Source organism: Tachyglossus aculeatus, chromosome 7 (genome assembly GCF_015852505.1).
Source record: "Tachyglossus aculeatus isolate mTacAcu1 chromosome 7, mTacAcu1.pri, whole genome shotgun sequence".
Taxonomy (NCBI): Eukaryota; Metazoa; Chordata; class Mammalia; order Monotremata; family Tachyglossidae; genus Tachyglossus; species Tachyglossus aculeatus.
Genome location: NC_052072.1, coordinates 13,642,545 through 13,783,419, shown reverse-complemented (window position 1 = coordinate 13,783,419; position 140,875 = coordinate 13,642,545). Strand labels below are relative to the sequence as shown.

The 140,875-nt window shown below is 51.5% G+C and overlaps 2 protein-coding genes across 5 annotated transcripts in view; both read right to left on the bottom strand.

Annotated features, from left to right (window-relative positions):
- Positions 1-44,280, bottom strand: part of KIF21B (kinesin family member 21B) — a 47,970-nt gene extending 3,690 nt beyond the window's left edge. For 2 of the 4 annotated variants that reach the window (XR_005451835.1, XM_038748908.1), the window contains exons 1-32: positions 44,051-44,280; positions 25,767-25,989; positions 24,978-25,160; positions 24,420-24,569; positions 24,152-24,286; positions 23,385-23,552; positions 22,898-23,013; positions 22,061-22,256; positions 21,621-21,810; positions 21,099-21,162; positions 20,502-20,723; positions 19,845-19,917; positions 19,128-19,257; positions 18,676-18,867; positions 17,269-17,468; positions 16,944-17,051; positions 16,110-16,178; positions 15,198-15,427; positions 14,701-14,848; positions 12,919-13,113; positions 12,650-12,751; positions 12,393-12,558; positions 11,847-11,898; positions 11,511-11,568; positions 10,803-11,008; positions 10,498-10,572; positions 9,345-9,458; positions 5,170-5,208; positions 2,525-2,661; positions 1,983-2,163; positions 837-1,001; positions 336-453 (exon numbers count right to left, since the gene is read on the bottom strand). Coding sequence is in view for 2 of the 4 variants with exons in the window: in XM_038748908.1 (XP_038604836.1) it covers positions 336-453; positions 837-1,001; positions 1,983-2,163; positions 2,525-2,661; positions 5,170-5,208; positions 9,345-9,458; positions 10,498-10,572; positions 10,803-11,008; positions 11,511-11,568; positions 11,847-11,898; positions 12,393-12,558; positions 12,650-12,751; positions 12,919-13,113; positions 14,701-14,848; positions 15,198-15,427; positions 16,110-16,178; positions 16,944-17,051; positions 17,269-17,468; positions 18,676-18,867; positions 19,128-19,257; positions 19,845-19,917; positions 20,502-20,723; positions 21,099-21,162; positions 21,621-21,810; positions 22,061-22,256; positions 22,898-23,013; positions 23,385-23,552; positions 24,152-24,286; positions 24,420-24,569; positions 24,978-25,160; positions 25,767-25,989; positions 44,051-44,091 (4,446 nt within the window). In the remaining 2 variants the exon portion in view is untranslated. Of the gene's footprint in view, positions 1-335; positions 454-836; positions 1,002-1,982; positions 2,452-2,524; positions 2,662-5,169; positions 5,209-9,344; positions 9,459-10,497; positions 10,573-10,802; positions 11,009-11,510; positions 11,569-11,846; positions 11,899-12,392; positions 12,559-12,649; positions 12,752-12,918; positions 13,114-14,700; positions 14,849-15,197; positions 15,428-16,109; positions 16,179-16,943; positions 17,052-17,268; positions 17,469-18,675; positions 18,868-19,127; positions 19,258-19,844; positions 19,918-20,501; positions 20,724-21,098; positions 21,163-21,620; positions 21,811-22,060; positions 22,257-22,897; positions 23,014-23,384; positions 23,553-24,151; positions 24,287-24,419; positions 24,570-24,977; positions 25,161-25,766; positions 25,990-44,050 lie in introns of those variants that run through there. The other 2 variants (XR_005451836.1, XM_038748909.1) reach the window with 2 other exon arrangements.
- Positions 44,281-61,573: 17,293 nt separating this feature from the next.
- CACNA1S (calcium voltage-gated channel subunit alpha1 S) lies at positions 61,574-137,212 on the bottom strand. The gene is made up of 44 exons (XM_038748736.1): positions 137,061-137,212; positions 135,718-135,823; positions 116,282-116,421; positions 115,482-115,624; positions 114,776-114,928; positions 110,608-110,813; positions 108,687-108,790; positions 108,278-108,423; positions 106,018-106,099; positions 105,532-105,692; positions 102,041-102,266; positions 98,833-99,040; positions 97,138-97,258; positions 96,709-96,823; positions 94,670-94,763; positions 92,398-92,467; positions 91,536-91,668; positions 90,880-91,009; positions 89,688-89,747; positions 89,305-89,411; positions 87,999-88,086; positions 85,433-85,540; positions 84,905-84,957; positions 84,129-84,275; positions 83,570-83,771; positions 82,744-82,902; positions 81,564-81,674; positions 80,226-80,309; positions 79,258-79,314; positions 77,078-77,206; positions 76,812-76,877; positions 74,904-74,995; positions 72,518-72,677; positions 70,505-70,632; positions 69,736-69,832; positions 69,148-69,250; positions 67,322-67,423; positions 66,831-66,961; positions 66,171-66,299; positions 64,958-65,175; positions 63,386-63,468; positions 62,903-63,006; positions 62,537-62,683; positions 61,574-62,143 (listed from the first exon to the last, which is right to left on the bottom strand). Exons 1-44 carry the CDS (start codon positions 137,210-137,212, stop codon positions 61,889-61,891), a joined length of 5,610 nt encoding a protein of 1,869 aa, XP_038604664.1. The 3' UTR covers positions 61,574-61,888.
- Positions 137,213-140,875: the final 3,663 nt, after the last annotated feature.

The window sequence follows — 140,875 nt, the reverse complement described above, 5'->3', positions numbered from 1 at the left end:
ACAGGGGTGTCATCTGGGACCCCTGCTCACTCGGCCCAAGGTTTGGGGAGGCCAAGTGCCGGGAGGCCAGGGTTGGGGGAGGCCAGGAATGGGGGAGCCAGGTGTGGGAGAAGCAAGGGTGGGGGAAGCCAGGGTCGAGAGAGGCCAAGGTCAGGAGAGCCAGGGTAGGGGGAGGGCAGGCTTTAGGAAGTCAGGAGCAGGGAGGCTAGGGTTCGGGAAGCCCAGGCAAGCAGGAAGGCCAGGGTCAAGGGAGGCCTTTCCAGGCCCAGAAGACCACCTACACCACTCTCTGGGGCTGGACGGAGGTTGGTCCCCGTGACCTCCACCAGACATACCTTGACGTAGTGATCCTTGGAGCCGGTCACCACCAGGTCATGGCGGCTGGAGGTCTGGTTCACCGTGAGGCACATCACGGGCCCGATGTGTCCTGTCAGCTTCCCCATGGGCTGGAACCTGTGAGAGGTGGGGTGGGGAGGGGCAGGGTGGGGCAAGGATGACTGTCACCTTGGGCTCAGGAATGTGCCTGCCGGTCCAGAACCTCTCTGTGGGGGGCCACAGGAGACCATCCTGGGGTGAGGACTCTGAAACCCCGCAACAGAAGGGAAGTAGGGTGTGGAACCGGGGACCACCAAGGCAGTCACAGGAGCAAGTAAGAAGGGCCATTCGTTGCCATCAACCCCGGCTCCCTGGGGACCCGGCCCCTCCAGCACTACAGATGATCCCTCCAGCCCCATGGGTACCTCCCAAACCTGACCCCCTCAGGCCCCCACCATAAGCATCTTCCCTTCCCCTGAACCCCTTCAGTCCCACGGGTACCCTCCTCCCCTCTCCCTGACCTGCTGAGCTCCCAGATGCGGACGGAGTTTCCAGAGGCGGCGTACAGGGTGGTGCCTGAGGGGCTGAGGGCGATCTGGTTGATCTGCTGCTCACCAGGAGCGCTGGTCATGGGGCGGGTGGAAGTGCTGGCACAGGCGTCCCCTGAGATCACCTGTCCAGATGACCTGCTGGCCCACAGCCCTCGGTCACAGCCAGACAATAGGAAAACCCCCACTGCCCAGACCACGGCCCCCCCGGCAAACAGATGGATGGAGACAGTGCCCTCCTGTTCCCTGTTAAACAAATATTCTGTCTCCTTTTTTACCCCTCCCAGACTCATCCTCTCCAAATGTGTCTGGAACTGCCCCCAGCTTGGGAGGAGGGGTCACAGCATCCATGTGCAGCAGCCAGGGGTCATGGGACTCGGAAAGGAATCCCTACCTGGAGACACCCGTGGTCTAGTGGCTAAAGCTTGGGCCAGACAGTCAGAGGATGTGCGTTCTAATTCCAGTTCCACCATTTACCTGCTAGGTGACTTTGGGCAAATTACTTAACTTCTCTGTGCCTCAGTTTCCTCAACTGAAAAATGGGGATTTAATATCTGTTCTCTCTCCTATTTAGAAGGCGACCCCCGTGTGGGATAGGGACTGTGTCTGACCTGATTAACTCCCTACTCCAGCACTTAGAACAGTGCTTGACACATAATAACTGCTTACAAAATACCATTAAAAAACAAACAAAAACTGGGCATTGGGAGAAGGTGCCAGGAGGGAGGTGAGAAATGGGGTAGAAGTGGAGTGGCCTAGTGGAAAGAGTAGGAGCCTGGGAGTCAAGAGGTCTGGGTTCTAATTTCAGCCCTGTCACTCACCTGCTGCTTGACCCTGGGCAAGTCATTTACATCTCTGTTAAGCTCCTTGTTGTAGTGTACTCGCCCAAGTGTTTAGTACAGTGCTCTGCACCCAATAAGCGCTCAAAAATACCATCGATTGATCTCTGGGCCTCAGTTCCTACATCTGGAAAATGGGGATGAGCTACCTGCTCTCCCTCCCATTTAGTCCGTGAACCATGGGTGGGATGGGGACAGCGGCTGATCTGAGGATCCCGAATCTACCCCGGCACCCAGCATCCAGCAAGCGCTTCAGGCCCCGCAGGAGCCGACAACGTACGTTAAGGTGCGCACGCACTGGGCGGAGTCCCGGATGTCCCAGACCTTGATGTAGGAGGTGGAGACGGAGAACACCAGGCTGGAGCGGGCGCAGAACTTGACGGACACCACGTTGTTGGGGTGGCCCTTGAGGGCGGCGATCTCCTGCCCCGTCACCAGGTTCCACATCTTACAGCTGCGGTCTGTGGTAGGAGGCCATTGGGGGTGGGCAGCCGCTCTCTAGCATGCCCAATCCATGGCCCTCCAGATCATCCCCACTCACCATGCTTGACCCTCCCGGCTGGATGGGTGGGGCTTGGTGGGGGCGTCGGGGAGAGGAGAAGGTCCAGGGAAGGGGGAGCGAGAGGCTGATTCACCTGTTTGCTTGGCCTACCACCTGTTCAGAGCTTTGCGACTCCCAGAAGTTCATCCCTCACAACTCCCTGGGCCTTCTCCTTGCGGCAGTCAGTACCCATCTTCCCAGCCAGCAGCTAGCAGAGGGGCCCAGTGGGAACCCAAGCTTGATACCACCCCTTTCTCGGCCCCCCACAGAGTGGTGCCTACCTTTGGACCCAGTGAAAAGGAGCTCGTCGGTGGCGTCCAGGCAGAGGATGGGCTTGGTGTGACCCTCGGCCACGGCGATGCACTGCAGCGGGGCCGTCCGGGCGCTCTTGGCCCCGCCCACCGGGTTGATGATTCCCCTTTCGAGGGAGAGAGTGTGCCCGTTAGCTCTACCTGGTGAGAGGTCGGACTTGGAGGGTCAGGGGAGGGGAGGTAGGCTGGGTGGAGAACAGAATCTCACAAGCCCCGAGTCGGGCACAGAAGAATCTTCCACCAGACCCAGCAGCTACCATCCAGGAACAATGGGAGGGCCAACTCCAATTCTCGGGCACTCACCCCCTTGGGTCATGGGGCTCCCCCAGTGCCTCAGTCGCCTTTCTCCCGAGAAAATTGTGGCCCAGGGATTCCCCTCTGGATGCCTCGAACTTCATGAGGCTGCTGGCCCCACCCCACACAGGGCTTGTTCTCCAGCGAGGGTGACTTCTGGCTGACCGCCAGAGGCCCCTTTGGACACCCTAAGCCCCCTCGAAATGTGCCCACACTGATGTCAGGACATTTCTCCATCATCTGAGACTCAAGTCTGGACCTGCCCTGAAATAGGCCATCTAGGTCTTTTGGGGTAAAGAGAAAGATCCCCCAAATCCAGCTCCCTGAGGATCCCAGGCTTGGGAGCCAGTGGGGTCTTGGACCACTCGGGAAGCCAAGGGACAACTCCCAAATGGGAAGCTTGTTTTGTTGGTGGTCAAGAATCGGCTCTGGGTGGTGGTTATGGCAGGAGAGGAACATCAGCAATGCCTTGTTCCTCCTCTGGACCATCCCAGGGACCCCTTCTGGGGTCACCCAGGAAGTTCCAGACTACAGGGCCGCCACCCTAAACCCAAAGGGTCGGGTGTCCCCAATTCAGCTAAGGGGCCCCCTATTCAGCCCCAGACATTGGGCCCCGCTCCACCTCCGCAAATAGGTCAAGGGTACCACAAAGGAGTCCAAGGGTAGGGGAGGACCAATCTGATGCCCCTAACGTGGCCTGCAGAAATCAGCAGAGGCCGTGGAACCAGCCCTGCAGACAGCAGGCCATAGAGTGCTGACAGCAGGCCAGTATCAGCCCTCCCATCCCCAGTCAGAATGGTACTGGGTACACAGACCTTGTGAAGGCCAGAGAAGCTCTGGGAAGGCCATAGATCCTTGAGGGCCAGGCCACCCTCCCCTGAACCTGAACAGAATAATAATGATCACTATGGTATTCGTTAAGTGCTTATTGTGTACCACGCCCGGAACTAAACTATGGGCTAGATGCAAGATAATCAGGCCAGATACAGTCCCTAGGTCACATGGGGTTCGCTAAGATGGAGAGAGAACAGGGATTTCATTCCCATTTTACAGATGAGGTAACTGAATCCCAGAAAAGTGAGGCGTCTTGCCCGTGATCACACAGCAAGTAAGTGATGGAGCTGGGACTGGGATCTAGGTTCCCTGACACATGCCTATGCTCTTTCCACTAGGCCTCAAAGCAGTAACAGTCACACACTGGGCAACCTTTTCACCAGGAAGAGCCTAGTGGAAGGGGCCTAGGGTAGGGAGTTAGGGCACCTGGGTTCCTTAATCACTGATCTGCTGGGTGACTTTGGGCAGGTCACTTCACCTCTCTGTGCCTCCATTTCCCTCTCTGTAAAATGGGGATATTTGGTCTGGCCTACTGGTATGACAAAGCCATGGGTAGGGCAGGGCCTTCATCTGGGCCAAGTGGCTTGTACCTCCTAGAGACTAGCACCTCAGAATTGCTCTTTGGGGTTTTGGCACATGTCAGATTAGGCAGCAATTTTAGGAGGGGAGGGGCTTGCTTGGGTCTATTTTGGGGAATAAGAGCAGAAGGATTGGGTGGGGGGCCCACAGCCCCACCCCAGCTTCTCTGCTCTGTGTCCCCTTCTCCTCCCCTACTGCCCCACTTGACTCAAATGAGAGCAATCGGTGCCCCACATACCCGAGCTGGACGGGTCCCAAAGGGCCTGGAAGAGTTGAGGGAGGGGCGAGGGGGTAAGGAAGGGGTCTCCTGGCAACCCGCCACACTGGAGGGACGGGCTTGCAGGCAGAGGGCCGAGCAGGGCAGAGTTCGGGCCGGCGATTTATCTCAATGGGGTGCTAGGCCCCCAACTTTGACTCTTCCCGGTCTCCATCACCACACAGTGCCCTGGTTTCTCACCAGAGGCCTCCCGACACCCAGGCACCACCACCAGCACAGGAGGAGGAGAGAGCAAGCCCAAACAAATGCCAAATCCCAGCCACCCAAGCACCAAGACCCAGCCCCACACCAGCCCGTGCTGGCCCAAACCGGCCCTCAGATCAGCCCCGGTGCCAAGAGCAGTTCTGAAATCCATGCAGCAGCTGTCAGGACCACCAGGACCCCCAAGCCCCAGTGCCCCAGTGCGGGCAGGGCGGGAACGGGATCTGCACAGAGCAGCCGGAAGCAGGAGGCAGGGGGTCCAGGAGGTGGGGGCATCAGGAACATGCTGCAGGGATGGGAGCAGGAAGGGAGAGAAGAGCAGACCCGAGGAGAGACTGGAGGGCTACGGCCCCATAGAGAAGTGGGGAAGAGAGAGAGGCAGAAAGGAAAGATACTGAAAACACACAAAAGCCAGAAGAGCTGTATGTACCTCAGGACCTCCGAAACAGAGGAATCACTGTCGTCAGACCTACGGGCAGAAAATTAGCTGGATTAGAGGACAGAGGAAAACACAGAGACAAAAGGCGGCAGCAGAGTCAGAAAGGTCAGAGGATTATTGTGTCCAGTTCAGAACTGAGAGAGGCAGAGGAATGACAGAGGCTTCCGGCCAGGAACCTGATTGGGGTTGGAGCGGGGAGAAGAGAAGGGACACAGACAGGACTCAGGAGACTGAACCCAGGAGTCCCGCTGTTGGCGAGGCGGGAGGCAGAGAAGTTTGTGGTTAACAGGAGCTACAGGGAGGAGGAAAGAGGAGTCAGCAGACATTACAGGCTGAAGTCCCCACCCCAGATCCCATGGGCCCCCGGCTGGACCACAGTGGTGGCCAAATGGAGTAAGTGGCCCTCTTGCAGAAGTCCCCCTCAAGCCCACCCTAGGCCCAGACAGAGAGCCCCACCCCTACCCAGGTCCCAGAACTGGCAGAGTCCTCAGGAAGGCTAGGGTGGCCATTGGCCACAGAATCCTCAGCTGCCCACTGCTGCCCATTCGCACCTCAAAGCCAGTATCTTCTCCGCCCTCTGCCCCTTCCTCTCCCCCCAATCCGGGGCTTGGTCCTCAGTGGGCTCTCAGCATACACTGTATTAACTGACCAGAGTCAATTCCAAGGGAGAGGCAAACTTTAAGAAACAACACAATTCTAAAGCCCCCACGCTCCTCATTGGTAGAGGAGCAGACAGGCCCCTACCCTGGCACTGCCACTAATAATAATAATAATAATAATAATAATAATAATGATAACAATAATGGTATTTGTTAAGCGCTTACCAAGCACTGTACCAAGCGCTGGGGTGGATACACGCAAATCAAGTTGGATATGGTCCCTGTCCCATGTGGAGCTCAAAATCTCAATCTCCATTTTGCAGATGAGGTAACTGAGGCACAGAGAAGTGACATGACTTGCCCAAGGTCACACAGCAGACAAGTGGCAGAGATCAAGTTGGACACGGTCCCTGTCCCATGTGGAGCTCAGAATCTCAATCTCCATTTTGCAGATGAGGTAACTGAGGCACAGAGAAGTGACACACCTTGCGCAAGGTCACACAGCAGACAAGCGGCAGAGCCAAGATTAGAACCAAACTAACAAAGCTCTGTCCCACCTCGATCCTTGCATGCCCTACCCTCATAATGAAGTCCAATTGGACAAATTCTACAGCCGTGACTGATACCAGGCATCCTTATTGTCCATAGTGTGTTGGGGAGGGGTAGGAGAGCTCCTTCCAGACAGGGAATGGTTCACTTGGTTATTCTGATCTTCCCAAACTCCTGGTACAGTTCTCCACACCAAGTGGGCACTCAATAACTACCACTTTTACTATTACTACTATAAGTGTAGGAGACACTCCTTCCCCCTGCAGCAGGTTTCAGGGGGGTTTGAGTGACTTCACAGACAAGAGAGTTCTATAATAGGCTACTAGACGAAAAGTCTGGAGTGTTGGATGGGAGGCTCGGACACAAGGAGAGATGTCCGAAAAGGACAACCATCACCAAGTTCTTCCAGGCATCATGTTGCCATTGTCAGAGACAGAACCTGGGCCTGATAGACCACCGATCTGACCCAGAATGGTCCAGCTCATTGCTCTAGGTCACAGCACTTCACCGTCAATCAACAGCACTGTGCTAAGCGCTTAGGAGAATACAAGATCCTAGATTTGGTAGGCATGTTCCCTGCCCTCCAGGAACTTCCAGGCTAAAGGGGAAAGTCCCTATGATTCCCCTGGTTCAGTAGTAGCCTGATGGTTCAATGGGCCGGTGGTGATGATGGAGTCACCCATCAGAGAGAAAGGCACCAGCCTCATGCTCAGACGTCAGAACTGAGGTTCTGCATAGAGGAATCGGTTTCAGCCCTAGTTAGTGGCTGGCATGGTGCCATTTGCGCTCTTTCGCCCTTGCCAGTTGTGCTCCCACTGAGGCACAGAGTGCAGTGAGTGAGGTGGTGGATAGCGTCAACACTTGGCAAGGCGTTCACAACATGCAGGACACGCTTATGGCCAAAATGGCTTAAGCCCTTGGGTATTCACAACCCCATACTGCACTTACAAACCCATCTATAGAGGAGTAGTATAGCCTAGTGGGTAGAGCACGGATGGGCCTGGGAGTCAGAGTTCATGGATTCTAATCCCAGCTCTGTCACTAGCCTGCTTTGTGACTTCATTCAAGTCACTTAACATCTCTGTGCTTCTGTTTTCTCAACTGTAAAACGGGGATTTAATTTCTGTTCTCCCTCCTCCTTAGACTATGAGCCCCAAGTGGGATAAGGATTGTGTCTAGTCTGCTTAAGCTTGTAATAATAATTGTTGTTTGTTAAGCACTTACAATGTGCCGGGCACTGTATTAAGTACTGGGGTGGATACAAACAAATCAGGTTGGACACAGTTCCCATCCCACAGGGGCCACACAGTCTTCATCTCCATTTGACATCTTCTAGACTGCGAACCCACTGTTGGGTAGGGACCGTCTCTATATGTTGCCAACTTGTACTTCCCAAGTGCTTAGTACAGTGCTCTGCATACAGTAAGCGCTCAATAAACATGATTGAATGAATGAGTGAATTTGACAGATGAGGTAACAGGCACAGAAAAATGAAATGACTTGCCTAAGGTCACACATCAGACAAGTGGCGGAACCAGTACTAGAACCCAGGTCCTTCTGACTCCCGGTCTATCCACTAGGCCAACACTGCTTCCCCTATCTACCCCAGTGCTTGAAATGATGCTTTACACACAGTAAGCATTTAACAAATACCATGGTAATCATCATCATCATAATCATCCTTTTTCTCTATTACTTTCCTCCTATCACTAATTCATTGTAGCGTCTGTTTTCAGGGCTAGACTGCGAATGCCTTGAGGGAAGAGATTGTGTGTACTATCTCTACTGTGCTCTCCCAAGTGTACACACACTGTGTACACTGCTGCACGCAGCAGGCACTCAGTAAATGCCACTGAATGATTGGCTGACTGAGCACAGCCCAGTGACGTTGCTGGGCGTTGGCCCTGGGGTATGCTGTGGTCTTCCCAGCCTATATTGTCTAGACATTTTACAGGATTCCTGCTGGGTCAATCCACTGCGTGGATCATTCTAATCGGCAAAATGGTCAGAGCACCGAAGGCTGAGCCCCAACAGGCAGAGCCCACCCAGGCTAAAAGCCAGGCCTCTGGATTCCTAGAGCCAGGCTCCTTCCCCTGAACCAATAATGGACATTTAACACAAAAATGGGAGACGATCCCCATGGTGTGGAACTCAGGGCCTACCCAAGCCAGCACACTGCCTCCATGCAGCCCTTCTTGCATTGAGTCTCATGGGTTGGGATGGACCATCTAGTAGTGTCCTTTACCTCGACCTATCTGAGGATCTAGTTCACCCTCCTCAAGTATTCTACATCCCTCCCCTCCCTTCGAAGAATCCACCAGAGACCTCTCATCCAACAGTGTTTCCAAACCTCTTTGGAGCCTGCTGAGGTTTTCCACCAAGAAGAAAGCTGGGCCCTGCCTGTGGCTGAGGGGTCCCAGGAAGACTACCTTGTGGGGGGGGTCTGGAGGCACTCAACACTGGCAGCCCCTGCTCTACCTGCCGCCCGGTCCCAGAGACTCCCTGAGGAGGAGAGGCATGACTGCATCAGAGGACAGGAGCTCATGCTGCCAACAGCGGGATGTGGCCTGCCCAGGGTCACCCCAGAGGCTGCCTCTGAGCTGCCAGCTGAGGCCTGGCTCAGCGCCAAGGCAGAGAGCCTCTCAGCCAACTGCAGCTGGGGGTTAGGGGGTATTAGGGAGCCCTGGGAGCTGCTCCTCTGGTCCAGAGCTCCCAGCCATCCCCTCCAGGTCTCGGTGGTGTGTGGGAAGCATGAGGGGAAGGAGAATTCAGGGTCGGAGGTCCCAGGGGGCTCAACTTCTCTGCCCCACAAAGATATGGGCAGTGTACCCTCCATGGCAGCACCTGGGCAGAGCTCCAGCTTAGTTGAGGAGGCCAGACCCATCGACAGAGGGTCTTCCCCCACCGTTCCCCACAGCCCAGCTCTTTGCCAGCTCCAGCAGTTGGTGCCCGGTGCAGCTCCCACCAGAGCAGGGGAGGGCACTCCCCCAGGGCCCCGCACCCAGACTCAGCTCTTACTTGTCCAGTGCGGAGCCCTGGCTCTGGTTACTGGTAAGACGTGAGAAGACGTTGCGATCGTTTCGGGGGCGGGTTGGGGGGGATGAGGGGGGAGTGAACCCCACGTCTGAAGACCTGGAATGGGGTAGACAGAGCAATGAGTCACCACCCGAGATAATTCCCCCCATGCCCAGCCCTCAACCTGCCCTGGCCCAGCCCGGCTTGCTGGGCTCCAGACGAGGCTGAGCATCCTTTCCCACCCTGGAACCTCCCTTGGTGATCCTGGATTCTTATCTTTCCACCATTTTTTCCCCTCCAACTGCCACATCTGCACTTTGGTACCACCTACACAATTGGGTCCTCACAACTTCCTGCAGCACGTGAGTATGTAACTTACAGGCCCTTTGACTCAACCACTTAGTCATAACCGCATTTTCCTCTTCCTCCTCTCTGTAATTCATTTTCGTGTCTGCCTCCCCGGCTCAACTGTAAGCTCCTCATGGGCAGGGAATGTGTTTACCAACTGATGATGATAAGGTATTTGTTAAGCACTTACTATGTATCAAGCGCTGTTCTAAGTGCTGGGATAGATACAAGTTAATCAGGTTGGACTGGCTCAAAGTTTTATTAGGAGGGAGAACAGATACTGAATCCCCAATTTATAGTTGAGGAAACTGAGGGACAGAGAAGTTGAGTGACTTGCCCAAAGACCCATAGCAAGCGAGTGGTGGAGGTGGCATTTGAACCCAGGGATTCCCAGGCCCATCCTCTTTCCACTAGGCCATTCTGTGGTAGGTGTACTCTCCAAAGCCCTCTGCACACAGTAAGTGCTCAGTAAATAGCACTGATAGATTGATTGGCCTAGATGGGACTGGCCCTTGCTGCTCCCTCTCAGTTCTGTCCCAGAATTCCTCCCGCAAGTAGGTCTTCTATGCTGACCACCCTGGTGTCCAGTTTTGGATAGCAGCTGAGGGTCAGGGTACCTGCTCTGCTGCTTGCTCCAGCCCAGAGCCCTTCTCTTAGCCGGGTCTGCCCTGAGCCCAACGGGTCCAGAGTTGCCAGCCTGGATTTCCGGGGACGATGGTAGGTCTCCCTCCTGCCCCCACTCCTCAGCATCGACCCCAGGAAGCCATTCCGGATGTCCCAACTGGCTCCCTGCCTACTGCGCGCTCACCTGATGGGCTGCCCGCGGTCATAGGACTTCCTCCGTGTCAGGGGCGAGGTGTCCGAGGCGCGGGACTGCCGGGGGCTGAAATGGACGACACCCAATCAGGGACCCAGGACTCCTCTGAGCCAACAGGGCCCTTCTGCTGGGAATCTCGAAACACTTGATCTGAGCCCCATGGGGGCCAGCCAGCATCTCCCCCGGCACCCCCACCTGATTGTCCCACCCCCTTGGCCTCCCCTCCCCGTGTCCCAGCCTTGCCCCCCATTTCCCGGCCTCCCCCACCCACGATGCCCTTGCTCTGAGCTCCTCACAAGGTGCTGCCGCGGGAGGGAAGGCTGATGGTGCGGGAGACGCTGTCCCGGTAGCAGGAGTCACGGACGGAGAAGCCCACAGCATCCTCCTTGATTTCTGTGAGCGAGGCCAGGGACTTGGTGATGTTCTTGGTGGCGATGTCCAGTGGGGGGCCCAGGCACTCAGCTGACACAGCCTTCATCTGTACCGACAACTTGGGCTCCCCCTGAGGAGGAGGAGGGGAGAAGGAAGAGGAGGGGTGGGAACAGGGCTCGGGGAGGCCTTCCCTTTCCCTGTTGGACGGGGGGGTCCTGATGGGGGAGCGGCTGACCCCAGCAGGGTTAGGGGGCCTAATCCCCAGGTACGGAGTCATGGGTAATAGTAATAATAATAATAATGGTACTTGTTAAGCGCCTGCTATGTGCCAAGCACTGTTCTAAGTGCTGGGATAGAGACAACTTGATCAGGTTGGAGACAGTCCCTGTCCCACATGGGGCTCACACTTTTAATCCCCATTTTCCAGATGAGGTAACTGAGGCCTAGAGAAGTTAAGTGACTTTCCCGTAGTCACACAGCAGACAAGTGGCAGAGCGGGGATTAGAACCCAAGTTCTGACTCCAAGGTCTGTGATCTATCCACATAGTCATGCTGTGTAGACAAGGGTAGCAACTAGGCGGACAGGGGTGGCCAGCTGGGCCTTCCAGCCCCGGACAGGGTGCTGAGCCCACCTTGAACTTGAAGTCATCATGGCTGGTGGAACCCTTCATGGTGAATGACTGGGAGAAGCTGGAAGAGACACAGATAGTGGATCAGGCTCGGGCTGGCCTCTATGGTGCCAAGCACTAGGCTGCAGCCACCAGCTAACGGGCCTGAATGGTCTGGCCATGCAAACCAAGCCTGTCAAGAGCACAAAAGCCCCTCCCCATCTGCCAGGCCTCAGGCCCCCAGGCCCTGGACCCCTGGTCTCCCAGGTCCTAACCCTCCCCAACCCCCATTCTCCCCTTTCCCCGCTACCCAGGCCCAGTCTCCCTGATTCCCCCAACCCCTCACCCCACCTGCCTTACCTGGGCTCTGAGAACTCAGAGATCTCCTCATCAGTGCTGGCATAGCCGTTCTCTGTTTTTTGGGGGAAGACCAGGGGAAAGGTCAGAGGGGTTCACCCACCTCCCCCTAAAAAGGGCCCCCAGCTGACAACCCCCACCCTGCCCACTGTCTGGGTACCATGCGGTCTCCCAATCTCAGTCCTCCCAGACCCCACCCTCAGGGTAGGGATCTGGGTGCCTCCTCTGAGCAGGGGCAAGGAGGAGTTAGCATTGGGACCCCAGCCCTTCTGGGCAAAGCCTCTCCTCCCTGAAGGTGAGGTGGGAAAGGAGCATATCTGTGCACTAGCCTCCCAGGGATGGATAAGTGGGAGGCCAGGCCACTGCAGAGTGCTTCCGGAGAGAGGGGACAAATTGGAAGCGGAGCTTGGCTCCCCATCCCTAGGACGTGGACTAGTCTGCAGGAGCCTAGGGCCCGTGGGAGGCCTGGGGCCAGTGGGATGCCCAGGACCACTGGAGCGAGCCTAGGGCCCTTGGGAGGCCTGGCTCAGGCCTAGGCCCACATCACACCTTGCTGCACATTGTGGATGAGAGCCTGCAGCTCCGGGTGAGCCTCGGCCTTCTCCCGCAGCGCGTCCAGGATCAAGTGATTCTGGGAAGACCCGGTCACATCGGTCTGCCTCAGCCGCCCCTCCAGCAGCCGGATCTGGGCCTCCTTCTGGGCCACCTGCAGCCCCTGGTGGGGAAGAGCCAAGAAGTTGGGGGCTCTCCCTCCTGCCGGGCCAGGCCCGCTCCCTCCAGGCCAGGCCTCCAGCCCCCCCACACACCTTGTCAATGGATGCCTTGAGGAAGTTGTCCAGTAGGAGGCGGGCTTCTGCCAGAGAGCAGGAGCTGATGACCACTGAGGTGTCCGTGGAGTCCAGCTCCTCCTGGGGAGGGAGATAGGGGTTGGGTCCCTGGGGCTTCTGGGGCAACCACTCAGAGGGAACAGTGGGTGGGACCCAGAGCCGGGGGCAGTGGATCTGCCCGCTCCCGCACCCCTTCTCCCTCCCAGGCCCACCAGGTAGTCCCGTCCCCTCAGGGCCAGGGGAGCCACCTTGGTCTCCTCCAGCTGCACGATGGTGGCCTGACAGTCCGAGATGCTGTCGTTGATGTAGTCGATGTTGGCCGTCAGGGCCTCGATCTCCTCACTCAGCTCCTGCAGGCCCTTCTCCTCCTCGGGACTCTCCGCCTGCAGCTTCTCCCGCTTCCTGCGCAGTGTCTCCTGCAGCAGGGACAGCTCCTCCCGTTTCTGGGGGGGACACCGCCGGAGGCGGGAGGCTTAGCTGGAAGCTCTGGATTCACTGCCCTCCTCGGCCTGAGTCGGCCAAGAGCCACCGATTCACAGTGCTCCAAGCACTGGCCATAGTCTGCCTTGACTGTGGCCTCAGCCACCCCTCATTTGACTTTCCTGTCTCCAGCCTCAGCCTTCTCCAGTCCCACACCTCAGCCAGATTAATGGATACGCCTGGATCAACGTCTCCTGCTCTTCAAAAAGCTCCAACGCTGCCCACCATGCAGAACTCCTCACCATCAACTCTAAAGCTCTCCCCCAACTACTTAACCTCATTCCTCTCCCATTACAACCAGGCCCACACTTTGCTCCTCTAAGACCAACCTACTCACTGTGCCTCGCCATCAGCCCCTTGCTCAAGTTCTCCCTTCTGCCTTGAGCTCCCTCTCTTCATTCATTCAATCGTATTTATTGAGCACTTACTGTGCGCAGAGCACCATACTAAACAGTTGGGAAGTACGAGTAGGCAACATATAGAGACGGTCCCTACCCAACAATGGGCTCACAGTCTAGAAGACGGGCTCACATGTCTGATGGACCACAACTCTCCCCCTCTATCAAGCCCTACGAAAAAATTTCCCTTCCAGGAAACCTTCCCTGACTAACCTCTTATCTTCTCACTCTATTCTCCCTCCCCTCTAAATCAATAATAAATCACTGAGGCATTTGTTTAGCGCATGCTATATGCCAAGCACTGAATCTCTGAGCAATCTGTGCTCTGCACACAGGAAGTGCTCAATAAATACCAGTGATGGATTGAGTACTAAGCACTGAGATAGGTAGAAGATAATCAGGTCAGATGATTCCTTGTCCACATGGGCTCAAAGTCCGAGTAGGTGAGAGAACAGGCAAACAATTCCCAATTTATAGATGAGAAAAGTGAGGTCAGATAAGTTAAGTGACTTGCCCATGATCGCACAGCAGTCAACTGGCAGAACCAGAATGAGAACCCCCAAGCCCTCTGATGCTCACCCCACCGCCACCTCCACGGCAGTTATGCCCATATCCTTCTACTCTGCTGCTTCCCAGAGAGGTAATTTATTTTAGTGTCTGCCTCCCCAGGAGCTCCTGGACAAAAATAATAATAATAATAATAATAATAATGGTATTTGTTAAGTGGTTACTATGTGCCAAGCACTGTCCTAAGTGTTGTGGTTTATATAAGGTAAGTAGGTTGTCCCACGTGGGGCTCACAGTCTTAATCCCCATTTTGCAGATGAGGTAACTGAGGAACAGAGAAGCTAAGTGACTTGCCCAAAGTCACACAGCTGACAAGCGGCGGAGATGGGATTAGAACCTACAACCTCTGGCTCCCAAGCTTGTGCTCTTTCCACTAAGCCACGCTGCTTCTCTACCAACTCTTTTGTACTATATTCTTCCAAGCACTTAGACCAGTGCTCTTTACACAGTAGGTTCTCAATAAATACCATCGATTGACTGACTGATTGATGGAGAGCTGACCGCTGCTCCCATGGACTAATTGCAGAGGGCAGGACCAGGTTGGGGCAGGGGCAGGGACCACTGGAGGAGCTCTGCAGCCCCCACCTGGATGAGCCGCTCCATGTCGGCCTCCAGGTTGACGATGGTCATCCGCTGCATGACGATGTCCAGGATGCGCCGCTCCAGGGACTGCCACTTGAGTCGGGCGGCCTTGCTGAAGCTCTGGCCGGGCCCCTTCTTCTGAGGCTTCTTCCTGTGGACAGGGTGGGGCCACATTGCAACCACAGCTCTCCTCGGCTCCTCCTGGCCAGAGGGGCTCCTCGCAGCTGGGCATTGGGCACAGGGCCATTCCATTCCCAAAGCTCCCCCCCGCACCGTCAATACCAGGACTTTTCCCATCCATCCCTTCCCTCATAGCCCTGCCTGCAGGTGCCCAGACCCCCGGGACCACCCTGTGGCCCCTGGACTGATCCCATGATTCAGGGGTCACCCCTGAGCCTGTCCCGGGCTCCCCAGGCCTCCCCGACTCCTGCTCAGCCCCTGAACCCTGTGGACCACCCAATCCCCCCAGGGCAACCCAAACCCTCAGTTCCACCCCTGACCTGGCCGGGCGGATGCCATTCACAGAGGGTCCGGGGTCCCCCAGGAAGTGGTTGATTTTGCGGTTCCACTGGCGCACGATACTGGAGACAGAGCGGCCTCCTGCTTCTGCATCTGACGAGGTGGTGCTGGCCGACACCTCAGCCCCAGAGTCCAGCATGGGTGGCTTGAGGCCCGCCCGTCCCGCCACCCGGTCCGACATGGGTTTGGCCAGTCGCCGCAGGGCTGTCACCTGAATGAGAACAGGAGGAAGGCTGGTGGGGCCAGGGCAGTTCAGGTGGAGAGCGATGGGGGAGCGCCCGGAGAGGCAAGGAAACCCCTCCAGGGCTGGGCCCAGATTGGACAGGTTGGACACTTTAGGGGTCACTCGGGGCTAGGGGAGGGAGGGAGGGGGAGTCCCAGGCCCAGGAAAGGTATTTTTAATAACAATAATAATGACCGCATTTATTAGCACTGGTCACTACAGTAGACACAAGATAATCAGATCAGACATAGTCCCTGCTCCACATGGGACTCACGATCTCAGAGACAGAGAGAACAGGTATTAAATTCCTGTTTTACAGAGGAGGAAATGGAGACAAAGAGAAGTGAGGTGACTTTCCATGGACACACAGGAGGTGAGTAGAAGAGGCTAGGATTCGAACCCAGGTCTCCTGATTCCTAGTCCTGGGCTCTTTCCACTGGGGTATAAAACTCTTCCCTAGGCTCACCAGATTCTCTGCTCAGGGTTCCTACTGAAAGAGGTCAGAGGCCAGACCAGAGGAAAAAGGGACATTTGCTCCCAAGTTGCTACTCTACCACTAAGCGTTTAATCAAGAGAGGGGTTGGGGGGACACGTCAGGGGAAGGGGAAGGAATGTTCCCAGAGGAGAGATCCAGGAGGATCCCTCCCAGCCACCCCAAGACTCAGCTCACCTCTTGGGTTTTCCTCCTTAGCACAATCTCCTGCTGCCGCTTCTGGGACTCCAGGGCTCGGATCTGGAACTGCAGGGCCCGAGGAAGGAGAGAGTTTTTCCATGCAATCCCAGGGAAACAGAGCCAAAGCTCTCCATTCAGAAAAAAATGTCTATGGGCTTCGGGATACCTTGCCCCCACAACCACCTCCCCAGCAAGAGGAAACTGCCCAGACATTTTCCCCAGCTTGGAGGTACGCTGCAATAGGCAGGGAGGGGCAGGACAGGGCAATGCCCAGGACATGACAAGGGTAGTAATTACCACAACCCCCATCGGGGTGTAGATTCCCAATGCAGCATGGCCCATTTGCCTTGTTTTCTACTGGACGGTCCAGTTGGCAGCTGGCCTGACACCCACCGGGGACAGATACAGCCCAGGACCAACTTGTGTCCGCCACTTTACTTTTCAGGGCCCAGCCTCCCACCGCCTTGGCTTGTGAGTTCCACAGCTCAGAGGTGGTGCCCATGTTCAGAAGGGTTTGGGGAGGGAACTCGATGGCTCTGAAGCAAGAGGCGGGCCACCCTCTAGCTTCTGTTCCTTCTAGGCCAACAAAGGTACATTCAGTATCAACGAGGGGCTTTGGGACTGCTACAACTCTGCTGCCATGGCTGGGGGAGGTGGGCAGAGTACCAGCCTTTTCCATGAGTGCCCTGCTGCTCGGCGATCCAGCCCGGTTAACTTGGCAGTGAGTTGTGGGCCCTGCCCTGGGCCACTGGTCCCACTGGGTGGCTGTGCCGTGGGGATAATGGGAGCGGGTCGGGGATGGGCGAGAGGAAAGGGAAGGGGGTTGGGCACCTCCTGCCGTCGCTGCTCCTTCTTGAGCTGCGCAATCTCACGGTTCCTTTTGGTTTCCACCAAGCGGCGCCGCTGCTGCTCCTCCCTCATTTGTTTCATCAGGGCCACCTTGGGGAGAAGGGGTGGGAAAAGATGGACTGGGCCGACTCCACCCAAACGGCGCTTCTCCCTGATGGACGAACCCATCCCACTGGTCCGGGCACCACAGAGAGGGAACAGGGGCCACCCAGCTCAGACACTATCGTCCCCACCGGCACCTGAGCATTTGTGGACAAAGTTCGGCCACTCTGGGCCCCAAGGCTGGGCACCCACCCTCCCTGGCTACCTTGGCTTTCTTCATCTCGGCCACTTCAGCCTGCAGCTTCTTCAGCTCCCTCTCGTAGCGTGACTGGTTTTTGAGCAGCCTGGTGTGCTCTCTCTGTGCCGCCTGCAGTTTCTGCAGGTCCCGGTTCATCTCTCGCAGACGCTTCTCGTAGTCGGCCTTGATCTTGTTGGCCTTCTCCTCTGTGTAGCACTCCATGGTACCTGGGGGCCAGGGGGTGGTGGGAGAAAAGGAGGTGGAGGAGGCCCAAGGGAACCAGCCTGGGAGACCATATAACCCAACTTCCTGGGATGCCGGCGGAGCACAGGACATGGTGGAAAGAGCACGGGCTTGGGTGTCAGATGATGTGGGTTCTAACCCTGGCTTCGCCACTTATTCTGCTGTGTGACCTTGGGCAAGTCACTTAAATTTTCTGTGCCTCATTTACCTCATCTGTAAAATGGGGATGAAGACTGTCAGCCCCACTTGGGACAACCTGATTACCCTGTATCTACCCCAGTTCTTGGAACATAATAAACACTTACCATTATTATAATTATTACTATTACTGTTATCTTTGGGGCCTGAGGTGGCACTTAGCTGGTCTGGGGCTCCCTCTGGGGAGGGGGAAGACAACTTCAGTCTGCAAATGCTGGGCAACCTGTGTGGTTGGGACACTGGCTGGGCAATCCTCGTAGGCCAGATACCGGCTGGTCGCCCCCGTGAATGATTTTCTATACATTGCTCTTGTAGAACCCTGTGTCCGAAGGGTCCTTAGGTTCCTTAGGTCATAGGTCAGCTCTGGCTCTCCCTAGAGATTTGATCCCCTGGTCCCAGGCCCGGCAGAGGAGCAGGGGCCTGGGATTTGCCCCAGGCCTCTGAAACAGCCAGTTTAACCCCCAGGGGCTGCAACCACTGCTCTGCCTCCCTCAGACCAGGATGACTCAGGACATGCAAGGCTCCCTCATCCCCAGGGGCCCCCAAGTGGGATCTGCCCTGCCCTGAATCCACCCTGAATCCTCCACCCGAAACCTGCCCATAGTGGTCTCAAGGTGTCCAGGCAGGAAGAGATTAGGCTTCTGTTTGTTGTTCAGTACAGCTCTCCACATGGAGTAAACACTCAACCGATGCCATCAACTGACTGATCGGCCCCATGGACCAGCAGGGAGTGAGGGAGAAGGTGGCAGGAAGCGATCCCCTACCCACACCCGGCAGGGCCTCCCCCAATCTCCAGGACTGGGCAGGAGGGGCTAGGCGAAAAATGCAGCAGGAGAGATGGAAGTCAGATGACAGGAAGCACTTCCTGTTAAATGGGGCTGTGAGAGCCTGAGCCTCGGGCACTGGTGGGTATGTGGGCTGGGAGGCAGGATGCTGGGCGGCTGTGGACAGGCTAGGCCTCGGGGAAGATGGGGTAGGATGGCGGGGTCATACTGAGGTTCTGGAGCACGCGGTCCCTCTCCAGCTGGGTGTCCCGGATCTTGTTCTGCAGCAGGACGAGCTTCTCCTCATACTGGTGCTTGAGTGTCTGCAGCCGCCGCTGACTATTCTCCAGCTCATCAATCAGCTTCTGCTTGATCTCGATCTCACAGGTCAGGTCGGCCAGGTCAGCCTGGAAGGTCACCTCTGGGCGGCCGGCGGGGGTGGCAGAGGAGCAGCAGGGTGAGGCATTAGATTGCCCTGGAGCTGTCCTGTTTGTCCCCCAGCCCCAGGCTCGTGGAAGGAACCCAGTAGCCAGAGGCTGCTGTTCCCCCTGGCTTCCAAAGAACCCTGGGCCAACCCTTCCCCTGGGTCCCCAGTGGCCTCCACCCCTTCAGCAGCCTCATGCCAGCCCGGTGCCCCCCACCAAACCCGACGCATCGCCCCCTCCTCCCTGGGCCCCTCACCCTTTTCCTCGGGGTCCGAGTCTGAGTCCACTAGGCTTTCCTCACTGGCTGAGTCCGAGTCTTCATCTTCTCGCCCTTCCTCTTCCTCACAGCCGCTCTCGTCTGGCTCCTCCTCCTCTTCCTCCTCCTCCTGCCCACCAGATGCCATTGTGGGGGCAAGTTACCCCACGTCCACCTTCCCATCCCCTCCAAGGCCTGGGGGGCTGCACCAAGAGGGGCTGGATGGGGTGGAGGGACTGGATTGTGGTGGGGCTGGACAGAAAGGGAGCTGGCTGGCAGTGAGGATGAAAGGGAAGCACAACTGACCAGGTGCGTTAATAATAATAATGATGGCATTTATTGAGCGCTAACTATGTGCAAAGTACTGTTCTAAGATCTGGGGAGGTTACAAGGTGATCAGATTGCCCCACGGGGGGCTCACAGTCTTAATCCCCATTTTACAGATGAGGGAACTGAGGCCCAGAGAAGTGAAGTGACTTGCCCAAAGTCACACAGCTGACAGTTGGCGGAGCCAGGATTTGAACCCGTGACCTCTGACTCCAAAGTCCGGGCTCTTCTCTCTAGTTAGGGCTGGAGAAGCCAGGGGCCAGGGGAGATGGTCAGGAGGTTTTGGACTGTGGAGCCGGCACCTCTGCCAGACAGACAGACCTCAAGATATTGGACGGCAGCTCGGGGGAAGGGAGAATGGAATGGAGATAGGAGTGAGGGGTCTCTCACCTCGTTCTCGTCTGACTCCTCTCGGTTCTCCTGCTGTAGTTTTGCTCTCTTCTTAAATCCCTCCTTCTCTGGGCTGTCCAGGGAGAGGGAACAGGTTGGCCGAGTTGGGAGACCAAATTTGAGGGGGTGGGAGGAGGGAGGGAGGGAGGGAGAGGGAGAGGGAGAGAGAGAGATGGTGGTTGGGGGTAGGGGGACAGAGGGTTGCGTGTCTGTGTCTATCCACGGTGTCTGGACTCCCCTGCTGCCCTTTCCACCCCCCAAGACTGGTTCTGGAGCCCCACTAGTCCAAGGACCTCGTGACTCAGCCCACCCCTCCCACTCTGGCCTCCCAGTTTGCTGCCCACAGATGGGGAGACGCCTTGGAGGGCCCTGGTCCGAACTGTCCCACTACCAGAGCTCTACGGATATGAGTGAGCAGAAAGCAACTCCAAACCGGACTACCCTGGAACCAGTCTGGCCGCAGGGCTGAAGGGAAAAAATGAGGGGCTCCACCCTGCCTTCTCTGCCTGCCTCCCTGCATGCCTGCCTGACTCCAAAGACGGCCACTGGCCCCACCTATCTGCCCCCAAGGCCTGGCCCCCACATCCAGTGGTGTTAATCTCCATCCCTAGTGGCCCCCAGATGGGAGGATGCCCCTCCTTCAGTCTCCCCACTCACCTCTTTCTTCTCTGCCTGGTCTCCTTCAGTCGTTCCAGGTCTTGCTTGGCCTTGCGGATCACTTCAGAGGCCTCTGCCTCCATGGATCCTGCTGGGCTGCCCAGCATCCCGAGACCAGAGGGAGCCGGGGAGCCCCCCAAGGAGTAGGGGCCGCGAGCAGATGCCCGAGAGAGGCTTCGTCGCAGAGATTCATTCATGGCCTCACTCTCCAGGAGCTTTGTTCTGGTGGGGTTAGGGGAGGTCAGCCGGTGTCCTTGTCAGCGCCCTGTCTTCACCTCACCCTCCCATCTTTTTTTTAATGGTATATGTTAAGTGCTTACTATGTGTCAAACACTGTTCTAAACGTTAATAGAATCAAGTTAATTCGGTTAGACACAGTCCCTGTCCCACATGGGGCTTGCAGTCTAAGTATGAGGGAGAACAGGAAAACTAAGGGCCAGAGAAGAGAAGAGACTTGTCCAAGGTCTTAAAGCAAGCAATTGGCAGAACTGGAATTGAAATCCAGGTACTCTGGCTCCCAGGCCTGTGTTCTCTCCACTAGGTCAAGCTGCTTCTCGTTCCCCCGGGTTCCTCACCACACCCCATGACTCCACTTACCGCAGTTCCTCGATCTCCCGGATGTAATTCTGAATTAAGGCCCCAATGGCCTCATTGCCGTCACCTGAAGGGAGGAGAGAATTTCTGGAGTGTGGAGCCACGTCAGGGGCCACGTGTTCAACACAGGGTGCCAGGGAGGATGGTGAAGGGGATCAGGGGACCCAAATTAGGGGGCCAGGTGCCTGACACTTAGCGCGTAGTACAATGCTCTGCACACAGTAAGTGCTCAAGAAATACGATTGAATGAATGCCAGGGAGCCCGATGCAGGGTGCCCAGTGTCTGATGCAGGGGGCCAGGAGGCCCAACCCCTTCTCAGGCTCTAACAGGCCAAAGTGCAATCAATACAACAGAAATTGTTCTCTCCATTGCAGCAGCCTCGGGCCACATTGCCAAACTCAAAACAGACGCTTCTCCAGCTCGGGAGGTTCTGAGGGGCTAGGCCAAGGTTGGGGGAGGATCTAGTGCAAACGGACACTCAGGGCAAAGTCTCCTGAGCCTCCCACCCATGCCCCCAGCCTTACCAGCCTTGGCAAGGAGCAAGTTGGCCTCTTGGCTCATGAGGTGGGTAACGCGGCTGTTGATGGCATCGATGGCTTCTTGCATGGCCTTGACCCGCAGGCGCAGGGCCGCATTCTCCTTCTGCAGCATCGCATTCTCCCGGTACAGGTCACTGTAGCCCTCTGCGCCGTCCTCACCCAGCACCCGCTTGCCCTGCCAAGTGCAGGGGCCGACAGAGGTCAGGCGTCCAGACCGGACCCAGCAGAGCCCTGACCCTTCTCAGTCTCGCTGGGGATGGGGAGCCAGGGGCCAGGGAAAAAACAGAGAAGGGAGAAGGGGGATCGAGGAGAAAGTTGGGAGAGCAAGGCCGCAGCCCTTCCGGCCTCAGGCTGGTCCAGGCCAGGTGTCTGGGAGCAGGGGCAGGGGGTCCCCTGGCTGGAGGGTCCCTCCCTCCCTCCCTCACCGTCTTGTACTCCAGCAGCTCCATCTGCAGGCGGGCTATCTCGGCCCGAAGGGCGCTGATCTGCTGGCTGGTCTTGTCCTGGTTGACCACCACTTTGTTCTTGATGTTGCGGGCCCGATTGGCGTACTTGAGGGTGTTGAGCGTTTCCATAAAGTCCCGGTCCGAGGGGCTCACGCAGGCGATCATGATGGTCTGGCTGAGGGGTGACGATGCCAGGGGTGGGGGGAGAGACACACCGGGAGAAAACCATGCGGGGGCTCTCCTTCCAAGGACCTTTGTTTCTAGGGGTTGGTGAGGAGGGAGTGGTCCCAGTGGGAATGGCTCCCCGGCCCAGGAAGTTAGCGGCTCCGGCCTGGAATTGCCCCATGTCTCTGGTGCCCTCCAAGAGGATGGGGGGAGGTGGAGTGGTGGGGGGCCTGGAAGAAACCAGGTGGACCTTCCAGAGACCTCAGCTCAGTCCAGTGGGCTCAAGAGCAAGGGAGAGCAGGGCTCAGCCCCAGGACAGGCCAAGTCTCCTGGAGCCAGAGATTCCCCAATCCCCTGGGGCTAGGGGAGCCCTCAGGGTAGGAGCTCCTTTGAAGGATTCCCCCAGTGGTGGAGCTTCCATCAGAGGGCCCCCCCCCCGCCATGGAGAAGCCCCCAGGGGAGGGGCCCCCAGGACAGCATGTCTGGAGCTGGGCTGCAGGGAATGGGTGGTGAAGATGGAGGAGGAGCAGAGAGTGGAGTTAAGGGCCTGGGGGCCTAGGGGCCTGCGAGGCCCTTCCCACCTGTGGCCCAGCTGCCCAGTCCGCCCCCTACTCCCGCCAGCTAAACCGTCATTGCAAGTGCCATAGTTACCTGTTGCCTCCTAGTGAGTCCTGCAGGAGGCGGGTGAGCTTGGAGTCTCGGTACGGGACGTGGACCACCTTCTTGCTCTGGTCACCCAGGGCACTGATCACATTGCCCAGGGCCAGCTGCCAGAGAGCCAAGACTCCGAGCTGGTGGGCTGCCCTTGGCCAGAATTCCATCCCCTGCCCCCTTGCCAGCCCCCGCAGGACACCCTTGGGGTAGGGGGAAAGCCTGATCGAACCAGCTGCATTGCTTCCCTGCAGGGCGAAGGGGATCAGCCCACCCATCTCCCCAACCTAGAGACACAAATGGGCCTCCCAGCTTGGGGCAATTGGGCCAGTGGGAGAGTGTGGGAGGTTGAGTCCAGTCAGGTCCCACAGCCCTGGATCCCATAAGGAGCCCAGATTCCGAGTCTGATCCCACTTGGCAGTGTGGGGAAGAGCAGGGGCTGTCATCCCACTGGTAGTGTCCCCTTCACCGCCCTCAGTGCCCGTACCAGGCCGCAGTTGATGGAGATGCCTTCTTTGGCCCGTTCGCCCGTGGCCCCTGTCCTCTTCAGCCTCTCTGAGCCTGCCAGATCCACAAAGTGGAATTTGGCTGTGAGGGTCTCGTACTCACTGCTGGGAGCTGAGCCCTCCGGAAGCCCAGGCCCCTCTCCATTCACCTGTCAGGGGAGGAAAGACCGTTACCAAGAACCTTCCTAAAGCCATCCAATCACTTTTTCCGGGCACTCACCACCAACCTCCTTGGGAGTTATGGCTTCACCCAGGGACTGAGCAGAGAATCTTCATATCCCCCTGTCACCCGCCCCTAGCCCTGCCATGTGGCTCAGTGGAAAGAACACGGGCTTTGGAGTCAGAGGTCATAGGTTTGAATCCCGGCTCCGCCACGTGTCTGCTGTGTGAGCTTGGGCAAGTCACTTAACTTCTCTGAGCCTCAGTTACCTCATCTGTAAAATGGGGATTAAGACTGTGAGCCCCACGTGGGACAACCTGATCACTCTGTATCCCCCCCAGCGCTTAGAACAGTGCTTTGCACATAGTAAGCGCTTAACAAATGCCAACATTATTATTATTATCTGCTTTGCTTCCTGCCATTGCTGCAGGGCTCAGCAGGGAGCCGGGGCAGGACAAGGACAGAGGGACAGTGGGACTGGGGTTCTGCCCATGTCTGCCTTAGGTCTTTGTCCACAGAAACCCAGCCCCTTCCCACCAGCCCCATTCCCCACGCCCTGTCAGCATGGCTGCGTGTCACCGCCCTGACCAGGTCGGGCCGGGCACAGAGGCGCATCTGGCACAGGTGGATGGTGAAGATGGCATGGGAGCGGGAGCTCTGCACATTCATCTGGGTGCTGGCAGTGGTGCGGGACAGGGCCCCCTGCTTCAGACACTGGATTAGCTGTGGGAACAAATGAAGAGTAAGCGGGGCACTGGGTGGTGGCCACCAGGCATGGCAGGGGGGAGGGAACGGCAGAAAGGGTGGGTGTGTGGTACCCCTTCCAGACCCGAGGCCCCACCCTCCAGCTACTCACCTCCTCCTGAGAGCCAATAAGCCGCGAGGTGACACCCGTAGTATAAATGCCACCGCTGGCATCCTCGTGGATCTTGATGTTGGATTTACGGTGTCGGGAGTCTGGGTCCCGGGTACTGTCGAACAGGTCCAGGATTTCCTCATTGTACAGCTAGGGGTGGGGTGGGATGGGGGCAGGGAGGGTGAGGCCCAGCCTGGCAAAGACACACCCACCACCACCCCTGCTGCCCACAACCACAGTCCTGATACTCCCGCAGCTGGGAGGTCCCAGCCCCTTGTGAGGAGATGGGGGTGCTGGGCTAACTGAAGGGCTAGCATACTTCCACCAGCCCACCCACTCTGATGGCTTAAGCTCCCCAGCTTGAGTTCCCCAGGGCAGCAAGTGTGAGAAAAGAGACCCTCCAAAATACAGAGGTCAGTACAGACATGCAGGGACCCACCGTCCACCAGGCTCCTCTTCCCCCACTCCCTTCCCTCCAATTCCCAGGACTGACCCCCAGCCTCCTTGTTCCCCCAGTCTTCTCCCTCCAAGCCTCAGGACATCCCCCAACCTCAGTACCTCCAGGAACTGGGCGCTGACTTTGAATTCTGGCCCGACCAGACCCTGCTCCTGAGCCCGCCGTTTCCGCTCCTCGATGCCCCCGAAGAGGTGGGTGATGGCACGTGGGATAATGCCATGTTCGTCCTCTGCCGTGCTCACGTCAAAGCCTGTGCCCATTGTGTAGGTCTTCCCAGCCCCGGTCTGCCCTCGGAAGAGCGCACGTGGTCACAGGGGCCCTTCTGGTCACAACTAGAGCTCAGAGACCAGACTCCTCCAAAGCCCCCTCCCCTCCCTGGCCTAGGCTGACCAGACTCCAAAATGCAGTTAAAACCAAGCAGGGCTCCCTGCAGCCCCTGGACTTGGGTCAGGTCTGGTCTGGCTCTCATGGCCCCTCAGAAACCCCCCAAGACCCATCCAGCCATGGGCTCCCTCCATCCCATGCCCCAGTCACCACCTCAGACCCTCAAGGAACTCATCTCCCAGCCTCCAACCCAGACCCTGGGAAACCCGCTCATCTCCCACCCACCCACCCCACCCACCCAGTCCAATCCCAACCCCAAGGCCCAGAAGTGACTGTTTCCTCCCAGGCCCCAGCTGGGTAGGGGCCCACCTTCCCAGCACAGATTGGAACCTACCCTAAATCACAACGTCCACCCAGTGTCTGAGAAAGCCTTTTCATGGGTTGACTGGGGTTAGGTGACCCTGCACTGCTGTCTCCCCCCTCTAACCATCTTCCTGCTCCCCTGCCTGGTGGTGGGTCAAGCCCAGGTGGCCCTGCCCACTGCCAGGGTCCAGAGCTGCTCCCACCTGACCATATGCCAGCACGGTGGCATTGTAGCCCTCAAAGCATCCCTCGATGAGCTTCCCCACGCACGCTGTGTAGATCTGTTCCTGCAAGGTGTCCAGGTCAAAGACGAAGTCATATGTGAAGGCCTTGTCCTTTCCCAGCAACACCTGGGGCTCCCCCGGGGTGACCGACGTGCAGATGTGGCAGCCCTCGATCTTCTCCTTCGACAGCTGGGGTCGGATCCTGCCCGGAACCAGGCGGAGAGCAAAGATCAGACCCAGGTGGCGAGCCACCACATTCTCTGTATAAGTAGGTGGGGGATGCTGAGAAGGGGCCCAGGAGACTGAGGGAGCTAGAGAATGGGAGAATGGGAAGAATGGATGTCCTCGAGGATGGGGAAGGGAAGAAAGCTAGCTGACCCGGGCCACAGCGCAGGAGGCTGGTAGTCAGGTCTCAGGTCGCAGTTTCCCCTCAACACAGTCTGGACCTGGAGTGGGGAGGGTGCAGTGGTCCAGATCCTGCTCCAGAGCCTGACCCTTCCTACCCTTTCTCTCTCTCCCACCTTCAGCCTGACCCTTCCCACCCTCTCTCTCTCCCACTTTCCCACCCTCCCTCTTGCCCTTGGAGTCAGTCAGGGTATTTCCTGATCCCTCTTGGGCCCAGCTAGCAGAACGGGCACAAAAGGGGAAGGAAAGGAGAAAAGGAGGAGGGCCCAGGCAGCCAGCGTCCCCACAGTCTGGCTTGAGCTGCTGGCAAGGCTGGTGGGAGCAGGCGAGGCAAGGGGATACCCAGTCTGGGAGAGTCTCTCTGGGGGATACTAAGACTACCAGTCAAAGGCTAGGGCAAGTGTTAAGATCCATTTTTTTTTCAGTTGCCCTCTGCAGTCAGTAGGGATCAGCCTGTCCTGGGTCCGGCAGGCCAGGTCAAACTGTGGCATCTCTGAAGCTCAGACCCCTCCCCCAAGTAAAGGGCTCCCCTCCTCAAATTCCCCTCACCAGCCAGCATGGGGACCCACCATTGGAGCATAGGTGTCTGTGTTCAGTCATTTATTCCCTTGTTTCATTTTGAAATGTGCATTCCACTCCTTACTGTATCCTTGTTCTTCCTCATTCATTCATTCAATCGTATTTATTAAGCGCTTACTGTGTGCAAAGCACTGTACTGAGCACTTGGGAAGTACATGTTGGCAACATATAGAGGTGGTCCCTACCCAACAATGGGCTCACAGTCTAAAACGGGGAGACAGGCAACAAAACAAAACATGTGGACAGGTGTCAAGTTGTCAGAACAAATAGAACTAAAGCTAAATGCACATCATTAACAAAATAAATAGAATAGTAAATATGTACAAGTAAAATAAATAGAGTAATAAATCTGTACAAACATATATACGGGTGCTGTGGGGAGGGGAGGGAGGTAGGGCGGGGAAGAGGAGAGGAAAAAGGGGGCTCAGTCTGGGGAGGCCTCTTGCTGTTGAACCATGCTGCTCCCATTAGACTATAAGCTCCTTAAGGCCAGGGAATGAGTGTTACTTGCTTAGTACAGTGCTCCGCCCTCTGTAATGTTCGATAAACAACCTGATTCACTGATTGATTTGATCAGACCCCGGAGGCAGCCTGGTTGTGACAGCCACAGGAAACCCTAAAGCTGGGAGAGATCTTGAGAGGTCACGTAGTCTAATCCTCTACCTCCAAGCCAGATGTGGGGGGTGGTCCTGCCTTTAAAGATCTTCAGAACAAAGCTCCACCCCTTCTCCTCTCTTGTTCCAGTGCCCAGTTCCCCTGGTAGACAAGAACTTGCTTTCATACCCTACCCCGATCTGGCCCTGCAGTTTACCCTCTGTGGATTCAGAGAGCAGCTGATCAGTGCCCTATTCAGAGGGTGGTGGGCAGAGGACCACTGGGCAACAGGGATTCACTGGACTAGCTACTCCTCCCCACTCATCCCTTTCTCGCCTGGGCTAAATTTCAATTCCTTTTCCCTTTCTTCCTTTCCTCCCTTTCATCAGCATGGCTCAGTGGAAAGAGCACAGGCTTTGGAGTCAGAGGTCATGGGTTCAAGTCCCAGCTCCGCCAATTGTCAGCTGTGTGATTTTGGGCAAGTCACTAAACTTCTCTGGGCCTCAGTTACCTCATCTGTAAAATGGGGATTAAGACTGTGAGCCCCCTGTGGGACAACCTGATCATCTTGTAACCTCTCCAGTGCTTAGAACAGTGCTTTGCACATAGTAAGCACTTAATAAATGTTATTATTATTATCATTCCCACTGTTCTTCTCTGTGTCCAACACCAAAGCTAGTCAGCAGGGTCAGCCCAATGCAGATAGGGAGCAGAAGGAGCTCAAGAATAAAAATACTTATTAAGTTCTTACTATGTGCCAGACGCTGTGTTATGCGTTGGGGTAGATTCAAGATAAAAAGATGAGACACCATCCCTGTTTCACCCAGGGCTCCACAGCCTAAGAAGCAGGAAGAACAGGTATTCTATTCCCATTTTACAGATGAGGAAATGGAGGCACAGAGAGGTTAAGTGACTTGCACAAGGGCACACAGTAGACAAACAGCAGAGCTGGGACTAGAACCCGGGTTTCCTGACGCCCGACCCCAGGCTCTTTCACTAGGCCACACTGCATCCCCAAGACCACCAGTGGCCAGCGGGCCCTGTCTCTGGAACCTGGAGGTGCCAGCACTGAAATTGGCTGAAATTCAGAGATTGAGATAGGGCACCCAAGGTGGGGCTCTGAAGCCTCCGGTCACTCCGTCCCCAACCCCACCCCCAAACCGGCCATTCTCGTGGCAAGGTTTCCCTGGTAACCACCACAGCCAAGGCTGAGTCTGTGACACAGCTCTTCATGCCAGGGTCCAGCTCCCGCCCCTCACAACGGGTCCCTTGTTCCCTCAGTCACCCTAAGCCAACATTTAGAGAGAAGAAAAGTCCAGAGGACCCAATTGGGCAGGGCTCCAGGGCCAGAGGAGCTTGGCTTAGTTGCCCTGTATGAAGGAAACTGGCTTCTTCCCCTTCCTGTTCCTGGGATTCCCTCTGCTTCCCAGGGTTCCTGGCAGAGGGAAGGGCAGGGAGAGGAAGGGGGAAGCTTGCTGCCCTGTTCAGGAGCTGGAATGATTTGGGGCAGTTCAGCTATGAAGGGGCTGGCCCAGACTCCACTGGGAGAGGCAGCTGGGGAATGCAAAAGCCACCCCAGCCTTGCAGCCCTTGCCCCAACTTGCAGCCCTTGCCCGCCTTCCAAAACCCCACATCCAAGCTCCCACCTATCTCCCACCCCCATCCCAATCCCCCGCCTGCCTCCTGCTTTCTCCATAAACAGTAACCTAACCCAGCCCCTTCTCCTTTGGGGGTGAAAGGGCTCTCGCTGGGCCCTGAGATGGGCCTTGCCATCGAAGGGTGCTTCATCCCCAGACCAAATCAATCAATCAATCGTATTTATTGAGTGCTTACTGTGTGCAGAGCACTGTACTAAGCGCTTGGGAAGTACAAGTTGGCAACATATAGAGGCAGTCCCTACCCAACAGTGGGCTCGCAGTCTAGAATGTGCCAAATGATCCCCACTTCATTAGGGATGTTGTAAAAAGGGAGGCAGCGTGGCCTAGTGGATAGATCTTGGGCCTTGGAGTCAGAAGGACCTGAATTCTAATCCCAGCTTTGCCATTTGTCTGCTGTGTGGCCCTGGGCAAGTCACTTAACTTCTCTGTGCCCAAGCTGCCTCATCTGTAAATTGGGGATTAAAAGTGTGAGCCCCATCAGGGACATGGACTGTGTTCAATCTGATTTGCTTGTATCTACCCCAGTGCTTAATACAGTGTCTGGCACATAGTAAGCACTCTTCAAATACCATACAAAAAAAATGGCTCTGGCCTGGGAATGATTGGCGGGCAAGTACTTAACCTCTCTAGGCCTTAGTTTCCTCATCTAGAAAATGGGGATAAAAGAGACATGAGCCCTGTGTGGGCTAGAGACCATGTTTGATCTCATAAACTGAATCTAGTCCAGTGCTTGGCATATACTAAGTACTTAATAAATACCACAACAACAGTCATATTCATTCATTCATTCAATCGTATTTATTGAGTGCTTACTGTGTGCAGAGCCCTGTACTAAGCGCTTGGGAAGTACAAGTTGGCAACACATAGAGACGGTCCCTACCAAACAATGGGCTCACAGTCTAGAAGGGGGAGACAGAGAACAAAACAAAACATGTGGACAGGTGTCAAGTCATCAGAATAAATACAAGTAAAGCTATATGCACATCATTAACAAAATGAATAGAACAGTAAATACGTACAAGTACAATAGAGTAATAAATCTGTACAAACACATATACAGGTGCTGTGGGGAGGGGAAGGAGATAGGGAAGGGGGGATGGGAAGGGAGAGAAGAAAAAGGGGGCTCAGTCTGGGAAGGCCTCCTGGAGGAGGTGAGCTCTCAGTAGGGCTTTGAAGGGAGGACGAGAGCTAGCTTGGCGGATGTGCAGAGGGAGGGCATTCCAGGCCAGGGGGAGGACGTGGGCCGGGGGTTGACGGCGGGACAGGCGAGAACGAGGCCCAGTGAGGAGGTTAGCAGCAGAGGAGCGGAGGGTGCGGGCTGGGCTGTAGAAGGACAGAAGGGAGGTGAAGTAGGAGGGGGCGAGGTGATGGACAGCCTTGAGTGAGGAGTTTTTGCTCCTAATCATTTGCTCATAATAATTATAATAACAATATAGAGCAATCTTCCTACAAACACTCCCGGAGGATTGGTCCATTAGATTGTAAATTCCATTATATTATGAGCAGGGAATGTGTCTCTTGCTCCCACTTCACTCCACTCCCATCAGCAGGCACTCAATAAATACCACAACTACTACCAGGCCTTGGATGGATGGGGAAACTGAGGCCCACAGAGGGTGTGGGCCTGCCCAAGGTCAAGTGGCTGGCTCCTGGACCTCCAGGCTGGAGTGGACTCTGTTGAGCCCCTGTGGAACCCAGCAAGGTAGGAAACATCCTCCCATTCCTCCAGGGGTCTGAACAGAAAGAAGGGCAGTGGGAAGGATCGCCAACTCTGACCCCCGAGAAAGATTCTGTCATGGGTGGGTGTTTTGGCCTCTTACCAAATCTGGGGATGAGGAAACCCTGCGGGAGCGATGGATCACAAAAATAGAGTGCTTTCTCCCCCTGGGATTAATCAATCAACAGTATTTATTGAGCTCTTACTGAAAGCAGAGCAATCAATCAATCATTTATTGAGCGCTTACTGTGTGCAGATCATTGTACTAAGCACATGGAAGAGTACAAATACAAGTGAGAGAAGCAGCATGTCGTAGTGGAAAGAGCCCGGGCTTGGGAGTCAGGGGTCATGGGTTCTAATCCCGGCTCCACCACTCGTCAGCTGTGTGACCTTGGGCAAGTCACTTCACTTCTCTGGGCCTCAGTTACCTCATCTGTAAAATGGGGATTAAGACTGTGAGCCCCACGTGGGACAACATGATTAACTTGTACGTACCTCAGCACTTAGAACAGTGCTTGGCACATGGTAAGCGCTCAACAAATACCATCATCATCACTATTATTATGACAATACAACAGAGCTGTCAGGCAGACACACTCTCTGCCCACAACGAGAGCACTGTACTAAGCTCTTGGGACAGTACCACACAACATAGCTGATCGGCTCAATACTTGCACTCAAGAAGCTGACAGCCTAGTGGGAGAGACAGACTGTCCCTTCCCCCACCCTGGCACCCGAGAGCCAGGGACAAGCTGGAGCCGGACAGGCCAGTCTAGCATCTGCAGTGGATGGTGGTTGGGGATGTCCTGCTTCCCTGCACCCAGCCCTTTCTCCTACTCCGCTTCCTCCCCAAGCTGTTCTCCTCTGGCTGGACTCCCAAAGGAGCAGCCCCCAAATCCCCAGAGTGGGAACGAGGCCCTTCCCATCTCCTGGCTTCGGTCCAGATTGGTCCAGGCCCCCTGGACTACTGAAAACAGGAGGAGTGCCCCCCCCACACCCCTCCACAGGCAGCATCTGGGAGCTGCTGGAAGGGGCGAGAGCCCACGGACCTGACTTTGGAAGTTCAGCGTCGCACGCTTGTCTCAGCTGAGGTTTCTGGACCCGATTCAAGCACCATTTCATTACCCTGGCGGATGGCAGAGAGGGCGATAAAGGAAATCAAATCAGAGGCCCTGAGGGTGACCGGAGCAGAGCACAGAACGGGATCTGGTCTCCAGCTCCAGGCCAATCGGCTCCGGCAGCTTGAGCCGGGCTCCAACCCTTTTGCTGGATTCAGGTTGTATTGAGGAGAGAGGCCGGGGCTGGGGTGGGCGAGGGGAGCAGAAAGGCTAGCAAAGGGAAAAGATGGACATGATCTTTTGGCTTGGGATGCTTTCTGACTCCCACGACGGACTCCTCAGCGGGCTACCCCCAAGATGGTTCTGGGAGGGCAAGGAGCCCTTGTTCCTGGGCTGCTGTGCCCTGAGGCCATTGACCGACTAATGAAAGGACCCAGGGTCCTGATGCCCAGCCTGGCCCACCAGGGACTAGTCTCACACAATTATGTCATAAAGGATCTTGGACTGAGGAAAAGGACCCTGGAGATGTGCGCTCAGATTCCTGCTGGTCTCCTGATATGTTGTGTGAAACTGGGCCACATGGTCTCTCTGGCCCTACTCCCGCAAGGCAGGCAAGGTGGGCAATAACCCCTGCTCTTCCCTGGTTCTCAGCACGTGAGGGGAGCCAGGAGGAGAGCTCTGGACAGTGTCTGGCTTCTCCATTCAGTGGAGCAGTAGTCGAGGCCTGGGGGAAAGTAAACCTACAATTTCCCCATTTTCTGGAGGGGAAAACTGAGATGTAATAATAATAATAATAATGATATAAATGGTATTTGTTAAGCACTTACTACGTGCCAAGCACTGGGTAGGATACAAGCTAATCAGTAGTTTCTGGTAGTTTCGGCTGATGGGTATGAGAGGCCACCCGGCACGACCCCCGCCATACTCCCTCTGGGTACTGAAGTGCTGACCAGGCCCCAGAACGGGAAGGTCTTGGCAGACAGTCACTGTCTCTCTCAGATCCCGTCTCGGAGAGTTTCCGGTCTCTGCTGGATTTTCCAAGATCAACAATGCCCATCGTCCTAAGTGCTTCCTGAACGGCTGTCCGCCGCACAGACCTGGCCTGGGGGGCGAGGAGCCTGAAGAGGGGTGGAGATTGGATCTGGGCCGTTACCAGGCAGCAGATGATCCCCAGAGTCTCTCCTGTCTCCCTGCCCTGCCCAACTCTGGGACCTCCGGACACGAGGCAGAGAGGTATAGGAAAGCAGCGTGGCATAGTAGGTAGAGCACGGACACCTTGGAGTCAGGAGGTCATGGGTTCTAATTTTGCCTCTGCCACCTGTCTGCTGTGTGGCCTCAGGCAAGTCACTTCACTTCTCTGTGCCTCAGTTCCCTCATCTGTAAAATGGGGATTAAGACTGTGTGCCTCATGCGAGACAGGGATTGCGTCCAATGCAATTTGCTTCTATCCACGCCATCGCTTAGTTCAATGCCTAGCACATAGTAAGCGCTTAACAAATATCACAATTATCATTATCATCATTATTAATAAAGCTGTGGGGAGCACTCTTCACCTTTCAGATAATTTTTCCTGCACAGATCTGTGGGTTTAGTCTCCCCAACAGGTCCCTCATCCACCTGATCTCTGGGGTTCTCTGAACCCCAAGGAATGGGGCAGAGCAGGAACACAGGGACAGGTTCTAGTTATAAACCGGATCTTTCCCCCTCAGGGAGTCAGTCTCTGGTCCTCTGGGAAAATCACAGCACTGGCTCTTTAAATCTAGAACAGACTGAGGGGTGGGCTATCACACGATCCTTCAGGGTGCCAGGGCTCCCCAGTCTGAGAACCCAGCTTCTTCCTGGCCCCAGCCCTCATACTTTGACAGCTCTACCACCAAAAGCCTATGAGCTCCGGAGGAAGGACGGAAAAGAGATGAATGCTGACAGCGGACTGGGCGGCTTTGTCCTCCGGGGCAAAGGTCAGCATTTTATAGGGCAGTAATCGGGACCTCAGAGGGGCTGGGGGAGGGAAAGAGCCAGGGAGACATTAAGAGTCCTCTTCCTCCTGACCCATCCTCTCCCCAGGGCCCTTCCCACAGTGTGGTGGAGGAAGGGTGTCATGAGAAGCAAGACTCTGACATCTTCCCCTCCTCTAATAAGAATAATAATGATGGCATTTATTAAGCACTTACTATGTGCAAAGCACTGTTCTAAGCGCTGGGGAGGTTACAAGGTGATCAAGTTGTCCCACGTGGGGCTCACAGTCTTAATCCCCATTTTACAGATGAAGGAACTGAGGCCCAGAGAAGTTAAGTGACTTGCCCAAAGTCACACAGCTGAGAGTTGGCGGAGCCAGGATTTGAACCCATGACCTCTGACTCCAAAGCCCGGGCTCTTTCCACTGAGCCACGCTGCTTCTCTAGGTTCCTCTCTTCCTGAGAGGCAGGCCTGCTGGGGTTCCTCACTCCACCCCCTGGTTAAATAATAATAATAATAATAATAATAATAATAATAATGATGGTATTTGTTAAGCGCTTACTATGCGCAGAGCACTGTTTTAAGCGCTGGAACCTGGCACATGGACTGTCCCCTCCCACTCATTAGTCCTTTGGCTAGCACTCTTCTCCCCTCACATCCTCCCCTGCCCCACCAGGCTCAGATCTCTGCCGGGCAGAGGCCTGGACCAGTAGGACCAGTGTGAGGGTGAACCCCAGTCGAGAAGGAACTCAAACGCTTAGTACAGTGCTCTAATAATCATAATAATAACTGTGGTATTTGTTAGTGTTTACCATGTGCCAGGCGCTGTATTAAGCACTGGGGTGGATACAAGCAAATCAGGTTGGACACAGTCCTTCTCCCAGGAAGCGCTTAATAAATACAATTGATTGACTGAATCAATATGGGTCTCCCATTCTCGATCCCCATTTTACAGATGAGGTAACTGAGGCACAGAGAAGTAAAGTGACTTGCCCAAGGCCACACAGCAGACAAGTGGCAGAGGCAGAATTAGAACCCATGACCTTCTGACTCCCAGGCCCGGGCTCTAGCCACTATGCCATGCTGCTTCTCTCTATGGCACAGAGTAAGTGCTCAATAAGTACCACTGATTAAATAATTGACTGCCTGAAAGGGAATCATAGGGGTAAAAGGCCAAATGATGATGATGATGATGAAGCAGCGTGGCTCAGTGGAAAGAGCCCAGGCTTTGGAGTCAGAGGTCAGGGGTTCAAATCCCTGCACCACCAACTGTCAGCTGTGTGACTTTAGGCAAGTCACTCCACTTCTCTGGGCCTCAGTTACCTCATCTGTAAAATGGGAATGAAGAATGTGAGACCCCTGTGGGACAACCTGATCACCTTGTAACCTCCCCAGTGCTTAGAACAGTGCATTGCACATAGTAAGTGCTTAAATACCATCATCATTATTATTATTATTATGGCATTTGTTAAGCGCTTACTATGTGCAAAGCACTGTTCTAAGCATTGGGGAGGATACAAGGTGATCAGGTTGTCCCACGTGGGGCTCACAATCTTCATCCCCATTTTACAGATGAGGGAACTGAGGCACAGAAGTCAAGTGACTTGCCCAAGGTCACGCAGCTGACAAAAGGTGGAGCGGGGATTAGAACCCATGACCTTTGACTCCCAAGCCAAGCAACAGTACCTTTGGACCTCTGAACCCTGAGTTGGACTTGGGAGGCAGTAAGCCACTGTCCGGGCGCTCAACTCGGGGAAGTTGGAGGGCATTTTCCCCCGAGAATCCGGGCGCCTCCCAGCCCAGCTCCACCCCACGGGCTGAGCTGGGACCTCCTAAGGAATCAAGAGGCAAGAAAGGGCTCAGCTGTGGCCCCGTCTCTCCCCTCCCCCCAGGATGAGGGGTGCATCTGTCGGGAGTTTCCCACGACCTCCCAGAGGGCTCTACTCCCCCTCCCCCACAAGCCCCGGCTCCTCTCCTGCTCTGGGAAAGACTGTGTGAGGGCGGCTGCATTGGTAGAGGCAGAAGCAGCAGCATCTGGCCGGGAGCAGCAGCCTCCGGCCCTGGGGACCGGCCCTTCTGCCTGCCTGTTGCACCACATTCCTGCACTGCTGGGCTGGTGCCTGCTCCGGGAGTTGCTATCTGGGGCTCCCCAGCTTCTTGCCCGTCCCAGCCCTGCTGGGCCACCGATAATGGGGTGGAGCCTGGACCCTGGGACCGGAGAGGGCTGCAACTAAGTTTCTGACAGCACCTGAGCTGTGCTCAGCTACCTGGAACACTGTTGCTGTCTTCATTTAAGCATTAGTGGCCCAGCTACTTCTCCACCTGCAGGAGATGTAGAGTCAGGGGAAAGCCACCGGGTCAGAGACACAGGCACTGGTCTGGGGGATAGCCACCAAGTCAGGGAGCCAGCCACTGGGTCAGGGGGACAGCCCGACGTGGAGCCCCCACCATACGCTCCTCTGGAGCGGGGCCAACTGAATCTCAAACCTCAAGTTCCTAGGGGCTGCAGACCCTCTCCCGGATGGCATGATTGGCGTCACTGAGGTCACTGGAAATGGGACTAGTAAGAGCCCATAGCCAGCAACTCTCTCTGGCCAGTAATCCTAGGCAGCCACAGAATCCAGAGCTACCAGCGGGTCCTTTATTCAATCAATCGTATTTATTGAGCGCTTACTGTGTGCACAGCACTGTACTAAGCGCTTGGGAAGTACAAGTTGGCAACATATAGAGACAGTCCCTACCCAACAGTGGGCTCACAGTCTAAATTCCATTTGCAGCCTCCGGGTATCTCCTCCCTCCAAGCTTTTCTCTAGCTTTGTTCATGGGGCTCTCCTTCGAGCAGCTCCCTTCCCTTCCTCTGCAGCTTCCCAGTCCCCTGGAGTAGCACCCAGGCCTCCCTTCACCCGAGACCCAGACCTCAGCAGCAGCTGTGGGCACGGAGCAGGCTGGGGGCTGGGAATCAGGACGCCTAGTTTCGGCTGTTAACTCCCCAGGGTCAAACCTTTTGGTTCCGGGAATCAGTGCCTCTAGGTCTATGGAGGCGGGTGACGGGTGGAGCTGGCAGGGCTCTGGGTTCTGCCTGAGTCTCTCCAGTTGGCATGACCTTCTCTAGACTCTACCTCAGGGGCTGGAACCTGGGCCCAGCCCCTTTCTGGCTAGCTGGCTGTCTCCCTGGGCAGAGGGGTTGGCAACTATGGCCCTTACTGCAGGGAGTACATCCTCGGGGAGCAGACAGGATGCTGAGTCTGTGGGGAGAGAACTTTGGCTGTTCGGGGCAGTGGCACATTCCCCTTTCTCTGGCTCCGGGGTGTGATCTCGGGGTAGGCAGAGAGGAGAAGATGGCACGGAGAAGGCCGGGACCAGTCCCCAGAAGTAGCCGCATTGCAGGGGTGGAGGAATATAGATATTATGAAGCAGGGATTAGATGGACCTTCTTCCTCAGACACTGGGCTCAGTGCCCCCTCTTGCTTAGCCAAATCATTAATTTGTTCCATTGGGTGGCGGGCCTTTCCCCAAGCAGCAGGAAGCCCTTCTGAAATCTCACCTCCCTCCCACTCGCTACAGTCCACAGAGCCAGGAGAAGAGGGTGAGCAGGGTGGGGGCAGCCAAAGGGAGCTCCCTATTGACCATCCATGGAGAGTCGGGGGCAGGATCCAAGGGCCCACAGACCACTTCCTGCCCTGTGGCTTATGGCAGAGAACTGGGCAGACACCTAGAGAGGCAAGTTTCCAGCCTCCACCTTCCCGCTCAGGCCGCAATGTCCACTGAGCCGGGGAGGAAACTGCCTGAACAGATCTCACTTGTGTAAACTAGATTTGTCTTAGGCCTACATCACTTTTGCCGCCAATCACAACCGTTCAGGCTGGGAGCCAAGCAGAGACCAGTGCACTAAGGAGGAACTGGGGCCTGGGCGGAAGTTGCCTTCTGAGGGAGCACAGACATTTGCTTAACTTCCTTGAGCTACTGCAGGTCTGTCCTGGCCCTCATCACTCCTGGGCCCCAGCTTCCCATGGAGTTTAGGCTTGATTCCAAGCCTCGGTTTCCCATGTTTGTGAAATGGAAACCCTCGGGGTGGGGGCAGAAGGGATTATCAGACTGAAGTGGGCTCTGCCTTCAGCTGATTGTCCTTCAGGCTCTGCTTTTCTGAGGGAGAGGTGGTGCTGTCCAGAAGCAGGGGTCGGACAAAACGACCCCCAGCTCCAGCGTCCTCTTGTTTACTCTTCTTCCCACCTCAGCCCCAGCTTGACTCAATCAGGATTCCCCAGGAAGAGCAAGTGTGGTGGCTACCACCTTCGTCACCTTGGGGATCGATCCCATAGCATACACAGATGAGGGTCCCTCCAGACCGGGCCCACCACCACCCAGGTAACTCCCAGAGCAAATGAAAGCAGAGTGACCACCGACTCCATCATCTCTGAGCCGGGGCAGGGGAGAGCCTGGATGCTGCAATAAGGAAGGAAGGCCAAGCCGGGTGGGCAGAGATAAGTGGGGCTGGGCAGGCAGAGGGGCTTAGGGACTGGAGGGGAGGGCTGTGCTCATAACCAGGGCTGTGGTCGGGGTAAGTGCATTGAAATAAACTCGCTAGCTGACTCAGCTTCCTTCCCCAATCACTGGGGCTCAGTTTCCTGGCCCCCGGGGGACGACCTGATGGGTTCACTAAGATGCCCCCTGGGGCTGTTTTCTTGGGGGGCCTACCCTCCACTCCCAATGGCTGACCGGAGTTACCTTGCTCCCCCTGCACACCCCCTCCCCCCACCCTGCCACTGCCTTGCAAGGAGAGACCAGCAGATGATTCTGTTCCTGGCCTGGCCCTGGTGGGCACCACAGATCAGTGGACAGAGAGTGCAGTAGGCCCAAGCCCACTCTGTGAAGATGAGACCCTGGGTCTAGGAGGTACCCTAACCCTCATTAAAGACACTCCCTATGATTTCTCCACTGAATAACATACCAGACCCCAGCAGGGCCCCTGGGAACAGGAAAACACCATGGCCTAGTGGAAAGAGCACGAGTCTGGGAGTCAGAGGTCCTGGGTTCTAATCCCAGCTCCACCACACCTGCTGTGTGACCTTGGGCAATCCACTTAACTTCTCTAGGCCTCAGTTCTCTCATGCGCAAAATGGGAATTCAATCCCTCTATTCCTCAGTGCCTGTTCCTGTGTGCCTCAGTTTCCTCATCTGCAAAATGGGAACTCAATACCTGTTCTCCCTCCTACTTAGATTGTAACCCCTATGTGGAAACTGGTTATATTGTATCTCCCCCAGCGCTTAGTACAGTGCTTGGCACATAGAAAAACTTAACAAATACCAGATAGTATTAAAAGGAGTAGGAGAGGCAGAGTCTGGGGAGCACCTGAAAGCCAGAACTTTTGAGTGAGTCACCTCCTCCATCTCCTCTCCTCACTCCTCCAGGCCAAGACATGTTCCCCACCTTCAAAGCCTGATGATAATGATATTATTAATAATAATAATAATAATGGTATTTATTAAGCGCTTATGTGCAAAGCACTGTTCTAAGCGCTGGGGAGGTTACAAGGCAATCAGGTTGTCCCACAGGGGGCTCACAGTCTTCATCCCCATTTTACAGATGATGTAACTGAAGCACAGAGAAGTTAAGTGACTTGCCCAAAGTCACATGGCTGACAATAATAATAATAATAATAATAATAATAATAATAATAATAATAATAATGTTGGCATTTGTTAAGCGCTTACTATGTGCAAAGCACCATTCTAAGCACTGGGGAGGTTACAAGGACAACTGGCAGAGCCGGAATTTGAACCCATGACCTCTGACTCCAAAGCCCGTGCTCTTTCCACTGGGCCACGCTGCTTCTCTAATGGAAGGCTCTTATGGAAGGCACATCTCCTCCAAGAGGCCTTCCCTGATTAAGCCCTCCTTTCCTCTTCTCCCTCTCCCTTCTGCGCCACCCTGATTTGCTCCCTTTATTCACTGCTAAGCTCCCAGCCCCATAACACTCATGTACATATCTGTAATTTATTTATTTATATTAATGTCTGTCTCCCCCTCTAGAATGTAAACTCGTTGTGGGCAGGGAATGTGCCTGTTTTTGGTTATATTGTACTCTCCCAAGCGCCTAGTACAGTTCTCTGCACACAGTAATTGCTCAATAAATACAACTGAGTGACTGCCTGCCCCAGAACCTTCTCTCACTTCACACCTGCTCTCCAGTCACTCAGTCCTGTGGATTACAGGTCCTGATCCGCATCACAAGGGAGATTACTGCTCACAAAGACAGCAGAGTAGGCCCCCCAGCAGGTCCCTCACCCTCCTGACCGTGCCACACCAGACTGTTTGTATTCAGATAATCTCCTCACCCCTAGTGCCCTTCCCTCTGCCCCTCCCATCCCCACATCTTTTGTCCCAAAGATAGAACAATGTTGGACCCAAAAAAAGCCATTAAAATCAGATTTTGTGAAGGACAGAGGGAGTTGTATAACACAAGTCCTTTGGGAAGCAGCATGGCCTAGAGGAAAAAGCCCAAGCATGGAAATCAGAAGACTCGAGTTCTACTCCTAACTGCCTGCTGTGGCCTTGGGCAAGTCACTTCACTTCAACCTTATTTATTGAGCACTTACTGCATGCAGAGCACTGTACTTCTCTGTGCCTCAGTTTCCTCCTCTGTAAAATGGGGGTTCAATATCTGTTCTCCCTGTCCCTTAGACTGAGAGTAATAGTAATAATAATAGTAATAATGGTATTTGTTAAGTGCTTACTATGTGTCAAGCACTGGGAAGGATACAAGGTAATCAGGTTATCCCATGTGGGGCTCACAGTCTTAATCCCCACTTTACAGATGTGGCACTGAGGCGCAGAGAAGTTAAGTGACTTGCCCAAAGTCACACAGCTGACAAGTGGCAGAGCGATGATTAGAATCCATGACCTCTGAGAGCCCCCTTGTGGGACAGGAACTGGGTCTGATCCCTTTGGTCTGAATGTAGGGTGTGGTTGCCTGGAGCAAGGGGCTGGGCAAGATGACCCGACCTCCCCCGCAACCAAAACACACACTCCATTTCTTCCATTCTACAGTGCCTCCCCTTCCATCATCAATTTTCCCTAAGTGGGAGCAGGGGTTAGGTAAAACTAATTGACTGACACCTTCCCAGCCCCCGGGGCCACCTGTCCCCAATTCCAATCCTCGGGTGGCAGAAGTGTGGCCCAGATCCTGGCCCGGACCAGCCAGTCTTTGCTTTCCAGAGCCAGCGGCTCCTTCCCATTTGAACCTAATAATTATTGTACGATTTGTTAAATGTTTATTATGTGCCAAGTACTTTACTAAACACTGGGGTAAGATGCAAGTTAATCAGGTGCAAAGCAGTCCCTGTCCCATTTGGGGATCACACTCTAAGGAGGAGGGAGCACAGGTATTGAATCTCCATTCTACAAATGAGGAAACTGAGGCACCCAAAAGTTAAATGATCTTCCCAAGGTCACACAGCAGGCAAGAGAAGAAGCTGGGACTAGAACCCAAGCCCTCTGACTCCCATGCCCGGGCATAAGCTGGAGGGTGGCCCAGCTGATGCGAGGGGTGGACTTGGCATTGGCTCACTTAGATGCCCTCACCCTGGGCAGGGACCCATTCCCAGCTCTCTGTGGTCCTGACCTTCAACGACTCTGCAGTGAGCCTGCTATTGGGTAGGGACCGTCTCTATATGTTGCAAACTTGTACTTCCCAAGCGCTTAGTACAGTGCTCTGCACACAGTAAGAGCTCAATAAATACGATTGAATGAATGAATGCAGTGGACTGCACTGCCCCATGGAGACAGTGAGGAGGGCCAGCCCCTTTCCCCAAGTTCTATGGAGTGGTAGGGGGAGGGGGATTGGGGGGAGGTTGGGCTTGGAGGGGAGGTTCAAAGGGAGGGAGCGCCCTAATCCTACTTTTTGGAGGACAAGAGGCAGATGACACCTTCCCCCGCCCCCCCCCCCCCGTGCCCCTCGTTGTCACTGACCCCGAAGGGCAGGGCATCTTGCTTGGAAATTCCTTGTTTGACAGCCAGGGAGTTCCAAGCTTGCCCACCCTTGCCCCCACAACTCCTGGAGGCCAGTCCTGGGGAATTTGAAGGGTCAAAGGTCAGCCTGTCCAGCAAGCCCTGAGCCCCGCAGGGCCGAGGGGAGGGGGGGGGGCCTTTGTGCGACATTCTGCAGTAAAATGGTGTCCAGAGAAAGAACCCCCAGGAAGGATTCTCCCTCCCCTGCCTGGCCCCCTCCCCTCGAGGGCTATTCAGGGATGGGGCCGGGCCTCCATTTCCCTTTTATGGAGGTTTCTGTCTCAGCCTCCCGCACTCCAGATGCCGGATTTACAGTTCCCTCCTTCTACCCCTCCGGGTACCCTGCCCCCACCAGCCCCGCGACCTCCGCAGGATCCGGATGCAATGTCAGCTCCAGAGCCGAGCCCCCGCCCCCCCACCCAGGGAGAGAGAGGGGGGGGTGGGTGGGTGGGTGTTGGTGTGTGTGTGTGTGTGTGTAGGCGGGGGGGGGCAGGGGAAACCCGCCGCTCGGGCTCTTTGTCTGGCAGCACAGTCCATCGAGGAAGGCAGGGCGGGCAGAGGGCGAACCCCCGGAGATGTGCAAGGAGGAGGAGATGCCAACGCTGGCCTGGTGGAGGGCAGGGAGCGGCTCCATTCCTGCTCCTGGAGGTCAGGTCCTGCCAGCCACTGGACATGTGCAGATCTGTCAGTCCGGCCCCGCCCATCCTATCTGGGCCTGCTCTCCCAGCCCGGCCACTGCGGGCATCCCCAGTGGCCCCGGGCCCCAGGGAAGATTAGTCGGGAATGGTTGAGGGTAAAGGAGGGCGACTCTAGATTTCGGCCTGGCTCTCACCCAACTGAGGTTAGCCTCCTCCTCCTGAGATCTCGGGAAAGAGCCGTAGAGGGGGGTTCTTCTCTCCCGCCCCGCCCCTCACCATGCTGCAGCTCTCCACGCACTGTCTCCCTCTTCCCTCCCCACAAGCCAGGCCAGAACCTGAGCCATCCCACTCTGCTGCAGGCTGGATGCGAGCATCTTCTAACCGGTCCCCCTTCGGCCCTCCCTCCCCATCTCTGTAAATCCCCGACCCCCACGCCACCCTCTTCCTCCCCTGGCTTTTGACCCCTTCCAAACACCTAGCACGACCCGGCCCCAGGCCCAGAAGGAGGCTGTCTGTCACAAAGAGCTCGGTTGGTTCGACTTCGCTGCGGTTTCCTGTGTCTCCAGCTCTGAGACACCCACCTCCTCCCCTCCCTAAAACAAGCCCCCGCCATTTCCTCTCCCCTTCTCCCCCCCTTCCCCAAATCCATCTGCATTTCACCCCAATCCCATCAGCACAAAATGGATCCCTCGGCATCTCTCTTCTCCTGCAAAGCGACCCAAACATTTAGGGGCATCCTCCGGGGGGGGGATGCCCTCCCCTGGAGGTGACCTTTACCTCTCCTTCCTCTTCCCCCCCACCCCCAGTTCTCTAGACCCCGACCCAGACCCAAACCAGTCCAGTGCTTCGGGGTACTAATAAATAATAAAAATTGTATTTGTTAAGCCGGGTTGTCTTCCCAGCGACAACTACGAGGGACAGCATCAGCCTGGGAACCGAGGGGAAAAATCCGAGGAAACCTTTGTATGAGGGGTGGAGAAGGGTCACCAGGAGAGGCCACAGCGGGGGGCGGGGGTGTGTGTGTGGGGTGTGTGTGTGTGTTTTGGAGGTTGAGGGGTGCATCATCATCATCATCAATCGTATTTATTGAGCGCTTACTATGTGCAGAGCACTGTACTAAGCGCTTGGGAAGTACAAATTGGCAACATATAGAGACAGTCCCTACCCAACAGTGGGCTCACAGTCTAAAAGGTGGAGACAGAGAACAAAACCAAACATACTGTATGTTAAGAGGATGGGATACATCGATTTAAGGCCAGCACATGGAAAGGTGCAGGGGAAAGGCAAGAGACACACTAGCGCGAGCCCGGCTTGGGTGTGAAATACCGGATTTCCTTGTTTGCTAGATTTCTGATCATTTTGGGCGTGCGGGCGCGTGGGATGGGGGAACGGCGCAGCATTGCCAAAACAAAGCATCCTCTTTACATGGGAGGGGGATTGGACACCCCTTCCTGCCTCTCACATCGCGCCGGCTCTTGGGGATCACACTCGTGGGGGGGGGGACGGGACGGCGGGGAGAGTTGCAGGACAGGGGAAGAGGGGTCAGCTTCCCCCCGGCCTCTCGCACATCATGCCCCCCCCCCCCCCCCGGTTGTTCTTCAGAACAAAGCTGGCACCCCCCGGGATCCCCCACCCCACCCAGGTCCTTACCTCACCGCCACCTTGACACAGCAGTCCCCCTGGCTCGCCATGGCTCTCCCAGATCCCGAGGGGCGTCAGCATGGATCAAGGGGAGGGAGCGAGGCTAAGAAGCCCGAGGCTGAAGAATTACCAAAATGGGGGTGGAGGAGGAGGGGGGGGGGGAGGCAAGGTCTGCCGCTGCCGCCGCGGCGACCAGAGAGGGTGGCATGCTGGCCCGGGGCTGCCCAGCCCGAGCCGGAGCAGGCGATGCTCCCGGGCCCAGCCGTCCCTTTCCCGTCCCCGGGGGTTCCCCACCGGGGCTGCCAAGCAGCCGAGCCGGCGACCACCCTGGGTTTAAGCCTCTCCGCCGAGCCCGAAACAAAGGGGGCGGGGGGCGGGCCGGGCTGGGGCCCCTCCTCCCAACGCTCTGCAGAGCCCCGGCCCGGCCCGGCCCCGCCGCGGCCCAATCGGCAGCTACACCGGCCCAAGAGGCGGGGCCGGCCCTTTTAAACGCTTGCTTTCGGGGGGCATGAGAGCCTAAAGAACCCCCCCTCCTTTGAGGCTTTGGGGGAGAAGCAGCGTGGCTCAGTGGAAAGCGCCCGGGCTTTGGAGTCAGAGGTCGTGGGTTCAAATCCCCGCTCCGCCAACTGTCAGCTGGGTGACTTTGGGCGAGTCACTTCACTTCTCTGGGCCTCAGTTACCTCATCTGTAAAATGGGGATTAAAACTGTGAGCCCCCCGTGGGACAACCTGATCACCTTGTAACCTCCCCAGTGCTGAGAACAGTGCTTTGCACATAGTAAGCGCTAAACAAATACTATTATTATTAAGGGGAGGGGCCGGGCCTTTTAAAAGGGTTGCTGTTGGGGGGCATGAGAGCGTAAAGATCCCCCCCTCCTCTGAGGTTTTGGGGGAGAAGCAGCGTGGCTCAGTGGAAACAGCCCGGGCTGTGGAGTCAGAGGTCATGGGTTCAAATCCCCGCTCTGCCAACTGTCAGCTGTGTGACTTTGGGTGAGTCACTTCACTTCTCTGGGCCTCAGTTACCTCATCTGTAAAACGGGGATTAAAACTGTGAGCCCCCCGTGGGACAACGTGATCACCTTGTAACCTCCCCAGTGCTTAGAACAGTGCTTTGCACATAGTAAGCACTTAACAAATACCATCATTATTATTAAGGGGCGGAGCCGGGCCTTTTAAAGGGTTGCTTTGCAGGGCATGAGAGCGTAAAGATTCCCCCCCTCCTCTGAGGCTTTGGGGGAGATGGCAACAGAAAGGGGGTAGGAGGGCCTCTGCCGGGAGATCTCCTAGTGCAGAAACCCAGCTTGGATTTTCTGCTGCATTGATTGCACCTGAGCTGGTTCCTGCGTCTGGGAACCGTGCATGGAGAATGCGGATGCCCTCTCCCGGACAGAAGATTTGGGTGGGCGAATCCCCTGGGGGCTCAGCCCCCTGGCAAGCCCGCAACTGAAAACTTGAGGCTGCGAGCCCCACGTGGGACAGAGACTGTGTCCAAACCAATTTACTTGTAGAATAATAACGAATAATGGTGTTTGTTAAGCACTTACTATGTGCCAAGCGCTGGGGTAGATACAAGGTAATCAGGTTGACCTGCATGGGGCTCACAGTCTTAATCCCCATTTTACAGATGAGGTAACTGAGGCCCAGTTAAGTGGCTTCCCTAAGGTCACATAGCACGCAAGTGACGGAGCTGGGATTAGAATCCACATGCTCTGACTCCCAAACAGGTGCTCTTTCCACTAATAATAATGGTGGTATTTGTTAAGAACTTACTATGTGCAAAACACTGTTCTAAGCACTGGGGGGATACAAGGTGATCAGGTTGTCCCACTTGGGGCTCACGATTTTAATCCCCATATTATAGATGAGGTAATTGAGGCACAGAGAAGTTAAGTGACTTGCCCAAAGTCACACAGCTGACAACTGGCAGAGCTGGGATTTGAACCCATGACCTCTGACTCCAAAGCCCGTGCTCTTTCCACTGAGCCACACTGCTTCTCTAAGCCACTTCTCTAAGCCTCTAAGTGTGGCTTCACTAAGCCACACCAGTGCTTAGTACAGTGTGTGGCACATAGTAAACGCTTAATAAATACCATAATCACCTTTGGAGAGGTGGCTGACCAAGGGAGAAGGTGACGGCCCAGCCTCTGGGTTCCTCATTCCAGAGTCAAACACCCTTGCTGCTTGGCAGGCCTTCCTTTTAGCTGTCAAGCTCCCTTTTTTGAATGGTATTTAAGCGCTTACCATGTCAGCACTGTTGTAAGCACAGGGGTAGATACAAGACAGTCAGGGGTTGGATGGGGGCTGGATCCAGGCAAGGAGCCAACACTGCAAGAGGGAAGCAGATTCCTAGGGGAAAATGGATTTGGAGCCAGTGGCTTTGCAGGCGATACTAAGTGGATGCTCTGATTCTTTTCCTAAGTTATTCACCAATCAATTAATCAATCCCTGGCCTTTTCTGTCATTTCAAAGTCATCAGTGATGGACAGGATCAAAGTCCCTGTCCCACATGGGCTCATAGTCTTAATCCCCATTTTACAGAAGAGATAACTGAAGCAAAGAGGTTTCTTTCCTCTTGTTCTACCTTCAGAAGAGACAGAGAGAAAGGCAAGGGAGTTCTCGACTAAGAAGCCTGCCCTGACAGTGGATGGGCTGACTAGTGCCCACTAGACAGCACGACCTAGCAGAAAGAGCATGGGCCTGAGAATCAGAGGACCTGTGTTCCAAACCTAGCTCTACCACTTGCCCGCAGTGTGCCATTGGGTAAGTCCGTTTTTCTGGGCCTCAGTTCCCTCATCTGTAAAATGGGGATTCAATGTCTGTTCTCCCTCCTATTTAGACTGTAAGCCCCGTTAAGGACAGGGACTTTGTCCCTGTCCATCACTGATGACTCTGAAATAACACAAAAGGGTGAGGATTGATTAGCTGATTGATGAACATCTTAGAAAAGAACCAAAGCAGCCACTTAGTTTTGACAAAAAAGCTGCTGGCCCTGAATCCATTTTCCCCTATGAATCTGCCTTCCTCCTGCAGCGTCTGCTCTTTGCCTGGATCCAGCCCCCGGCCAGGAACACTGGTTCATTCAGGCAGTCTCTGCTGCCGCTTAACCAGCTGCCTTCCCTTCACCCAATGCCTCGTGCCACCCTCTGCCCCCCACCTCCCCAGGAAGGGTCCAAGAAGAGGACCCAGCTGGGCTTTCCAGATGTGGAGCGACTCCCAGCTGGGGATGTTGGATGTGAGAGGTGCTGCCAGGCCCAAACCTCTTTCCACAGCCTCTCTCAGCATGAGACGTAATCTGGGACTTTGGACAGAGCCAGGGATCAGGTAGCAATCTCACTCTCTCTCTTCCTCTTCCCTGTAGCCTCTCCACCCCTGGTCCTGAGGGAAGTACTCTCTCTGAGTGAGAGCTTGGAGTAATGAGGCACAGGGATGGTGTCAGGGACTGTGTCCGAGCATCTTTGGGCACTAAATCTCCTGGTCCAGGGAATTCTAGGATACATCAGCCTCTTCCCTCCTCTTCCCCTTCCCCACTTCAAACTCTCCCGATGGCTGCAGAATGGTGAACAGAGGGCCTCACTAGTGACCTGCAAACTCTGCTTGTCACCCTTGCTCCTGGCCTGAGCTGTGGGAGTATTCTACCTGCATCTGAGAGAGAACTGACTCACGTCCTTGTTGCCCTTCCCTGCCCCCATCACTCACTCCCTGGTCCTTTTCCTTCCACGTCTATCCCCCAGGCAGCAGGCCTCTCCTACAGCCGAGCCCAGAAGCAAAGGGCAGGATGCGGGAAGCCGGTGCCGGGAACCTCATCTGACTCAACAGAGGTTGCCGCCGGAGGGAGCTTAAAGAAAATAAACAGAGGAGGAAGCAGCCATCCGGAGAGGTGGAAGGAGGGCCATCTTTTGGATCCTTGGCAGTCCCTGGCCTCTTCTCCTTCCTGTTGGCTGAAGCTAGGAGACAGCAATGGTCAGCAGGAGACCAGCTCACCAGAGGACCTAGTGGAGGGGGCGGAAGTGGCTTCATGGGAAATGGACTTGAGCTTCAGTGGGAGGGATTTAGGCTAGACCCCAGGAAAGTTGGAAAGATGACCTGGTAACAAGCCAGCCTGGAGTGCACACTCCCCCAAATCCCCACTCATCTGAACGCTATGCTTCTGCCCTGGAGAAGAGCAGGGAAACTCGGCCACCTAATTTTTATTGCTTTCAAGATTAATAATAATAATAATAATGAGATGATGGTATTTGTTAAGCGCTTACTATGTGCCAATCACTGTTCTAAGCACTGGGATATATACAAGGTAATCAGATTGTCCCCCTTGGGTCTCACAGTCTTAATCCCCATTTTACAGATGGGGTAACTGAGGCCCAGAGAAGTGAAATGACTTCCCCAAAGTCACACAGCTGACAAGTGGCAGAGCCGGGATTAGAACCCACGACCTCTGACTCCCAAACCCAGGCTCTTTCCACTGAGCCACACTAGTCTGCAGACTGGTAAAGTAGAGGAGATGAGTTTCCCAAGGCAGCCTGCCCTTCTTAAGGACAGAAGCAGAGACACAGTGTGCTGACAAGTGGGGGATTTTGAGGAATCTGTACTCCAGGCTGGCTCGCTGTGATGTCAGATGGGTGCCAGTTAGGTGTTAAATGCCTCAGAAAGTACCCCAAAGCAGGGCTGGATATTAGAAGCTCTTTGAAAAGGCCTGAACCCAGACCCCAAGATCACAGAGGGCAGCATCTTCTAGACTAACCATTCTGTCTCCTTCCTGGGGGAGAAGCTGAGAAGACAGGCATATCTTGGCTAGTAGGAGGTAGGGTTGGGAGGGTAGGGGATGACATTGGTCCTGTTTTCTTTCTAGGCCACATAGGCTCAGGGGAAGGCCAGCAGGAAAACTTATCCAAAGTGGAACTCCTTATCTTCCCTCACAAATTCACTCCTCCACCTAAGTTTTTCATCATGACATCTCTAAAGCCACCCCATCTCTCACCCCTTCAACAAATAGCATAATTATTATATTCCCCCAATCTGGTCCTTCCTCTATTGCACTTATGTAAGTAACTTTAAACTCTGTTGCTTTCTCTACCTGTAATTTATCAATCAGTGGTATTTATTGAACACTTGCTGTGTGTTAAGAATTTTACTAAACACTTGGAAGAGTATAATAGAAAAGGCAGACATGATCCCTGCCCTCAAGGAGCTTATGGTCTTTTCAAGTCTGCCTCCCCATCTAGTCTGTAAACTTGAGGGCAAGGATAACGTTTACCTAGTTTATTATACTCTCCCAAGGGCTTAGTACAGTGCCCTGCAGAGTAAACATTCAATAAATGCCGTTGATTAAATGACTGAAAAACCATTTGATGTTCCAATTAATTCTGACTGCAAGGGATTGGCCCAGACTGGCAGCTCCTGCCCCTCACTCTCCTGCCCTCTGTGGTGTCTCATTCCAGGCAGGCTGGCAGGGAAAGAGGGAGGGTTGTCAGGGAGAAAGGGAGAGTTTACCAGCTGAAGTCCCTTGGGTGGCAGCTGAAGAGGGCAGGGCGAGGCTTGCAGGTCTGCAGGAGGCAGGGCCCCAGGACAATGGCAGAGGACCTGGTATATCATCCTCATCGTAAAATTCAATTGTATTTATTGAGCGCTTACTGTGTGCAGAGCACTGTACTAAGTGTTTAATGGGGATTAAGACTGTGAGCCCTACATGGGACAACATGATTACCCTGTATCCCTCCCAGTGCTTAGAACAGTGCTTGGCACATAGTAAGTGCTTAACAAATGCCATTATTATACTATAATAATAATTAATAATTATGCTATTTAAGTGCTTATTATATGCCAAGCACTTTTCAAAATGTTGGGGTAGATACAAGGTAATCAGGTTGTTCCACGTGAGGCTCCCAGTCAATCCCCATTTTACAGATGAGATAACTGAGTCCTAGAGAAGTTAAGTAGCTTGCCCAAGGTCACACAGCGGACAAGTGGCAGAGCCGGGATTAGAAGCTGAGTCCTCTGATTCCCAAGCCCATGCTCTTTCCACTAAATCACACTGCTTCTCTACCTATCTAACCCATCAGTGTTTCTCCAGTTTTCCTCATCTCCACAACACTCCCAACCTTCCCCAGGGCCCCTGCTCTGATCTTTCCCCAGAGCACAAAAAGATCCATCCAAAGATTTCAGCATTTCCTAGTCCTTTTCCTCATTCTCCCAACTTCTGGGGGACAGGGCATGGCTTGGGCAAGACTCCAGGGGCAGTCTTGGGACAGGGACAGGGCAGACTTGGGATACCCCCAAGCAAACCATGCAAGCCCTAGCCTCTCCAGACTCTACAGCTGGGCCCTCTGGCCACTTAGGTCTGGAGAAAGCTGCTGTGTTCTTGGTTTCTCCAGCCCAGAACACCTGTTAGGGCGGCAAAGGGCCCCCTTTGTTTCCTCATTTTTACCCTGGTCCCTGGGAACTGAGTTTAGGGAGGCCTTATTAACCCTTCAGACTTCCCTTCAAGTCCTCTTCCTCATTGCTCCACAAAGGGTGCTCCAGGCCCCCACCCTCAGCTGCAGCCTGAGGCAACTCCCCCCGCCCTCCCCAACCCCGGATCCTTCTTCTATCATCTTCCAAAACTTCCTCCCTCCAGGCCTGGTCCCAAGTTCAGGATTCTTCCCTACTCTGCTATAGGACTGCAGCCTCTAAGAGTCCAAAGCAGCTTGATCAGATTACCTGGGGAAGGCACCTGAGGATCCCAAGAGGAAACCTGTCTTCCTCATTGAAGTCCTCCTCCCCTGAGGGAGCTGAGGCTCAAGCCCCCGGAAGCCCACCCACCCCCAAGCCAGATGGATAGAACATGAGCCTAGGAGTCAGAAAGTCATGGGTTCTAATCCTGGCTCTGCCACTTGTCTGCTGTGTCACTTCACTTCTCTCTGTCTCAGTTACTTCATCTGTAAAATAGGAATTGGGAAAGTCACTTCAGTTCTCTGTAACTCAGTTACCTCATCTGTATAGTGGGAATTGTAAGTTTGTTGTGGGCAGGGTGTGTTTATTGTAATATTGTACTCTCCCAAGCTCTTAGTACAGTGCTTTGCACACAGTAAGTGTTCAATAAGTACGATTGAATGAATAGTAAACTGAACTCCTTGTCTTCCCTCCCAAACCCTGCCCTCTCCCTGACTTTCCCATCACTGTAGACAGCACTACCTCCTTCCCATCTCACAAGCCCGCAACCTTGGTGTCATCCTCGACTCCGCTCTCTCGTTCACCCCTCACATCCAAGCTGTCACCAAAACCTGCCGGTCTTAGCTCCACAACATTGCCAAGATTGCCCTTTCCTCTCCACCCAAACCGCTACCCTGCTCGTTCAAGCTCTCATCCTATCCTGTCTGTACTACTGTTTCAGCCTCCTCTCCGATCTCCCATCCTCTTGTCTCTCCCCACTTCAATCCATACTTCACGCCGCTGCCCAGATTGTCTTTGTCCAGAAACACTCTTGGCATGTTACTCCCCTCCTCAAAAACCTCCAATGGCTACCAATCAATCTGCGCATCAGGCAGAAACTCCTCACCCTGGGCTTCAAGGCTGTCCATCCCCTCGCCCCCTCCTACCTCACCTCCCTTCTCTCCTTCTACACCCTCCGCTCCTCTGCTGCTAATCTCCTCACCATGCCTCGTTCTCACCTGTCCCGCCGTCGACCCCCAGCCTCCGTCATCCCCCTGGCCTGGAATGTCCTCCCTCCCCACATCCGCCAAGCTAGCTCTCTTCCTCCCTTCAAAGCCCTACTGGGAGCTCACCTCCTCCAGGAGGCCTTCCCAGACTGAACCCCCTCCTTCCTCTCCCCCTCCTCCCCCTCTCCATGCCCCCCGCCTTACCTCCTTCCCTTCCCCACAACACCTGTATATATGTATATATGTTTGTTCGTATTTATTACTCTATTTATTTTACTTGTACATATCTATTCTATTTATTTTATTTTGTTAATATGTTTTGTTTTGTTCTCTGTCTCCCCCTTCTAGACTGTGAGCCCACTGTTGGGTAGGGACCATCTCTATATGTTGCCAACTTGTACTTCCCAAGTGCTTAGTACAGTGCTCTGCACACAGTAAGCGCTCAATAAATATGATTGATTGATTGATAGTAAGCACTCAATAAATACAACTGAATGAATAAATGAATTGAGACTGTGAGCCCCATGTGGGACAGGGACTGTGCCCAACCCGATTTGCTTGTATCCACCCCAGCAATTAGTACAGTGCCTGGCACACAGCAAGTGCTTAACAAATACCTTGATTATTGTTATTATTATTATTATTATTCTTAGGTCAGGAGAAGAGAACTCATCAAACCCTAGATAACTAACATTGGGTTGCGAGCGGAATATGATGGGGAGTGGGCAAAATCCCCCAGTACCCCTTAGACTACAGCAGAGTGGCTAGGGAAGAGGAGTGAAGCCAGAGGAATGAGTGAGGGAAGAGGAAAGGGAGGGAGGGGAAGAGGGAAGGCGAGCCAGGAGAGGCGGGTGGGAAGAAGGAGGGAGGAGAGGAGAGAAGTAACCCAAGAGGCTCCTCCCGCTCCCCACCTCTCTTTCCAAGCCACCTCTAGCCCAAGCCCCACCTCCCCATTCCCCTCCCCCGGGGCTTTCCTGCGCCAGCTTCCAGACCTCCATCCCAGGCGCCGCTCTCTACAACGCACTTCCCTCTGATTGAGTTAACAAACACCCTCCTCCAGACCGGGAAGCCATTGAGTTTGGAGTCTCCGGGGATGCATCATTTCATTGCATTTTAATAGATATTAGCTTGAGTGAAACCCTGCCAAATAAATCGCTGGCAGCTAGTCTAATGAGGATTAACACTTTCTAAAATTGAGGCATGGGGGGAATCGGATATAGTCTGAGGAAAAGGGGGCAACAGACAAGATTAACTCCTCATGTGCCACTGAATGCCACTGGTCTGCTCCAGAAATAGAGCTGGGTTTGGCCCTGAGACCTGCACCTGCTAGCTTGGAGCATCTAGCCCTGGCCCTACCCACTCCTGCACATCCCACCTATTCCTTTACATACACCAGACTTCTCCCCCAGGAGAGAAAGAGACGGGACCTAACATGAGCATCCAGCTTCCTCCTCAACTGACCCTTCCTCTCTGCAGAGGCCCTTGGGCATCTCGGCCAATCTGTTTTGTATCTGGAGGTTCCTGGGATTTGGCTGGGTCCTGAAATCAGGAGTTGTGTCACTTCATAGGGACTCCTGGTCACTAAGGGCAGCAGGGCACAAGTCTGGGAGTCAGGAGATCATGGGTTCTAATCCTGGCTCTACCACTTGTCTGCTGTGTGACCTTGGGCAAGGCATTTCACTTCTCTGGGTCTCGGTTACCTCATCTGTAAAATGGGGATTGAGGCTGTGAACCCCATATGGGACAGGGACTGTGTCCAACTCAACTTCCTTGTATTCACCCCAGCACTTAGTACAGTACCAGGCACCTAGTAAGCGCTTAACAAATACCACAATTATTATTATTATCATTACTATTATAGAGAAGCAACGTGGCTCAGTGGAAAGAGCACGGGCTTTGGAGTCAGAGGTCATGGGTTCAAACCCCGGCTCTGCCAATTGTCAGCTGTGTGACTTTGGGCAAGTCGCATGGCTCAGTGGAAAGAGCTCGGGGTTGGGAGTCAGAGGTCATGCGTTCGAATCCCGGCTCTGCCACGTGTCTGCTGTGTGACCCTGGGCAAGTCACTTAACTTCTCTGAGCCTCAGTTACCTCATCTGTAAAATGGGGATGAAGATTGTGAGCCCCACGTGGGACAACCTGATCACCTTGTATCCCCCCAGCACTTAGAACAGTGCTTTGCACATAGCAATCGCTTAACAAATGCCATTATTACTTAACTTCTCAGGGCCTCAGTTTCCTCATCTGTAAAATGGGGATTAAGACTGTGAGCCCCCTGTGGGACAACCTGATCACCTTGTAACCTTCCCAGCGCTTAGTACAGTGCTTTGCACATAGTAAGTGCTTAATAAATCCTATTATTATTATTATTATTATTATTATTATTATATCCTGCTGGCCTGCTGAGCCCAGGAGGCTCTCTCAGCTGATCCACCTGGGAGGGAGTGGGAGGTGGGAAGGAGAGGAGAGAGGCAAGAGGTGGGAGATGAGGAGACAGAACTGGGAAAATTGAGATATTGGAGAGACCTGAAGCAGCTAACAGTGGGCTGGGGGATGCTGGCCCTAGTTACCGCTGCCTGGATGCTACGTGGCAACAGGGAAATTTGCTTTATCTCTTTAAGCCTCAGTTCCACCTCTGGAATAATGGGTTGTAGTCCAATTATTTATTAAGTGCTTACAGCATGCAGAGGACTGTACTACGCTTTGGGAAAGAGTACTGAGACGGGAATTAGTCACGGATTCTATCCCTCCTGGGGCTCACCAACTATGAAATGGTTGGAGCTATCCCCTCTCTGATCTGCCTTATGGAGGAGGTGGGAGGTGAAAAGCAGCTGCCCAGTCATGGGGAGGAAGGTCATGACAGTGAGTGGCACTGGGCCTGCAGCCGTGGAGACAGCATCTGTATGGCCGGGTCCTGGGCCTGTGGTCAACGTGGGATCCTGGGAAGGGCTGAGGAACATTTTGGAGATTGACATATTTCATTACTGCCCCAAATCCAGAACGATACTGAGATGGGGCTCAATGGATTGGTGGTTAAGCGCTTACTGTGTGCCAGGCACTGTTCTAAGCACCAGGGGGGATGTATCTTTGTATACGTTTATTACTTTATTTTATTCATAATAACAATTATAATGGTATTTGTTGAGCGCTTACTGTGTGTCAGGCACTGTTCTAAGCACCGGGGGGATGTATCTCTGTATATGTTTATTACTTTATTTTATTCATAATAACAATTATAATGGTATTTGTTAAGCGCTTACTGTGTGCCAGGCACTGTTCTAAGCACCAGGGGAGGGATGTATATTTGTATATGTTTATTCGTGGCTCAGTGGAAAGAGCATGGGCTTTGGAGTCAGAGGTCATGGGTTCGAATCCTGGCTCCACCACAAGTCTGCTGTGTGACCTTGGGCAAGTCACTTAACTTCTCTGAGCCTCAGTTACCTCATCTGTAAAAATGGGGATTAAGACAGTGAGCCCCACGTGGGACAACTTGATCACATTTTATCCCCCCCAGTGCTTAGAACAGTGCTTTGCACATAGTAAGCGCTTAACAAATGCCATTATTATTATTATTATTATTACTCTATTCATTGTATTAATAATAATGATACTAATGGCATCCAGAGCTTAGAACAATGCTTGGCACATAGTAAGTGCTTAATAAATGCCATCATTATTATTTGTTATGAGAAGCATCTTCTAGACTGTGAGCCCACTGTTGGGTAGGGACCGTCTCTATATGTCGCCAACTTGTACTTCCCAAGCGCTTAGTACAGTGCTCTGCACACAGTAAGCGCTCAATAAATACGACTGAATGAATGAATCGGGGGCCACTGGTGGGCCACCTGAGAACGAAGGGCTTGGCCCGATGCTGGAGACTGCAGCTCCCCCTCGTGGCTTCTGCGAATACTGCACCCAGAGTCCCTCTGGGTTATAATAATAATGGTAATAATAATAATGATGGCATTTATTAAGCGCTTACTATGTGCAAAGCACTGTGCTAAGCTCTGGTGGAATACAAGGTGATCAGGTTGCCCCACATGGGGCTCACAGTCTTAATTCCCATTTTACAGAAGAGGTAACTGAGGCCCAGAGAAGTTAAGTGGCTTGCCCATGATCACACAGCTGACAATTGGCTGAGCCGGGATTAGAACCCATGACCTCTGACTCCAAAGCCGGGGCTCTTTCCACTGAGCCACGCTGCTTCTCTACCGTCTTTTACTGTCTACACAAAACGATGTAATCGCGTACATTTACTAATCAACAGCTCGGGCCTTCTTGCCAAGAAGATGGCAACCCTGCCAGCCCAATTGCTATCCATGAAAGGTCCAAACTCTGTGAGACTGACTCCACCCAAGCAGGCCAAGTAAATTCCGAAACTCAGTACAATGCTCTGCACAAACAGTAAGTGTTCAATAAATACCGTTGATTGGTTGATGGAGTGATGATTGATATTACAGGCCACTGGGCCTTCATTCATTCATTCTTTCATTCAATCATATTTATCGAGTGCTTGCTGTGTGCAGAGGACTGTACTAAGTGCTTGGGAGGGTTCATTCATTCATTCATTCATTCAATCGTATTTATTGATCGCTTACTGTGTGCAGAGCACTGTACTAAGTGCTTGGGAAGTACAAGTCCGCAACATATAGAGACGGTCCCTACCCAACAACGGGCTCACAGTCTAGACTGTAAGCCCCTCGTGGGCAGGAATCTTGTTTACCAATTCTATTGTACGGTACTTTCCCAAGTGCTTAGTTCAGTGCTCTGGTTACTGTACACGGTAAGCACTCAATTTATATCATTAAATGATCGATTGGGCAGGGCCTTGGGTGGGGCTGGAGTAATTCTGGGTGATTCGGGAGGGGCGGGGCTGGGGCAGTATGGAGTTGAGGCACTCCCACTCCCCACCTGGAGAAAAATCAAAAGGCCAGTGTCCTGCTCCCAGGGCCCAGTCCAAGCCTCCAGGCAAAACTGTCCTCTTTAGTCATTCAGCCCAGTCCTCAACCCAGTGCTCTTTCTTTTCGTTTCATGAATCCCAGCTCAGAGGATCGAGAGGCCATGGCAGATAATTTTTTTATGGTATTTAATAATGATGACATTTGTTAAGCACTTACTAGATGCAAAGCACTGTTCTAAGCACTGGGGTAGATACAAGGTAATCAGGGTGTCCCACGTAGGGCTCACAGGCTTCATCCCCATTTTACAGATGAGGGAACGGAGGCCCAGGGAAGTTAAGTGACTTGCCCAAAGTCACACAGCTGCAAATGGCAGAAGCGGAATTAGAACACATGACCTCTGACTCCCAAGCCCGGGCTCTTTCCACTAAGCCACACTATATCTGTTAAGTACTTACTATGTGTCAAGCACTGTTCTATGCGCTGGGATAGGTACAAATTGATTAGGCCAGATGCAGTCCCTGTCCCATGTGGGCCTCACAGTTTAAATAGGAGAGTGAAAACAGGCATTGAATACCCATTTTGCAGTCGAGGAAACTGAAGCACAGAGAAGATTTGCCCAAAGTCACACAGGAGACAAGTAGTGGAGCTGGCATCAGAATCCAGACCCTTTGGCAGTTTATTCTGTCTCCTTTGCACACTCCTCTTCCCCCTCCCATCCTCTAACTGTAGGGGTCCCTCAGGGTTCAGTTCTTGATCCCCTTCTATTCTCCATCTACACTCACTCCCTTGGAGAACTTATTCACTTCCACGGTTTCAACTACCATCTCTATGCGGATGACACCAGGATCTACATCTTCCCCCTATTCTCTCTCCTTCCCTCCTGGCTCGCATCTTCTCCTGCCTTCAGGATATCTCTACTTGACTGTCCACCTGCCACCTCAATCTCAACATGTCCAAGACAGAGCTCCTTATCTTCCCTTCCAAATCCTGTCCTCTCCCGAACTTTCCCATCACTGTAGAAGGCACAAACATCCTTCCTGTCTCACAAGCCTGTAACCTTGGTGTCATCCTTGACTCCAGTCTCTCATTCGACCTGCATATCCAATCCCTCATCAAATCCTTGTCGGTCTCACCTTCACAACATTGCCAAGATCTGTCCTTTCTTCTCCATCCAAACCACTACCACATTAGTACAATCACTCATCCTATCTCACCTGGATTACTACAGCAGCCTCCTTCCTGACCTCCCAACTTCCTGCCTCTCCCACTTCAGTCCATACTTCACTCCGCTGCCCAGATTATGTTTCTATAGAAATGTTCAGGGCATGTCACTCCCCTCCTCAAAAATCTCCAGTAGCTGCCTATCCTCCGTATCAAACAAAAACTCCTCATTATTGGCTTTAAAGATCCTCATCATCTTGCCCCCCTCCTACCTCACCTCCCTTCTCTCCTTCTTCATCCCAGCCTGCACACTCTACTCCTCTGGTACTAACCTTCTCACTGTGCCTCGATCTCATCTGTCTTGCCGCTGACCCCTGGCCCAGGTCTTACCTCTGGCCTGGAATGTGCACCCTTCTCAAATCCGCCAATCACTCTTCCTCCCTTCAAAGCCCTACTTAAGGTGCCCCTCCTCCAGGAGGCCTTCTGAGATTAAGCCCCCTTTTCCTCAGCTCCCCTTCCCCAACTTGCTCCCTTTGCTCTTCCCTCCTTTCCCCATCCCACAGCACTTATGTACATATCTATAATTCTATTTATTTATATTGATGCATGGTTACTTGTATTGATGTCTGTCTACCCCCCCCATCTAGTCTCTGAGCCCACTGTGGGCAGTGATTGTCCCTGTTGCTGCATTGTACTTTCCAAGCACTTAGTACAGTCCTCTGCACACAGTAAGCGCTCAATAAAAGCTATTGAATAAATGAATGAGTGAATGCTCTTTCCAGTAGACCATCCTGCTTCCCTAATTTTAATTCCCACCTGAGTATTTTCTGCCAGCGCTTATTACAGTGCTCTGTACACAGTAACTATAATAATAACAATAATAAGTATGGTAATTGTTAAGTGCTTACTATGTGCCAAGCACTATTCTAGGCACTGGGACAGATACAAGTTAACCAGGTTGGACACAGTCCCTGTCCTACATGGGGCTCAGTCTTAATCCCCATTTTACAAATGAGGTAACGGGGCCCAGAGAAGTCAAGTGACTTGCTCAAGTCACACAGCAGACAAGTGGCAGAACTGGGATTAGAACCCATATCCTTCTGACTCTCAGGCCCACACTCTATCCACTAAGCCATGCTGCTTCCCTAATTAATTAATACTGTTACTATTACTACTACTGAGATAGGGATGGAGAATGGAGCCAAGAAACCTAATCTCAGCTCTGCTCTTCTCCTTCTGCGTGACTTCAGGCAAACCACTTAATCTCTCCGTGCCTCAGTTTCCCCAACTGTAAAACAGAGACAAGACCTGCTCTCCCTAGCTTGTAGACTGTGATCCCTGGATGGGACAGGAACTGGGTCTGCTCTGATTATCTTATGTACGTCATATAGCACAGTAGATGCCTCAAAACGACAATTATTATTATGTATAACCTGGAGATGAGAAGACTGAGGGGTTGGCTGAGGGACTCTGTTACTTGCCTGCTGGGTGACTTCAGGCAAGTCACTTCATTTCTCCGAGACTCAGTTTCCTCATCTGTAAAGTGGGGATTCAGTACCTCTCTTCTTCCCCCCCCATAACAGAGCAATTAGATTTATTGAGTGCGTACTGTGTGCAGATCACTGTACTAAGAGCTTGAGAGAGTACAATACAACAGCATTTGTACACACGTTCCCTGCCCACAAGAGTTTACAGCCTAGAGGGAAAGACAGACATTGAAATAAATTGTGGATAGGGACATAAATGCTGTGGGGCTAGACTGTGAGCCCCATGTGGGTCAGGGACTGTGTCCAACCTGATTATTACGTATCTATCCTAGCACTTAGTACAGTGCTTGGCCAAAAGTATGTGTTTGCGAATGCCACAGTTATTATTATAATTATTATTATTATAGATTTCATAACTAACTTCTTGGGAGAAGATGCTGGCTCGGTAGATGCTGACCATCAGACTGACCATCCCATGGAACAGGCTCTGAGAAAGGAAATTTCTGATATAAATCTGCCTGGAGGCAGGAGCTGAACCAAATGATCTCTTGAGGTTCCTGCCCATTCTGGGATTTTATCTCCAGGTATCAGAGACAGACGCTACTCTCTAAGGGATCAGGCAGAAAGAGCACAGGCCTGGGAATCAAGAGACTTGGATTCTACTCCTGACTCCAACACTTACTTGCTATGGAACCTTGGCCAGTCTTTATCTGTAATATGGGAATAAAATACCCACTCTCCCTTCTATTAATTAATCAATCAATGCACAGGCCTGGGAGTCCGAAGGTCCTGGATCCTAATCCCGACTCTGCCACTTGTCTACTGTGTGACCTAGGGCAAGTCACTTCACTTCTCTGTGCCTGTTACCTCATCTGTAAAATGGGGATTGAGACTGGGAGCCCCATGTGGGACAGGGACTGTATCCAACCCGATTTGTTTTTATACACACCAGCGCTTAGTACAGTGCCTGGCACACAGTAAGCACTTAAATACCGTAGTTACTATTATTATTATTGAGAGTTTACTGCGTGCAGAGCACTATACTAAGCACTTGAGAGAGTACTGTGTAACAGAATTAGCCTATACGTTTTCTGCCCCTAAGAAGCTCATGGTCCAGAGGGGAAGACAGACATTATTATGAATAAATAATTTATAATATATCATTTAAGGGAATGTACATAAGTGCTGTGGGGTTAGAGGTGGCAAATATCAAATGTCCAAAGCTCACAGATCCAAGTGCAACTTGGATCATACTTAGAATGTGAGTTCTATGTGGGACAGGGACAGTGTCCAACTGATTATCATGTATCTACCCTAGCACATGGTTCAGTGCTTGGCACAAAGTAAATTCTTAACAAAAGCCACAATTATTATTACTATCACTCTAGTGAACTCTCCCAAGCTTTTAATAAGGTACACAGAGTAAGTGCTCAACAAATACCCCTGACTGATTGATTGATTAGGTGGGGTCCTCAGCCACCAAAAAGCACCGCAGCCAGCGGCCTGTATTCAGGCAGATGGGCTGCTGGTGGTTGTCTCAGTCTGGAAGTTCCCTGTCAGATGGTCCTGCTGAGGAGAAAGGCCAATCCAGTGCCGCAGGCTGCCTCGCCTGGGATCCCACCTGGCTCCCATCCCGGGCTCCCGTGGGGAAAGCTGAGAGCCATCTCCCCTCCCCTTTCTGCCTCCTCTCTCTGGCTGCAATAAAGACTGCCTTGCTTCTGCTCTCTGAGGCAGCACAAGGCTGGAGGCCTCCCTGCCCCTCCTGGCCTGCCCTTCCGGAGGCCTTGCCGCAGGGAGTTGGCAGCTTAGGCAGGGGCCGGGCCTAATGATAGCAGTGATAGAACTTGTTTAACTCGGGCTCCTTGCGCATCCCAAGAAATCACTTCTGATCTGGTTCCTCGTCTCCTTGTCTGCCCGGAGTAGGGGAGGGTGGGTTGGCGGGCAGGACTGGAGTGGCAACGACTCCCTCCCCCATACAAGCAAATAATGGAGGCCCAGAGAGGTTTAGTGTCTCGCTCAAGGTCACACAGTGAGTCAGAAACAGAGCCAGGGTTAGAACCCTGGGTCTCTGTCTCTTCCCTCATCTTTTCTTCTCTAAAGTAGGCCCAAGGGGGTGCCTGGGTCAGCCTATGCCAATCCTTTTCTGGTCTGATGGGATCCTGGCCCTGGAAGAATATTTCAGCCCCTCCTCATCTCACACACTCCAGAGCTCCCTCCCTCCCAGATGAGTCCATTTCAGCTCCATCAGAAATGTTTCTGGCCCAGAAGCCCTTTGGGGCATGGGGATTGGGATTTCCAGCGAAACCATGTCTGGGAAACAAAAAACAAGAATATATGTTTGCTAATGTCACACAACTGGGGGTATTTAATGACCTGTTGGCCCTGAGGCACAGACTTGATGCCAGCCAGGGAGTGGGCAGTCCTTGCCCAGGCCTGAGAAGGAGACTGGCAAGGCTTTGTCCAATCAGATCCCTCTGGGAGAGGGACTGAACCACCTCCTTCTGGTTTCTCTGTGGCGACTTCCACCTGCCCAGTTTCCAGTCAGTCTGTCGGATCCCTGGCAGAGAGGGAAGATACCCACTGCTAGGGAAACCTTCCCTCACGCCCATTCCCTCCCAACCAATCTGTGACGCCTGCTGGGCGTGGTCCAATAAGGGGCCCTGCAAGCACGTCACAGCCTGGTGATAACCATTGCTTCCTGGCAGCTTTGGGGTGGGGGCCGGCCACTTGGGGTGCTGGGGGCAGGGGCAGAGGGCCAGGGACCATCGTCCTGGCCCCCAGAGGACTCCCGTCGTTGCAGTAGTTCGGTGGCTGCCGTCTCCACTTGCTCCAGCTCCATGCTGCAGGCGTCTGCCATGGCTTGTCCCATGGCCGCCAGGAAGCTGACGTCCCTGGACAAGGGGCCCAGACCCCCCAGGACCAGAGCCTGGTAGGAGAGGGGAGGAGGGTGAGGGTATGGAGCCGGGTCCTTTCTTTCTGAGCCCTCCTGGCCCCCACTAGGACTGCCCTTTGCCCCCATACTCTCGTGTCCTCCTGCAAATCTGCCCTGTCCTCCCTGGGTCTGGATCCCCCCGGGATTAGACTCGGTTCTCTGGTGACGAGGTCAGAGGTGGGTATTTGGCATGAGCTGTTTAGTTCTTTGGCTCTGGCCACAATACTAGTGTTCCTGGAGCCACCTCTGCTTCTCTGACCTTATCCCCGGGCCCTTGAGGGCAATCTTTAAACCAGTTCTAGGTGACTGGGACTTGGGCCCTGCCCAGGGGTCTGGGTCCAGCGGCCTCCAGCCACCTCTTCCAGGTCTCATCAGCCGTAATCTCACCTCCTGGATCAGCTGGGTGGTAGCAGGCATCGGACACACTGGACTTTCCCCTTGGCTCAGGGAGCTGCTGCTTGCTGGCACCTGGTCACCAGCCTCTGGCCCCGAGAACTCCCTCTCCTGCAGGATGCTGAATTCTTTCTTGGGTGGCTGTTCCCAGACAGAGAAAGAGAGGAAGGGTCTTAGAGGGAACTCAGGGCTGTAAGGCCCTTGGGGCCTTGGGGGGACTCTGGGTGACCTACAGTGGGAGGAAGAGCCAGGGCCTGAGGTGTGATTCTGTTTAAGGCCCCAGTCACACTGGCTCCTTCCAGGGCCCACAGGGTGGGCAAGACCTTGGGGCTCTTCTCATTGTCCCAGTGCCCTCATTACCTGGGGAGAGTGTTCAGGGGCCCGCATTCCTGACGCTGCCTCCCCGCTGGCCTCCCGGCTCAGCTGTCTCGTCAGCTGGTGCAGGTGGAAGGAGGGCTGGAGTCCTGTGGTGGGACACAAGGGGTCGGGAGCCAGGCCGAGCCAGGACACCTGTTATTCAGGGACCACCCTGGCCCCTCCACCCTGGAAACTCCCCCCAGCCCTGCCACTGGGAGGAGCTCAGAGTTTGAGCTCCTTTGCCCCTGGAACAGATCTCATAGGGAGCTGAGTCCTCCAGGCAGTCAGGGCAGTGGGCAGATATGTCCTTCAGAGGTGGCAGGTCCCGGTGGGGGGGGGGGGGGGGGGCAGGGAGGAAGGTGCAGATAGAGCAGGATTGGGAGGGGCTCAGGGCAGGAATCAGGGAGGGTGAGATAACAGGGGTCCCCATACCAGCTGCTTCCATCCTGGGTTGGGGATCCCCGCTCAGAGAGGAGGAGTACTGACCGAGAGGATCCGGGGGTTGCCTGGCCGAGTGTCGCCCAGAGGTAGATGGCTTCATTTCCAGGAACTCGTTCTCAAAACTGAAGCTGAAACAGGTCCAGGGTCATATCACCAGGATCTCCCCACTCCTGGTGACTCCCACTCCCCCACTTCCCCATTCCTTTTGGAAGGATGCCCCTTCCTGTTTGAAATCCAAAGTTTCTGCAGGGTCATCTCTGAGCAGGCTCCTTCCTGGAGAACAAGAGCACTAACCTCTCTGCCCTAGTTAGTCACTGCTTCAGGGTAGGCCTACCCTACATCCAGGTGCCCACTTCTGCCCCACCATCATCCCTGGCCTTGATCAGATCCATCTTATCTGGGAGTCACAGGGGACCATCAGGGAGACCCGCTCCTATCTCTGCTGTGGAAGGAGAGATGGAAGGGGTTGAATACCCCAATCCCAGGCCACACCCTGGAGGCCTGCCTTTCCAAGGGCATCTCTCTCTCTCCTCTGTCCTCCCTCTTCCCACTTTCCTCCTCTACACATGTGCAGAGAAGCAGCATGGCTCAGTGGAAAGAGCACGGGCTTTAGAGTCAGAGGCCATGGGTTCAAATCCCGGCTCCGCCACTTGTCAACTGTGTGACTTTGGGCAAGTCACTTCACTTCTCTGGGCCTCAGTTCCCTCATCTGTAAAATGGGGATGAAGACTGTGAGCCCCTCGTGGGACAACCTGATTACGTTGTATCTATCCCAGTGCTTAGAACAGTGCTTTGCACATAATAAGCGCTTAACAAATACCAACATTATTATTATTATTACTGCCCTCTGCCTCACACAAGATTTTGCATCTGATACTAAAGAAGCAGCATGGCCTAGTGGTTAGATAGGCCTGCAAGGCAGAAGGCCTGCATAGGCCTGCATAGGCCTGCATAGGCCTGCAAGGCAGAAGAACCTAAATTCTAATCCCAGCTCTGCCACTCGTCTGGCGGGTGACCTTAGGCAAGTCAATTCACTTCTCTGTGACTCAGTTGCCTCATCCTTATAATGGCGATTAAGATTGTGACCCCTATATAGACCATAGACTATGTCCATCCTGACTAATAGTAACTGCGGTATTTGTTAAGCACTTTCTATGTGCCAAGCACTGTTCTAAGCACTGGGGTAGATATAAGGTAATTGGTTTGGACACAGTCCCTGTCCCACATAATAATAATAATGGCATTTGCTAAGTGCTTACTATGTGCAAAGCCCTGCTCTAAGCGCTGGGGGGATACAAGGTGATCAGTTTGTCCCACATGGGGCTCATGGTCTTAATCCCCATTTTACAGATGAGGTAACTGAGGCTCAGAGAAGTTAAGTGACTTGCCCAAGGTCACAAAGCAGACACGTGGCAGAGTTGGGATTCGAACCCATGCCCTCTGACTCCAAAACCCCTGCTCTTTCCACTGAGCCACGCTGCTTCACATAGGGATGTCTACCCCAAGGCTTAGTGCAGTATAAGGCACATAGTAAGTGCTTAACAAATACCATTAAATAATACAAAAATTGCTATGTGTTAGGAGATGGATTGGCAGCCAGCAGTGGCCAGCTGCTACCTGGAGCCGGGGCGGCTGCTGTTGGCATTGTTAGCGTTGATGTTGGAGTTGGGCCTGGCAGCGGGGGCAGGGGGGAAGTCATCCAGAAAGACAGGTGAGTCCAGGTCTTCCATCTCCATCTCCGACAACTGGAGAGGCCTCTGGGTGGCCATGTGATGGGGCAGGGAGTTGCTGGGTTCCAGGAAGGTGTCCACTTGGCCAAAAAGTCCGCCCGTCCTCTGTTCCCAGAAAGGAAGGGTGCAGGTCACAGATGGCTGCCTGGGGGTCCAGCCAGTGTGCCCAGGATGCAAGCCAGGGAGGGTGGCTGGTGAGTGGGAAGCCACAGGGGGTGCAGCCCCTGAGGAACTCCCTCCAGAGATCATGGGGGATGAACCCCATGTCCTGAGGGCTCAGCAGAGGAGGGGTGGAGGAGAATGGGAAATCCTAATCCATGACACCATTCTCAGGAGCCGGAAACAGCCAGCCGGAGTTTTGTAAAAGGTCCCCAGTTCCACCAAACCCATTAGGCTTGGGTTAAGCAAGGTTTAGTTGACTATTGATCGATTGATTGATTGATTGATTTATCCCCTGTGGTGGTTCCTTCTGGGCTAGTTCTAAGGGTGTGAGAGATTCTGGCTTGATTCTTGTTGCCCTTAAGGATCTTGGGTGCTGTACTACAGGCATGGGCCCCCAGAAGGTCCTGGACTGAACTGCCTTCCTTCAGATGGGCAGAACGCCAACCGGTCTCTTAGGATGGGCATGGGGGGTTGGGCCGTGGTTGGCTGGGTCCAGCTGTCCTGCCAGAGACCTCTCCTCAGGGGAGTTCTGGACTGGGCTGTGCCTCAGGAATCCAGGGCTCAGGTGGAAGTGAACCTGGACTGGCTTTGCAAAATGATAGGTCCAGTCTGCCCACCTGGGTCCCCCTGGTACTTCCAGCCCTGCTTCACCTTTGGATGAAGACTCCTTGGTAACCCTCTCTGGCCCTGGGCTGAGACTTCAGATCAGGGCCTGGGTTGCGAGTTGGGGAGTTGTGTTGGGAGCCGGGAGCAGGGAGCTGGGAGTCAGGACCGGAGGAGGGTGTATTGGGGAAAAGCTACGCTTTGGTTTTGCTATATAGATCTTTTTGCTTTTGTTTGCTCCCAGCTCATCCCAGGGAAGTTTCCGCAGTGTGGGTGTGGCTCCCTGGATTTAGGGGACCCCACAGACCCCACCCCAGTTTCCTCCTCCTCCTCACCCTGTAGATCCCCTCCTCCATCGCCGCTTCCACCATGGCTTGCTCCAGTTCCTCCTCTGCCATCAGGTCTCCAGAGATGGCCCGATGGATCTCGGGAGCTACTTCCTCTTCGATGCTCCGCAGTCCAGCCTGAGGGAGAGAGGGTGGCAGGAAGAGCCTCCCGGGTTGGGGACGTGGTCTGAGTAATGTTGGCATTGAGTATGTGCTATATATGCACTCAGTGCTGGATTACCTACAAGACTGTTAGCTCCTTGTAGGCAGAGAACATGTCTACCAACTCTGCCATACTGAATTATCTTAAGCTCTTAGTACAATCCTCTACATACAATAAGTGCTCAACACTTTGATTGATTGATTGATCAGACACAGCTTCAGTTCAGAAAGGGCTCAAAGCTTAAAAGGAAGGAAGGGAGGAAGGAGGGCAAGCAGGAATCTTATACTCACTTGATAGATGAGGGAATTGAGACCCAGAGGGGTTTAGGCATCCAGCGGGTCATTGGCAGAGTTGGGATTAGAACCCGGATCTCCTGACTTTCAGCCCCATGTTCTTTCCTCCAGGACACACTGCCTCCCTTGGGGAGCCTCTCATCCCTAGCCCCACCCCCAGCCTCATTTCCAGGGAAGGTGGTGGCCATAGAGTCCTGAGCTTCTCTTCCTCACCTGGATCTGTACTGTGTCTTTGTCCTTCTTGGGCCGATACCCATAATACTCCTCCTGACGTTTCATGAATTTCCGGAAATGCTCCTGGATGAGGAACGTGGCATAGAATTTCCCCACAGTCACCTCGTCATCTGGAGAGGAAGTACATCCCATGGTTAGGAATCCCATGGGGATGGGCTCCCCAGGATCAAGCAGGATTGGGGGTCAGGAGAAGAGGGTGACTTGTTTTCTGCTCAGTCATATGGGACACTTAGAGTCCTCGCGTTGAGTCTTGGTTTAAATTTGGCAATCGAATCCCTACTTGATTAGTTGCCCTTGAATCTCAGGCACCCACTGTGGCCTGCCAATTTCTCAGACTCCTGTAGAGGCTTCTCTTCCTGGAAGCCAGGGTCAGTTTCTCCAATAGGCTGGCATAATGTGAGTGCCTCCCCTGAGCTCTCCCAATGGCGGAACTCCACACTGAGCCGCCCAGACCTTGAAAAATTGCCCACCTCCAATTGGAGGAATGACTTGATCCAGGAGCTTCATACTGGTTCTCTTCCAGATCTTCTTGATGATGGTTCTCAACTCCTCGTTTGCCTGCTCAAAGTTCCCTGGGGGCAAGCAGGGAAGCAGAAATTATATTCTTGGCTGCCCCCAGTTCACTCATCATCATCATCAACAATTATGTTGCCAACTTGTACTTCCCAAGTGCTTAGTACAGTGCTCTGCACACAGTAAGCGCTCAATAAATACGATTGATTGATTGATCAACATCAGTACAGTGCTCTGCACACAGTAAGTGCTCAATAAATATGATTGAATGAATTGAATGAATGAATGAATGCACACAGTAAGAGCTCAACAAATACGATGGAATGAATGAATCACATCATCATCACTGTAATCACTGGGACTATACATAATGGAGAAAAATATCTGGTCCCTGTGGGCTCATGTAGTCCATTGGATAAAAGCCCATGGAAGTTTTTATTATTATTATTTTTGTTAAGCACTTACTATGTGTTAAGCATTGTACTGAGCACTGGGGGAGATACAAGACAATCAGGTCCGACACGGTTCCTGTCCTACATGGGGCTCGTAGTCTAAGTGGGGTCACCATGGCAACCCTGGATGTTCTGGTCCACGTTGTCACCTTAAAAGGGGTCTTTGTTCCAATCTGGATGGTTCACTTTCATCTCACCCAGTCCTGAGCTTCCAAGCCCAGTGAGTCATACTTCCTCTTCCTACGTCCGATTCATTCATTGGCTCCCTTTGTTCTGCCAGTATGCATCCCCAATGCCCCTTCTGTTGTTTCCATCTCCCTCCACCTGGCTCTGGGCAGTCTTCCCAGCTATTCCAAACTAACAGAATTATCTCCCTTGGCTGCTTCTTAATTATCTTCCCAAGCAATCCCCCCTCCAGTAATAAGGGGCCTGGCTGGTCACCACCACCCTCTTTAGCATTCATACACCTTTGCTTTATTTCTTTATTTTTGAATCCTCAGTGTAAAACTTTTTGTCTTCCCTTTTAGAGTCTAAGTTCCTTGTGTGCAGGGACCATGTCACTTTGTTTTTCTGTTCTTTCTGAGTGCTCGGTATAGCACATCAAGTCAATGCTCCATGAATGCTGCTACTACTATAACAATTACTATTACTACTACAACAACTACAACTTCTGCTGCTACTACTGCTTCCCCAATTAAGCCCTCCTTTCCCTGGCTCTCTCTCCCTTTAATGCCACCTACACACTTGGATCTGTGACCTTTGAGCATTTGCTTTTTACTCCATCCTCAACCCCACAGCACTTAAGTACACATATATACGATATATACATATATATACGATATATACTTATAAATATGCATAAATAAATATTTATATATACGATAAATACGATTGGTTGATTGATATGATTAGTTATTTATTTATATTAATGTCTGCCTCCTCCTCTAGAGGGTAAACTCGTTGTGATCAGTGAATGTTTCTACCAACTCTGTTGTATTTGTGCTCTCCCAAGCACTTAGTACAGTGCTCTGCACACAGTAAGCACGCAATAAATGCCATTGATGATGATGATACTACTGCCACTGCTTGAACTATTACTAATTGCTACTGCTACAACTGCTGCCACTGCTACTAATACTACCACTATTCCTATTCCTCCTACCTTTATTGTAGTTCTACTCCCACTACTGGCATTCACCCTTGCCTGTCTGCCTGCTATTGATAGGAGCCCAGGAGACAGGGGGCAGGTCTGGGTTAAGGAGAGAGTTAGTGCCCAGCCAGGGTGCCCCTCCAGTCCCTGTGGTAGAAGAGGTCCCCCTGGCAGGGCTAACCTTCAGTTTTGATCTTGAGAGCTGTGCGAACCAGGGAGAAGAGTGTGGCATTGAAGGTGACGGTGCCATCGCTGTTCAGAGGCATGTTCATGCCCACCAGGCGCTGAGCAATGAGAATAAGCAAGGGGCCATCAGCCCAGGCAGTGGGGGTCAGGGAGAGGGATCAGCCGGGGGAGCTGGAGGTCAGGACCCAGGAGGTCATGGGGAGACAGAAATTGTCAAGCAGCCAACAGGTGGGGGTACCGGTAAACTGCTTTGGCATCTGGGCTCACACCTGGGCCACCCTGGGCTCTCCCCCTGCTTGTCTGCTCTTCCTCCCAGCCTGTGGAATCTGCTGCAAAAGCCAGAGGGAAAGGGAAGGGAGGGGCTAGAAGCAGCTGCAGTAGTTGGGGGTAGGTGTTTGGGGGAGGAACAGCCCCCCACCTTCTGAGAAAGCTGAGAAGGGGGGGGGTCCTACACTAGGAGCCCCATGTGGCCCGCAGGGGCCAGGATCTGAGGAACAGGAGGTCCCCAGCCTGGAGCCACCAGGCTGAGGAGGTGGGTTGTGCCTTTGGGACGTGGGAGCCTAGTTCTGGGTAGTGACAGTACCTTACAGGCCACTCGGTGAGGACAGAACTTCCCAAATCCCAGAGGGGGCTGGATCCGTCTCAGCAAAGTCACCACATCCAGGTGCTTGATTCTCCCCCTGCAGGAGGGGGAAGTGTTCTCACTCTGGGCCCCACCATCAGCCCCTACCCTTCCCTCCCCAGTCATCCTCATCGTAGTGGTATTTGTGAAGCTCTTTCTTATGTGCACTGTGCTAAGTGCTGGGACAGATATGAGAAAATGAGGACAGACACAGTCCTTGTCCCAACATGGGACTCACAATCTAAGGGGGAGAGGGAACAGGTACCTAAACCCCATTTTACAGACGAGAAAACTAGGCCCAGAAAAGGTAAGTGATTTGCCCAATGCAAGTGGCAAAACCAAGGTTAGAATCCAGGTCCTCAGACTCCCAGGCCTGTGTTCTTTACACTGGGAAGGGAGCCAGAGATATCAGATTGTAAACTCTTTGAGAGCAGGCCAGGTATTCTTTGCTTCTGGTGTACTCTGTCAAGCAAATACAGCTGTGGTTACACAGCAAACGCCAATGACCGATGGACACCAATGATCAATGGACTGGTTGAGAGAGGGTCCACTGAGGAGACTTCTTCAAGCCCCCTGATTTCCTGAATGATCATGGTGGGTCCATCCCATGGTCCTCACCCCAAGGGCTAGCGGTTTTCTGGTGTGTGTGTGTGTGTCCCAACCCCAAACCAGTTCCCCAGAAAGTCTCTGGGGTCAGATCCTGGAGTTCTGGGCAACAGCTGGCACTCACTTGGCTTCTGGGTCATACTCAGCCCAGATCCTCTTAAATTCATCCAGGTGATGGGGCCCGAGGATGGACCAGTCCCGTGTCAGGTAGTCGAAGTTGTCCATGATGACTGCAACGAAGAGGTTGATAATCTGGAAGATGAAGGCCAGATGGAATCCAGGCATGAAAGAGGTCTTGAGGCACCCCTCCGCCCCCATAGATCCACCTCTCTCCTGGCCTCAGGAGCTTCTCATTCAGCAGAGGTTAGAGCACCCCCAACTGAAGTGACCTGAGGCAACAGTCATTGCCACATCTTTGACATAACTATAACCTGAACTCCCCTATTAGACCAAAAGATCCTTGAAGGCAGGAAGTACAACTCTCCCAAGCACTTAGTGCAGCACTCTGCACAGAGTAAGCAGAAATAAATAATAATGATGCCATTTATTGAACGCTTACTCCGTTCTAACTTCTGGGGCAAATACAAGGTTACTAGATCAGACTGAGGCCCTGTGCCACTTGGGACTCACAGTTTATCTTATCTTAATTTTACAAATGAAAAAATTGAGGCCCAGGGAAGTTGTGTGACCTGCCCAGCAAACCAAACCCGGGTCTCCAGACTTCAAGCACTGGTGTTTTTACTGCTAGATCCCAACATTCTTTTTATTATATTGTATTTACTTACAGTATAATATATATTTATATTTATATTTATATTTTTACATATATAATATAACTGTGTGTCAAGCACGGTTTTAAGTGCTGGGGTAGATTCAAGTTTATCAGGTGGGAAATAGTTCCTGTCCCACATGGCAGTCAAGTAGGAGGGAGAATAGGTTTTGACTTCCTATTTTACAATGGAGGAAACTGAGGCACAGAACAATTAAGTGACTTGCCCAAGGTCACACAGCAGGCAAGTGGAGGAGCTGGGACAAGAACCCAGGTCCCCTGGCTCCCAGGCCTGTGCTATATCCACTAGGCCATGCTTCTTCCCAAATAAATATTTTGGATTAATTGATTTGTATTGTACTCTCCCAAGCATTTGGTACAGTGCTCTGCACACAGTAAGTGCTCAGTGAATACTACTGACTACCCCATGTGGCTAGACTAATGATTTGAGCCTGTACTTGGCGGAATAAGTGCACACAGAAAGCGAGGTCAACTCTTTATTCTCTGACTTCCAGGCCGCACAAAGCCATGGTAGTTTCCCAACAGCTTCTGTCATGGGGACCACCCCCTACTCCTATCCAGTTCCTGCAGCATGGCTCCTCCCTCCTGGTAAATCCATTTCCCAGTTGTCTGCTCTCTGTTATTTCACTATCAACATCTGTTGGTATTGGTTTCCTAGTTATGAATTGACATTCTGGTTTTTAATTTTATTCTGTCTATGGCTGGATCTGCAAAGACAGATCTCCCATTAGACTCTATAAGGAAGGAGGTTGTGTGAACCCCACGGTTACTGGAGTGGGCTGGGGCAGGGGGGTGAGGGTGAGGGTGGGGGGTGGGGTCGTGACCAACAAACCAAAAAGCGTTAGTCTTCTCTGCCCTTATGTACCAAGAATGATGGGTTTGCCCTGGACAGGCTTAGCCCAAACCAGAGCTTCCTTCTGAAAAAAACATTTTCAAAAACCACAGCTATCTGGCAGAAGGAGCCAGAGGGGAATGAATTTGGAGCTCTGGAGGGCCAGAGATGGTGTCTAATTCTCAGTTGGCTATTCTTTCCCAGAGCTGAGTTTGGAGCTCTACTCACAGTCAGTGCTTAATTAATACTTCTGCTGCTACTGCTACTACTACTACTACTATTACCACCTCTAGGGATTCCTCCATTTGGGAAGCGCCTCTGAAGTGCCTGGGGCTGCTGCTGTGAATCTATCAGGCCATTGGGTCCCTCCAGGATGCCAGGGTGCCGACTCGAGGATGGGGAATCAGAAGGAGCATTGGAAAGCGTCTCCTCCCTCAGCCAGAGCCAATGGGACTGGGAACATGCCGGCGCCCCCCGGTTCCCTCAGCGCCCCCAACCCCCAGGGAACAACCTACCAGGAAGGCACAGAGCATGTAGAAGCTGATGAAATAGAAATACGCGAAGCCCGTGCCACATGTGTACTCCTCCCCAGGGCTGTAGTCGGACTCGGGGTCGCACAACTTCCCATAGCTGCAGGCCAGTAAAATTTCCTGCCAGGCCTCTCCTGTCGCACACCTGTAGGGATGGGATGGACTGCTAATTATCCCTGGAGCTGGTGACCCCATGGGGAGGGGGCCTCCTTCTCTGGAAAAGGGTGATCACTGTAATGACAAATCAGGCAAAAACTCCTCACCCTCGGCTTCAAGGCTGTCCATCACCTCGCCCCCTTCTAGCTCACCTCCCTTCTCTCCTTCTCCAGCCCAGCCCACACCCTCCGCTCCTCTGCCGCTAATCTCCTCACTGGGCCGCTAATCTCCTCACTGGGCCTCGTTCTCGCCTGTCCTGTCATCGACCCCCGGCCCACATCATCCCCCTGGCCTGGAATGCCTTCCCTCGGCACATCCACCAAGCTAGCTCTCTTCCTCCCTTCAAAGCCCCTACTGAGAGCCTACCTCCTCCAGGAGGCCTTCCCAGACTGAGGCCCCCTTCCTCTCCCCCCCCATCCCCTCCACCTTACCTCCTTCCCCTCCCCACAGCACCTTATATATGTATATGTGTTTGTACATATTTATTACTCTATTTTATTTGTACATATTTATTCTATTTATTTTATTTTGTTAATATGTTCTGTTTTGTTGTCTGTCTCCCCCTTCTAGACTGTGAGCCCACTGTTGGGTAGGGACCGTCTCTATATGTTGCCAACTTGTACTTCCCAATCGCTTAAGTACAGTGCTCTGCACACAGTAAGCGTTCAATAAATACAATTGAATGAATAAATGACAAATAACCTAAGGGGGCCTGGTGCCCACAGAGCCACCTGAAATGTCTGTGACTCAGTGCTGTCCCCTACACTGCCAGTCTTCCTCTTCTACATTCCTCTGGCCTGTTGCCCACCACACGTCACCTTCTATCCTGCTCAGGGGAGAGGGTTTAGAGCCTGATTTTTTTTATTTTTTAGGGGAGTCATCTAGACATTCATTCTTTCAATCACTCAATCGTATTTATTGAGCACTTACTGTGTGCAGAGCACTGTACTAAGTGCTTAGGAAGCACAGATCGGCAACATATAGAGATGGTCCCTACCCAAAAAAGGGCTCACAGTTTAGAATGGGGATGTCTTTAAGCTCCTTGTGAATAGTGGTCTTGTCTGCCTACTTTATTGTATTATACTCTCCCAAGCCATTAGTACAATAATAATAATGATGGCACTTATTAAGCGCTTACTATGTGCAAAGCACTGTTCTAAGCCCTGGGGAGGTTACAAGGTGATCAAGTTGTCCCACAAGTTAATCCCCACTTTACAGATGAGGGAACTGAGGTGCAGAGAAGTTAAGTGACTTGCCCGAAGTCACACAGCTGACAATTGGCGGAGCGGGGATTGGAACCCATGACCTCTGACTCCAAAGCCCGTGCTCTTTCCACTGAGCCATGCTGCTTCTCTGTATTCTGTGCACACAGTAAGTGCTCAATGATTGATTCCTTGGTCCAGTAGAAGAAGGATAGAGGACTAGGGGTGGAGGTGCAGGATTAGCATGGAGAGGAAGGACCAGTATGGAAGTGTGGGACCAAAGGTGGAGACAGAGGATTAACCTGCTTAGACTTGGCCTTGGTGGTCTTCAACACTTGGATATATCAACTCCTTGAGAAAGCTTTCAAGGTCCCTACTGACCCAATGATTCAATGCTGCTCCCATCCACCTGCAATCTCCTCTCAACTCCCCAGTGAGGAAGGGGAATCTGATCTCCTGATTCCAGCTTTGCCCTTACCCTTGTGTGTCTTGTGTCACTGTGTCACCCTTGTTTTCTGACTCAGTGTTCCCCTCTGCCCTACGACTCCCTGCAACGCCTGGGGTGTTCCAAGGACAAATGCAGTGCAATGATTGGAGAGTCTAAGAAACCCTGCAGTCTCTGTGCAAACCCCAGGGTTTTTGGTTAGTCGCAGAAGAGGAAATTGAGACAGGTAGTAGCAGAAGGGTTTGGAAACTGAGGTACAGGGTGGGGCAAAGATGAGTGTTGGGATTCACAGTGATCTGGGGGCTGAGGTGAGTCTGGGAATCAAGGGTCATGCTCCTTTTCAATGTCCTTTTCTGGCCTGAGGATTGTGGTTCCTGCTCCCAGGGGGCCTGTGCCACCAGGCTGAGGCCAGATTTTGGCTTCTTTGCTGGCCCCAGAATGAAGGAAGAAGCCCAACAAATCAGTGGTTGAGGCAGGGTGGGGAGAGGGCAGGGGTAAGGCGTTTTCTCAGGGGTGATTGCTGGTCCTGGAGAAGAGGTCAGAAGAAGGGTTGGGGGAAGCTACCCACCTGAAGAGCAGCAGCACGGCTTGCGGGAACGTCTGGAAGTTATTATTCCTATTTATCTGGGTCCCGTCCACTGGGGCGATTTTCCCAAACATCTGTAAGTCACAGGAGGTCAGTGTTACTGGAGCCCAAGCCCTCCCTCCCTTCCCCACAGCCTTGTTTGCCAGTCAGGGGCTGCGAGGAGGGTCAGAAGCCAAAGGGATGCTTGTTTTGGGATCCTTGGCCTGGCCTGCCAGGGCTAAGGTTAATGTCTGTCTCCCCCTCAAGACTGTAAACTCATTGTGGCAGGGAATGTTATATTGTTCTCTTCCAAGTGCTTAGTACAGTGCTCTGTACACAGTAAGTGCTCAGTAAATTCGATTGACTGGCTAAGGTGTGTTCTCAGCTGGGGCATGCAGTGAGGAACGGAAAGGGAAATGACTCAGAGATCCCGGCTCTAGCTGAGATTGAAACCTCACTACTCCTTAAGTGGGAAAGCAGAGAGCTAGGGAAACCATGGAGTCAGCAAAAAGGATAAAGAAAGTAGGAGTAGGAGTAGGTGGGCACTGAGAAGTCATTATGACCAGCATTTATTTTTTTTTCCAGTGGCGGGCAACTAGGTGGCTGTGTGGCAGGAGGCGAGGGTGCCCTGTCTGATCAGTCAGACACAGGTCAATGCTGCACTCCCAATGGGTGTGGTCCCTGCACTCAAGGAGTGGGCAGTCGGATGGAGAGATAGGACAGACAGATAGACAGAGAGGAAATAGACACTGCAGGCAGTCCCTGACCCAGGAATTTAAATAAAGACACACGCAATTGACACACACACATAATTGGGTTGGACACAGTCCCTGGTGCACATGGGGCTCACAATCTTAATCTCCATTTTACAAATGAGGTAACTGAGGCACAGAGAAGTGAAGTGGCTTGCCCAAGGTCATACAGCAGATAAGTGAGTGAGCCAGGATTAGAACCCATGTACTCTGACTCCGAAGCCCGTGCTCTTGCTACTAAGCCACACTGTTTCTTAATAATAATGGCATTTGTTGAGCGCTTATTATGTGCCAGGCATTGTTCTAAGCACTGGGGTAGATACAAGGTAATGAGGTTGGACATAGTCCACATTCCACATTGGGATCACAGTCTTACTTTCCATTTTACAGGTAATGTAACTGAGGCACAGAGTAGTGAAGTCACATAGTCTACAAGTGGCTGAGGCAGGATTCAAACCCACATCCTCTGACTCCCAAGCCCGTTCTCTTGCCACTAGAGAATGGATTGAATGTTTTGAAACCAGTGCTCAGATTTTTCTGCTTGCCGTGGAGAGGAACAGGCAACTATATAGCTACCTCAGAATCGAGGCTGGATTAGCCCAAGGTATACTCGGACCAGTGTGGTCCATGACTGCTGGCTTTCATATTCTTCTCCTGCTATCCCTAATCCCATTCCTTTATGGCATTCCATGGAGCATTACCAACTCCCCAAAACTCTGATGCCCGGAAAGCCCACTTCTTCTACTACCTATCAATATGGTAAGCCTGTTGGTTGTTGACCAGACACTCCCGCACATGTGTCAGGAGTCTCAAACCAATCACCATCTGCCTTGCCAATGCTTAGAGGGCGTAGCTGATGGACCAGGGAAAGACCCAGCTAGAGGAGGTTTCTCCCTGCCCGCCATACCTCTCCTCCCTCAGGGTCCCCTTATGCAGCTGCCTCTGCTGCCACTCCTATTGCAGCTCATAGACTGGTATGTAAATCCATGAGGTCATGGATTGACCTACCAGGTGGAAATAGTTTGACCCTGCTTGCAATGGTCCATTGTTATGGCAACCTCTCTCCTCTGGGGCAAATGCTTCCCACTGTGGGGGGAGTCTCCACTTCAACTAGGGAACTTTCCTTGGGAATAGGCAGCTCCCGGTATCTCCTGCTCACCTGCATCCCAATGACAGCATAGATGAAGAAGAGCATGACGATCAGGAGCGCCACGTAGGGCAGGGCCTAAGGAACAGATCAAGGAATCAGAAGGGCACTGGGGAGTTACAAGGGTGGCCACTGACCACTTTCCTTCTTGCCCCACTGCCTTTTCTGCCCAAACTGGGCTAGGCTCTGTTGGGGTTCACTGCTCCACCTGCCCGTGGGGCCTTGGGGCAGTTTGGGGGTGTTCACTATGGGCCCTGCCAGCCCTTATGCCAACGCACCTGGAACGACTTAATGAAGGTCCAGAGCAAAGTCCGGACACCCTCTCCCCGGCTCAGCAGCTTTATCAGCCTCATGACTCGGAACAGCCGGAAGAAAGTGATGGAGACGCGGGCATTTTCCTCTGGATCCTGCCGGGGGGGTAGTGGTCCCAAGTTCATTCTGGGAAGAGAGGAGCTCGAGGGATGGTGGGGGGGGGGAACTGCTAGGCTGTGAGCCTGTTATTGGATAGGGATTGTCTCTATCTGTTGCCGAATTGTACTTTCCAAGCACTTAGTACAGTGCTCTGCACACAGTAATCGCTCAGTAAATATGATTGAATGAATGAATGAATAGGCTGGGGGAGGGACCCAACCCAGAAGGTGGCAGAGGGATTGGCAATCTGGGGGAGAGACCTAGGCCAGGCTGGCAGAGGACAATCGGCAGTCCAAGGGAGGGATCTGTGATTTGGAGGAGTTCTGGAGAAAGCCCTGTCCTTCCTGCCCACCCTAGCCTGATCTCACTGTGGCCCCTGTGGCCAAATTCACTCTCAGCCACAGGGTCCCAAGGGACCGGAGGGAACAGGATTTAGTAGGAGGAAGAAAAGCTCCACCGACCTTGCTCACTACAAAATCCTTCAAGGAGCCCCTCTGGCTCATGACCCTGATTCCTCTTCCCCAGTGGTTTGGGGTGGGAGACTACAATATCCTCCTCTCCATGAGCTCATTTTCATTTTGCCTAGGGATTTGACCTCTGCCCAGGGAGCCCTCCGACCAGGCACTTCAGCCCTAAACTGCGAGGGGTCTATCCTTGCGGCATGAGGATCTGAACATCTGGCTTTTCCCACTCCCCGCACCCTCTGGCAGCCCCATTCTGCAGATCTCAGACTACTTCCATACTGGTCTCATCATTTCCAGCTCCATCCCTCAATCAATCAATTCATAGTATTTACTGAGCACCTACTGTGAGCAAAGCACACTACTAAACCTTGTATCTCTGCAATAGAGGACATACTATGCTTCAGGTCTCCAAGATACCTTTACTCAAAGAGGCCACCTCAGAGATCTAGCTCTGGTTTGGGATCAGGGACTCTTGGGACTTGCCCCTAGCTTGGGTATACTGACTGGCTGACTCATCTATACTCTTCAGTATCTATCAGTGCACTTGGATTTGACCATTTGGGCACCTGGTATTTACCTCACCCTCAGTATTTACCTCACTTATGTGCATAAGAGAAGCAGCTTGGTGTAGTGGATAGAACATAGGCTGGGAGTCAGAAAGTCATGGATTCTAATCCTAGCTCCATCTCTAGTCTGCTGTGTGACCTTGGGCAAGTTACTTCTCTTCTCTGTGGCTCAGTTACTTCATCTGTAAAATGGGGATTAAGACTGAGCCCCACGTTTCCAACGTGATTACCATGTATCTACTCCAGCACTTAGAACAGGGCTTGGCACATAGTAGGTGCATCACAAATACCATAATAATAATTATTAAATCCATAATATGTTTATTTATATTCATGTCTGTCTCCCCTTCTAGACTGTAAGCTCCCTGTGGGCAGTGAAGGTGCCTACCAACTCTGTTGTGTTGCATTCTCCCAAGTGCTAACTACAGTTTTCTACATGCAGTAAGTGCTCAATAATAATAATAGATAGCATTTATTAAGTGCTTACTATGTGCAAAGCACTGTTCTAAGCGCTGGGGAGGTTAACAAGGGGATCAGATTGTCCCACGGGAGACTCACAGTCTTCATCCCCATTTTACAGATGAGGCAACTGAAGCCCAGAGAAGTTAAGTGACTTGCCCAAAGTCACACAGCTGACAAGTGGCGGAGCCGGGATTTGAACACATGACCTCCGACTCCAAAGCCCGGGTTCTTTCCACCGAGCCACACTGCTTCTCTATATTCTCAATAAATATGATTGATTGACTGATTGAGTGGCACAGTGTGAATCACAATCTTCCCATTTGCAAAAAGGGGTGAGATCTGTCTCTTGGAGGAATGTGGAGGAGGAATGGGAAAAGTGGCCAAGGTGATTTGAGATTCTGAGATCCCAGGGGCAGATAGGCCCATGTGTGGGTGGGAGGGGCAGGGGGCAGGTTAGTGGCATGTGCTCAGGCAGGGAGGTCCCGAGGCCCGCCCCCTGCTCCCCATGGTGTTGACCACATGGAGCAGGGAAGGAGCGGTGCGGCAGATAGTTACAAGGTTCGTGCAACCTCCGCTCAGGCAGTACAGTCCCCCACTGGAGGCAAGGAAAGTCTGTGGAGAGAAGAGAGATGGGGAAATGGGGAGGGAGACAGACATAGGGTGAGGCAGGGTAGGATCTGAATTTGGAAACCAGGAAAGCACCAAACCAGGGCGATGTGGAGGACAACTCCATCAGCAGTGTGTGCAGCATGCCCACCCCATCCTAGGCACCTGGGACAGACCTAGTCCTGTCCTTCAGATTGCTCCATTACACACACACACCCCTCTCCTCCCAGTGGGTCTATACATATAAGTATGAGGAGCAGCGTGGCTCAGTGGAAAGAGCACTGGCTTTGGAGTCAGAGGTCATGGGTTCAAATCCCGGCTCTGCCAATTGTCAGCTGTGTGACTTTGGGCAAGTCACTTAACTTCTCTGGGCCTCAGTTACCTCATCTGTAAAATGGGGATTAAGACAGTGAGCCCCCCGTGGGACAACCTGATCACCTTGTAACCACTCTAGCACTTAGAACAGTGCTTTGCACATAGTAAGCGCTTAATAAATGCCATTATTATTATTATTGTAAGTATACACATCACGAAGAGCTGATGAGGTATTAGGGAATAGGAGAATGGGTGAGGGTAATTAGGGAAAGCTTCCAGGAGAAGGATTAATAGGAGAAGGAAGTTAACAAAGAAGAGGAGGAGAAGAAAGAGGAGGAGGAAGAGGAAGGGGAAGAGAGGTGGGAAGAGGAGGAAGAGGAAGAGAGATGGGAGGAGGAAGAAGGGGGAGGATTGGGAGAAAGAGGAGAGGGAAGAAGAGGAAGAGAGAAGAAGATGAAGAGAGGGAAGAGGAGGAGGAAGAGGAGGAAGGAGAAGAGGAGGAAGAGGAGGAGAGCTTGAACTGAGATTTAGAAGGAGGGGGTGGGAGGCTCCAGGGCCAAGAACCAGGGAGATGGTTCCAGGTGTCAGGGGGCAAACCTCACATCGATCTCGCTGAGGATAACATCAATGATGCTGCCAATGACGATCAGGAAGTCAAACACGTTCCAGGGGTCCCCAAAGTAACCCTGAGGAGGAGGAGGTCATCCGGGAGAAAGAAGGATGAGAAGGTTGAGTGTTGGGATTGGAATGATACTGGGGATGAATAGGAAGGCCCTAGGTTGCTGTTGTATGCCCAAGTGGCATGCCAGGGGCAGGTCCACTCTAGGCTAGAGGGAGGGTGCAAATGACCAACCCCTGGGGAGGGCATTGGGGGGGTCAGTTTGGGGCCAGCCCTGCTGGGGTTTGTGGTCAACGCTATTGGTAAACACTGTTGGTAAGTGGAGTCGGGTAGGGAGAATTGCGACTGTGCAGATGGGAGGGAACAAGCCCTTCTCCTTCCCCACTGAGCCCCGATATTTCCCCTCCTGCCTGTCAGCCAATCCCAAGGGAGCTCTTTACCTATCCCCTGTTCCCACCTCAAGGCAATGAGGTAGAAGTGAAAGCACGGGGTGGAGGCTCAGAAGAGGGTCTCTATTGTCACCTCATCTGTAAAATGGGGATTAAGATTGTGAGCCCCCTGTGGGACAACCTGATCACCTTGTAACCTCCCCAGCGCTTAGAACAGTGCTTTGCACATAGTAAGTGCTTAATAAATGCCATTATTATTATTATTATTATTATTGTTCTGGCCTCTAGTTGGTTGGGAGGGAGAGAAAGGGTCAGGGGTCTCTTACAGAATGGGAAACAGCGTGATTTAGTGGAAAGAGCATGGGCTTGCGAGTCCTGGGATCTTGGTTCTAACCCCAGTTCTGCCACTTGCCTGCTGGGCGACCTTTGGCAACTTACTTAACTTCCCTGTGCCTCAGTTTCCTCTCTTTAAAATTAACTGATGGTATTTATTGAGCACTTACTGTGGGCACAGAACTGTACTCAGCACTTGGGAGAGAACAGTAGGACAGAGTTGGCAGAAACCTACCCTGCCCACAGTAAGATGAACTGGGGACCAAATACTTGTTCTCCCCACTTTAGGCTGTGAGTCCCATGAAGGACAGGGATTATGTCCAATCTGATTATCTTGTATCTATCTCAATGCTTAGTACAGTCCTAGCATGTAGTAAGCACTTAACAAATACCATTAGTATTCTTATTATTTATATAATTATATCTGTAGCCTTATTTATTATTATATTATTTATTTATACTATTATTATAAGCTATGTGGAGAGGAAAGAAGCGTGGGTAGACGTGATCCCAGAAGGAAGGAGTGAAGGCAAATTCCCTTCCCGGGTAGCCTCCCTTCCTCATAACCAGCCCACACTGGGCACCCTGTAGTCACTCACCTTAGCCTTGAAGGCCATAAGTTTAAGGATCATCTCCAAGGTGAAGAGGATGGTGAATGCCACATTAAGGATGTCCGAGAGGTGGTTCATCTCCTCAGACTGGTTGTAGGCCTGTGGAGAGGGGAAATAGTGGGCCAGGGAGAAAACAGATCTGCAAGAAATTTTATTCTGCGGCAAAACGTTCTCGTTTGTTTTTATTTCTGACCTGCTGATGTGCAAACTGTTGCTTATCTGATCGTGTGTTTCTTTGTCCAATAGCTTACTTTTCCAATATCATTCTTCTCACCTTTACTATCTCTCTGAGTCAGGAAATCAATAAATCAATGCTATGTACTGAGTGCTTATTGTATACAGAGCACTGTACTAAGCACTTGGGAGACTACAATACAATCAGCAGGGAATGCCAGCGTCCCCCTCAAAGTAACACATTTGGGGCCTCATGGAGACCACACACAACAAGAATAGAAGATGGGCTGAGGAGTTCTAAAGTTTCCACTTAGAAAACTGAGAATTGACTGTACTACTAGAGAAGCAGAGTGGCTCAGTGAAAAGATCCCGGGCTTTGGAGTCAGAGGTCATGGGTTCAAATCCCGGCTCTGCCAATTGTCAGCTGTGTGACTTTGGGCAAGTCACTTAACTTCTCTGTGCCTCAGTTACCTCATCTGTAAAATGAGGATTAAGACTGTGAGCCCCACGTGGGACAACCAGACCTTGTATCCCCCCAGTGCTTAGAACAGTGCTTTGCACATAGTAAGTGCTTAACAAATGCCATCATCATTATTATTATTATCATCAGTATTATTATTAATAATGATAATAATAACACTAATACTATGAATAATATGCTAATTATTTATTTATATTAATGTCTGTTGCCCCCCTCTAGGCTGTAAGTTTGTTGTGGGCAGCAAAGTGTCTGCCAACTCTGTTGTATTGTTCTTTCACAAGCACTTAGTACAGTGCTCTGCACACAGTAAGTGCTCAATAAATACCATTGGTGATGATGCTAAAGTGCTTATCATTCCTTATCTTTTATCTGTTTCTTGTTTACTACCAAGCTTGGAACAAACAGTGGAAGATAAATTTATTGTCTTTTTTTTGGGCTAAGGAGCAACCTTTCCTCTGTAGCCTGAAGCTGGAAGATGAAGCTGGGTGAGGGGAAGGGACAGCATGGGCCTACCTGCATGCCCAGGCTGATGGTGTTGAGCGTGATGAGGAAAAACATCAAATACTCGAAGTAGGAGGAAGTGACGACGTACCACACCTGGTACTGATACTGGTTCTTGGGAATGTAGCATCGCAGAGGGCGGGCCTTCAGGGCATACTGCACACACTGGCGCTAAAACACAGCCCCCGTCCAGCCTTCAGGGCCCTGTTGGCTCCCCTCCAGTGCCCGTTTGCCCTCCCCGGGCCGGGGTCTTGCTCACCTGGGGACCCCAGGGCTCATCTCCCAATTCCGGGGATGCTACATCACTTTACATGGGAAGCAGTGTGGTCTAGTGGAAAGGGCATGAGCCTGGGAATCAGAGGATGTGGGTTCTAATCCTGACTCTGCCATATGTCTGCTGTGTGAACTTAAGCAAGTCACTTAACTTCTCTGGGTCTCAGTTCCCTCATTTGTAAAAGGGGATTAAGACTGTGAGTCCCATGTGGGACAGGGACTGTGTCCAACCTGATTTGCTTGTGTCTACCCCAGTGCTTAGAACAGTGCTTGGCACATAGTAGGCACTTAACAAATACCACAATTGTTATTATTATTATACTCCTCCCTGAAGTCTAACCCACCCCTTTCTGCCCCAGCTTTCCAGCCCAAAGATGGAGGCAGGGGCACAGCAGGGACTGTGGCAAGGGGCAGGACGTTGGACTTTTACCTCATGCCCTGGGTAAGGAGGCTACAAGGGACATCCCCTCTGGCCCAGTGTCCTGCCGCCCCCCACCCTTGTGGGGAACTACTTAGGCAGGTAATGACTTGCACCTCCCTGCCCACCCCCGGAGCCTCCCAAAACCTGATTCTTGTTCAGCTCGCAGTTCTTGTACTCCCGCTCGCCCTGCTCCTGGAAGGTGACGATGACGAAGCCGACGAAGATGTTCATCATGAAGAAGGCTATGAGGATGATGTAGATGATGAAGAAGATGGCGATCTCCACCCGGTAGTTGTAAATGGGGCCCATGTCCTCAGTGTGTGTGTCGATTGCCTTGTACAGCAGCCTGACCAGAGGAGGAGGTGGGGGGGAGGGGGAGAGAGAGAGAGAGAGAGGAAGAGAGAGAGGAAGAGAGAGAGAGAGAGAGAGAGAGAGAGAGAGAGAGAGAGAGAGAGAGAGAGAGAGAGTGAAAGAGAATGAGAGAGAATGAGAGGATGGGGTGGGGCCGGGCCCAGCCAAACTAAGGAGTGGAATCGAGGGAGGTGGGGATCCTGGGGTGAAGGAATTAGGAGAAGGTGAGGGGGGTTGTAGAGAGGGGAAATATTTATAAGGGGGGGGGTTACCTGGGGTATTCATGAGGGAGCTAGTCTCCTAGTCCCCCTCCCTACCCTCGCCAACCCCTAGGGGACATGCAGAAACTTACTGGGGCCAGCCTTCAAACGTGGAGACAGTGAAGAGTGCCATCATGGCAGACAACACGTTGTTGAAATTGAAATCATTGTGCACCCACTCCCGGGGGCGCAGCTCCATCTGTGTGGGGTCTCCATCCTTATACACATAGTAATAGCCCCTGAGGCAGGGCAGTCTGGTTACTCTAGAGGGCATGGCCTCCTTGGGCCCAGTTCCCCCAACCCTGACCATTCCTTGGGTCCATCCCAGAGCATTTACTGGATCCTTCCCATTATACCTTGGCAAGCATTGTTTTAGAACTTGCAGAAAGTCCCCAGTTTCCCCAACCTGAATCACAGAACACAGGGGAAAGCTGGTGGCTAGAGGTGGGGCTACACAAAGAAACCTCCAACCTCTGGGGGACTTTCTAGGTACACTTTCCCTTCCCACCATTCAGGCAGGCCCACTCTGAGGGGTGCAAGTTCTAATGGGGGCATTGGGAGGAGCAACAACATGCGAATGATATACAAATAGCATGTAAGTCAGAATTCCTTTCGCATCACCAGCTCACACAGTAGTCCTGCAGCAATAAGGTAGGGAGCACTGATGGGGTATAGAGGATCAGGATTAGAGGAGAGAAAGACTGATTGTAGACTGGTTACAGTCATGCAGCAAGAGAACTGGGTCTCCTGGCCAGGATGGAGGGGACAAGGAGGTGGGAAGGACTAGGCATCAGTGAGCAGGGTTTATGGCTCCTCCCTCCCCAGGGGTGGCCCCTGTACTCAGGGATGCCTTCAGGGGCAGCAATACCGGCATTCCGCTTCTGTCATCTTGGACAGGTCCGTGCAGCTGTAGAACTTCCCCTAGGGAAGAAAGGAACAGGGGGATGGGTTGTCATGGGGATTGTAAGAGCTGTGGGTCTGGGGAAGCCATCTGATCATGGAAGGTGGGAGGGGAACAGAAAGGGGATGTCTGCTCAGGCCCAAATCTTGGACCTTGGCCAGTCACAGTCTGAGCTTGGCTAAAGCCATCAAGGCTGCTCCTGGACAGCTCCTCAAGTCCACTGTCTTTCTGGTAAGGTAGGTCATGGACCTGGTTTTGGTCCCAGGATGGGCAAGTGGGGAGTGGCTGTATTTGAGTCTTGGGACTTTCAGATCAGATCCAGGAGCCCTTCAGGGCAGGGGGCTCTACAAAACATGCTCAGTTAGAATTCCAGGGGCCCAAGAGAGGCCATCATCACAAAGCTCTCCTGAGTGTGGGACCACCACTTCTGAAAGGAAAACTCCCTGGAGGGGATGGCTGAGGGTGGTGGGAGGGGAGCCGGGGGCAAACTCTGACCTTGAACAGCTGGACGCCGATGCAGGCAAACATGAACTGCAGCAGTGTAGTGACAATGACGATGTTCCCGATGGTGCGAATGGCCACGAACACGCACTGCACCACGTGCTGCGGGAAGGGGAGAGACCAAAGCCATGCTTGCACCCATGACCGCACCAGAGAGTGGAGGGCGAGGGGTCACGCTGCCACATGGAAGACCCCGAGAGAAGTCCCCAAGCACCAATGGTCAGGGAGGTGTCAAGGAAACAAGAGACCCTCAAGCCCCCATGGGAGCTGGTCGGATTGTGTGTGGGGAGGGGGGTGCTCTGATCCACTGCAGGCAGGGGTGGGGGAAGAAGTGCTGTCTAGGTGATAAAGCAAGGGGCTGGCAATCAGGAGACTGAGAAGCAGGGTGGCTTAGTGGGAAGAGCACTGGCTTGGGAATCAGAGGTCATGGGTTCTAATCCCAGGTCTGCCACTTATCAAGTGTTTGACTTTGGGCAAGTCACTTAATTTCTCTGTGCCTCAGTTACCTCATCTGTAAAATGGGGATTAAGACTGTGAGCCCCACGTGGGACAACCTACCTTGTATCTTCCCCAGTGCTTAGAACAGAGCTTGATACATAGCAAGTGCTTAACAAATACCATTATTATTATTATTATTATTAGGAGACTTGGTGTCTCATCCCAGCTCTGCCACCTTGGGCAAGTTATTTTGCTGTTCTGGGCCTCAGTTTCCCAACTGTAAAACGGATTAAATACCTGATCTCCCTCCCTCTGAGGCTGAACCTAACTGTTTGATCTGATTTTTTTTGCCTCTACTCCAGCACTTATCACATTGTTTGGGACATAGTAAGGGCTTAATAAACACCATCATCATCATCAGATGGGATTCCCAGGGTCAGAGTCATTTGTCCCCCCTGCTCCCATTAGAGACCCCAGCCAACCCCAGGGACCATCTGGGTTCTGAATCTGGGGGTTCCAAATCTAAGAATCAAGGGATGATGGCAGCAAACTCCTGGGACTGTCCCAGGGAGCACTAGCCCAGAGTTCCTTTGGGACTCCATCCCATCTGAGAATGTCCATGAACACTAGGCCTCTCATGCTAGAAATTGGGCACCCAACACTGAGGTGACCAACTGTCATAGACCCAGTGATTTGTACCAGATCTCCACTGTTTTATGTGAAAAGGACTGTTCCCAGGTTGTTGTTTTGGCAGCTTACTTTATGGGACTCAATTCCTGGTGGGGTGACAAAAAACCAGTGATGGCTGACAAGCACATGAGCTAATATGTTTAGTTGCACAGAGTTGCTGCTTTATCTACTGTCTATTTGTTCAAGGAGAGGTCAACTTCAAGATAAAGCTGTTTGTAGAGGCTGTAATATAACTGAATGAGCAGGCATATGGGTTTGCTCTCTCACCTCATTGCTTTTGACTTGGACCGGGTTTTTGTTGCTTGGCAATGACAGGCAATGTGGGCTGCTCAGACTGAGGGGGAGGGGTGTGTGTGTGTGTGTGTGTGTGTGTGTGTGTGTGTGTGTGTGTGTGTGTGTGTGTGTGTGTGTGTGTGTGTGTGTGTGTGTGTGTTTGTCTCAGAGTACAGTTCCAGCATGACTGCGGCTAAGTCTTACCTTCAGGAAGCCAGATTTTTCTTAAAAAATGGTATTTGTTAAGTGTTTACTATGTGCCAAACACTGTACTAAACATTAGTGTAGATACGAGAAAATCAGGTTGGATACAGTCCATGTCTCACATGGGGCTCACAGCCTTAATCCCCATTTTACAAATGAGATAATTCAGGCACGGAAAAGTTACGTGACTTGCCCAGGGTCACACAGCAGCGAGTGATGGAGCCAGGAATAGAACCCAGTGTCCCCAGTTACCACCTGGGAAGACTTAGGGGACCTGGAGTCAGAAGAAGCAGAATCAGATTTTAGAGGGTGATGGGAGCAGTCATGAAATGGATGACCCAGCCATTTTTCTGGAGGCCTCGTGACAAGGCCAAAGAGGACCTCTGGGTTCAGGAGGGCCCTACCCTCAGAAGAAAGGCCCAGGACTGTCTGTACCAGGTGGGGACAGTAGGAGCTAAGTGCAGAGGGCTAGTGGGTGCTCAGATTCTCCTCGGCCATCAGGAGCGACTCTCCCTCAGGACAGAGAAACCATGGCTGGAACCTGGGATGTTGTACAGGACACAGTCTTCTAGACTGTGAGCCCACTGTTGGGTAGGGACCGTCTTTATATGTTGCCAACTTGTACTTCCCAAGTGCTTAGTACAGTGCTCTGCACACAGTAAGCGCTCAATAAATACGATTGAATGAATGAGTGAATGAATGACACAAGGAAGATTGGTGGTGAAACCCTGGGGTGTGAGGGGGAGTTGGGCCCTTGTCTATGTGGGGGCCACCTCGTGGGTGGAGTCCACATCTCCCTGAAAAATGGATCCCCCGCTACTGGACCCCTTCAAGAACAGCTGCCTGCCTGCCTGCCACAGCGGGTCACCCTTCAGGCTGACAGAAACATTCCACGAGCAAGGCCCCGCTGGCACTGCCCCTTGCCCTCTGCTGTTCCCCCTGCCCAGACTCTCACCTTCAAGCCCTTGGCCCTATTGATGGCTCGGAGCGGGCGCAGCACTCTCAGAACTCTGAGAATCTTCACCACAGAAATGGCACTCGATCTAGAGCGGGAGGGGAGAGAGGGATGGAAGGAGGAAGGAGTAGAGGGTGAATAGGAATCACTGAAGGGGAGCGAGTGTGGCGGGACCATGAGGTAGACAATGGGCCAGGCAGGGAGGACTGTAGGAGGTCATGGCCCCAACTGGGACTTCCTCCCTGCTCCCCTGTTGTCTGCATGGAATGTCTGTTTATTGCTTTTTTATACTCTCCCAAGTGCTTAGGACATTGCTCTGCACACGATAAGTGCTCAATAAATACAACTAAATGACTGAATTAAAGACTTCCCTGCTGATGATCCCCATTATCTTGGTAGTTTTATTTCCTAAAATGCAGCCTCTTCTGGGGAAGGAAGAGGAAAACCAGAGCAGGGGATATTTTCGTGAAACCCTGTACCGATACCCTAGCTTATCCCTCACCTGGACTCTGGTCCTGGACCAGACTGGACCACTAAGCAACAAAGATGGGGAGTGTGATGGTTAGGGGGCAGAGGGAGGATCAAGAAACCCAGGAGTTTCTGCTATTTTGATTCCCCCTTCCCCTGGAGAGTACTTCTGGGGTCACAAGAGTTGGTTGGTCCAGAGGAGTCTCTAATTGGGGATGGTGGCATGTGGGAGTACAAAGGGGGCTCCAGGACAGGAACTTGTCCAGCCAGCCAATTAGCTTTGGGACTCTGCTACCCATTATCTTTGATGTCAAATCTCTAGTGACAAACCCTCTCCTCACCTCTCCAGCAGGTGTTCCTGCCTTGGATTCCAAAGAGGATTGTCATAGTGGGACAGGGAGAGGAGTCAGTTACAAGGGGAGTAGTAATGATTGTATTTATGAAGTGTCTACCATGTGCACTGTACTAAGAGCGCTGTACTAAGAAAATCTGGGTGAGCATTAGTTAGGATCCCTGGCCCTCCAGGCCCTCACAGATTAAGCATAAAGTGGGATAGAAGACCTGGTGCCAGGCACATAAGAAGAGATAAAACATGAGGAACACTGAAACAGCAAAAAGGACAAAGGTGAGAATAAACACAAAAATGAAAATTAAAGCCATAGGGTATCGAGGCTTGTGGGATCTCTGAGGGCCAATGGATGAGAATCTCTGATTTGTGACCTTGGTGAGTGGACAGTCCGCACTTGGGCCTTCCGATTCAGAAGGCCTTGGTCCCACCGCTAGGCCTGAGCCTGGGGGTGGGGCTCAGGGGGAAGGCTGGGCCCCAGCCCCTGCTTACTCGATGCCCATGGAGATGAGGGAGACGGCCACCACCAGCAAGTCCAGGATGTTGAAGTAATTGCGGCAGAAGGAGCCCTTGTGGAGGAAGGCGCCGTACGCGGTCATCTGGGGAAGAGGATCACATCCGTAGGGTTGGAAGGAAAGTCAAATTGGTCGAGGCTACCACGCGCCCTGAGGCTGGGGGTTTTTGAGGCAAGGTGCCATGCCTACCCCACTCTCCAAACCCCTGCCCTTTATAGACAATGGCAAATCCTCAGGGATTCAGTGATCCAGGCCCTGTGTTCTCTAGCTTCTACAATCCCAATTCCTTTCACCTTTCCTTTCACTAAGTGTGGCAGGGGTACATTTGGTTGTGTACACCGTAAGCACCAATGCACTCACCTTCAGAACAATCTCCACAGTGAACACGGAGGTGAAGGCAATATCAAAGTAGCCAAGGATCTGGAGGAGATGAGGGGGTAAAGGGAAAGCCAGGGAAAGGAGGGAGAAAAATAAAGCAGAATGAGGAAGAGCAGGAGACGATGGAGTTGGAGAGACAGACTGAAGATTCAGGAGCAAAAAGATCCAAGAAAGTGTACGGGTGCCAGGGGTTTCGGAAGCCAGGCTCTGCTTGTGCTCTGAGCACAATTCTGGCTTTTGAACATGAGGACTGCTGTTGGGGGAAACTGCCCTTAGGGAGCCTGACTGAGGGACACTGTGGGGGTCAGTCCGTGGAAAGTCTGTCTCTGGGGAGTCTCTCTGTGGAGAGCTTATCTGTGGGGAGCTTTTCCTTGGAGGAGCTTGTCTGTGGGGAGCTCATTCATTCATTCATTCATGCAATCGTATTTATTGAGCGCTTATTGTGTGCAGAGCACTGTACTAAGCGCTTGGGAAGTACAAGTTGGCAACATATAGAGACAGTCCCTACCCAACAACGGGCTCACAGTCTAGAAGGGGGAGACAGACAACAAAACAAAACATATTAACAAAATAAAATAAATAGAATAAATATGTCCAAGTAAAATAGAGTAATAAACATGTATAAACATAAATATATATATATATACAGGTGCTGTGGGGAGGGGAAGGAGGTAAGGTGGGGGGGATGGGAAGGGGGAGAGGAATGTAGAAGGCCCACCCAAGGAAAGCTTGTCTGTGGAGAGCCCAATATAGGAAGCCTGCTGTGGGGAGCTTATCTGTGAAGAGCCCTTTAATGGGGAGCTTGTCTGTGAGGAGCTTGTCTGGGAGGGGGCTCACCCATGAGGAGCTTGCCTATGGGGAGCCCATATGTGGGGCACCAACCCTTGGGGAGCCTTCTTTGGGGAACTTGGCTGTAGGGAGTCACCTATGGGGAGCCTATTCATAGGAAGCTTGTCTGTGGGAGCCTTCTGTGGAGAGCCCACTCCTGGAGAGCCAACCCATGGGGAGCCCATCCGTAGGAAGCCTGCCTGTCCATCTGGGGAATCCCGCTCCTGGGGAGTCCACCAGTGTGGAGCCCATCCATAGGAAGCCCACCTGCCGGGACCCCACTTGTGGGAAGCCCACCTGAGAGGAAGTGCCTACGGGGAGTCAGATCCCAGGGACAAGCAATCACCTGGTTTCTGAAGGACTCGGCCCGGATGGGGTCCTCAGCTGCTAGAGAGATGCTGCTGAGTAGGATGAAGAGCAGGATGAAGTTGGTGAACCAGGTGGCATTGACAATGCGGTGGCAGAGCACACGGATCCTGTGGACAAGGGTAAGGTAGAAGGCGCCTTGGTGACCATTGCAGGACTGCCCTGACCACAGATCTGCAGGCAGAGAGCTAACCCCATGGGGGCTCCAATGGCTTGTGGATCCAGGTATTGACAGGGGGAAGCCCTTAGCCTGTGGTTCTCTGTCCTTGGCAATGGAAGTCTTCCAGTGTTCCTCTTAGTCTGGTTCCCTCTCTCCATCCCTCTCTCCTCAGTGTCCTGACATAGGGAACAGCAGGGGCAGGGAATACTGAGGAATGGGGGCTTCTGGGAGTTGTAGTTCCAAAGTCTGGAGCTTGGGGACTGAGAATCACAGTGGCTAACAGGCATGCCTTAGGCTATGGGAAGTCTGGGGTCTTTTAGGGAGTAGACCAAAATTTGCAGGCTGGCAGATGGGCCCTTCTCATGCAGACTGGGCTCCAAGCACTCTCAGCTGCCTCATTGTCCCGGGGCAGCCCCTCCACCAAGCCCCTTCCTTCCCGCCTCACCAGATCCCTCCCCAGAGAAGGCCCAGCCTACTTGTTGGTGGGGCTGAAGATGAAGAAGGAGCTGGCTTCAGGCATGGGCACGGCCTTCTCCTTCAGCTGCAGCTCTGCTAGGGGGCGGGGCCGGGGACTCAGTGGGATCTCGGGCTCATCTTCCTCATCGTCTCCTGGGAAGAAGGTTTGGGGGGTGATGGGGGAGTAGGGTGGTGGAGGGCATCAAACAGATGCCTTTGCTAGCATTTGACTCACCCACTTCCAATTGGCCCTTTCTCAGACACGATGAGTCCATCCTGTCAAATGCTCTGGTGTCCTGCACCCTCCCTGGGCTGACAGATCTTTACCCACCAGAGTGGGCAGGAACTGGATGACACTCCTGGCCCTGATCGTGGCCCCATCCTACCCAGGGGGCACCAGGGATCTGGTGAATCCTGGGCAGGCCCCCTCACCTTCCTTCACTTGGATGCCGGGCAGCTCCCAGATCACAGGCATCCCTGTGCTAGGCTTGGCAGTAGCAAGTCCTCCTGATATCTCCCCTCCCCCTGTTCCAGGGCATTCCTCTCATGGAGATGGAAGCTTAGAAGAGTAACCCCAACTCTCTGAAGTTTGAAATTCAACTCAGAGAAGGCCAAGCTCTGCTCTCTGAGTGGGCAGAAGTGGACTTTTCCTTCTTCCCCCATCATTATGTTCCTAGCGTGAGCTCCCCTCCCTCAAGGAGAATGGCTTTGCAAATAACTGCTGGCTCACTAGCCCAGAGGAGCAAAGATGAAAGCCGACTGTCCAAACTTGAACCGTTCTGGTGATGAATGGCTCTGGCCTTGTTCCTGTGCCCCCCTTCCCGTGTTCCTGGTCCTCCTGCTTCTGGACCAGACCTTCATCCTTCAGCCTTAGTGCCGTACCTGGAAAGTCGGCTGATGGATAGGGATCCTTTACCTCATTGACATTGGATTCAAACTCGTCCACTTTGAGCTACAGACAGAAAGGAAGGAAACCGGAATGATGAGGTCTTCAGGGCCGGTGCAAGCCACTGCTCTAAGAAATGATTCCCTGCTGCCCCTGCCAGCACCCTCCCCCTCAAGAGGCCTCAGACCAGGATCAGATATCACGTTAATCTCTTTAGCCCTTCCCCGCATTACCCAAGCTCCCTCCATTCCTTTTCCCCATACCATTCTGTTTTCTGCTCCTTCCCCCTAGTAGTCTACCAAGTGAGCTTGGGCCAGTGGCTAGGCTCCCCATCCCAAACCCTTTCTTTCGCTCCTCTCTCTTCCCTGAGGCTAGTGGAAAGAGCCTGGAACTAGAAGCCAGGAGAACTGGGTCCTTGTCCAGCTCTTCAACAAGCCTGTTGTGTGAACTTGAACAAGTAATTCAACTCTCTCTGGGCCTACGTTTTTCCACCGAGGGAAATGGGGATAAGACACTTGCCTCTTCCTGTCTATTAGATTGTGAGCCCTGGGTGGGCAGGATCTCTGTCTGATCTAATTATCTGTCCCAGAGACTAGCCCAGTGCTTCGGCACCTAGTGAGGATAAATACCACAATACTATAAATAACCCCCATTTCAAAGCCCTGTTAAAAATTCCATTTTTTTCCAGGAAGCCCTCTTGTGGTTACCAGCACCCCAAATGGCATCTGTGTTTACATCCCTCCTTGGCACCTATGTACCTAGTAATGTATAGATTGGGTGGTGCATACTAATTTATGCAAGCTACTTACATCTTTCTATATTTCCTGCCATTTCTTACTCTTATCTTTGTTCTCTTTCCTGCCTCCCTCCCTCACCACATTGTAGACCTCTGTTGCACTCTCCCAAGTGCTCAGTGCAGTGCTCTGCACCTGGTTGATTAATTGATTGATTGACAGGAAGGTACCCACTGTGGGCAGAGAAAGCGTCCTCCAATTTCATTGTATAGTACTCTCCCAAGTGCTTAGTACAGTGCTCTGTACACAGTAAGAGCTCAATAAATACCACTGACCAATTGATTGATTGCAGGCGCAAGTGCAAGGGTGAAAGAATGGCTTGAGCATCCAGAGATTATTATTTGTATTAGTATTATTATTATGATAATTGTTAAGGGCATATTCTGTGTCAAGCACTCTTCTAAGCAAGGGGAAGGATACAAGATGATCAGGTCGGACACAGTCCCTGTACCTCACAGGGTTTACAATCTAAGTAGGAGGGAGATGAGATATTGAATCTCCATTTTGCAGATGAAGGAACTGAGACACAGAGAAATTAAGTGACTCTAGACCATAACCTGGTTTTTTATGATATTTGTTAAGTGCTTACTATGTGCCAGGCACTATTCTAAGCGCTGGGGTACACATGAGCTAATCAGGTTGGACACAGTCCCCGTCCCCCATGAGGCACACAGTCTTAATCCCCATTTTACAGATGAAGTAACTGAGGCCCAGAGAAGTGAAGTGACTTATCCAAGGTTACACAGCAGACTTGTGACAGAGCTAGGACTAGAACCCAGGTCCTTCAGACTCCCAGGCCTGGGCTGTATCCACTAGGCCATTCTATTTCCTTAATATTCAGATAGCCATGAGGTCCTGAGCCTGGATCTCAAGGGAGCTTTTAGTTCTCATGATATTTCTGTAGGTTAGATAGCCTTCCCTTTAAAATCAATCAATCATAGGTATTTATTGAGCATTCACTATGTGCAGAGCATTATATGAAGCGCTTGGGAGGGTACAATACAACAGGTTTAGAAGACATGTTCCCTGCACACAACAAGCAGGGGAAACTGTCTTCTGCAATAAGCCTACTAGAAATAGGGGGTGTGGAAGGTAGGCTATGGGACTAAGACTGTGTTTGAACTGAGAAGTTGGTATTTACTCCAGTGCTGAGCACATAGTAAGCACTTAATAAATACCACAATTATTACTCTTATGGCAGCTGCAGAAATCCGCCCCCTCCACCAAGCTTTGAGGTTCTGAATCAATCAATCAATGGTATTTATTGAACACTTTTGAGCACTTTCTGTTTGCATTCATTCATTCATTCAATCATATTTATTGAGCACTTACTGTGTGCAGAGCACTGTACTAAGCGCTTGGGAAGTACAGAGCACTGTACTAAGCACCTGGGAGAATTCACTACCACAGGATTGGTAGACACAATCCCTGCCCACAAGGAGCTTACAGTCTAGAGGAAATGGAGGGCTCTCACCTTGGCGGTGGTGGGTATCCCTTCTCCCTTGGCCTTCAACTCCAGCTTTTTGGCCAGCATCAGCCTCTCCTCTTCTGACTTGTCTGGGAGACCCCTGGAGGGAAAAATTCAGCAGGTCTGGGGAGGAAGCTGCCAATGTGCCACTCAGACTCCCTCCGAGTTCACATTTCCCCTCTGACATTCCTCCCAAGGGAGACCATAACCGGGGGCAGCCCATCTGAGAGTCCCTTGACTTTGGTTTAGCTAGTCTGAGGACCTCTGATGCAGCTAGAGCCTTCACAGCCTGGGGTCTATGCCTTCCTTAAGGGAGGATCCTCACTGGACAAGAGTTGCTAAACCGGCAGGGATCAGACCAAAAGCCCACCCCAAGTCTAGGGCTCTAGGCCACTGCCCCCCAGGGGCCTACTCCTCCAAACTCTCCATTTCTCTCCACATCTCCCAGAACCCCCTGACCACTGGCATTATTCATTCATTCATTCATTCAATCATATTTACTGAGCACTTACTGTGTGCAGAGCACTGTACTAAGTGCTTGGAAAATACAATTCAGCAATAAAGAGTGACAATCCCTGCCCACAGCAGGCTTACAGTCTTGGCACTCCATCTTCTCCCTTCCCCACCTACTCATCCTCAATCCTCCTCAACTACAGCAGCTCACCCACTTTGTCCCTCTCAAGACAACCTACTTACTGGGCTTCACTCTCATTTCCCTTGCCACAGACCTCTGGCTCACACCTTTCCAACTTCCTCTCCCTTCCCATCCTACAAACCACTGCTCTCTCCTTCTTCAAAGCCTTTCCGAAATTACATTTCCTTCAGGAGACCTTGCCTGATTCACCTTTTATCTCCCTACCCCACATATATTATTATTATGGAACCTGTTAAGTGCTTACTATGTGTCAAGTGACTATGTGTCAAGTTACTATGTGTCAAGTAAGGACTAGTGTCATAATGCTTACTATGTGTCCCCGGCCCACATCATCCCCCTGGCCTGGAATGCCCTCCCTCTGCACATCCGCCAAGCTAGCTCTCTTCCTCGCTTCAAAGCCCCCCTGAGAGCTCACCTCCTCCAGGAGGCCTTCCCAGACTGAGCCCCCTTCTTCCTTTCCCCCTCCTCTCCCTCCCCATCCCCCCCCTTACCTCTTTCCCCTCCCCACAGCACCTGTATATATGTATATATGTTTGTCCATATTTATTACTCTATTTATTTATTTTACTTGTACATATCTATTCTATTTATTTTATTTTGTTAGTATGTTTGGTTTTGTTCTCTGTCTCCCCCTTCTAGACTGTGAGCCCACTGTTGGGTAGAGACTGTCTCTATATGTTGCCAACTTGTACTTCCCAAGTGCTTAGTACCGTGCTCTGCACACAGTAAGTGCTCAATAAATACGATTGATTGATTGATTGATTGATCTCTCCCGCTAGACTATAAACTCCTTGAGGACTGAGATTATGCCTACCAACTATTGGATCCTCTCAAATGCTTAGTACAGTGCTCTGCACATAGTAAGTGCTCACTAATGCTATTGATTGATTGATTGATTGACCTACTGACTGCTGTGCCCAGTTCCTATGCCCTCTCATCCCTGGTCCCCCATTCCCTGGCCCACTTTTTTTGTGCTGTGGATCTAATTGGTTTGAGGGGGCAGACAGGGGTGGAGAGGGAGAGATTGCTTGTACTCTCCCCCACCACACACCCCCAGCCCCAGACTCCCTCGCATGCCCCCCTCCATGCACCCTGCCTGCCCTTCTGCTTGTTCTCTCTCAGGAGCAGCAGTGGCAGGGGTCGGGGGAAGGCAGGGAGGAGGACAGCACAGAGAGCGGATGGTGAGGAGCCAGAGCAGCAGGGACCCCGGGGACCTTGGGCTCAGTGGGGACCACCTCACACCTCCCCCCTCCCAGCAGTTGGTTGGAAGCAACCTAACTGCTCCTTCTGAGGTGTGCACTTGTGTGGAGTTCCAATCCAGCCCCGCCTCTACCCCTTTCCACTTCTGCCCTTGCTCCACCTCTACCGCTGCCTCATCTCACCCCCTGACCTGGACATCTTCCTTCGTTTCCTCTCTTCATCCTTGGCCTTCTGGGCAGAGGTCAGACTCTCAGCCTCGGCCAGGTTATCCACCGCAATGGCCAGGAAGACATTGAGCAGGATATCTGGGAGAGGTTGTGGCTAAGGAGTCAGTCTGCAAGACGTCTCAAGAGGCCACTCCTCCCCGGGGGAGGCTTAGAGAATGCTGGCTCTAACCCTCTCCACATCCCTGGGTTCTGGCCTGGGTGGCCCAGAATGGGAGGCTGCCACTCTCCCTCCCAGCTCCCTCCCAGCTCCCTCCAGCTCCCCTCCAATCCTCCAGCACCCTCCCCACTCCCCTGGGGATGCATAAAGGGCTGGCTTGTCCCAGAGGTCTGTCGAACTTGATCCCTGCCCTAGAGGCCTGTCCAGCCTACTCCCCGGCCATCCAGAAGGATACAGTTGCCACAGACAAAGAGGATGATGAAGTAGATGCAGACGAGCACACCGGGATAGGAGGGGCCCCCATAGGCCAGAATCCCATTGTTCATCACTGAGTTCCAGTCTTCCCCTGTAAGGATCTGGTGGATGGGTGGGTAGACAGATGGGCAGATGGATAGATGGACATAGGGATGGCAGAGGAAGCAAGTAGGTGGGTGGACAAATGGTTGAGAAGTGGAGGAGAATGCGGAACAAAGAGAGATAGGGCCGCAGTCACATGGTCACCCAGCAGGCCAGTGGCCAGGCTGGGGCCAGAACAAGGCTCTTCTGACTCTCAGCCCAGTAACTTCCTTCTCAGTCACCCTCCCTCCCAGCAAAGGCTTAATTATCTCTTGGGCAGACGTGGCCATGCTTAGACTTGGTAGATCAGGCCTAAACCACATGCCCTGAGTGCTAGACCAGTCTGGTTTAAAAGCTAAATATGTCTGGATTGGTACCAGACCTCTTCAGGGTAGCTATTGTTGGCAGGGCTGTGGCATGGGTGGCAGGAAACTCAACTAATTCTAGCAGCCCCTGCTAGTCCCAAAAGCTCCAGCTAGCCCCTATAAACTGAGAATCATCTCAGTAAAGGCCACTCCCATAAAATCACTGCACTTCTGCATCCAGGCAGATACATGGACTTAGGGGATGTCCACTGGTTGGGAGTTGGGTGGGAAGAGGCGGTGACTCGAGCCATCTAAAAAGGAAAATGTATATATGTTTGTACGTATTTATTACTCTATTTATTTATTTTACTTGTACATACCTCTTCTATTTATTTTATTTTGTTAATATGTTTTGTTTTGTTCTCTGTCTCCCCCTTCTAGACTGTGAGCCCACTGTTGGGTAGGGACCATCTCTATATGTTGCCAACTTGTACTTCCCAAGCGCTAGGTACAGTGCTCTGCACACAGTAAGCACTCAATAAATACGATTGATTGATTGAAAACCAGCCCTGTCAGGGACATCTCCCTCTTGTGCTTGAGATTGGTATTAGAAGCAGCGTGGCTCAGTGGAAAAGAGCAGGGGCTTGGGAGTCAGAGGTCATGGGTTCTAATCCCGGCTCTGCCGCTTGTCAGCTGTGTGACTTTGGGCAAGTCACTTAACTTCTCTGTGCCTCAGTTACCTCATCTGTAAAATGGGGATTAAGACTGTGAGCCCCACGTGGGACAACGTGATCACCTTGTATCCCCCCAGCGCTTAGAACAGTGCTTCGTACATAGTAAGCGCTAAACAAATACCATCATTATTATTATTATTAGAGTGAGCCCCACCTACTGAATAAAAGAGGAACACAAAGGGAACCTGGCCTGAAATCCCCGGGGCATCCTGATTTACAGCATCAGAAGTAACCACCTGGCAAGCCCCGCAAGAGGCCGAAGGAATGTGTAACGAAGGTTGCCCATGCCTGCTCACTGGCGTGGGGGGGGGGGGGTGTCTGTTCATCTAGCCCACGAGTGAAGTAGGGGCCTAGAGGAGGTGGGCCCAGCCTCGTTATCGCAGGGGGAAACTGAGGCAGAGAGTGGGGAGAAGCAAAGGTGACCTGAATTTGTCAAACAAGGTCAAGGCAAGCCTGGCAAGGGACCAAAGCACCCGAGCTCTTAGCCCTGAGCCCGGCTGGAGTAAGCAGCCTCCTTCTCTGCCCGCTCGCTTCCCTTCTCAGTCCCGGCCATACCTGGAAGACGCTGATGAGGGCCTGGGGGAAGTTGTCAAACCTACTTCGTCGAACTTCTGTGTCCTCAAAATCGAACTTGCCTCCAAAGAGCTGCATGCCCAGCAGGGAGAAAATGATGATGAAGAGGAAGAGGAGGAGGAGCAGGGAGGCGATGGAGCGGATCGAGTTCAGGAGAGAGGCCACCAGATTGCTCAGAGATGTCCAGTGCCTGGGGGGAGAGGAAGTCAGAAATTCTGGGATGTTAGATCCTGGTTGCCTGCTCTGTGTCATTGGGGGCTAATAGGGAGAAAGGTTGGGGAGCCAGGACTCCTGGGTTCTCAGCCAGACTGGGCGGGCCACTGCCCATCTGCGTGACTTCTGCTCCATCTGCTTCTTGGACACCTCGGAGGTGGGGGGGCTCCCTCACTCAGGAGTTGGCCAAGAGTAGGGGCCTCTCTACTGCCCAGCCTAAGCCCAGGCTGAGGATTGTGTGCAGGACCAGTGAAGCAGGGAACTGCAACCCTGCATGGAGGCAGGGTTTCGGGCTTTTGGACAGGCAGCCCGAAATGGTAACGCAAATGACGTTGACTGTTGGTGGTTCCCTGTGGTTCAAAGGGGCCAGTTCCTCGAACTTGATGGGGCGAGCCCTGTTTGGGATCCCCAGGTCTCCTCATCCGGGGTCCTGTGGCCGGAGGGCTCCCTGGCCAAGCTCCCCAAGGACCCTGTACTTGGTGGGCAATGGTGCTGGTGTTGGAGGAATTAGCATGGCCTAGAGGAAAGATTATGGCGTAGGGGTCAGAGGGACCTGGATTCTAATCCTGGGCTTTGCCAATTACCTTCTATGCCACCTCGGGCAAGTAACTAAACTTCTCTGTGCCTTAGTTTCCTCAACAGTTAAATAGGGATACCTGTTTTTCCTCCTATTTAGACTGAGAAGCCCATGTGGGCCAGGGACTGTATCCAATGTAAATAACTTGTGTCTATCCCAGCACTCACAACAGTGTTTGAAACATATTAAACACTTAACAAATACCATAAAAAAAACAGTGGAAGGGCATGGGTCATCTCTTTCCCTGAGAGTCCTGGGCAGGTGGCTGACTCCAGGGCTTGTCTCAGGGTGTAACCAGAGACCTCAAGCCAAATAGCAACTGGAACCTTGCTGGAGGGGCATGCCCACCTACTGCCCAATCATCAGGCTCAGAGAGGTGTAGGGGATGGACCCCCAGATCCCTGGAGCTGTACAATGGGTGTGGGACCCAGGACCAATCCTGACCCAGCCCTCACAGGCTTAGACAGAGCTGGACCTTCTGCGAGATGTCGGGGCAATTGGTCAGTGCTCAGTTTCTAGCCGGATGTGCTGGGATGGAAGGAGCAGACTCCCACTGCAGGTGGTTTCCTGTCCGCAGGGCAGTGGTAGCGCACTCCCCTCCACTCTGGTGCCCCTACTTAGTGGCCGCAACTGCTGGGAGAGTTGCACAGAGAGGGGAATCAAGCCTGGCAGGGCTCTTTTCTGGAAAAAGAATGCTCAGTGGTTTTGGATAAGTGCTCTCCCCCAGTGTTTGGGAGCAGTAAGCCAAGAAAGGAAGGCAGGACTCTTCAATCTCCCTCCAGCTTGCTCCCTCTCTCTGCCTCTTTCTCTCTAACCCCTTATCCCTCTCTGCCTCTTCCTCCCACCTCTCCCAACCCCTTTCTGGCAGAGAGGGGCCAGAGGATATCTAGTAGAATGTGAAGCTCAAGGGGGGGAATCTCCATCTAAAAGATAGCAAGGTGATAGGAAAATTAACTAGATCAGAAGATTCGGAAACTAGTGTGAGGCAGCTTTATGGAAATGAGCATGCAAATATACCACAGAAAGAGCTGGTTCTCTGCCCCCACCCCCAGCTCTCCTCCCCCAACTGCCTAGTCCCCAGCTCCCCAACTTTTTAGGATATTTAATAATAAGTGCTCATTATGTTCTAGGCACTATACTAAGCACAAGGGTAGATACAAGGTAAACAGGTTGGGCACAGTCCATGTTCTATGTGGGGCTCACAGCTTTGGGGGAAGCAGAGGAAACACCCCAAGACAGGACCCTACAGCAGCCTGGCCCCTCACCCTTTATTCTTTGCCCCCTCCCAGTCTAACAGCACTTATGTCAAAATCTGTAATTTATTTCTTTATAATAATAATAATAATTACAGTATTTGTTAAACACTTACTATGTGCCAAGCACTGTTCTAAGAGCTGGGGTGGATACAAGGTAATCAGGCTGCCCAGGGGCGGCTCCCAGTCTTCATCCCCATTTTACAGATGAGGGAACCGAGACCCAGAGAAGCGAAGCATCTTGCCCAAAGTCACACAGCAGACAAGTGGCGGAGCCGGGATAATAATAATAACAGTACATTTTAAGAGCTTACTGCATGCTGAGCACTGTTCTAAGTGCTGGCATAGATACAAGGTGATCAGGTTGTCCACTGTGGGGCTCACAGTCTTGCTCCCCATTTTACAGATGAGGTCACTGAGGCACAGAGAAGTGAAGTGATTTGCCCAAAGTCACACAGCTGACAGGCGGCGGAGCCGGGATTCGAACCCATGACTTGTGACTCCAAAGCCCGGGCTCTTTCCCCTGAGACCCGCTGCTTCTCAAAAGCTGCTTTAGAAGACGAGGCGTGAGGCGCCGACTGGACTGGGGATGACGAATAGAATGATGTACATTCCCTCGTTCGGTCCGATCGATTGATGGAGTGCGGACTGTGTGCGGAGCGCTGGGCTCTGGGCTCCTGGCCGTAGGCAGAGCCCAAGGAGGCCAAGAGGGGGTGCACGGCGCACGGGCATGGGGGCTCCAGTCTTAATCCCCATTTTATAGATGAGGTAACTGAGCTACAGAGAAGTTAAGTGGTTTGTCCAAGGTCTCACAGCAGGCAAGTGGCAGAGTCAGGATTAGAACCCAGGTCCTTCTGTTTCCCAGGTCCGTGCTCTATCCACCAGGCCACACTGCTTTAGAAGAGTGCCTGGCACGTAGTAAGTGCTTAACAAATCCCGTTCTAGATTGTGAGCCTGTTGTTGGGTAGGGACCGTCTCGATATGTTGCCAACTTGTACTTCCCAAGCGCTTAGTACAGTGCTCTGCACACAGTAAGCGCTCAATAAATATGACTGAATAAATGAATGAACAAATGAAGTGACTTGTTCAGTAGGCCCTACTGCCCTGCCTGGGCCCTGCCCCGGGTCCTGCCCCTGGCCCTGCTTACCTGGTGACCTTGAAGATCCTCAGCAGGCGGATGCAGCGCAGGACGGAGATGCCAAGGGGAGACATAATGCCCACCTGGACCAGAGCGATCTCCAGCAGGCCGCTGCACACCACGAAGCAGTCGAAGCGATTGAAGAGTGACATGAAGTATTGGCGGAGGCCCAGCCCATACATCTTGAGCAGCATCTCCACGGTGAACAGGGCCAGCAGCACCGTGTTGGCCAGGTCTGGACCACAGCGGTGGGGACAGGGGTGAAGAAGTAGTAGAAGAGTTGGAGGGAGATGTTTGGGCTGGATTTTTATTCTCTCATGCTGGGGCAAAGTCACAGCCAAGTTGGAAAACAATGCCAATTTCGAGGGTGGAGCTTAGTTTTTGGAATGCTGATTGATCAGGGCAAGGAGCCAGGAAGAGCCAGTCCCTAGACCACTGACTCCAGGTGGGCCATGGGGTTGGGGTGGGGAGAGGGTGCCCGTGAGGAGGGGGGCGGGGGCGGTGGAGGTGATAGCATTCTTCTTCAGGTGAGACCCAGCAGAGGGAAGGTCAAGGGGCAAAGAGTGTCCTCTAGACCGTAAGCTCGTCATGGGTAGGGAATGGGTCTACCAACTCTGTTGTATTCTTCCACATGCTTAGTACAGTGCTCTGCGCAAAGTAGTCAATAATACCAATGATTGATTGATTGAGGGAGAGAGCAGCATGGAAGGTGGGGGGATTGGGGAAAGCAGCGGAGAGTTGAGGGTGAGGACCAGTTCATTCATTCAGTTGTATTTACTGAGCACTCATGGTGTGCAAATCACTGTACTAAGCGCTTGGGAGAGTACAATATAACAATAAACAGACATTCCCTGCCCACAACAAGCTCATCAGTGAGCAGAGTTACACTAAGCCCTAGGGGCAGACAGACAGACACACACACACAAACAAAAATCACAGGGAAAAACTCAAGGTAAAATTGGGCAATACCTTTCCTTTCTCTCCTTGCTAAGCAGGCATGGAATAAAAAGGTATCTCCAGGTTCCCCCTCTTTCCATGCCCTAGAGTCTGGCTCTGCCCAGTGACCTTTGATAGGTCCTGGGACAGTGAATCCCAAGCCCTACCTCGAGAGGGGATTCTCAGAGCACTAAGAATGAGGATGGCAGAAAAGATTTAGTGAATGGAGAAGACAGCAAGCCTGAAGGTGAACCAGCAGTGAGGCACAGTTGTTAAAAAGTGATGCATAAATAAGAAAACAGCACAAAGGAGCTGCAGTGTGGCTTAGTGGAAAGAGCACAGGCCTGGGTGTCAGAGGATGAGGGTTCCAATCCCAGGACTGTGATGTATCTGTTGGTGTGACCTTGGGCAAGCCACTTCACTTCTCTGTGTGTCAATTACCTCATCTGTACAATGGGGATTAAATCCTCCTCCCTTCTACTTATACTGTGAGCCCCATGTGGGACAGGGACTGTGTCTGACCTGATAAACTTGTATCTACCCCAGTGCTTAGAACAGTGCTTGACACATGGTAAGCACTTAACAAGCACCATAATTATAATTATTATTATAGGAGCTAGGCGTTAACCCTCCCTTCTGACACTACTCCCCTTCCCCGCCTCTCCTATCATGATCTTTTAGACTGAGAGCCCACTGTTGGGTATGGACTGTCTCTATATGTTGCCAACTTGTACTTCCCAAGCACTTAGTACAGTGCTCTGCACACAGTAAGCGCTCAATAAATACGATTGATTGATTGATTGATTGATTGATCTTTCCTTCACACTTGTAAACATTAGAGTCCTGACCCAGCTCTGGACTCTACATCTCGAGGGACAGAACCCACTTGAAGAGGAATCAAAGGTGGACAAGAAAAATGCCAAGATGGGGAAGATGAGAAGCAGCATGGCCCAGTAGAAAGAGCCCAGACCTGAAATTCAGAGGACCTGGTTCTTCATCTTGGCTCCACCATTTGCCTGCTGTGTGGACTCGGGTAAGTCACTTAATTTTCTAGTCCTTCATTTCCTCATATGTAAAATGAGGATTCAATACCTCTTCTCCCTCCCCATCGGACTATGAACCCCAGATGGGACAGGGTCTGTGTCTGACCTGATAATCTAGCTTAGTACAGTACTTGGCACATAGTAAGTGCCCAATAAATATTATGATTATTGGTATCATTTTATTATTATTATTATAGACACTATACAAATACCACGATTATTAATCATTAGATGCCCCGCACCCGCTGAATGGATGAAAACAGCATGAAAGCTGTGCTTTTCCACTGCTGGAGCTAAGTCCCTGTAAGGTAGAAACCAGGCCCTGAAACTGAAGCATTGACTGCAAACACAGCCAAAACCCCGTGGGCACTCCCTCCCGCTGCCAACCCCCAGTATCGCTCCAAGCTACCCCCTGAAATTCAGCTGTGGGAGGTGGCCCCCGCAACAGACTCAGAATGGGCAACTCTCCACACAGATAAAGGTAGTGCAAACTTCCGCAGTAAAAAAGCCCCTTTCCATGAAAGCTGCCCCTTAGTTATCCAACAAGCCGCTTCCCTCAGTTCCTCAGGGAACTGGACAGATTTTCCTGGAGAGGGAAGCCCCTGGCAGGCTGGGAAGCTCCAGCAGTGGGGCAGGGGTCACCAGTTGAAAAACAGAGATTGGGATGATTTCACCCGTGGCCTAGTGGCTACAGCCTGGGCCTGGGAGTTGGAGATACTGGGTTTTAATGTTGGCTCTGCCGCTTGTCTGTTGTGGGACCTTGAGCAAATCACTTCATTTCTTTCTGCCTCAGTTTCCTCATTTGCAAAATGGGTATTCAACTGCCATTCTCCTTCCTATTTAGACCAAGAGACCTATGTGGGACAGGGACTGTGACTCATCAAATTGACTTGTATCCCCCCCCAAGTGCTTAGAAAGGTGCTTGACACATAGTGAGTGCTTAAAAACTACTGTAATCATCAGAATAGAAGCAGCATGGCTCAGTGGAAAGAGCATGGGCTTTGGAGTCAGAGGTCATGGGTTCAAATCCCGGCTCTGCCAACTGTCAGCTGTGTGACTTTGGGCAAGTCACTTAACTTCCCTGTGCCTCAGTTACCTCATCTGTAAAATGGGGATTAAGACTGTGAGCCCCACGTGGGACAACCTGATCACCTTGTATCCCCCCAGCTCTTAGAACAGTGCTTTGCACATAGTAAGCGCTTAATAAATTCCGTCCTTATTATTATTATTATTAGAGACAGAGCATGGGCTTGGGAAGCTGAAGGACCTCAGTTCTCATCCTAGCTCTACCACTTGTCTGCTGTGTGACTTCGGACAAGTCACCTAAATTCTCTGTGACTCAGTTACTTCATCTGTAAAATGGGGATTAAGATTGTGAGCCCCATGTGGGACATGGACTATGTCCAACCTGATTAGCTTGTAGCTATCTCAGCTTTTAGTACACATAGTAAGCACTTAACAAATACCAAACATACACACCAAAAAACAGAAGATTGGGGAGTGGTGAGATCCCCATCTCACCTTGCACATGGGTCAGCCAGGCTGGCTGCTTGTGGTGCTCTGAGGCGATGGATAGGGTGTTGAGGGCCACTACCAGGATGACCAGCCAGTAGAACACCTTGGACTTGACCACCTCATGACATTTCCGGCGAAAGATGCGATTCCACTGTCTCCAGTGCCGGCTACGGAAAGTGGGAGGTGGGAAGCTCAGCCAGTTGAAGAAGACGGGTGTCAGACGAAGTTCCGGGCATGCTTCTAACCTGGCTGTGCCAGGTAGGCTCTAGGTTGGCTGTGGGTGGGGCCTTGGGGGTGTATAGGGCGTGGAAGGTTGTGCTCCCAGACTGGGTTGACAGTCAAACTGAGGACTGAAGCTAGGGGCCCGGGGAGGTTTGGGGAGGAACCCTGGTGGTGGGGCTGGGGTGATAGGGATGGTCGGGCCACCCTGTAGTACCTATAATCTCCCATGGCTGGGGCAGTGAGGATGGGAGAGGTGGGCGGGATACTCACAAAAACAGAATGAATCTGTTCAAGCCCTCGATTTCGTACAGACTTTCGGTGTCTGAGGCCCCTTCATCCAATGACAGTTTCCCTGGAAACAGGAGAGAAATTCTCAGTGAACTAGGGCTGGATGGACCGGCTGATCCGGGCTCATCTCAGAATAGTGTCTTCTGTGGCTGTTTACTGGAAATCCAAGCACATCCCAAGAGGGCCTCCTGGAGCACCCCGAAAGGCAACTTGGGGAGGAGTAACCAACTTCTAATATTCAGGGTTTCTGTAGCTGAGGGCCTTCCACAGAACTTCCTTGGGGTCTAAGCACCAGAACCAGGGTTAGGGGTATGCCCGGTGAGTGGGTGCTGCCACTTAGTAAGGGGCTTCCAAGAGAATGATGGTCCAGTTCAGGTCCCCAGAGGTACAGTTCCCTCAGAAAAGCTGAGTTTCTAGAATTGGCCAACAAGAAGAGGCAGCATGGCCTAGTGGAAAGTGGGAGTCAGGAGGCCCAGGTTCTAGTCCCAGTTCCACCCCATTGCCTGCTGTCTGACCCTGGGCAAGACCCTTAACTCAAGCGATTAGTACAGTGCTCTGCACACAGAAAGCGCTCAATAAATATGATTGTATGAATGAATGAATGTGCCTCAGTTTCCTCTGTAAAATGGGGATTCAATACCTGCTTTCCTTCTCTCTCAGGCTGTGATCACCAAATAGGACGGGGACTGCATCCCACCTGGTTGTAATCTAGCCACCCTAGCACTTAAGCTTGGCTCATACTAAGCCTGGCTCATAGTAAGCACTTCATTTTGTGCATGTGCTGAGGATCTGAGGAATGGGGAGCTGATCAGTTCTCTGGCCAAGGCCTAGTCCTGCTCAATCACAGAGCTTCGCCTCTCCTCCTCAGCAATTCCCCAGAGCCTTTAATGCTCCTCACTCTCGCTTGTCTCATTTATTCATTCATTCATTCATTCAATAGTTTTTATTGAGTGCTTACCGTGTGCAGAGCACTGTACTAAGCGCTTGGGAAGTACAAGTTGTCAACATATAGAGACGGTCCCTACCCAACAGCGGGCTCACAGTCTAGAAGGGGGAGACAGACAACAAAACAAAACATATTAACAAAATAAAATAAATAGAATATGTACAAGTAAAATAGAGTAAGAAATATGTACAAACATATATACATATATACAGGTGCTGTGGGGAGGGGAAGGAGGTAAGGCAGGGGAGGGGGAGGGGGAGGAGAGGGAGAGGAAGGAGGGGGCTCAGTCTGGGAAGGCCTCCAGGAAGAGGTGAGCTCTCAGTAGGGCTTTCAGTCACCCTCTTCCTTCTGGCTTCCAGCCCCCGCTCTCATCATAAACAGCTCTCCCTGTGTTCCAATTCCAACTCCCCCTTGGGCAAGTCACTTTTATGAGCCTCATTTTTCACCTTTCTTAAATGGGGAGTCAATACCTCCCACTTAATTGTGGGCCCCATGGGGAACAGGGACTCAGCATGGCACATTCATTCGCTCATTCAGTTGTATTTATTGAGGGCTTACTATGTGCAGAGCACTGTACTAAGCACTTGGGAAGTACAAATCGGCTACATATAGAGTCCCTACCCAACAACAGGCTTACAGTCTAGAAGGGGGAGACAGACAAAAAACCCCAGAACAAGTAGATAGGTGTCAATACCATCAGAATAAATAGAATTTTAGCTATATACGCGTAATTAATAAAATAAATATAGTAAATATGTACAAGTAAAATAAATAGAGTAATAAATATGTACAATCAATCGTATTTATTGAGCGCTTACTGTGTGCAGAGCACTGTACTAAGCGCTTGGGAAGTACAAGTTGGCAACATATAGAGACGGCCCCTACCTAACAGTGGGCTCACAGTCTAGAAGAGTGGGCTCACAGTCTAGAACACAGTCTATATTGTATACAAATATATACAAGTACTGTGGGGAGGGGAAGGGGGTAGAGCAGAGGGAGGGGGCAATGGGGAGGAGGAGGAGGAGAGGAAAAAAGGGGGCTCGGTCAGGGATGGCCTCCTGGAGGAGGTGAGCTAAGCGCTGACCACAATTTGACATCATTACTATTATTCCTGGAATTATCACTCTTGTAATTGGAAAGAATGACAACCCTGCCCCTGTGGCCTGGAGACGAGGGGTGGGAAACATGGGAGGATGGGGCCAGGTGGTCACGGGACTTGGACAAGTCATGGGAGAAACCAACGCCAGATGTGGAGGGGTGGGAGCGGGAGACCCCAAATGGCTATGGAGTTGGTACCTTCTCTCACATGGCCGTCATCCATGACCTCAGCTTGGGTGATCCAGTTCATGTAGCCCTTCAGATCCTCCTCCAGTTGCTGCTTCTCTCTCAGTTTCTGGAACGCCCCCCGTGACTTGGCCTTCTCCCTTTCCTTGGTAAACTCGCTGCAATGGACCCGGGATGGTAGAGGCCAAGGGACAGGTCAAGGGCTGAGCTTGCTGGGAGAAGAGCCTGTGTGGCCCACAGGACAGTTTGGTTCACCCTCCCCAGGCAGGCCAAAGGGGCTGGGAAGAATCTGGACACCCAGGCTTCCCCACCCCAGGTTGGGCCGGTGGATGAAGAAGACGGCTTGCCTGGGGCAGGCAGGGGAATAAGAGGGCAGCTTTCTGGTCAAGAGGAGGCCAGGCAGGCAAGGGCCCAAACATACCCGCTTAGCACTCCCAGCACCAGGTTGAGGACGAAGAAGGAGCCCAGCAGAATGAGGCTGACAAAATAGATCCAGGGCCACTCGTTCCCAATGGCGTCGTTGACCTGAGGTGGGACAGCCGTGAGCCCCCATCCCCATCCCCTGCTCCTCAGTCAGCAAGAGTTGGGGGGTAGGGAGTGCTGGAACCAGTCTTTTGGGGATCCTAGCAGGGCCAGACTGCACTTTGTATAAGATCTGTCCACAGGATGGGTTCCAGGCCCCCCCCCCCACCCCCGAGAATTGCCCCAAAGCCGCTTATGACCAGAAAAACTCCCTACTTCTGAGTTTGGGGTTTGCTCCGTCCATATGAAAAGTTTTCGTCACCCTGCAAGGCACAGGACTGAGAGTTAGGACACGTGGGTTCTAATCCTGGCTCTGCCTCTGGCTTGTTGTGTGACCTTGGAAAGATCGCTTAACCTCTCTGTGCCTCAGTTTCCTTATCTGTAAAATGGGAATAAGATTTCTGCTCCCTCTATCTCTTGGATTGTGAGCCCCATGAGGGACAGGGACTGTGTCTGAGATGATGATCCTGTTATCTACCCCAGTGCTTGTCACCTAGTAATCAATCTGTGAGCCCCCCTTCTAGACTGTGAGCCCACTGTTGGGTAAGGACCATCTCTATATGTTGCCAACTTGTACTTCCCAAGCGCTTAGTACAGTGCTCTGCACACAGTAAGCGCTCAATAAATATGATTGAATGAATGAATGAATCAATCAATACTATTTATTTAGTGCTTACTGGGTGCAGATCACTGTACACTTGCTTGAGAGAAAAAAGGGAGTTAGTAGACATGATCCCTGTCCTTAAGGAGCTTATAGTCTAGCAGTGGGTGGCAGACTCTAAAATGAATTACAGTAAAGAAGAAGGAGAAAATGGGGATATGACTAAGAGTTCGTGGTTCTGTGAGAGAACCTATAGGATATAAACAAAAGTGCCAAGGGAGGTGGTGAGGACTCTCCCAAGTGCTTCGTACAGTGCTTGGCACACAGTAAGTGCTCAATAAATATGATTAAATGAATGAAAGGACTCAAAAACGTAGATGATGTGAAAGTGCTGATGGGGCAACTGGTAGGGAATAGAGGGCTGGGAGATGAGAGATTAATCAGGGAAGGCACCCTGGAGGAACTGGAATTTCAGAAGGACTTTGAAAAGGTTGAGAGAATTGTCTGCCTGTTGGGAAGGGGGAGGGAGCTCCAGGAAGGAGGGAGGGAGTAAATGAGCAAGAGCTGAGAATGAGGTGCAGGTTGGCTGGAGAGGAATGGTACAGTGCTAAGCGCTTTGTACAGTGCTGTGCACACAGTAAGTGCTCAATAAATATGATTGATTGATTGAATGAATGAGAGGCTGTGTTGAGTTGCAGAGGGAGGACAAGTAGCAGAGAGAGAGAGCCAGCTGATTGAGTGCCTCAGCTATCTCCTAATAACTATCACATAATAATTCCTCTTGCCTGCACATGCTCTAGTAGCCGGAACTGAGGGACCAGAGAACTAGGGCCTTCCCCTCCCATCCCCCTCTGCTACCCACTAATAATAATAATAATGGCATTTGTTAGGTGCTTACTATGTGCAAAGCACTGTTCTAAGCTCTGGGGGATACAGAGTGATCAAGTTGTCCCATGTGGGACTCACAGTCTTAATCCCCATTTTTTACAGATGAGGTCACTGAGGCTCAGAGAAGTGAAGTGACTTGTCCAAGGTCACCCAGCAGACATGTGGCGGAGTCGGTATTCGAACCCATGACCTCTGACTCTAAAGCCCATGCTCTTTCCACTGAGCCATGCTGCTTCTCAGCCACACTGCTTCTCACATGCCCTCCATGGTTGCTTCCTGCCACTCTGGGATGTCCAGAATTGTGCAGCTCCCGCCTCTGGCTCAGGCCTACCCAGTAGAGGACGTCGGTCCAGCTCTCCATGGTAATGCACTGGTACACGGTGAGCATGGCGAAGCCGAAGTTGTCGAAGTGGGTGATGCCATCGTTGGGACCCGGCCAGCCACCTCGGCACTCGCTGCCGTTGATGGTGCAGGGGCGACCATGGCCAGTGGTGGCACATGGGGATGGCTTCTCCATCTCCTCCTTGGCGATGATATCTGGAAAGGGGCGATAAGGGTCAGAGGGGAGGGGGTAAAAGGCTTCCCCTGAGATGGTGAAGCAGCATGGCTCAGTGGAAAGAGCCCTGGCTTTGGAGTCAGAGGTTATGGGTTCAAATTCCAGCTCCACCAACTGTCAGCTGTGTGACTTTGGGCAAGTCACTCAACTTCTCTGTGCCTCAGTTACCTCATCTGTAAAATGGGGATTAAAAACTGTGAGCCCCCGGTGGGACAACCTGATCATCTTGTAACTTCTCCAGCACTTAGAACAGTGCTTCGCACATAGTAAGTGCTTGACAAATACTATTATTATTATTATTATTACCACAGAGCTTAGTACTGTGCCTGGCACGTAATAAGCACTTAAATACCTCCCACACACAAAAAGTAGCTCTGCTTAGCAGGGCCGGAACTGTCATTATAATACAGAGCTGTTAGCTTAAAGTCAGGTTTGGGGTACAGCTAGCCCTGGACTCTGATTCCCTGAACCAGAAATAGGCCCCTTGGCCTTGCCAGCAGGGCAGTGGGTATTCCAAGTGCTTAGTACAGTCAGCGCTCAATAATGAAAAATTATGGTATTTGTTAAGAACTTACTAGCTGGCAACCACTGTTCTAAGTGCTGGGGTAGATACATGATAATCAGGTCAGAAAAACTATTGATTGACTAACTGATTGGAGAAGAACTTAATTAGATGCTGGCACAATCTGCCTTCTCCAGGAAGGCTTGCTTAGAGTGGTGGGAATAATAGCATTTATTAATAGCATAAATAGCATTAACTAATGCCCTCATGTTAAATTTCATGGATTTTCAATTACTGTGACTGATGACACCCAAATCTACATCTCTGCCCCTGCTCTCTCTCCCTCCCTTCAGGCTCGTGTCTCCTCCAGCCTTCAGGACATCTCCATCTGGATGTCTGCCCGCCATCTAAAACTCAATATGTACAAGACTGAACTCCTTATCTTCCCTCCCAAACCCTGCCCTCTCCTTGACTTTCTCATCACTATAGACGGCACTACCATCCTTCCCATCTCACAAGCCCGCAACCTTGGTGTCATCCTCGGCTCTGCTCTCTCGTTCACCCCTCACATCCAATCCCCCACCAAAAACTGCCAGTCTCACCTCTGCAACATCGTCAAGATCCCCCCTTTCCTCTCCATCCAAACCGCTACCCTACTGGTTCAATCTCTCATCCTAACCCGACTGGATTACTGCATCAGCCTCCTCTCTGATCTCCCATCCTCCTGTCTCTCCCCACTTCAGTCTATACTTCACGCTGTTGCCTGGATCATCTTTGTGCAGAAACGCTCCGGGCATGTTCCTCCCCTTCTCAAAAATCTCCAGTGGCTACCAGTCAACCTACGCATCAGGCAAAAACTCCTCACTCTCGGCTTCAAGGCTCTCCATCCCCTCACCCCCTCCTACCTCACCTCCCTTCTGTCCTTCTACAGCCCAGCCTGCACTCTCCGCTCCTCTGCTGCTAACCTCCTCACTGTGCCTCATTCTCGCCTGTCCTGCCGTCGACCCCTGGCCCACGTCATCCCCCGGGCCTGGAATGCCCTCCCTCCACACATCCGCCAAGCTAGCTCTCTTCCTCCTTTCAAAGCCCTACTGAGAGCTCACTTCCTCCAGGAGGCCTTCCCAGACTGAGCCCCCTCCTTCCTCTCCCCCTCCCCATCCCCCCCCGCCCTACCTCCTTCCCCTCCCCACAGCACCTGTATATGTTTGTACTGATTTATTACTTTATTTTACTTGTACATATTTACTATTCTATTTATTTTATTTTGTCAATGTTGTGCATCTAGCTTTACTTCTATTTATTCTGATGAAACCTGTTCACATGTTTCGTTGTCTGTCTCCCCCTTCTAGACTGTGAGCCCATTGTTGGGTAGGGACCATCTCTATATGTTGCCAACATGTACTCCCCAAGTGCTTAGTACAGTGCTCTGCACACAGTAAGTGCTCAATAAATATGATTGAATGAATGAATGAATTGGTTTGATTATTTTTCATTTGTTAACAGTGTAGTTAGTGTTACAACATTACAGGAGAAAAACTGGCTAGTCAGGTGTTGGGATACAACCCAAAGTTTCTGAAATTCGAACCTGCTTTGACCCAAATTACATATGATAAGCCCAGTAATTACACCCTGAATGATGGGTTGTTTAAAACCATAAAAATTTAAATCCTAATTATCTTCAGCAGCCTCCCCCGCTGCCCCCTGCTCACCATCTGTGAACTTGCTAGTCTGCCCTCCTGTGACTCGCAGGGAAGGCTTTGTCTCCAGTCTCCCTGGCCAAGCTGACCAGGGCAGCTGGCTTCATTGGCCAGCCAAGCTTCAGGACTGCCTCCCCCTGGGACCTAAAGCCGCCCTGGCTTGGCCTCTCAGCTGTTCCTTCTCATCATCAGGGTAACTAACCTCTTCCCTCCTTTCTTGGAAGCCAGGTCCAGTGTTGTAAAAAAAGAAATTGCTCAATAAATTTCACTGATCGATTGAGTTGGCTATCCAGGCTGGAGCTGGCCAGGGGTGTCCTCAAACCCAAACACTGGGGAAAGGGAGGAGATCAGGTCCTCTTCTGCCAGGAATATTCAATGTATTTATTGAATATAGTGGCTAGACTGTGCACTCCTTGTGGGCTGAGAACGTTTCTACCAACTCTGCTATATCATTTTCCCCCAACTTAGTACAGTGCTCTGCGCATAATAAGCATTCAGTAAATATGATTGATTCTGATTTCCCTGTCTGTAAACAGTTTTAGGTCTGCCTCCCTTACTAGAGGGTAACCTCTGGGTGCAAAAAGAATGTGTCTTGGACTCCTGTTATTCTTTCTTAAGAGCTGAGTACAGTGCATTGACCTGAATAAGTGCTATTACTTGCATTCTCTCTGGAACTCCTTCCCCTTTCTAATCTGCCAGATCACAGCTCTCTCCAACTTCAAAGTCCTCCAGAAAGCCCACTTCTTCCATGAGTCCCTCCCTGATTAATTTTATCTACCTCAAAGCATCTCTTCCCAACTACCATCACAGCACTCATGCCCTCACAGCCACCCGGAGCACTTTTGTACATATCAATTGGCACCTAGTTAGTGTTTAATAAGTATCATAAATCTAGGTACTCAACTCCTTAAGCACTTATTTGTTCACCTCCCCATTTTTCATTTTCTTGTTATAATCTTGCATCTCCTTTTGTTCCAAAAAGTGCAGCGTGGCTCAGTGAAAGAGCCCGGGCTTTGGAGTAAGAGGTTAGGGGTTCAAATCTCAGCTCTGCCAATTGTCAGCTATGTGACTTTGGGCAAGTCACTCAACTTCTCTGTGCCTCAGTTCCTTCATCTGTAAAATGGTGATGAAGACTGTGAGCCCCACGTGGGACAACCTGATCACCCTGCATCCCCTCAGTGCTTAGAACAGTGCTTTGCATTCATTCATTCATTCAATCATATTTATAAGCACTTAGTACAGTGCTCTGCACACAGTTTTGCTCAATAAATATGATTGAATGAATGAATGAATACTTTTGTGTCGCTCAATCAATAGTATTTATCAAGCACTAAGTCTGGGCAGAGAACATCATACTAAGCCCTTGGGAAAGTACGGTAGAGTTGTACGTGATCCCTGATCTCAAGGAGCATTCAATCTTGTGGGGGAGGCAGACACGAAAATAAATTGCAGATGGGAGGCAGACTAAGTCAGTGATATTTATTGACCACCTACTGTACAAAGAGCATTGTACTAAGCATTTGGGAGAGCACCTTAGGGTTAGTAGGTCTGATCCCTGCTTTCAAAGAGTTCATAGTCTATCTTCCCCATTAGACTGAATTTATCAAGAGTTGAGATCATGTCTGTAATCCTTGTTGTACTCTCCAAAGTACTCAGTCCAACTCTCAGTTCTTTGCTCACCCAGAGGGCATTCAGTAAGTCCTAATGATGGAGTGATTTCCTACTCTACTGTGGGGTCACTCACCTGTCCCAATAAAGTAACATGTCTTGTGCATCTTGCCCTTGAAGAGCTCCAGGCCGATGATGGCGTAGATGATGATCATAAACAGGACCAGCAGGGCGATGTGGAGGAGGGGAACCATGGCTTTAATGATGGAGTTGAGGACCACCTGCAGGCCTGCAGTCATGGAGAGGAGGCATTTACATCCTCTCATGGGGCCCCATTCCCACCTTCTTCATCTCTTCCTCCCCTCATTCTCCCCACTCCCTCTCCCTCTCCCTTGTCCCCACCTACTACCTCCCCTTCTCTCCCCTTATCCACATCCCCACCCACTCCCTTCTCCCTTATCCCCATCCCTTCCCTCATTGCCCTCCCCTTCCCAACCCCTATCCCCACCCCATCCCTGCCAACTCCTTCCCCCACCACCTCCCTTGCTGCCAACCTCCACCCACTACCCTCCCTGCCCTGCCTCATCCCTATCCCCACCTGCTACCTCCCTCCTCCCCCCTCCTCCTCCTCATCCTCCCAGCTGGGTCAGGGATGGGTCAACCCCTGGCAGAAGGGGAATGATGCAGACACCAAACTGGTCCTCTGGGCCCACCAGAGCCCTCAGACCCCTCTGGGCCCCACTCCAGAGAAGGCAGGTTGGGAGGCCTGGAGCAAGGTGTTGGGGGAGGGAACAGAAATGGTTACTCCCAGCCCATCTCTCCCCAAGGGGGCTTTCACCCACTTGGCACCCCGGACACTAGCCGGAGGGGTCGCAGCACACGGAAGGCCCTCAGAGCCTTGACATCGAAGCCTGCGCCTTTGCTGCTCAAGGGCGTCGAGCTGCTCTGGATCAGGTTGATCTGCTCCAGGACCACAGTGAAGACCCTGGAGTCCAGAGAAGGGTCGGGGGAGAACGGAGATAAGAGGGGCTGCTGGAGGAAGGGCTGAAGAGGCCGGGCCACCATCCCAGGGAAAACTGAAAAGGGTCAGAGCACTGAGGGGGAAGGTGGGTCCCCAGGGAGGGCTGGAAGATGGAATAGAAGTCAGGGACTACCCTTCTCAGAGCTGGGGAAGGGAGCTGGCTGGCTGGCTGCTTGCCAGGAGGGTTGGCCCAGCCTGGGGTTGGCCCAGTGTTTTCTTTGAGTTCCCCTCAACTGGGGACCACCTCAGCCCAGGGACCTCTTTAGGTGGGAAGGTTCCTTGGAGAAGAAAGGCTTTTGGTAGCATACTGAAGGAGGGAATTCATTCATTCATTCATTCGTATTTTTTGAGTACCTATGGGAAGATCACTATATTGGGCCCTTGTTCAGCTCACAGTTCACTTAACAGGTTGAGTACCTGACCTCCAGGAGTTTACAATGTAATGACAAGGGGGAATGATGATATCTCCTCTCTTCCAAATTCCTCCCCAGGGTGGTGTCCCCTCAAACAGAAGCCCCCAGGAGTTCCAGCTAAGTCTGTCTCCACATGAGCTAAGAGAGGGGAAGGGTTACCACAGGCCTCTTCCACTCTTCTCCCTGGAAGAAGAAGCACTGCCCCTACCCCAAGAAGACAATGATGAAGTCCAGCACGTTCCAACCGCTGCGCAGATAGGCTTCCGGGTGGAACAGGAACCCGTGAGCAATGATCTTTATGACAGCTTCAATGGCAAAGACAATGAGGAAGAAATACTCCATCTTTTCCTGGGGGAGAGAAGGGGATAGAGAGAACCCCTGAGTTTTCTTCAGTTACCCTCATCCCCAGAGATCTCCAAGCATGGGAATCTGCTACCTCTCTCCTTTCTGCCACTGTCCAGAAGGAAAGACTGGGGCCTAAAAGGAGGACCTCAAAACACCATCCTCCATTCTCCTTCAGCTGCCCAACTTCATGGGGCTGGCCTTAAGCCTCACTTTGGAGCAGGGTTAGTGTGGTTCAGTGGAAAGAGTCCCAGTTGGAGAATGAGGAGATCTGGGTTCTAATCCCTGTCCTGCCCCTGGCTTGGTATATGAGCTTATGTGTTAGTTTCCCTAACCATTAAATTGTGTTAATGGGCAATATGGCCTAGTGGAAAGACCATAGAAAGGTGAGTTGAGAAATCCATAATCTTATCCCAGTTCTGCCACTGGGCTGCTCTGTGACCTTGGGCAAGTCACTTAATCACTCTGCGCCTCAGTTTTCTCATCTGTGAAATGAGGATAAGATTCCGCTTTCCCTTCCTCTTTGACTATGAATCCTAGGCAGGACAGGGATAGTGTTGGATTTGAGTCTCTCATACCTGTACCCACCTCAGTCCAGGGCTCAGCCCAGAATAAGCACTTCAAGTATGTAACTGAGCTAACTGAACTGCAGGGCCAGGGCTGAGTCAGCCTCCAGCCTCAAAACTGCAGCAGGACCCAAAATAGTTAGTGTCTCTTCCCCTCCCTCCAGCCTCCGGTCAGCCTTCTCAGCCTGCACTTGCTGTCTATTCCCTCTCCCCCAGGCTGGGTGGCTGGCTGGCCCCAGGCCTGTGAGAGGATTTCAAGGACCTGGCTGCAGTCACGTGAGGTTACATTTATCCCTCAAACCTGAAAGCTTCTCCCGCATACCCCCAGCCCAAAGAAGCAGCCCTGTCCACCAGAGATGGGGTGTGTGTGTGTCTGTGTGTGTCTATGGTGTGTAGAGCACTATCCTAAGTACTTAATAACTGTGGTATTTGTTAAGTGCTTGCCCTGTGTCAAGCACTGTACAAACTGAGCCCCCTTTTTCCTCTCCTCCTCCCCATCCCCACAGCCCTACCTCCTTCCCCTCCCCACAGCACCTGTATGTACACCTGTAGTTGTACAGATTTATTACTCTATTTATTACTTGTACATATTTACTATTTGTTTTGTTAATGATGTGCATATAGCTTTAATTCTATTTTTTCTGTCGATTTTGACACCTGTCTTCATGTTTTGTTTTGTTGTCTGTCTTCCCCTTCTACACCGTGAGCCCGTTGTTGGGTAGGGACCGTCTCTGTATGTTACCGACTTGCACTTCCCAAGTGCTTAGTACAGTGCTCTGCACACAGTAAGTGCTCAATAAATACGATTGAATGAATGAATGAATGATACATCATAAGTAGAACAGATACAAACCCTGTCTCACTTGGGGCTCAAAGTCTAAGAGGGAGGAAGAACAGATATTTTATCCTCATTTTACAGATGAGTTAAATGAGAACCAGAAAAGTTAAGTGATTTGCCCAAGGTCACACAGCAAGCATAAGGCAGAGCCGAGCTTAGAAGGCAGATCCTTTGACTCCCAGACTTGTGTGCAGTGAGTACAATAGATAGTGGACACAGTTCCCTCCCTCAAGGAGTTCACAGTTTACTGTGTAAACAGAGCACTGTACTAAGCACTTGGGAGAGTACCCCAGTGTGAGGAGATAGGATTCCTGCTCTTAGTGAGTTTACAACCTATGGGAGGGGCAGGTGAGGGGAGAAACAGTAGACCCAAATTATTTTCAAGTAAACTGAGGAAAGGCAGAACTACAGCAGGATAATCCAAGAGACAGGAAAGATGAAGTAGCATGGCATAGTGCATAGAGCATGGGCCTGGAAGTCCAAAAGTCATAGTTTCTAGTCCCAGCTCTGCCATAGATCTTCTGTGTGACCTTGGGCTGGTCACTTTACTTCTCTGAGCCTGTTACCTCATGTTTAGAATGGGGACTGAGACTGTGAACCCCATGCGGAAAAGGGAAGCAGCGTGACTCAGTGGAAAGAGCATGGGCTTGGGAGTCAGAGGTCATGGGTTCTAATCCCGCTCCACTGCTTGTCAGCTATGTGACTTTGGGCAAGTTGTTTAACTTCTCTGAGCCTGTTACCTCATCCGTAAAGTGGGGATTAAGACTGTGAGCCCCGTTTGGGACAACCTGATTTCCTTGTATCTACCCCAGCACTTAGTACAGTGCTTGGCACATAGTAAATGCTTAACAAATACCACAGTTATTATTATTATGAAGATGTGAATAAGGAGTAGGGGGTTCAGAGTGGTGGGCACAAAGGGCTCTGAGGACTGGAGAGAAGAATTGGTCAGTGCCATGTCCACAGCCTCCACTACTAAGACGGCCATCCATCCTTGGTGGAGGCTGCCTCCCGGGGGGCTGTGGCCCCTGAAGCCAAAAAGACACCTGCCTTCATTGCGGGCTTCTTGGTTCCAGGTCCCAGTGACTCAGAAACCCAGAGGTGGATGGGGCTCACAGTTTGACTTCCTCTTGTCTCTCCCCACTTCAGTCTATACTTCACTCTGCTGCCCGGATTATCTTTGTACAGAAACGCTCTGGGTATAACAATAACAATAATAATTATGGTATTTCTTAAGCGCTTACTATGTGCCAAGCACTGTTCTAAGAGCTGGGGTAGATACAAAGTAATCAGGTTGTACCACTTGGGGTTCACAGTCTTAATCCCCATTTCACAGATGAGGTAACTGAGGCCAAGAGTAGTTAAGTGGCTTGCCCGAGGTCACACAGCAGACAAGTGGCGGAGCTGGGATTAGAACCTTCATCCTCAGACTCCCAAGCCCTCCCCGCCTCAAAAATCTCCAGTGGTTGCCTGTCAACCTATGAATCAAGCAAAAACTCCTCACTCTCGGCTTCAAGGCTGTCCATCACTTCATCCCCTCTTACCTCACCTCCCTTCTCTTTTTCTACAGCCCAGCCGAGCCCTCCACTCCTCCGCCACCGCTAACCTCCTCACTGTTCCGCGTTCTCACCTGTCCCACCATTGATCCCCAGCCCACGTCCTTCCCCTGGCCTGGAATGCCTTCCCTCCACTCATCTGCCAAGCTAGCTCTCTTCCTCCCTTCAAAGCCCTACTGAGAGCTCACCTCCTCCAGGAGGCCTTCCCAGACTGAGCCCCCTTTTTTCTCTCCTCCTCCCCATCCTCCCCAGCCCTACCTCCTTCCCCTCTCCACAGCACTTGTATAAATTTGTACAGATTTATTACTCTATTTATTTTACTTGTACATATTCACTATTCTATTTATTTTGTTAATGATGTTCATATAGCTATAATTCTATTTGTTCTGATGATTTTGACACCTGTCTCCATGTTTTGTTTTGTTGTCTGTCTCCCCCTTCTAAACTGTGAGCCTGTTGTTGGGTAGGGACCGTTTCTATATGTTGCCAACTGGTACTTCCCAAGCGCTTAGTACCGTGCTCTGCACACAGTAAGCGCTTAATAAATACGATTGAATGAATGAATGAATTTTACAGATGAGATAACTGAGGCCCAGAGAAGTGAAATGACTTCCCCAAGGTTACACGGCAGACAAGTGTAATCTAAGCTGGAATTAGTACCCAAGTCCTTCTGACCCCCAGGCCTATATTCTATCCACTAGACCATGCTGTTTCTCTGTTTAACCACTTCAATGCTTTCCCTTCCCTGGGTACTCTCAAGTGTACCGAGGGATCACTGATGCTTCAGGCCTCACATATGGCAAGGGATGCTAGGGGAGACCACTTCTGGTAGCCTAGGAGGTAGGGTGCAGGACTGCTGGCCTCCTGCCACTGGCATGTTGTTCTGCCACTTGCCTGCTGTGTGACTTTGGGCAAGTCACTTCATCTCTCTATGCCTCCATTTCCCTATCTGTAAAATGTCACTAAGATAAGAGAAGTAGCGTGGCTACAGAGAAGCAGCGTGGCTCAGTGGAAAGAGCATGGGCTTGGGAGTTAGAGGTCATGGGTTCAAATACCAGCTCCCCTGCTTGTTAGTTGTGTGACTTTGGGCAAGTCACTTAACTTCTCTATGCCTCAGTTACCTCATCTGTAAAATTGGAATTAAGATTGTGAGCCCCACATGGGACAACGTGATCACTTTGTATCTGCCCCAGTGCTTAGAATGGTGCTTTGCACATAGTAATCGCTTAACAAATACCAAAATTATTATTATTATTATTATTATTATTATTATTATTATTATTATTATTATAGTGGTCCAGCTTGGCCACTCGTCTGCTGTGTGACCTTGGGCAAGTCACTTCTCTTCTCACTGCTTAGGAGAAGCAGTGTGGCTTAGTGGAAAGAGCACAGGCTTAGGAGTCAGAGGTCATGGGTTCTAATCCCGGCTCTGCCACTCATCAGCTGTGTGACTTTGGGCAAGTCACTTAACTTCTCTGGGCCTCAGTTACCCATCTGTAAAATAGGGATTAAGACTATGAGCCCCTTGGTACAGGTACTACGTCCAACCTGATTTGCTTGTATCAACCCCAGTGCTTATTACAGTGCCTGGCACATAGTTAAGTGCTTAACAAATACCATCATTATTATTAGTAATAGTATTATTATGCTATTTGTTAAGTGCTTACTATCTATCAAGCATTATCTAAACACTAGGATAGGTACAAGATAATCAGATTGGACACAATTCCTATCACACATGGGGCTCACAGTGTAACAGGGAGGGAGACCAGGCAGTGAGTCTCCTGCCTGAGGAAACTGAGGCACAGAAAAGTTAAGTGACTTGCCCAAGGTCACACAGCAGGCCACTGGCAGAGGTGGAATTAGATCCTAGTCTTCTGACACCTGGGCCTGTGCTCTTTCCACTAGTCCACACTGTTTGTGGTATATGTTAAGTGTTTTTTATGTGGAAAGCACTGTACCTTCATTCATTCATTTTTATTGAGCTCTTACTGTGTGCAGAGTACTGTACTAAGCTCTTGGAATAACAGTCACAACAACAATAGTCACATTCCCTGCCCACAATGAGCTTACATCTAGAGACAATGAGCTAAGCACTGTACTAAGTGCAGAAGTAGATACAAGGTATCCTATTAGTGAGCCCCTTGTAGGAGAGAGACCATATTTGATTTGGTTATAATAATGTTGGTATTTGTTAAGCGCTTACTATGTGCCAAGTACTGTTCTAAGCCCTGGGGTAGATACAAGATAATCAGGTTGTCCCACATGGGCTCACAGTCTTCATCCCCATTTTACCGATGAGGTAACTGAGGCATATCTTGTGCCTACCCAAGCTCTTAGCACAGTTCCTGACACTGTAAGTTGTGGGCAGGGATCATGTCTACCAACTCTGTTGTAGTCCACTCTCCCAAGTGCTTAGTACAGTGCTCTGCACTTAATGCTCAATAAATATGATTGATTCATTGATAAGTATCACAATTAAATACCATACTAACCAGTAAAAATCCCAGAGCTGGGAGGGATCTGCCTCCAGTCCTCCAGTCACAAAGCACAAACCTCCCAAGTAGAAGCGTAAACTTCCCAAGATGGCAATAGGAATATTCTTTTTCCTTATGCCCAGTTTAAAATTCTCTCTCTCTCCCAACTCCTGCCCCCCGCCCCCCCTTGGGGAGCAGGGAGACCAAGGGTCTGAGGGTCACTTTGTATTTCAGGGGTCAGCATCAACTCCTTCCATATCAGGAAAATTACCCTCCAGTGAGTGAAGACAACAGATATATTTAAGCCCCTTGAACCTTCACCCAAATCTCAGACCAATACTCTTCCTTCCCCACCCCACCCATCCCATCCAGGGGAACTCCAAGCCCCCTTATTCATTCAATCGTATTTATTGAGCACTTACTGTGTGCAGAGCACTGTACTAAGCGCTTGGGAAGTACAAGTTGGCAACATACAGAGATGGTCCCTACCCAACAATGGGCTCACTCAGCGCTTAGAAAAGTGCTTTGCACATAGTAAGCACTTAATAAATGTCATTAAAAAAAAGACCTGGCCAGAAATTACTTGGATCCAATAAGGGGGCAGGGTGGTCCCTGTTGGTGACTCCCTGAAAGTTGACAGGGAGAATAGGGATTGAACCTGAGGAAAGTGAAGGGTTGTGGGGAAGGGAGGAAGGAGGATGTGGCAGGATGGCAAAGAGAAGAGGAGAAATATAATAATAATAATTATAAGTATTCATTATGTGCTTCCTGTGCTCTAAGTGCTGGAGCAGATACAATACAATCAGATAGGACCCAATCCCTGTCCCACATGGGGCTCACAGTGAACAGGGAGGGAGAAGAGGTATTGAATCTTCATTTTACATTAAGGAAACAGAGGCACAGATATATTAAGTGAATGGCCCATGGTCACACAGCAGTTTTGCGGTAAAGATTAGAACCCAGTTCTCCTGACTCTCAGTCCTGTGCTCTTTCTGCTAATCATTTAACTTCTGTGTGCTTCAGTTTCCTTATCTGTAAAATTGGGATTATATATCTCTTCTTCCTCCCATCTAGACTATGAGCACCATATGGGACAGGGATTGTGTCTAATCTGGTTATCTTGTACCCACCCCAGTGCTTAGTATAGTGCTTGATACATAGTGTTTAATGAATACTATTATTATTATTGTTATTTTTACTATTAGACCATGTTGAGTGAGTCCTGCAGAGGCCAAGATGGATGGGAAACTGAGCCATCACCATCTTCAATCAATGTTTATTTATTGACTGCTTTCTCTGTGCAGAGCACTAATAATAATAATAATAATATTTGTTATGTGCTTACTATGTGCCAAGCACTATTCTAAGCCCTGGGAGAAACAGAAGGTAATCAGGTTGTTCCACATGGGGCTCACAGTCTTAATCCCCATTTTCCAGATGAGGTAACTGAGGCACAGAGAAGTTAAGTGGGAAGCAGCGTGGCTCAGTGGAAAGAGCATGGGCTTTGGAGTCAGAGGTCGTAGGTTTAAATCCCGGCTCTGCCAAGTGTCAGCTGTGTGACTTTGGGCAAGTCACTTCACTTCTCTGGGCCTCAGTGACCTCATCTGTAAAATGGGGATGAAGACTGTGAGCCCCACGTGGGACAGCCTGATCACCTTGTATTCCCCCAGTGCTTAGAACAGTGCTTTGCACATAGTAAGCGCTTAAAAAATACCATTATTATTATTATTATTATTAAGTGACTTGCCCACAGTCACACAGCTGGCACGTGGTGGAGTCAGGATTAGAACCTCTGACTCTCAAGCCTGTGCTCTTTCAATCAATCATATTTATTGAGCACTTACTGTGTGCAGAGCACTGCTTCTCTGTACTGTACTAAGAACTAAGCACCATACTAAGCCACTCTGTACCTTCCCTCCTCCCTGAACAACCCAGAAGCTTCAGCTGTCCAGCTTGTCAGTGGGGTTAGGGGGTCCCGGAAGATGCAGCTGTCCACCTTGTCAGTGGGGTTGAGGGGTCCCAGGAGCTTCATTCATTCATTTAACTGTATTTATTGAGTGCTTATTATTACTAAGTGCTCGGGAGAGTACAGTATAACAATAAACAGATGCATTCTCTGCCCACAACAAGTTTACAGTCTAGAGTGGGAGACAGACATTAATATAAATAAATAAATTACAGATATGTACATAAGTGCTGTGGGCTGCTGTCTGTCTGTCAGGGGGTTTGGAGATTGGACTGGTCCTGGGAGATCTGGAATGATCCTGTGTTCACAAGCCCCCTAGTAATGCAGAATCCCCAAGCACTGACACCCCTGCTGCCCCCCACCAGGCCCAGACCAGTGTTCAGAACTTCCCCAGAACTTCTCTGGGGGTCTGGGCCAGGGGTGCCGGGGAAGGACTGACCCTCTTCAATCCCATCTCACCTCAACCCGCAGAGGCTCAACTACACTGAGCTCCTCCGCTCCTTCTCCTGTCGCCTCTCCCAGGGGAGGGAAGTAATAATAATAATAACAACGTTGGGATTTGTTAAGCGCTTACTATGTGCCTAGCACTGTTCTAAGTGCTGGGGTAGATACAAGGTAGTCAGGTTGTCCCACGTGGGGCTCACAGTCTTAATCCCCATTTTACAGATGAGGGAACTGAGGCACAGAGAAACTAAGTGACTTGCCCAACGTGATACAGCTGACAAGTAGCGGAGGCAGGATTAGAACCCATGACCTCTGCCTCCTTAGCCTGTGCTCTTTAGCAGCTGGAATGGTGGGGGTATGGAGGACTGGGAGACCAGGGCCCTGGCTTCTAATTCCCACTCTGCCACTGGCCCCCTGGGGGGCCTTGGGCAAGTCACTTCACTTCTCGACATGGTTTGCTCAGCTGTAGATTGGGGGAAAGTATCTCAGATCTCCCTGCTCTTTACATGGTGAGTTGAGTGTGGGACCAGGGCAAGGCCTGATTTAATGATCACATTACCTCCAACATCACTCGGCCCAGTGCTTGACACATGGTAGGCACTTAATAAATACCATTGTTATTCCTAACAGCTCCTCCCTGGTGGCACAGAGGCCAGCTCCCCTGCACTTAGTACAGTGCTTGGCACATAATGTTGGAGAACAAAAGTTGGGGCGGTGCGGGGGTGGCGTGGTTGCAGCATGACCTAGTGGCTAGAGCAGTGACTTGGGAGTCAGAAGGACATGGGTTCTAATCCTGGCTCTGCCATTTGTCTGCTGTGTGACATTGGGCAAGTCACTTCATTTCTGTGGGCCTCAGTTCCCTCATCTGTAATATGGGGATTAAAATTGTGAGCCCCATATGGGACAGGTACTGTGTCCATCCCGATTTTTCTGTATCCTCCCCAGTGCTTTTTTTTAAATGGCATTTATTAAGCACTTACTATGTGCGGAGCACTGTTCTAATCTCTGGAAAGGTTACAAGGTGATCAGGTTGTCCCACGAGGAGCTCACAGTCTCAATCCCCATTTTACAGATGAGGTAACTGAGGCACATAGAATTTAAGTGACTTGCCCAAAGTCACAGAGCTGACACTTGGCGGAGGCAGGATTTGAACTCATGACCTCTGACTCCAAAGCCCGTGCTCTTTTCCACTGAGCCACGCTACTTCTCAGTGCTTAGTATAGAGCTTAGCACAAATCCCACAATTATTATTAGTGAGGCAGTTGTGGGGGACGGGCGCCTGTGAGGGAGAGGCCTGGGCCTACAGCTGGGTGTGGAAGGTGCACATTTTTCTGCCCCCTATAAAAAAACCCTGAGCCTTTCAGCATATGACCAAGATGCCAGCACACATGCTTCGTCCATGTTAGGGGCTTCGAGCTGCAACCTTATCTGTGGCGAGGGGAAGCACAGGCTGGGGGAGGGGAAGGAGGGCAGAATGGAGCAGTGTCCACCAATGGTGGGGTCGCCAACAAGGGGAGTGGCAGAGGGAGGAGCAGATTACGCAGGGACACAGACCAGAAAGCCCCCTGAAGAGCCACTGTCTCTTTACAGTCCCCGCACCCATCAACGAGGGTGGGGGCCAGTGAGGGGAACACCAATATATCAGGATGAAACAGCAGATAATAATAAATGGTGGAATCATGGAAGCAGCATGGCCTAGTGGAAAGAGCATATCCTGGGAGTCAGAGGATCTGGATTCTAGTTTCAGCTCTGCCATTTGGCTGATGTGTGACCTTGGTCAAGTCACTTAACTTCTCTGGGTCTCAGGTCCCTCATCTGTAAAATGATGATGATGATGATGATGATGGCATTTATTAAGTACTTACTATGTGTAAAGTACTGTTCTAAGCGCTGGGGAGGTTACATGATGATCAGGTTGTCCCACGGGGGGCTCACAGTCTTAATCCCCATTTTTCAGATGAGGTAACTGAGGCACAGAGACAAGTCACATAGCTGACAATTGGCGGAACAGGGATTTGAACCCATGACCTCTGACTCCAAAGCTCGTGTTCTTTCCACTGAGCCATGTGGATTCAATGCCTGTTCTCCCTCCTATTTAATCAATCAATCAATCATATTTATTGAGCGCTTACTGTGTGCAGAGCACTGTACTAAGCGCTTGGGAAGTACAAGCCGGCAACACATAGAGACAGTCTCTACCCAACAGCGGGCTCACAGTGGGACAGGGACTGTGTCTGTCCTGATTATTGTGTATCTACCCCAGTGCTTAATAAATAGTAAATGTTTAATAAATACCATTATCATTAGCACTGTCATACTTCCCCAAGTGCGAAGTACAGTGTACCATGCTCTACATAAGTAGTCAGTAAATATCATTGATTGATTAAAATAAAATGGAGCAGTGTGGGAAGGTTAGGGTTTGTCTGGCCTGGGGGCAGGGGGATGAACAAAATAACACCTGGAAGGCATCCCAGCCATAACAATAATCCTCCCTTCTGAAGATCTCAAGGTTATGCACTCATTCATTCCTGGTAACCTATATGCAGAACTGAACACTGATAAAACGTCAGCCTGGGGAACAAAGTGGTTTTTTTTTTTTTCCCAAAGTCATTTTTTTCAGGTGTCCCAGAAAATCTCTGCCACTTGTCTGCTGTGTGACCTTGGGCAAGTCAGTTAACTTCTCTGTGCCTCAGTTACCTCATCTGTAAAAGTGGGGAATAAGACTGAACCGCATGTGGGCTACACTGTGAGCCCATTGTTGGGTAGGGATCGTCTCTGTATGTTGCCGATTTGTACTTCCCAAGTGCTTAGTACAGTGCTCTGCACACAGTAAGTGATCAATAAATATGATTGAATGAATGAAGGAATGTGGGACAGTAAGTGGCCAATAAATATGATTGAAAGAATGAAGGAATGTGGGACAGGGACTGTATCCAACCTGATTATTTTGTATCTGCCCCAGTGCTTAGTACAGTGCCTGGCACACAGTAAATGCTTAACAAATACCACTTAAAAAAGCAGGTGGATGAACTGTTTTCTTTCCAGACAATTCCAGGCCTGGGTCCCAAAGCTGGCCAGGGGTCACCTTGCCTCACAGCTCCGATTGGTTCCTAGCATCTCTGGTCAGTGACCCCCATGTGGGCTCAGAGAAACAGTGTGGCTCAGTGGAAAGAGCACGGGCTTGGGAGTCAGAGGTCATGGGTTCAAATTCCGGCTCCACCACTTGTCAGCTGTGTGACTTTGGACAAGTCACTTCATTTCTCTGGGCCTCAGTAACCTCATCTGTAAAATGGGGATTAAGACTGTGAGCCCCACGTGGGACAACCTGATCACCTTGTATCCCCCCCCCCCCCGAGCTTAGAACAGTGCTTTGCACATAGTAAGTGCTTAACAAATGCCATCATTATTATTATTTGGGAAGGCTTCAGTTTTAGAAACCAGCCAAGTGAAGTGAAGGGGCCTGGGGCTGTGAGGGACTTCAGGGGGTGGTCTCAGAGGAGCAGCCCACCGGCTGCAAGAAAGCCAAACACAACTGCTCAACACAATACAAACCAACTGCTCAAACCAAACCCAAGACAACTAAGAAGCAGTGTGGCTCAGTGGAAAGAGCACGGGCTTAAGGAGTCAAAGGTCATGGGTTCTAATCCCAGCTCCACCACTTGTCAGCTATGTGACTTTGGGCAAGTTACTTAACTTCTCTGTGCCTCAGTTACCTCATCTATAAAATGGGGATTAAAGACTGTGAGCCCCATGTGGGACAACCTGATTACCTTGTATTTCCCCCAGCGCTTAGAACAGTGTTTGGCAATAATAGTAAGCGCTTAACAAAAGCCATTATAAAAACTGTTCTCCCAGTGGCTGGACTGGAGAAATGAACCCCTGAACCAATTAATCAATCAGTGGTACTTACTGAGCGCTTACTGTACACAGAGCTTTGAACCCCCTAACTGGATCCTGGACTGAAAGCTATTGAGGAGAGGCTTCCATCCCTGGAGGTGATTTTTTCTGAATGTCCGGGTGGAACACCCTGATTAGCCCTCTTCACTTCCCTTAGCCCAACCTCCTAATGATGTCATCTATCCCAACCCCTGGGAAAGCCCCACCTGTGGAATCTCTCTCCTGCAGCCTGGAATCATGGAAATTGGCCTGGTCCACTGACAGGATTAGTTTGACCCTGGTGGGGATCTGACCTAAAGGATGCTAAGGAAGATATTATCTCCAGCACCAACCCAGAGATTTCTCAAGGATTAGCATTAAATCTGAGGCTTGGTGATTTGGCATTTTTACCCGATATGTTACAGATATCTCCATGGTAATGGTGATGTCACATCAGCATTTCCATAACACCCAACTTAATCACATGAGGTGGTATTACCATGGCATCATGAATCACCAGGCATTACACATTAGAGAGGCAGCGTGGCTCAGTGGAAAGAACATGGGCTTTGGAGTCAGAGTTCATGGGTTCAAATCCTGGCTCTGCCAATTGTCAGCTGTGTGACTTTGGGCAAGGCACTTAACTTCTCTGTGCCTCAGTTACCTCATCTGGAAAATAGGGATTAAGACTGTGAGCCCCACATGGGACAACCTGATCACCTTGTAACCTCCCCAGCACTTAGAACAGTGCTTTGCACATAGTAAGTGCTTAATAAATGCCATTATTATTACACTCAGAAAGTGGGGTGGAAGGAGTCTCCAAAGCCAGGACCCCCAGGACTCTAGTACCCTATCCCTGACTCTCTTCATCTTCTGCCCCTCTAGCGTGTAAGCTTCTTGACGGCAGGGATTTTCTCTACCAACTCTAGTAGGCTCCCATATACTGAGTGAAAGAGTAAGAGGATAGTGGTGGATAAGTGGATAGAGCACAGACTTGGGAGTCAGAAGGTCACAGGTTCTAATCCTGGCTCTGCCACTTGTCTACTGTGTGACCTTGGACAAATGACGTAGTTTCTCTGTGCCTCAGTTACCCCATGTGTAAAATGGGGCTGAAGACTGTGAGCACCACATGGGTTGGGGACTGTGTTCAACCCTATTGTATCCAATCCAGCGCCTGTCACATAGTAAGTGCTTAGCAAATACAACAATTTTGTTTTAATTTATTTTACTTATTACAGTGCTGTGCACACTGTAACCATGCATTAATACCAATGATTGATTGACTGATTGGATTTAGGGTAGAAGCTCTGGATGCTCAAATCTCCATGACTGTGCCCTTCTCCCCCAACTCACTGGCTCTCACAAACAGACCCAGACTGAAGACCACACATCTCCTGGGGGGCAGCATGTCAGAGGGAGGGGCCCATAAGGAACAATCTTTCATGGCTGAGTCCAATGCTCTGAATCTCATCCCACTTCACTGGAGCCTTTGGTGGTCAGTCAGTCATCAGGTCAGCCCTGTGTGGGGCAGGGCTGTGTCAAACCTGAATGTCTTGTATCTACCCCAGTGCTTAGTACAGTGCCTGGCATATAGTAATAATAATAATAATAATAATAATAATAATAATAATAATACTGATGATGGTATTTGTTAAGCACTTACTATGTGCCAAGCACTGTTCTAAGAGCTGGGATAGATATGCAAGGTTATCAGGTTGTCCCAAGTGGGGCTCACAGTCTCAATCCCCATTTTACAGATGAAGGAACTGAGGCCCGGAGAAGTGAAGTGACTTCATTCATTCATTCATTCATTCATTCATTCAGTCGTATTTATTGAGTGCTTACTGTGTGCAGAGCACTGGACTAAGCGCTTGGGAAATACAAGTCAGCACCATTTAGAGATGGTCCCTACCCAAAAATGGGTGACAAACAGCAGACAAGTGGCAGAGCCAGGATTAGAACACACGACAAATGACTCCCAAGCCTGGGCTCTTGCCACTAAGCCACATTGCTTAAAAAGTACCATTAAAAAACAAATCAATCAATGGTCTTCAGTGAGTACTTACTGTGTGTAGAGCATTATTCTAAGCCCTTGGGAGAGTACAAAACATCAAAGTCGGTAGACATGTTCCCTGCCCACAATGAGCTTACAGTCTAGAGGGAAGGAACCTTTATGGGATGTTCCCAAGTGCACAGTTCAATAATCGTTATAATTGTGATATTTGTTAAGCACTTAAGCACTTGGCACATAGTAAGCATTTAATAAACAGAGAAGCAATGTGGCTTAGTTTGACAACCTGATCACCTTGTAAATTCCCCAGCGCTTAGTACAGTGCTTTGCACATAGTAAGCGCTTAATAAATGACATCATCATTATTATTATTATTAGTGGAAAGAGCACGGGCTTGGGAGTCAGAGGTCGTGGGTTCTAATCCCTGCTCTGCCACTTGTCAGCTGTGTGACTTTGGGCAAGTCACTTAACTTCTCTGGGCCTCAGTAACCTCATCTGTAAAATGGGGATTAAGACTGTGAACCCCACGTGGGACAACCTGATCACCTTGTATCTACCCCAGTGCTTAGAACAGTGTTTGGCACATAGTAAGCTCTTAACAAATACCAACATTATTATAAATACTTTTTAAATAATTTTTTAATTATTATTATTATCATTAACAAAAATAATAATAATCTAATCCAAGACTTTTCAACCAGGAACACTAATTCACTAACAGTATTCCCAGCATCCCGTGCCTCACTCAGACAAGCCCCTTAACTTAAGCATGGTAGAGTTTGCTACCTAAGGAAGGATTACAGAAATCTATCTGACTAGCCCTTAGATAACTAATGAATCTACTTAAAGGGAAGGGTCGGGGTGGTTTACTAATAAAATACGTTCTGCTTCTGAAAACAATGTTTTAGTCTCCTTTCTGGGTCAGACAACTGTTTGTCCCTCCCAATAGAGACCCCTGATAGTCAAGGCTGGGGCTAGATGCCACTCTAACCTCTCTGCACAAAATGGGAATAAAGCTTAGTTTGCCATCAGCCTTCAGACAGGCCTGCAGCTAACTCGTTCCAGAGAGTTGAATGTCTTTTCTATTCCTGGAGATCTTCAGAGAAGGAGAGCGTCATTACCTCCCCTAGTCACTTGTTCCTGAATAAAGCAATCCTTTAGCAGCAAAATTATTTGTCTAGTTTCAATCCCTCCTGCTGCCATTTAAATCCAGCACTGTGATCTAGTGGATAGAGCAAGGGCCTGGGAATCAGGGGACCTGGGTTCTAATTCCAGATCTGCCACTGGCCTGCTGTGTGACCTTGGCCAAGTCACTTAACCTCGCTGGGCCTGTTTCATGAACTGTAAAATGGAGATTTAATACTTGTCCTCTCTCCTACTTAGATTGTGAGCCCCACTAGGGTCAATGACTCTGTCTGACCTGATTAACTTGTATCTACACCAGCACTTAGAAGAGTACTTAATGCATAATAAACATTTATGGGCAGGGAACATATCTACCAACTCTGTTTTACTGTTCTCTCTCAAGCGCTTAGTACAGTGCTCTGCACACAGTAAGCGCTCAATAAATATGATTGAATGAAATACCATAATCATCATTTCCTGTCATTCTAAGAGAAGCAGCGTGTCTCAGAGGACAGAGCACGGTCTTGGGAGTCAGAGGTCATGGGTTTTAATCCCAGCTCTGCCAACTGTCAGCTGTGTGACTTCGGGCAAGTCGCTTAACTTCTCTGTGCCTCAGTTCCCTCATCTGGAAAATGGGGATTTAAACTGTGAGCCCCATGTGGGGCAACCTGATTACCTTGTATCCCCCAGTGCTTAGAACAGTGCTTGGCACATAGTAAGTGCTTAACAAATGCCATCATTATTATTATTATATTCTGATCTGAGCTGGTCTCCATATAGTTACCTTATATAAACTGGAGGCCTTTTCCCTGATTCCTTCTCATCCCCAACCCATTTTCCAGCCTTCTCTCCTCTTCTCCAGGCTGCGAAGAACTCTCAGTCAAAGACATCCTCTCATTGGGAAGCAGCGTGGCTCAATGGTAAGACACGGGCTTGGGAGTCAGAGGTCATAGGTTCAAATCCTGGCTCCGCCTATTGTCAGCTTTGTGACTTTGGGCAAAGTCACTTCACTTCTCTGGGCCTCAGTTCCCTCATCTGTAAAATGGGGATTAAGACCGTAAGCCCCATGTGGGACAACCTGATCACCTTGTATACTCCCCAGTACTTAGAACAGTGCTATGCACATAGTAAGCACTTAGCAAATGCCATTATTATTGGGACGACAAGGCAATGGATTTTCTTACTTCAGGAAATTGGGCCAGTTGCCAATATTGCCATCATTGTTCCTGGATCTGACTGGGGCCTCAGAAGGGCACCTTAGCAGCTGGTGAGTGATTTCTGCCCTCTACAAGGACCATGGGGTACCTACCAGGAGACTCTTTGCCCCAGTTCATCAGTGGGGGAGCAGCCACTGGTCCAGCCATCTAGGTGAGGTGCTGAGCCCGGCTGGAGGGGGGACAGGAGGATGTGGTAGTCCCAAGGGATATTGGGAAAAATCCCTGAAGAGCAACTTTGCTCTGGTCCAAATTCTGTGCTCTTTCCACAAGGCCCCAGTGTGGAAATCTTGAAAATTGCAGCAGGCAGGATTAGGGAAGATGGCAGCGGATGCTGGTTCTGGGGCGAAGGCCCGGAGTTGACACCAGTCACACTCACTGCACCATAAACAGGCTCTGTACAGGAAGCATTTTGCAATGTGCTGCATCCCTGCCTGCAAAAATATCCCTGGTCAGGGAGTCAGGGGTCTTGGGTTCTAATCAGGCTTCATCACTTGCCTGCAGTGTGTCCTTGAACAAGTCACTTCACTTCTCTGGGCCTCAGTTTCTTTATCTGTAAAATGGGGATTTAGTACTTGGTCTTACTCCCTCTTGGACCATAAGCTCCGTGTGGGACCCAAGGATTGTTTCTGACCCGACTAATGTGCACCTACCCCAACACCTAGCACAGTGCTTGACACATGTGTCTGTTTATTGTTATATCGTACTCTCCCAAGTGCTTAATGCCGTGCTCTGCACATGGTAAGTGTTCAATAAATATGAATGAATGAATGAAGGAAGGAAGGAACATAGTAAGTGCTTCACAATTACCGCCATTATTATTATTACTCACCTGTTGTCCCCTGTACTCCGGAAGGAACAAGATTGCATTTAATAAAGCAATAGGCATTTAATAAATAGAGAAGCAGTGTGGCTTAATGGAAAGAGCACAGGCTTGGGAGTCGGAAGTCATGGGTTCTAATCCTGGCTCTGCCACTTGTCAGCTGTGTGACCTTGGGCAAGTCATTTAACTTCTCTGGGCCTCAGTGACCTCATCTGTAAAATGGGGATTAAGACTGTGAGCCCCACATGGGACAAACTGATGACCTTGTATCTACCCCAGTGCTTAGAACAGTGCTTGGCACATAGTAAGCGCTTAACAAATACCAACATTATTATAAATGTCACAGTCTTTTAGACTGTGAGCCCACTGTTGGGTAGGGACCGTCTCTATATGTTGCCAACTTGTACTTCCCAAGCGCTTAGTACAGTACTCTGCACACAGTAAGCGCTCAATAAATATGATTGAATGAATGAATGAATGAATATAAATACATGTTATTGTTGTTGTTATCATTAACAAAAGTAATAATAATCTAATCCAAGACTTTTCAACCAGGAGCACTAATTCACTAACAGTATCCCCAGCATCCTATGCCTCACTCAGGGGCAGAGGCAGGGGCTGGACAGAGCAGGGCAATGGTACTCTCCAAACTGCCCTCAATAGAATCAATTCCTCTGGGCAGGTCATATTTCAACTGTAAGCTCCCAGAAGGCAGGACCTGCCTTGACCTTCTACTGTGTATCCTCCAAGCCCAATCCGATGCTCAATGCGTTAACACAAAACTATGAGCCATTGGTTGGGTAGGGACCGTCTCTATATGTTGTCAACTTGTACTTCCCAAGCGCTTAGTACAATGCTCTGCATACAGTAAGTGTTCAATAAATATGATTGAATGAATAAATGAATGAATGAAGACCTTGTGGTTATGTGCGTGTGCAGGCCTCACACCAACACTCGCCTATTCCTTGCCTACTGACCCTTCCCCCATCCCCCACCAGCCCACCAACAGCTTGGCCAGGGAAAGTCCTGGGGAGCAGATGTTTGTGTCTTGGGCTCTTCCCGAGAAGGGTAAATGACAGACCCCAGAACAGGGGGTGTCTCGGAATCCCCATCCATTCCCATTACACGGGATCCATCCACTGATGTTCCAATATGCCGGATCCCCACCTGTTTAGGATCATCATCCAGGGAGGGTGATCGAGAAGCATCTAGGCCTAGTGGATAGACCACAAACCCGGGAGGCAGAAGGAACTGGTTTCTAATCCCAGCTCCACCACTTGTCTGCTGTGGGACCTTGATCAGGTCACTTTCTTCTCTGTGCCTCAGTTAGCTCATCTGTAAAATTGGGATTAAGACTGTAGGCCCCACGTGGTACAGGGACTGTGTCCAACCCAGTTTGCTTGTATCCACCTCAGTGCTTAGTACAGTGCCAGGCACATAGTAAGCATTTAATAAATACCGCAATTATTATTATTATTATTGAGGGAAGTAAGTAATAATAATAATAATGGTATTTGTTAAGAGCTTATTATGTGCTAAGCATTGTTCTAACCACTGGGGGGTATACAAGGTAATCAGATTGTCCCTCATGGCTCTCACAGACTTAATCCCCATTTTACAGATGAGGTAACTCAGGCACAGAGAAGTGAAGTGACTTGCCCAGCCCAGTCTCTGACCCCATAGGATGGAACTGCCCTGAAAGAAGCAAGTTTATCCTGTACAGATGAACCAGGGAGGCTGCACAGGCAGGGCAGGAAGGAAGGGCCCAACTAGCTCCCCAAGGGGGTCTGAAAGCAGAGAGGGAGGGCTCTAAACAGTTGGCAGGTGGGAGGAAGAAAGTGAGTCAGGTGAGAGGGAGAGAGAGCAAGAGGGGGAGAGAGGGAGAGCAGAAGAAAGGGGAAGGGAGGGGAGGAGGAGGACAGGAGAAGAGGAGGAAAGGAAGGAGATAGAGAAGGAAAGGGGGAGAGGGGAAAAAAGGGAGGGAGAAGGGGGGATATGTCTGTTTATTGTTATATCTTACCTTCCCAAGTGCTTAGTACAGTGGTTTACACACAGTAAGTGCTCAATAAATATGATTGAATGAATGAATAAATGAATTTAGTGGGGGAGAGGGGTGGGTGAGAGAGGAAGCAGAGGAGAGAAGGAGCTGGAGAGAGAGAGAGGAAGGGAAAGAGAAAGAGCAGAGGAAATGGGGAGGAGGAAGGGAAGGAGTGGGGGAAAGGAAGAGGGGTGGTGTAGGAGAGAGGGAGTGAGGGAGCAGAGGAGGGAGAGAGGAAGGGAAGAAGAGAGGGAAGAAGTAGGGGAAGGAGGGAGGGAGTGGGGGAGAAGGGGAGAAAGGTGGGAAAGGGGAAAAAGGGAGTGAACATGGAGGGAGGGAGGGAGGGAAGGAAGAGAAGCCTTTCTTACCAGGCCCATGTTGGTAGTGTTGTTGTCATCCTCAGGCATCGGCAGGTACACTGCCAGAGCCACACAGTTGGCAAAGATGGTGAGCAGGATGATGATTTCAAAGGGTCTAAAGGAGGGCGTTAAGGAGATGCCCAGCTGGAGGGTCTGCCAAGCTTAGGGTCTCTCTGGAGCTAAGGGGCCCCCACCCTTACTTGGCCCGTGGTCAGGGTGGGTGAGGGGCAGTGAGGATGACCATCTCAGTTCTGCTTTAAGCAGCACAAACTTGGCCAGAGCAAGGTCAGCCTCAGCTAGGGGAGCCAAAAAATGTTTACAGAAAAGGGTAATCTTGCCTTTGCCTGAAGATCTGGCAGAAAGGAGAGGGATGGAGAGGGAAGGATAGAGGAGGGTAGTGAGGGGAAGGAAGGGGAGTCTGTAAGCTCCTCCTTATAGACTTTAAGTTCCTTGTGGGCACAGATCATGTTTACTGATTATATTGTACTCTCCCAAGTGCTTAGTTCAGTGCTCTGCACACCATAAGCATTCAACAGATACTAATGACTGCTTGATGGGAAGATAGAAATGTGGGATGCAAAGAGGAGCATGCAGACACACACATACACATGACACAAAGAGACAGAGAGGCAAAGACAGAAGTAGTCATACTCACCAACACACTAATGCAAAGGGACAGAGAGGCAGAGGCAGTCGCACACACAAACACACGCACACAGATTCAAAAGGACAGAGAGGGAGAGGCAGTCACACACTCAAACACATATACATAGATTCAAAAGGACAGAGAGATAGAGGCAGACACACACACATACTGATAGAGGGACAGAGAGGCAGAGGCAGCCACGCACATGAAGGGAGAGTGAACCTCAGAGGAGGAGAAGGGAAGGGAAGCTGAGTGAGCAAACCAAGAGACAGACAGAGGGCCGGGGAGAGGAAGTCAGGGCAGGCAGGGAGATTTGATCTTGGCCTCACCGGCAGCAGCTGCTGGCGGGCAACAGGCCCAATGACCAGTCCAAGGCATTTGGAGCAGCTCTTCCATTTCACTGGTCCCCTTCCCCCATCCCTTCCCTGTCTCTGGGGGCTCCAGCAGCTCAGATCCAGTTTTCTCAAGCACCCCCAGGCCTTGGCTGGCCGGTGGGTACCTTCCTTCCTCTCTGGCCCTTGCCCTTCCAAGGCTGGACATTCTGGAGAGTCGGTGTTCGGGTGCTTGGTCTGCCTGCTCACCCAACTTGGCCCCAGAACCTCAATGCCCGGGCTTGGATCCCTCCCACCTTGACGTTCCCACGTTTTTCCTCCCTGGCCCCTCTGGCCCTTCCAGCCCCACGGCCCCACTCAGGGGGAAAGGATACTTCCACTCCACGATGCTGATACAGGCCTTCCGCAGGGGGTTCTGTAGGGTGAAGCAGAACAGGGCCCGGGCCGGGTGCGGCGGTGTGATCGGCACCACCTTCTTGGGCTGCTTCTTCCTCTGACTGTCATCCTGGGGGGTGGTGGGCTCCATGCTTCCCTGAGGGTCGGGCCCTGTGCCGGGCCTCAGTTCTGCAGCCCCTGCCCCGGTCCCGGGTGTATCAGGGCCCGGTCCCTCAGAGCCCCACTAAACTCGCGGAGTGCACTGAACCAGTGGAGCCCACGGTGGGAGGTGGGGAGGGGGGGAGGAGAGGGCGAGTGGGCTCCCAGGTCCACCCTGCGGGAGTGTAAAATTAGCCCCGCTCGGCCGCCGGCCCGCCGGCCCGGCCCCCTTGGTCCCGTCAAAGGTCCTGAGAAGACCCGGCAGCTGCTGCTCTCTCTCTGCTCTGGGCTGGGGGAGGGGGGTTGGGGACAGAGGGGGCCCAGGCTCTCTGCTCCTGTGAAGGGGTGGGGAGAGGGCATGGGGGTGACTCATGGTCCTCACCACAATCAGGGGAGCAGCTCATCTCAGATAGAGCGAGCCCGTTGTTGGGTAGGGACCGTCTCTATATGTTGCCAACTTGTACTTCCCAAGCGCTTAGTATAGTGCTCTGCACACAATAAGCTCTCAATAAATATGACTGAATGAATAATGGAGCACGGGCCTGGGAGTAATTAGGACTTGGGTTCTAAATCTGGTCCTGCCACTTGTCTGTTGTGTGACCTTGGCAAGTCACTTCACTTTTCTGTGTCTCAGTTAATGCATCTGTCAAATGGGAATTAAGACTGTGAGCCCCTTGTGGGACAGGTACTGTGTCTGACCTGATTACTTTGTATCTACACCAGTGCTTAGAACAGTGCCTGGCACATAGTACATCCTTCCCCTGGCCTGGAATGCCCTCCCTCCACACATCCGCCAAGCTAGCTCTCTTCCTCCCTTCAAAGCCCTACTGAGAGCTCACCTTCTCCAGGAGGCCTTCCCAAATTGAGCCCCCTTTTTCCTCTCCTCGTCCCCATCCCCTCACCCTACCTCCTTCCTCTCCCTGCAGCACTTGTATATATTTGTACAGATTTATCACTCTATTTTACTTGTACATATTCACTACTCAATTTATTTTGTTAATGATGCACCTATAGCTTTAATTCTATTTGTTCTGACCATTTTGACACCTGTCTACATGTTTCGTTTCATTGTCTGTTTCCCCCTTCTAGACTGTGAACCTGTTGTTGGGTAGGGACCGTCTCTATATGTTGCCAACTTGTACTTCCCAAGCGCTTAGTACAGTGCTCTGCTCACAGTAAGTGCTCACTAAATACTATTGAATGAAATGTTTAACAATTACCACAATTCTTCTTCTTCTTCTTCTTCTTCTTCTTCTTCTTCTTCTTCTTCTTCTTCTTCTTCTTCTTCTTCTTCTTCTTCTTCTTCTTCTTCTTCTTCTTCTTCTCCCCCTGTGAGAGGGTGGGAGGTTTCATTCATTCATTTAATCGTTCATTCAATTGTATTTATTGAGCGCTTACTGTGTGCAGAGCACTGTACTAAGTGCTTGGGAAGTACAAGTTGGCAACATATAGAGACGGTCCCTACCCAACAGTGGGCTCACAGTCTAGAAGGGGGAGACAGACAACGGAACAAAACATATTAACAAAATAAAATAAATAGAATAAATATGTACAGTTAAAATTAATAGAGTGATAAATGTGTACAAACATATATACATATATACAGGTGCTGTGGGGAGGGGAAGGAGGTAAGGCGGGGGGGATGGGGAGGAGGAGGAGGTTTGGGGGCAACCTATTGGCATACCAGAGCAGATCGGGCAAGGGCATGGAATCTCTCCTCCAGCCACAAGGACTTGGTTCGAGGAAGAAGTAACTGGGCCAGCCAGGTCACCTGGCTATATGTTGCCAACTTGTACTTCCCAAGCGCTTAGTACAGTGCTCTGCACACAGTAGGCACTCAATAAATGCGATTGATTGATTGATTGATTGGGGATGCAGGTGGGAAACAGGAGGGTGTAGGATCAGCGATTGGGAAGCAGTGTAGCCTAGTTGAAAGAGAACAGGACGGTGAATCAGGGAACCTGGTTTTTAATACTGTCTGACACTTGCCTGCTGAGTGAACTTAGTTAAGTCATTTAATTTCTCCCCATCTCACTTGCCTCATCTGTAAAATAGGCATGAAATACCTGTTCCCCCTCCCCCATTGGCTGTGAGCTCCATGTGAGACTGTGTCTGATTGTAATAATAATTAGGGCATTTGTTAAGCGCTTACTATGTGCAAAACACTGTTCTAAGCACTGGGGAGGATACAAGATGATTAGGTTGTCCCACGTGGGGCTCACAGTCTTAATCCCCATTTTATAGATGAGGTCACTGAGGCACAGAGAAGTTAAGTGACTTGCCCAAAGTCACACAGCTCACAAGTGGAGGAGCTGGGATTTGAACCCGTGACCTCTGACTCCCAAGCCAATGCTCTCTCCACTGAGCCACACTGCTTCTCTGTATTGTATCTACTCCTGTACTTGTTAAAACTTAGCAAGTGTCACAGTTTTGATTCTTCTGAGCAGGGCTGAACAGATTTCATTTTATCGGTTCTTGTTTTTCTCTTCTACCTCTAGAATTTTCCATGGAAGCTGTGTGAGTATTTTAATTTTAGCTTAACTATAATTATAGCAAATGAGCAAAAAATATCCAAAAATGAAATACCATCCTTGACCATTTAATCACCGTTTTTATCTTCTAGTCTGTAGACTTTAAGCTCCCCCTATAGACTGCAAGTTCTTTGTGGGCAGGGATCATATCTACCAGCTCTGTTGTATTGTGTTCTCCCAAGCATTTAATGAAGTGCTCTTTACACAGTAAGTGCTCAGTAAATACCATTGATTGATTGGTTAGTCTCTGGCACTTCATTAGTGTTAGAGTAGATGTAGCATTAGGAAGCAACATGGCTTATTGGATAGAACATGGGACTGGGAGTCAGAAGGACCTGGGTTCTAATCCTGACTCCACCATTTGTCTGTGTGTGACTATGGACCAGTCACAAAACTTCTCTATGCCTCAGTTACCTCATCTGCAAAATGGGAATTAAAACTGTGAGACTCATGTGAGACATGGATGGTGTCCAACTTGACTAGCTTGTATCTACCCCAGCACTTAGTACAGTGCCTGGCACATAGTAAATGCTTAACATATACCATTAAAAAAATGTAGCATATCACGCTTCAGGCTGGCTCACAAAAATGTGTGTTAGCAGATGCACCAGGGAGTTAATTTTAATTATTACAGCAATTTTGATGCATCATTTAACTGCCTCTATCACTTATTTGCAATCAATTAATAGTATTTATTGAGCACCAACTCTGTGCTCAGCCCTTGAGAAAGCACAGTAGTTAGTAGCCATGATCTCTGCCCTCAAGGAATTTACAATCTAGTGGGGGACCCAGACACTGAAATAAATGGCCTATCCTTCCCTCTAAGGAAAATGTACATAATAATAATAATGATGGCAGATTGGCTTAGTGGAAAGAGCCCGGGCTTTGGAGTCAGAGGTCATGGGTTCAAATCCCGACTCCGCCACTTGTCAGCTGTGCGACTTTGGGCAAGTCACTTAACTTCTCGGTGCCTCAGTTACCTCATCTGTAAAATGGGGATTGACTGTGAGCCCCACGTGGGACAACCTGATCACCTTATAGCCTCCCCAGCACTTAGAACAGTGCTTTGCACATAGTAAGCACTTAATAAATGCCATTATTATTATTGTTATTATGGCATTTAT

Coding starts and splice junctions, on each gene's coding strand:
- CACNA1S (XM_038748736.1), bottom strand. CDS start 137,212: ATGGAGCCCACCACCCCCCAGGATGACAGTCAGAGGAAGAAGCAGCCC. Junction 108,424..108,686: donor GTGCTGGGAGTGCTAAGCGG/GTATGTTTGGGC, acceptor GGTCCATTGCAG/CGAGTTTACCAAGGAAAGGG. Junction 89,748..90,879: donor CCGAGTCCTTCAGAAACCAG/GTGATTGCTTGT, acceptor CATCTCCTCCAG/ATCCTTGGCTACTTTGATAT.